At 42.2% G+C, this 126,546-nt stretch overlaps 16 protein-coding genes across 26 annotated transcripts; 11 read left to right on the top strand and 5 right to left on the bottom strand.

The window, feature by feature from the left end:
- The first annotated feature begins 16,320 nt into the window (after positions 1 to 16,320).
- Syn1 (Syntrophin-like 1) lies at positions 16,321 to 40,538 on the top strand. 3 transcript variants are annotated; one of them, XR_011416345.1, is made up of 9 exons: positions 16,321 to 16,782; positions 29,608 to 29,907; positions 29,976 to 30,448; positions 37,333 to 37,548; positions 37,607 to 37,920; positions 38,115 to 38,309; positions 38,378 to 38,749; positions 38,812 to 39,241; positions 40,523 to 40,538. XR_011416345.1 is itself a non-coding variant. In XM_015176085.3 (8 exons), the coding sequence occupies exons 2-8, from the start codon at positions 29,666 to 29,668 to the stop codon at positions 38,893 to 38,895; spliced, it is 1,896 nt and encodes a 631-aa protein (XP_015031571.1). In that variant the 5' UTR covers positions 16,321 to 16,782; positions 29,608 to 29,665; the 3' UTR covers positions 38,896 to 39,906. The 3 variants fall into 3 exon arrangements, 2 of the variants coding, with proteins under 2 accessions (XP_015031571.1, XP_002048642.1); XM_015176085.3 differs by lacking the exon at positions 40,523 to 40,538 and having other exon boundaries at positions 38,812 to 39,906; XM_002048606.4 differs by lacking the exon at positions 40,523 to 40,538 and having other exon boundaries at positions 37,607 to 37,914; positions 38,812 to 39,906.
- On the bottom strand, positions 31,990 to 32,960 carry LOC6623817 (uncharacterized). Its single transcript, XM_002048607.3, has one exon. The coding sequence runs from the start codon at positions 32,921 to 32,923 to the stop codon at positions 32,063 to 32,065; it is 861 nt and encodes a 286-aa protein (XP_002048643.3). The 5' UTR covers positions 32,924 to 32,960; the 3' UTR covers positions 31,990 to 32,062.
- An 827-nt stretch (positions 40,539 to 41,365) lies between the features above and the next one.
- On the top strand, positions 41,366 to 42,493 carry LOC6623528 (uncharacterized). The gene has a single exon (XM_002048608.4). The coding sequence runs from the start codon at positions 41,421 to 41,423 to the stop codon at positions 42,321 to 42,323; it is 903 nt and encodes a 300-aa protein (XP_002048644.1). The 5' UTR covers positions 41,366 to 41,420; the 3' UTR covers positions 42,324 to 42,493.
- Positions 42,494 to 43,269: 776 nt separating this feature from the next.
- On the bottom strand, positions 43,270 to 44,212 carry LOC6623827 (uncharacterized). The gene has a single exon (XM_002048609.4). The coding sequence runs from the start codon at positions 44,162 to 44,164 to the stop codon at positions 43,379 to 43,381; it is 786 nt and encodes a 261-aa protein (XP_002048645.1). The 5' UTR covers positions 44,165 to 44,212; the 3' UTR covers positions 43,270 to 43,378.
- A 1,545-nt stretch (positions 44,213 to 45,757) lies between these two features.
- LOC6623509 (translation initiation factor IF-2) lies at positions 45,758 to 46,567 on the top strand. The gene has a single exon (XM_002048610.4). It carries the CDS (start codon positions 45,832 to 45,834, stop codon positions 46,330 to 46,332), a length of 501 nt encoding a protein of 166 aa, XP_002048646.1. The 5' UTR covers positions 45,758 to 45,831; the 3' UTR covers positions 46,333 to 46,567.
- A 1,154-nt stretch (positions 46,568 to 47,721) lies between these two features.
- Positions 47,722 to 48,831, top strand: LOC6623876 (uncharacterized). Its single transcript, XM_002048611.4, has one exon. The coding sequence runs from the start codon at positions 47,834 to 47,836 to the stop codon at positions 48,494 to 48,496; it is 663 nt and encodes a 220-aa protein (XP_002048647.2). The 5' UTR covers positions 47,722 to 47,833; the 3' UTR covers positions 48,497 to 48,831.
- Positions 48,832 to 49,562: 731 nt separating this feature from the next.
- Positions 49,563 to 50,290, bottom strand: LOC6623957 (uncharacterized). Its single transcript, XM_002048612.3, has one exon. It carries the CDS (start codon positions 50,252 to 50,254, stop codon positions 49,679 to 49,681), a length of 576 nt encoding a protein of 191 aa, XP_002048648.1. The 5' UTR covers positions 50,255 to 50,290; the 3' UTR covers positions 49,563 to 49,678.
- A 1,126-nt stretch (positions 50,291 to 51,416) lies between these two features.
- Positions 51,417 to 52,067, top strand: LOC6624001 (uncharacterized). Its single transcript, XM_002048613.4, has one exon. It carries the CDS (start codon positions 51,456 to 51,458, stop codon positions 51,987 to 51,989), a length of 534 nt encoding a protein of 177 aa, XP_002048649.1. The 5' UTR covers positions 51,417 to 51,455; the 3' UTR covers positions 51,990 to 52,067.
- A 2,070-nt stretch (positions 52,068 to 54,137) lies between these two features.
- Positions 54,138 to 54,805, top strand: LOC6624640 (uncharacterized). Its single transcript, XM_002048614.4, has one exon. The coding sequence runs from the start codon at positions 54,174 to 54,176 to the stop codon at positions 54,741 to 54,743; it is 570 nt and encodes a 189-aa protein (XP_002048650.1). The 5' UTR covers positions 54,138 to 54,173; the 3' UTR covers positions 54,744 to 54,805.
- Positions 54,806 to 55,018: 213 nt separating this feature from the next.
- LOC6624223 (uncharacterized) lies at positions 55,019 to 56,075 on the top strand. Its single transcript, XM_002048615.4, has one exon. It carries the CDS (start codon positions 55,030 to 55,032, stop codon positions 55,813 to 55,815), a length of 786 nt encoding a protein of 261 aa, XP_002048651.1. The 5' UTR covers positions 55,019 to 55,029; the 3' UTR covers positions 55,816 to 56,075.
- Positions 55,979 to 56,734, top strand: Polr2H (DNA-directed RNA polymerases I, II, and III subunit Rpb8). Of its 4 annotated transcripts, none has more exons than XM_015176087.3 (2): positions 55,979 to 56,115; positions 56,241 to 56,734. In XM_015176087.3, the coding sequence occupies exon 2, from the start codon at positions 56,246 to 56,248 to the stop codon at positions 56,693 to 56,695; it is 450 nt and encodes a 149-aa protein (XP_015031573.1). In that variant the 5' UTR covers positions 55,979 to 56,115; positions 56,241 to 56,245; the 3' UTR covers positions 56,696 to 56,734. The 4 variants fall into 4 exon arrangements, with proteins under 4 accessions (XP_015031573.1, XP_015031574.1, XP_015031572.1 ...); XM_015176088.3 differs by having other exon boundaries at positions 55,984 to 56,115; positions 56,246 to 56,734; XM_015176086.3 differs by having other exon boundaries at positions 56,013 to 56,186.
- Positions 56,735 to 56,857: 123 nt separating this feature from the next.
- Positions 56,858 to 61,262, top strand: LOC6624187 (gastrula zinc finger protein XlCGF57.1). Of its 3 annotated transcripts, none has more exons than XM_015176090.3 (4): positions 56,858 to 57,241; positions 58,853 to 59,599; positions 59,673 to 60,068; positions 60,126 to 61,262. In XM_015176090.3, the coding sequence occupies exons 2-4, from the start codon at positions 59,027 to 59,029 to the stop codon at positions 60,717 to 60,719; spliced, it is 1,563 nt and encodes a 520-aa protein (XP_015031576.1). In that variant the 5' UTR covers positions 56,858 to 57,241; positions 58,853 to 59,026; the 3' UTR covers positions 60,720 to 61,262. The 3 variants fall into 3 exon arrangements, with proteins under 3 accessions (XP_015031576.1, XP_015031577.1, XP_015031575.1); XM_015176091.3 differs by having other exon boundaries at positions 56,858 to 57,043; positions 58,833 to 59,599; XM_015176089.3 differs by having other exon boundaries at positions 56,858 to 57,043.
- Positions 61,263 to 79,056: 17,794 nt separating this feature from the next.
- LOC6623802 (uncharacterized) lies at positions 79,057 to 98,816 on the top strand. 3 transcript variants are annotated; one of them, XM_070208092.1, is made up of 3 exons: positions 79,057 to 80,883; positions 96,956 to 97,192; positions 97,968 to 98,816. In XM_070208092.1, the coding sequence occupies exons 1-3, from the start codon at positions 79,245 to 79,247 to the stop codon at positions 98,084 to 98,086; spliced, it is 1,995 nt and encodes a 664-aa protein (XP_070064193.1). In that variant the 5' UTR covers positions 79,057 to 79,244; the 3' UTR covers positions 98,087 to 98,816. The 3 variants fall into 3 exon arrangements, with proteins under 3 accessions (XP_070064193.1, XP_015031578.1, XP_070064194.1); XM_015176092.3 differs by having other exon boundaries at positions 97,019 to 97,192; XM_070208093.1 differs by lacking the exon at positions 96,956 to 97,192.
- Positions 98,817 to 107,663: 8,847 nt separating this feature from the next.
- Positions 107,664 to 112,478, bottom strand: LOC6622200 (interaptin). 2 transcript variants are annotated; one of them, XM_070208055.1, is made up of 4 exons: positions 112,329 to 112,478; positions 110,213 to 112,273; positions 110,025 to 110,153; positions 107,664 to 108,465 (listed from the first exon to the last, which is right to left on the bottom strand). In XM_070208055.1, exons 2-4 carry the CDS (start codon positions 112,256 to 112,258, stop codon positions 108,226 to 108,228), a joined length of 2,415 nt encoding a protein of 804 aa, XP_070064156.1. In that variant the 5' UTR covers positions 112,259 to 112,273; positions 112,329 to 112,478; the 3' UTR covers positions 107,664 to 108,225. The 2 variants fall into 2 exon arrangements, with proteins under 2 accessions (XP_070064156.1, XP_002048655.2); XM_002048619.4 differs by having other exon boundaries at positions 112,325 to 112,478.
- A 260-nt stretch (positions 112,479 to 112,738) lies between these two features.
- Als2 (Amyotrophic lateral sclerosis 2) lies at positions 112,739 to 118,571 on the top strand. The gene is made up of 5 exons (XM_002048620.4): positions 112,739 to 115,327; positions 115,386 to 115,998; positions 116,060 to 117,199; positions 117,798 to 117,949; positions 118,014 to 118,571. Exons 1-5 carry the CDS (start codon positions 113,014 to 113,016, stop codon positions 118,235 to 118,237), a joined length of 4,443 nt encoding a protein of 1,480 aa, XP_002048656.1. The 5' UTR covers positions 112,739 to 113,013; the 3' UTR covers positions 118,238 to 118,571.
- LOC6624073 (pyruvate kinase) lies at positions 118,466 to 120,826 on the bottom strand. The gene is made up of 2 exons (XM_002048621.4): positions 120,184 to 120,826; positions 118,466 to 120,123 (listed from the first exon to the last, which is right to left on the bottom strand). Exons 1-2 carry the CDS (start codon positions 120,680 to 120,682, stop codon positions 118,661 to 118,663), a joined length of 1,962 nt encoding a protein of 653 aa, XP_002048657.1. The 5' UTR covers positions 120,683 to 120,826; the 3' UTR covers positions 118,466 to 118,660.
- Positions 120,827 to 126,546: the final 5,720 nt, after the last annotated feature.

Raw genomic sequence — 126,546 nt, forward strand, 5'->3', positions numbered from 1 at the left:
CTGTATCTTGTTGCGCTTTGATGAGTGTTTGTGGTAATTGTTGTTGAACTTATGGCCAGGCGATAAGCGCGTTGCATGTATTAATTAAGTTGCCTCTTGGTTGCGCCAATAATAATTCAAAATGTTTAGCTACCAGCCGCCGCTAACCGCAGCAACAATTGCCAACATGCAACAACGTAGCGGCAACATGTTGCCAGCTACCTGAACATGCAACCACAAAACAAACCAAAACCAACAGCAGCAACAACAAGTGGCAGCCAGCATTCGAATCAGATAAACAAGGCGCGTAGTTTGCACTAATAACAACTCAATAAATAATAAATGCAACATTCACCGCTGCCAACAACAATAAACATGCGCATCTTTATTTTTATATCGATTTTTAGTTTTTATTTACTTTTTACGCCTTATTTGCTGGAGCAAATTTCCTAAGTTTTGCTCCTCTCGTGTTGTTTTAACTGTTGCTTCCCACAGCCGCCGACAACTGAGCCAGCAACAAGAACCTGCAAATGGGGCTGCCATATTCATGCGTCTCTCATGCCGCCCGCTCGATCTTGTTCCCAATTGCGATTTGTTGCCGGCAACATTTTGTGGCCATAGCAATCAACTGTTGCAGCAACATTTTGTTGTAGCCGGCGCAAAATTTATGCTAATATCCATTATGTCCAACATGTTATACTTTCTATACCCTATACGCGAAACGGGCAAGGTTGTTAAATGCCATCTGAAGCAGTTTCTCCCCACTCTAGCAACAATGCTCTTCGACTATGTTTGGGCACAACTTGGTGTTATCAGAAATTTCAGCACTGCTTCCAGCTCCTCCTGCACCGCACACGTTTTGCAAGGACTGACAGAGAGAGATTATACCTAAGCCCAGACCCAAATCCGATTAAATACAATATGTTTAATATCTAAGCTTAAAATGAGCAGGAGTATTCTAAATAATCAAGGATTTTTATGAGAACATTTTAAATACTATATTTAATATTTATACTTTAATTGTTTTGTTTTATTTATAAAAATAGTTGCATTAAATGTTTGTCCTGATTGACATGTAATCAATCCTTTGCGAGTTTCTGTCATATCGGCTTCCCTACAGGCTCTATAAGTCAGCATACCCTACTCTGCTGCACTATTATTATTATTTTGGTTAGTTGGCCCATGCGGGGCGTTAACTTGAAAATTGCTGGTTGCCCGTTGCAAGTTACCTGTTGCCTGTTGCAAGTTGCGCAGTAGCGCAAGTGTTGAGCTCTTAATAGAAAAATCGAAACGCCGCCGTTGCCGGTTCCGTTGCCGTTGCCGCTGCCATTGCCATTGCCAGAGTTCTGTGGGCGTTGGCGGTGTCCGGGACGGCCAAACAACTCCTGGGAGCAGCCGCATCTGCATGCGATGCTGACGTAAATCAGAAGGTGTTATCGTCTGCATAAATATTGATATTGTTGGCGCGAGTGATAGCCGGCGTCGCGCTTGCAGCAGTAATTGCGGCAGGCTCCATTTCTATCCAGATTCAGCCTGGGCTCTGGCTAAGGCGGCGATTCCTTGGGAAAATTGCCATTGCCTTGGCCCATACTCACACTAATGCTGCCGCTTAGGCGCGTCTAATGTCTATGTGTGTGTGTGTGTGTGTGTGTGTGTGTGTGTTGCCCGTTTCCCTGAGTAACGCCTACTTCTTTGGCAATTGCTTTGGCCTGAAATGCGGTTCGCTTCGCCTTTGGCTCCAGCGGCAATTTAGTGATTGCGATTAGGAGGTGTAAATGCGCTTTGAAATTAATTTGTTAGCCACAAATTAAATTTTTATTATTAAAATGCTTTGCGTGTGGCTTATAACGATTTCAGCTTTCAGTATTAGTTACTGATCATCTACATATGTGTTTGAGTCGCAATAAAAGCCATTAAGCCGATGGAGCGAAGAGCTGGCGCACTTCGATAGGTAGTAGATCATCTATTTACTGCTGGCGGGGACTTTCCGACTTGGCCGGGCCGAGTTATTTTTGTTTTTCCACTCGGTTACATTTTCCAAATTCCACTCAGCAAAGTGGATTTTCCGCAAGCGCTTGTGAGCGGGCTTAAAGTGATCGAATGCGTTATCGCCAATATTCCAGCTAAAGATAATTTTTATAATTTTTTTAAGCAGTTCGATCTGATTTCATTTCTTAAGTCGTACTTTACTTGACAGTAAAAGTTTCAGTTTCCTCTTTAATAAGTTGTATACGCATGATAATTATATTATTAATTAATTATTTTTCCCTAAACGTAATTTAAACTTTGCATCAATAAATTGCAAAATTAAATTATAAATTGGAAGTTTGGCATTGCATCTTAAGCATGTTAGCCCCATTAATGCAGATCTCTGATCCAATAGCATAACCATGGCATAAATGAAGACATTTTTGTGTACTTTTGGATTTTGCTTCTTTGGGAAACACAAACAAATATCAGTATCATGATGCCAATAATGGGAATCAGAGCACAAAGGCAGCTAAACATTTTCCCAGCTTTTATTATCGCAGTGCGATCGTCTCTAAACATTGTAATAGACTCAAATGTTGCTGTTGCTGTATTCTCGTGGCAATGCATTGAATTAAATTAAAATTCAATGACAGCACTTGGAGAGGGGATGCACCTACGATTCGCTGCTGTGTCGTGTGCAAAGTTTTGTGGCGCAAATCAAAATGAAATCACGGACAAAAGAACACGCCAACTGAGGCAGCCGCTACCAAGTCCAATCCACGTCCAAGTCCAAGTGCTTGCTTGTCCAACTTCAAGAAGCATTTCGAGCAATTCGTGACTCAAATGAACCGCAGAAAATCATCATCATCAACAGCAACAAAACAGGAGTGCTTTAGCCGGAAGTGCCCAACTAGAAGATACCCTGTGTCGAGGTAAGGGTCAGCCAACCTACCTTTCTATACACAAAAGCGGACGCCTTAAGCTAAGACCTTATGCATCGCTTCTTGATACAGTCCGATCACTATGAAATTATTTTTTTTTTATTTCATTTTCGCAAACTAGACGAAAACCACATACCAATTTTGGTGCTTCTACGTTTTGTAATCTTCAAGTTGCGCTTCAGAAACCATTTAAAAGCAAAATGAACTTCTTCTGCTACAGGCGAATATCGACAGACGGAGACATGGACTTAAGTAGATCGACTTACCTTACCGTCCTGATCAAGAATATATATACCCTTGGAGTCGCGTTGTCTTCTTCTGCGTGTCGCATACCTTTTACCCAAAAACGTAACACCCTCTTTAGCCACTTTTAGTGGGTAAAGTATACAAACAGTAGCCGAAAGAGGAGGGTGGGCAGGCGGGTGGTCGCCATGGCAAAACAAGATCAGTTATGGTAATGATCATGGCAGATATTGAATACACTGCAATGTTGGACATAGAAATAGACATAGGCAGACGGCCTGGTTGGAAGTACATGTAATATCCCTATGTATTATGCCTGGCGACAAGCACAACGAATGACAAATCCGCTCGAGAGTTGAGAGGCCGACGGCAGAGACGACAAATGTGAACGGAATTGGCGGCAAAAATTAAAAGCTTTTGGCGCACAAGGGAAAAAAGCCGGCGAAAAATTATAAATTTAGGTGGAATGTCAACGTTATCGCCGCGCTCATATCTATCGGATGCATCGCCAGCAGTAGCTTGTCCCCGGCAATGCACAGATGGAGCAGGCATTTAGGCATGCATTTGCATGCCGCCTTACAGTGTGCTGCCTTAACTGCCGATCAATAATGGCCAAGGCATTTGGTAGGTGTTTCACGGTAGCCAGCAAGTCACCAAAAGTCACCGCCAAACGCCAGCCACCGGCAACAATTGGCATCGCCCGGCCCGTTGGGGCTGGCAAATTAAACTGTCGAAACTATTTCATGTCCAATGCGCGATTTGGCAAACAATTTGTGACATTTGAATGGACGCTCCATGACAATTGTGGCTGCCTTTTAGCCAGCTTTGATACGCTTTCGGCAGCGCACACAAAATTCTATTCAACATTTGGGTTGGGTACTAGGTTTGGGTTCAGCATTTCGCAAATGTGTGGGAAATTGCATTGAGCCGTTTCGTAAATGGTGCTAGAAAGCTTTAGCAGAGGAGCAATTTTAAGCTGTCGCCCTTCTTTGCGATTCTCCTGAATTCAAGTAATTTTGCTATGCTTTTTCTCTCTCTCTCTCTCTCCCTCTCTCTTTCTCTCTTGTTCTTGTTCTTTATTTCTACTGCTCTGACATTAACCAGCACTCTACTTGTTTTATCGCTTGGATATGTGTTAACTCCGATGCATAATATTTGTAGCCTTGATCTAATTTTGTTTCCTATTTACAAAACCAATGTTCAGTATGAGATAAAAAGAAAAGGAAAATGATCTCTTAATACAGATTAAATGATCAGAAGTGACAGCAGGTGAAAATTGTGAGAATGTTGAACAATGATTGAGATTAAGTGCTGATCTGATCGGAGCTGGTGTTCAACAATAGATAAATGTTCAGTTTGTGTGGATCTCAAGGCTTTTCATGCTGTCCAAGCGAAAGTCAAAGAGCATTTTGTAAAATGTCTCACGTTCTGATTTTTAATCTTGACCACAGGCAATTGCTACCTTTCTAATGCGCGTTTTTATTGGCTGCCACAGCTGCTGTGGCTGCCACTGCCACTGGCACTGGAAACTGCCGCGGCCGGTGGCACCTCAGAGTATCGGCAGCTCGCAGCTGGAATTGTGGCGGTGACTGGAGCTGGAGCTAAAGCTGGAGCGTCTGGCGTGTCAATGCCAGCATAATTTGCTTGCAACATTCAAGTACAACACACGAAGCGCAGGCAGCATAATCTTTGCCTTGCCCCTCTGCCTGTCACTCAGCAACTGCAACTGCAACTGCAACAGCAACACCGCATGCAATTTTGTGTGTGTCTGTGCGTGCATGTGAGCGTGTGTGTGTGTGTGTGTGCTAATTTTGTGCAACATTTTGCCGACCCGCATTTAATTTGCGCTCATTTTAATGGCAACGGCCAAATGCAAAACTCATGTTCCACATTGTGAAAATGCACGCACTTTGGACCCCAAAACCCCAGTGCACGGGCAACATTAGCGGCTTGTTAACAGTGCCTGCCAGCAGTTCGGCCTGCAGCGATTGCCTATTTACCTGAACCCAGAACTGCGGGTACTTCAGCAGTAGCCTAGTCAGTGTTCACTGCCTTTTAGCGCACAGTGTATGAATTAGTTCTTTCTCACAAAGAGATCTACTTACGAAATCGATCACTGGCTACACACAAGCTTTGTTATTACTACTAACGAGTATTACAAAGCCGTGCCCCGGTCAAAGTTTTTTGCTCTAAATGTTAAGGATTATTTTAATTTTCAATTTTTCTCCCGTGGGAGTCTTAAGTCATCTGTTGAACCTCGATTTATATTTTACATAGATACTTTAAAACAAGTTAGAGGTCGATTGAATGATATCAAAAGCTGGCATAAAAGTTGTCTTTAGCCAGAATATTTACCCATGCAACCCATTACTCACATTTGCAACCAGGACGGTTGAATTTAGTCAGAAATATGAAATACTATTCAAATAAATGATCGATAAGTTCTTATAAAATGAGTTTGATCCCGATCGTATCTTAAACCAAATAGTTTCATACAAAGTTTTCCACGCATAATCCACACATTCGGGTGGAAACTGAAAAATCACCGGGCTTCAGCTTCCCCTTGGGTTTTGGGGCTGTGCGCTTGCTCACAAATTAGTCAATAAGTCGGAAGAAACAGATTTATATAAAGGGATACATTCCTATATGTATCAGTATGCTTATATGTGTATATATTGTATACTAAGAGAAGACACTGTAGTTAAAGTCTTCTGATTAACTTGCATAGTTTTGAGATTAGCCAACTAAATCCACTTCCTAATGCACCTGAAAGCTTTCATGTTAAGCCCAAATAGGAAACCGATATCAGGCACCATTCTAAGCAGCTGAATCTCCAAGATGATTCACATTCACAACAGAAAACGTTGCTCATATTTGTAATTCCCATGCAGTCATGACCGGCTCTCAGCGAATAAAAACACGAAATGCAATTTGGTATTAAATGTCAATATGGCGAGCCTTTTATGAGAATTGTAGCGAACGCATTTGTGTGCTCCATATTAAGGATTATTATTCATTTGCTAACCAAAACGGGGCACAATTGCAGCGATTACCAGACGCTGATAGACTAAACTGTCAATCGGCCAAAAGTAGCCCAAATTCGTGTAACAATGAGTGCAATTGTTCACATGAGAGTTCTCTACTTTACCACATAATGTCAAGTTGGCGGCAACAAAGTTAATGGACTTTTTCAAATGTTGTCTGTCTGTTTGTGTGCGCAATTTCTTCATATGTATGTATGTCTGTGAAATGTATTTTAATTAACGCTTTTGCAACAAACTTGCCATTAGCCAGATTTTACAACCCGCGATTCTTTGCAACGCCCGCATTACAAATAACAGTCGAGCCGAGACGAGATCTCAATAGCCGTGTTTCTTTTTTCTTTCCTTTTTGTATTTGTTGGAATTTTTAGTAGTAGTAAAAATTGTTAAATAGTCTGCGGCAGGCCGAGAGGTTGGGCCGCATGCACAATATGCATAGATGCTTAAAAAAGTGAAACCACTTTGGCATCATTACCGAGCCCCCATCCAGGTCCAGAGCTACGTTTCGGTTTCGCATTCCGTCTTACGAATTGCCGATCATCTGCCCAGTTGGCCAACTTTGTTGCACCTGCACCAGAAAGCCCTCAATCTGCATTGTAGGTGAGCTTAGCGCTGACTCTCTCTCTCTCTCTCTCTCTCTCTCTCTCTCTCACTGCCTCTCTCCCTCTCGCTCTTTCTCTCTCTGGTCAGCTATTGTATTCGGCATCAGGTTTGGCTAGCAGCTCGGCAGCTGGGCAGCTCGATGCTTATTAACTATTTGATTTATGCCTGGCCTCAACTAATTGCCAAACGTTCAGGTGTCTCTGATGGATATGGATGCGTTTTGTAAAAGGCAACTGATTTGATCTCCAACTTCTTCAATGTATTTCAGCAAATATGCGCATTAAGCAAGCATGTTTTTTTTATTTTTTATTTTTAGTAATTGTTAAAAAATATCAGCTAAATTAAATTTCCATTTCCATTAAGGCCCTAACTCGATCTGTATTTGTGCATTAAGACACTTATTTAATTTTAAACTCTATAATTTCAGATTTTGTTCTTATCATAAAATAATTTATCCGTATCTTATTGAAATTCATTTACTTCTCTAATGACATTATATATTTTTTAAGTTACGACTACTTTACTTTTTGCCTTACGAGTCTCAAACTGGCACCTTAATCTTCAATTATCACAGTATTCCCGCAGGATTCTGCTACTTAATCTTCCCTCTTTAGCCAACCGCAGGATAATCCTCGGCAATTATTGGCGTCATTGATTATTCTTTTTTGTTAGGGGTATTCTATTCTCTATAGACCCTTTTGTTTATTCCTACGTGCACGACAGACTAGGGATTGCGCAACTTCTTTCGTTTTATTGTCCAATGATTATAAAAGATTCTACCACGTATTCTCCATAGAACTCCATTTACACATTTCTGGATATCTTCGGTAACTCACTGAACATTTCCAACTATGAGTGGAAAATAGTTTACCGGACAGGCCATAAAATATTCCTCACCGGGTCGGTGATTTCCCATCAATATATCTATACCTTATTATTTTAGCCTATTTTAAATTTCTTTAATTTCTTATACCCGATTTTCTGCCTCTTTTCTAATTTATTGACATTCTAAAATAATATAGTTACTTAATAGTATTTCAATTCTTATGTAGGAAATCTGTTTTCACTACAAACACAATTCTTCTGAGCTGTGGACTTTAAAAACGTCGCAGCCAAATTATTGCCACTTGTTTTGTCAAGCATTAATAAATAATAAATAAGTGAACAAATTAAAATTGTTTTTCAATAGATTTGCTTAAACGCAAACATTAGCTTTTGTATTGGAACTTATTAGGGGCTTTTGAGACTTGGACTAACTATCTAAATATTTCTTTGTTTTCTCATTGAATAAATTTTAATTCAAATTAAATTTTTTTAAATTTTTCAGACTGTGTTTATATTTGAATAAATCATAACTTTCGTTTCTCATTGAACTTTATCTATTTAAATTCACTTTGAAACTTAGCTTAAAGTTTCTATAAAAATAAAAATATTTTTTTTTTGAAGATATCCTTAAACGCAAACATAAACTTTTTGGATTGTTCTCTCTAACATTTTCTAGCAGTCTTTGAGACTTGGATTAAGTGTGTTAATATTTATTTGTTTCGCATGGCCCATATAGTACGTATCGTATATCTGGCTTAAGTAATCGCACAGTTGGGCGTCGTTTAATCTGCAGCTCAGTTTGTTGGCTGTGCCACAAATTTTTGGCATTGCCGCAAAGGCAATTGCTTCGGACGGCGGCGGCAACTCACCTTAGAGGTTGACAAAATCGTGTTGCCAGAGTTCCGCATTGAATTGCTGTAAAAATTGGTCGGCGGGCAGCCAAACTATGCAGCCACCGGTTCGCAATGCGCATCTTCACATCTTCGCATCTGAAAACCAAATCCTTGGCTGGACAAATGTGCAAAAACATTTTAATGAATTAAAACGATCAAACGGCAAATGCGACACATATATTTATTTCTTTTCAACAACTTCTTAAAAGTGATTAAACGAATGAGACAGCAGTAATTGCAGCTACTTCTTCATCCATATGTAGAGAAGCGCTTATACTGAATGGATAAGAGTTCAATTCAGAGCGTGGTCTTATATTTTCACACACAGATTTAGTTTAACTCTTAACAATACTTATTTTAAATATCGCCCCTCTTTGCGATTCTCATGATTTCACGTACAATTTGACCGCTTCAGTGGTTTGATTTTTTTATCCTATCGCTATATATAAAACTGTTTGTCCTAACAGAATGACTGTCAGAAGATCAAGGCACAGCAGATTTAGTGTAACTTCTTTGCCCTTCTCATGAATTCAAGAACGACCCCTCCCAAATATATCTATCTATATATAAAACTAGTTGTACTTACTATCTGACAGATTATTGATCAAAGTATCTTTTGTGCTGGATGTGCACATTAAAAAAATTTGGAAAGGCGTTTTTCAAATTCATTTGATGTATCTTTCATTTTCGGAAAATCTATGCCTCCTTGTCAAAAATATGAGTCCAAACATTTGTGGGTGACTTTTTACGTTCAAATGATGTTTTTTGGACAAGTTTTAAGTTTTGTGTTTTAAATTTCTAAGCTTTACGTAAGAACATGAGGATTATGTGATTCAGGGAATTCAAAAAAGGGGCTTTATCCACGTTTTTGTTGCCATCTGATCGCCTTCAAACTTATTTTCAAAGACCTTTGCGAGATTTTATGTGGTACGATTTTCGGAAAGTTTACCGCTCCTGGATGAAAACTGTGGGTCAAAAGTTTAGTGAACGAAAGCTTGTAATTTAAGAAAGTATGGGTGGACTTTAATTATCTACGGAAACCGAGGGAAAGGCATTTATCTAGAAATGTAAGAAAAAACCATGCCATGGCCATGTAAACTTGAAGCGTAAATCTTCAAGTTTGCCATCTTCTTTTTTTCTTGGTATGGATAAAGCTAGCAATGACACTGATTCTGCTAACCTCTTTGCTAATTTTTTCCAATCAACTTACTCTTCATTCTGTTCTAATACTAATTCTTACCCTTATACTATTTCTTCCGCTAGTTACATACCTCCCTCCATTATTTCACACTCCTCTCTCCTATTAGCTATAAACTCTTTAAAATCTTCTTACTCTCCTGGGCCGGACAATATTCCTAGTTGTCTACTCAAGGAGTATAGTTCTTCCCTTTTTTATCCATTGCTAAAGCTTTTTAATCTATCCCTTGAAACTTCTGTCTTTCCATCTCTTTGGAAAGAATCTTATATCATTCCTCTTCACAAGAAAGGTGGGAAGTCTGATATACAAAATTACAGGGGCATTGCAAAACTTTCTGCTATTCCTAAATTATTTGAAAAAATAATCACTTCGATTGCAAATCAGTTGTTTCCCCTGTTCAACATGGATTCGTAAAGAATCGGTCAACTACGACCAAACTGCTTGAGTTTACTTCCTTGATAAATTATGCTTTCTTTTCGAAAATGCAAACTGATGTCATTTACACTGACTTCATTAAGGGGTTTGACTCTGTGCACCATGACATTTTACTTTTTTTAAAAGGTAGGACCCAAAGAGTAATGCTGAGGCTGACTACCTCTAAACGGGTTCACGTTACTTCTGGTGTTCCTCAAGGTAGTCATCTTGGACCTTTACTCTTTACTCTTTTTATAAATGATCTCCCCTTTGTTATATCCCATTCCTGTGTACTCATGTATGCGGAGGATATAAAACTTATCCTATCACACACTAATCCCCTACATCATTCTCGTCTACAAGACGATTTGAACGCTATGCAACTTTGGTGTTCGGCCAATCAATTGCATCTAAATTGTTTAAAGTGTATGTGAATGACTTTTAATCGTACTACACCTTATTTTGTCAGTTATACAATCGACAATATCCCTTTGCAACGTATACTAACAGTTAAGGATCTAGGCGTTATTTTCGATTCTAAGCTCTGTGTCTTCACATAGATACCATTGTTAATGAGGCAAAAGGTGTACTTGGATTCATTAAACGATGGTCTTAAGAGTTTTACGATCCTTTTATAACAAAACTTCTGTACATCTCTCTTGTTCGCCCTATCCTTGAATACTGCTCTTGCATCTGGTCTCCACAGTTTAACAATAGCCAGGATCGTATTGAATCTGTTCAGAAGCAATTTCTGCTTTTTTGCCTTACGAGGTTTAAATTGGGACCCTAATCTTCGGTGGCGTCCTACTCCAGCAGACTGCTTCTTCTCAACTTTCCGTCGTTAACCAACCGTAGGACAATTCTCGGTGTTGTCCTTCTACATAAGTTGATTATTGGCGACATAGATTCTCCTTTTCTGCTAGGGCATCTTCAATTCCCTGTTCCGGCTAGACCAACCAGAAATTATTGCCCCTTATTACTATTTACGTGCACAACAGATTACGCTATGCACAATTCTTTTCGCGTGCTATGTAAAAATTATAATAGTTTGCATCACGCTTTCTCTACCGAACTGTCTCTACCTCTAATAAAATCGTTGGTTTCAGGATACCTTCGGGAAGTCGCTGACCATTCCCAGCTATGAGCAGGTGCATAGCTAGCCGGACAGGCTGAAAAATTTTCCCCCACCGTGTCGGTGATTTCCCATTACTTTTCTCCTTGTCCTATCTACTTAACACTCTTTATCTAACTTACATTGCTTTACTTAACTTTACTTTACTTAGCTTTATTAACAATCTTCTTACTTTCTTTTTTCCTATCTATTGTATTTTCTTTATTAATATAGCAAATTAAGATTATTTTTAATTTTACTTGAGATCACTTTTTTTCTACTTACAACTTTCTGCTTAGATGTAGGCTCTAATAGCGTCACTGACAAAATTAGTTGTGAAAAGGGGCACAGCTGGCCGGACTGGCAAATAAAACAGCTCCATCGGTCGGTGATGCTATTTAGAAAATTGTATCCTTTAACTAGGCTTTTAGCATATAATAATTCTATTGTACAATCTTTTGCATAATGAGGAAGACACTCGTTTTGTCGACCATTAATAAATAAATAAATAAATAAAAGACCGGGGAATATCTGCTAGTATAATATATCCCTATTAAATTCCTCTTCCTCCTCCTCTTTTTAACTTCTTGCGGCAACATTTGTTTAATTTAAGTAACAGGATTTAAACTAACTAGTTAGGCAAACATGTGATTGATTAGTGGCCCATTCGCTTAATGTGTCGATTATTTAGAATTTATTCAATTGCTAATAAGGCAATCTGTGAAGCAATCGAATGTCAATACACGCACATAAAGCGCCAGATTGGATGGCACAAAATACGGCCATTTATTACTCCTAATATGCAGCCGAAGTCCGACTAATCCCCCACAGCAGATAAAATATTTGGTGCCATTCGATGGCCGCAACATGAACAAAGCCACGTCGTAAACTGCGCAACCTGGCTCCGATCTCATGGCATGCCGAATACTGGATACCGAATACCGAATGCCGTCTGCCGAATGGAGATGCGTACATTTAGTCCGTTCCGGTTTTGGGTAGTAGCACTTTTTTTTTGTTGTATTCTGTTTTTCATATGCCTAGTGCGAAGAGCAATGCAAGGGATTCAAAAAATTCCCAGGCGTATGGTACGAGTGCGCGTTGCCGTCGAGATGCCCATCTAATAAATTCAACTAATTAATGGCGAGTATGAGAGCAGCAGATTGACTCTGTGCGCCACGTCTGCTGCGCCGGTGTCGGTGCCAGGCTGCACATTAGCAAAAATCTACATGATATTGAGATGCCGATGCCGATGCCGATGCCGATGGAGCCGGAGCCGGAGCAAAGTTGATCTGGTCTGGTTGGCTCTGTGCCGAGCATCGCCGCCTGTTTGGCTGCTCAATACCAGCTGAATTCCTGGCCATGAAGAGATCTGCTCATTACGGTGTCGGGAGCGTGTGGCGGTGACGTCCTTAGATACAGATTTCTTATCATTAATTAAACTTAAGCATGTTAGCTACCGTGTTCACAGATATCAGGCGCACTTGGCTCAGTCTCTTCTTCCGCTGGGCTCGACTCGGCCCGCGAGGCCCAGTCGATTGATCTTGTCCAGCTCTGCTGCGGCGGCACACGCCTTATCGCAGACATGCAATCGCCAGCGCCTGGTATTCCCCCTCACAGTCCAGCTGGCAGCCCGGCGAGGGTGCAGATGGAAAACCTTCACGAGCGACTTTATTTGTGGTCGCCATTCGAGCAACTCGAATGAGTTGGTCGAATATTTGGACACTTTATTTTAAATACTTGTTTCGAGGTCGCCAAAAACTAATTGCCGGCTGTTTTGCATTGCTATATCAAGTGGGTTAAGGGCTAGCCTTTAAGGAATCAAGATATATACATATACTTTCGGCTGTCAAGCCAGCTAAGCCTCTCGCTCTTTTCCTCTTCCTCTCTCTATCTCACTCTCTCCATATCTTTGTCTAACGACTCTGTGAAAGACTTTAAGAGCTGGACGATTTAAATTTAAGGTGGATACTTCATATATCATTTAAAGATACAGTTGTGCTTTACTTTCGGGAACTTTACTCAATACCCAAAAATCGATAGCTATCAATAAATATCAGTCGCATATCCTTAATTTCCTCCCAGGCTTCTTGTCTTACTCTCCTACAATAAAGTTCTTATTAAATATTTTCAGTGCTTAATTTGTGTGGGGAAAATATAAAATATATTTCTGATCTATGTCATACTTTAGTTATGTTTTATCTGATTTTTGGCAAATAGCTGGAAGAACGGAAAACTACGGAAATTTACTTTAAAGAAACAACAAGCCCACTCGCTAGGGCTCAAAATAATCGTGTGTCAAATGAAATTGAGGAAAGAAATGAAAGTCTAGGATTTATATGTGTCCGACATAAATGGCGAGATTTGATGTCCAAAAATTGCTGCCTCCGGCACTCGCAGCTCTGCCTGCCGTTGTCAACAATGTAATTTATCAGGCAAGCGACATAATTACCTGCCACTTATGGCAATAAAAAAGTGTCCGGGCCATGGGCAGCTAAAACCGGGACTGCGACTGCGACTGCGACTGGATCTGGCTTTGGCACAGGGCAGGAGGCGCATTCAAATGCTGTCCACAGCAGCGGCAGCGGCAGCGGCAGCGTCGGCCGTGTTGCTAACAGCTGAAGGATTTATGTTCTTACAAAACGCTCCAAGGCGCCAAACAAGTGAGCCAAAGACGACGGCGACCGACCGACGAACCGATAGATTGATCGTCCGTCGTCCGTCGTCTGTCGTCGTGGTCGTTGTCGGGCGGTGTCCGGCACTGAGGCTGGCAATGGGGCGTATGTGCAATGAAAATTCCCGCCACCGTTTAGCGCCTGCCTCGAGAGTTGCAACTGCAACCGCAACTGATTCCCACACCAGCTGCGGCAGCTCCGCTTTGATCTGTGTGTGATACGGAGCTGTGAAGTGCTTGCAAATCTTCAGCAGGAGCTTCGTGTCGTTGTTGCTGCCGCTGCAGCTGGAAGCGTTGACAAGTCACATGAGCATTGTGCGAGGTTGCATGCAACATTGCCCCAACATTGCGGCTATTGTTTGTGATGCATTCAAGCAGAGATCGGTTTGCCAATTGAGGGCCTGCAGAAAGTGTAAAGCGAGATTAATTAAATAAGCATACGTTGCAGTTCTTACTTTTATTAATAATTGAAAATTGAGAAAGAATACTTCAGCTCAACACAAAATTTTGAATTCCGTTTCGTTTGCTCAGTAAATCGTTAGGGCAATGACAATAAAGTGAAAAGCCAGAGCATTATTCATCTTAGTCTTTATATTGTCTTTGACTAGGATATGCCACATAAAGAATGCAAATGAGCTGCAAATATCTTTTATGCATTTCAATATTTTATTGAGTATGCGCTCTCTCTAATAATATTCATGGACTATATTTGACTTTGACCCCGCTGTTGCACTGAAACCCACCTGTTGTGGCTATCATTTGCCGTTAGATAATGCTCTGGCTGACTTCCTAATGCAACACGAAACACACACACACACACACACACACACAAACGAGGCAGCCAGACAAATTCATATTTTATTGGCTCTGACCATGCCCGGCGAGGCAACAACATTAACAAACAATGCGCCAACAGCAGCAACAACTGTTGCAACAACAACAACAACAACAATGGCAACAACAATGGCAACAACAACTGCAACAGATCAATGCAAAGCAAATATTTTCACTCTATGCTTGTTTTGGGGCTGTCTGTTGCCTAATCTGAATTCAGCTTCTGGTTGTTTTGGCCATTGTATTAGCTGCTGTTGTTGTTGTTGTTGTTGCTTTTTCGGCCAAATAGCATTTTGAACATAATTTTCATATGTCGGCCTGGCAGTTATAATCACGTTCACAGCTCGTTAGCCGAATCGCAGGCCACAACCCACCTGTAGCTGCCTGCCTGCTGCATGTTGCCTGTTGCCTGCTGGCTGCTTGGCCATAATTGTCCGGGCCACATATCGTACATAAGAGGGGCCATCACCATCACCATATTGACCATTAGACGAGTGCGTTTGCATTTGTGCATCTTCATCGATTTCACCACTTGCCGCGCCGCGCATAATTGGCCGGGCCGGGTCAACAGAGCCGCCGGCAACAGGCAGCGGGCAACTTGCCACTTGCCACTTGCGGCAGAGGCAGCAACACGATTTTATTTTGTTTTTGACTTTTTTTTGTGTTTTGCTTTTGCTGATGATTACCGATATTGCCAGGCAGTGAAAAATGCGTCGGCTGCGTGGAAAACTTTGCAGCAGCGGCACATTTTCCAGCCAAAACAGAAAAAAAAAACAAAAATTAAATCTGGTGGCTGCTGCTGAAAATAGGCATTTGCCGGCGAAGAGACTTGGGAAGCGCTCGCCAGGAATGCCCATTCGTATAGCGAAGTATTCGCGCGCACCCGCGTGCTATGCAGCTCAAAAATGGAAGCGGGTTGGCACCCGCAGCTGACACTGTATAACAGAACATGGGCCGAGATATTATTGCAGTCTAAATTGTTTGTAAACAGATTTCTAATAGCTACTATCGTCTGCACGATAGTCTCACAATAAAACTGGTTGATTATCTCACTGACTAACAAACTGATTGACTGTGTCAAATAAAACTGACTGACAAAATGAGAATATGATTAATATACTTCATCTTATTTGCAAAGAAAAACAAAACAATTTAGCCTGAAAATTTCAGGTAATGTCGTTTAGTAAGTCATAATGTGCAGACAAATCGATTTTATCGTATTGAATTTATACCACATAATTCTTTACACATTTAACACCAATTGCAATTTTAATGGCTCATCATAGTTCAAATTAGGCGCCAAATTGTGTCAGCTGTAAGCGTACAGCATTGCCAGCTATGCAATCGGTGTGGCATCACTATATGCCACTATAAACGAGTAGTGTGGCAGCACTGCTCTCGGCTGTTACTAAATAACAGATGACTGTTAACTTGACTGTTAATCGTGTTAGTGCCGGCCAAGCAATAGCAATAGCAACACCCATACTAATATACTACTCCACCACCAATAATAATGACGCCAACGCCGACGCTGGCAGTGAAAGCTTTTGCCAAGCGCCGCTTGGTGCTGGCTGTTTCAGCATTGCAACTTCGGCCTCAGTCGCTGTTCATTTCCTAACGGTAACGGGTTTGCTGCGCGCTGTCGTAGACAAAGCTTGCGCCGTTGTCGCCGCCGTAGCTTTTTGCTACACAAACAATAATAATAAAAAAAAGCGCTAGACAAAATAATAATAGTTGCTAATTGGCTGCCATTGTCAGTGTAGCTACTGGTGCTCTGTCCGTGTTCATTAAATAACATTAAACTGGTATTTAAAAATTGCCGAAATTGCGAACAGTGTAATAAAATAAAAATAAATTTACATTGAAAATCCTTAGTACATACACACACACTGACATGTCGCGTGCTGTAATTGTGTGCGTGAGTGTATAGAAATGCTTCAGTGCAGCCAGTTTTAGCGCATGCGCCATTGTACCCCACAGTTGCTGCCAAGTTTTGCATTAATTGTTTTTCGTCGAGCCAAAAAGCATTTAAAATTACAAACACTCAGCGCTGATAAGGTATGTAAGGGGGCGGGCCATGATTTGTTTATTAATTTACAAGCATTTTTAGGCTAAGCTTTGCCCAAGCGCAACGATGTCGGCTGCGCCGATGTCATCGGCGTCGTTTGTTTGACTTGCCTTCCCCTCGCTTCTCTATCAGCCACCCACAGCCATACAACCAGTTAAACCAGCCGCACTTGTACCCGCCCGCCCGCTCATCTACCATGCTCCACCTACACCCGCACATTTACTACGCGCGCTTTGCCGAAAAGCTTTTGCCAGTTGTGCTCTGCAGCGTCGTCTGCTATTAGCGTAAGCTTTTTCTTTCATTCAAGTTGTTGGAGCGTCGTCGTCGACGTCGTCGCCGACGTTGACGTCGTGGTCGTTATGTTGCGTGAAAGTTAATTCCGTTTACTATCGGCATTCATCAACATCATCAGCGGCGTTTGCGTTGGCGTTGGCGTTGCCACTTTGCCATCATACCCCTGGCACTACCCCTGCCACCTGTCAAGGCACTGTCCTTCGCCTAGCGTCTTTCTCGCCGGCTTTAGCATTAAGCATTTAAGTCATAATTGACATGCATTTGACGATATGTGTTGACAGATAACTGTAATTTCTCTTCTCTTTGCTGTGGATTCTGTGAACGCTAAGAACTTGCCACGATGATTCATTTAATGATTCTAAGGCTTAAGTCCATAATAAAAGCTCAGCAATAGCTGTTGAAACGGGAAAATGAGACCATAAAGAATCAATTTAGATAAATATAGCTAAAGGACACTCGCACAGTTAACTACGAGATGTTTGCTTTTAAAGTGATTAAATATTTCTATTCGAAATGATTAAATAACAAATTAGTTTCTTGTATCCACAGTATTTAATTCTCGTCTTCTCTGTAATCTGCCAGTATGAAAACACATTCTTTCTGAAACTTAACTAAAACCATTTACAATTCTAAGGTCACTTTTAAATTCAACGTGTAAATTACATTTGAAAAGACATAATCCGCTTTTTGGCTTAACATTTTCAGCGAGACAAAATCCCAAATTGCGCCCAACTAAATCAGAGCGTTGTGCAATTACTAGCATTAGGGAACGGGAACGGGAACGGGAAAGGGAACGGGAACGGGGAAGGGATCGAGAACGAGAACATTGTGCTCATTCGCATCATTCAGTTAGCTCAGCTTCTTGCCACCGCCCCCACCCCCCGTCTGGGTTCGTACACCTTTTGTTAACATGCCTTTCAGCAGCTCAACGAAGCTGAGAGCTGAGTGGAGCGTAGCAAGAAAGATATTGCACTTAAATTGCACTTAATGAAGCTGCATCATCACATTTTGCATTTCAACCGCCTAGACCCTCCCCGCTCCCTGCAACCTGCTCCAACCGCCCCCCACTCTGCTGCTTGTCGGCCCCCCATTCGCAGTGTGTACGTGAGCAGCTTCTTGACTTTTGTGGAACAATGGCAGCCACTTGCATTCAACAGACAAATGAGTGGAAATTATGCCAAGACACTGGCAATTAATAAGTGGAAAAGGCGACGCAGTTCTTGCTGCCAACTGCCTCCAAAAGATTACAGACACCCAGGCCCAGGTCGAGGCCCAATCCCACAGCCGCACAGCCGCCGCTTGTCTCATTTGCCTCATTTGGCACATTCGGCTGATTTGCATTCTCGCTTTGCCAGCCAGCGGCAATACATAATAATCCCAACATCAGGTACAATCAGCAGTTGGTAATTGTTATGGGCCAGGTCTCCATTGTTGTGTGTGCCATGCCAGAGTCCAACAAATATACATAAACAAGCACGCAAGTTGGACGCTGGAATTGGGCACACAAACAAACAAACACACACACACACACACACAGGCACACACGACAATCAATATAAACGCATTTTCATAATTAATCAATGCTGAATAATTTGTCAGGCTGGCTCAGGTCAGGTCGCCATAGGTTGACATGGCCAGGAGGCGCTGCGGAGAAATCTGTGTTTGCGTGTCTGCGTGTGTGTCTGTCTCTAAGGTTTGTTTTTGGCTTTTATCAGTCGCAGTGGCAGCTTTGTGGTTACCCACGTGACATATCAATACGAAAACACACGAGCGGATTGAAAAGTGGGCGGACCTGGGCATTAACAACCGGAACAACAGCAACAACAACAACCTGGCTTAAGCTTTGTTTGCAATAACAAAGCTTAAGCCGAATTTTCTTTGGCGTTTGTCAATATTCATTGTGTTTAAGATTTACAAAATCAGATACGTTTTCCAATCAAATTTGTGCTCGTGCATTAAATAAAACAAGTCGGGAGCTCCCGACTAGGGAATACCCTAAAACCCAGTCTTCCAACATCAAATGTATATATATATTCTATTTTGGAAGCTATATGTCAAGTTTGGTGACTCCAGCTCTTATTATTTACCAAAATTGCCCAAAAAACGGGATATCAATATCGATTTTTATCGATTGCTTGAAAACGGAGTAAGTTATCGATTATCGGAAGCAAACTCGATCTGCGCAGGCACTAGGAGCACCTACATCTTCAAGTCTCTAGCTCTTATAGGTTCTGAGATCCTTGCGTTCATACATACGGACAGACGGACTGACAGACAGACATGGCTAGATCGACTTATGGGGTCGGAGATGCTTCCTTTTGCCTGTTACATACATTTGGTTTTTGCACAAATACAACATACCCTCATACCCATTTTTAATGGGTTCAGGGTATAAAATGTATGTATATCTCTAACTGCAGACTAAAAGAAAAATTTATATTTATAAATTTATAGGAAACCTTTAAGATAAAGTCTCTAGCAAAGCGTTCATAACCTCAAATGTTTATATTTACCTTGTCTAAACAGGACTTTGCTCCTATTTGACTTGCTCGCAACAAGAACAGGAAATACAACAACTAAATGACTGAGCTAAATTATCCCAAAGGCCACAGTCTCCCCTTCCTGGCCTTCCCGTTGCTGCGGGCGTGTCTGTGTGTAAGTGTGTGTGTGTGTGTATCAAATTCTGCGAATTATGTGTATTTAAAGATCATTAGTGTGCAATTTATACCTATATGCAGTACATTATGTAGATATTCTTATATATTATACGTATATCGATTTCCACCAGTTGCCCACATCGAGGGCAACGCCAAACGCGGCATTGTTAAGAATGATTAAGAGGCACACCGCACGGATTGGCTACGTGGGCGTCGGCAGGGCCTACGTGGTGGACAAAAAGTGCTTGGAGTCGCACTCGAACTCCCACTGCGGGTTGGTGCGTGGTGGCAAGTGGCAAGTGGCTGGTGGTGTCAAGGCCAAGCGTTAGCGTCAGGTCATGTGGGAGTATGTGTGTGTGTGTGTGTGTGCGTGTGCTTGTAATTATTGATAACGGGGCTCTGCTAATAATATATACAAAATAAGCGACTAAAGAACATATTATTTCTGAAAAAAATCTCCAAAATTATAGTCAGCTGAATGCCGTTTGTGAGTCTTTTAGAATATTTAAATTATATAAATGACTGAAATATTTATATATATGTGTCCGCCCGTCAGTCTGCATGCGTATTGTAACCTATAAGAGCTAGAGATCGCGCAGTACAAGTGTTTTCGATAATCGATAACTTTCCGCTTCCTTAGCAATCGATATAATTCGATATCTTGGTTTTTGAGCCAATTTCATATGTTTTTAAGGCTACAGTCACCAAATTTAGCATGTAAGTAGCTTCCAGAATAGCATTTACAGATGAAGTATTTTTAATTTATCATCATTTACAGCTACCCGCTGCTAAGAGCTAGGTCGATCGATCAAGCAAGAATTCAAAAATGTATTATTTTAAAACTGAACTGCTTATTATTTAATTTGGTTTATTTTGCGCTGGAATCGATCAGTGCCTTCTGATCTCTACCAAGCGGAGTTAAGGGTATGGTGTATAGTTATTATTTAATAACTTAAATGATAATTACAGACTTAAAAATATATAACAATAATGGGAAAGGGATGTTTAAGTGATGTGCCTCGTTGGTAGGTCGTCGGGGTGTAGCCTTCGGAGGCGCCTCTCACTGATGGGCTCAGCCAGGGCCCTTGCGGCCGCGTTCGGATGCTGCACCAATTTGTCGGAGTATCGGCTGCTGAAGAAGTTGAGCTGATCTCCGACCTTTGTTAGGCGGAGATCGCGTTCGATGGCGTCTGTTGTTACGTACCATGGCAGGCCAGCAACCTTGCGTGCTGCCTTGGCTTGGACCACTCTTATGCGACGGAGCTGGTGTGCTGATGCCGTGCCCCAAACTTGGATCGCGTATGTCCAGATAGGCGTTACCATCGTTTTGATAAGCAGTGTCTTCGTGGATATGTGCAGCTTGCTTTGAGGCTTTAGTAGCCAATCGAGCTTTTGAAGTCTTCTCAGGCATTTTGCTCTCGTTGCTGCGATGTGAGGCCCCCATATGAGCCTTCGATCCAGGTGGACACCCAAGTAGCAGAAAGAGTTGGTCTGCTCAATGGTTCCTCCATCGAACCGTAGCCCCTGGCAGCTGTATGGGCGCAGCGTAAAAGTGACGCAGGCGGACTTGGCACAGTTTATAGCGATGTTCCACATAGCTGTCCAGGTTTCGATCTGCAGCAGCCAGTCCTGCACTGCACTTGTAGCAGCTTGCAGATTTTTGTGGGAGGCTAGGAAGGCAGTGTCGTCCGCATATGTTGCCACCAGCAGTCTCGCAGGGCTGAGGTCTTCGTTGCTTTGTCCTTGTGTGGGCAGGTCCGCCGTATACAGCGTGTACAGCATCGGACCGAGGACGCTGCCTTGTGGGACACCTGCTCTGATGCCCTTAATTGCCGACCTTTGGTCTTTAACGGCCACATTAAAGGTGCGTCCTGCCAGAAAGGAGCTAAGGATGCTGAAGTATGGCGCTGGGAGTATCAGTTTGATCTTGAACAGAAGACCATCGTGCCAGACCTTGTCAAACGCTTGTTTGACATCGAGGAAAACGCCGACGCAGTATTGCTTCTGCTCAAAAGCTTCTAGTACGTGTTTTACTGCCCGGTGGACCTGCTCGGGGCAGCCGTGAGACTTTCTGAAGCCAAACTGATGATCCGGGACCAGGCGCGTGACCTCGTCGAGTTCTAAGAGACGGCTTAGCAGAAGTCGCTCAAAGACTTTTGAGAGCGTCGGCAGAAGGCTTATAGGGCGGTAGGACTCAAGTTGAGTTAGCGGCTTACCGGGTTTGGCGATCATCACAATTTTCGCATGTTTCCATTGCTTCGGAAAGTGGCCAAGGCGGAGCATGGAGTTGAAAATTGTGGCGAGCGCCATGACTCCTTTGCGTGGGAGAGCCTTAGCTGCTCTGTTGTCGATTTCGTCGCATCCTGGGGTCTTCTTTAGCTCAAGCATTTTCAGCTGTGTCCCGATTTCCGCGGGGGAGATGCTTCTTATCGGGAGAGCCATCTGCAGTGGAGCGTCCAGTGACTCGGCTACTTTACGGCGCTGTGCAACATCTGCGAAGTCGAATGGCTTGAAGGTTGTCTCCAAGTAGTCAGCAAACGCGTTGGCCTTTTCCTCGTCCGATCGGAGCCAGAGGCCAGAGTGGTCCGTGATCGGGGAGGTAAAAACTGGTTGCCTCTTAATGCTTCTGGTGAGCTTCCACACTGAAAAGGTGCTGTTGCCGTCATGCCCAGTTGTTTCGAGGAGGCTGTCTAGATTTTCCGTTCGAGTCCTAGCCAGCAGTCGTCTGAGCCGGTTGGACGCGCTTACCATTTCTGCCTTGGTAGAGGGGTCTCCGTTGCGGATGTACAGCCTCCTTAGACGTCTTTTGTCGGCAAGGAGACTCCTGGCTTCAGGGCTTAGTAGGGACCTTCTGAAGGTACGAGAGTGAGGCAGGGTTTGCGGGGCTGCACGTCTAGCAGCTTCCGTAATTTTCGCTGTGAGGTGGTCAACGTAGCTCTCCAGTTCACTTGCCGTATTTATGGTGACGTTGAGCTCTAATGTGTCCTCGAGGCAGGCCCGGTATACTCCCAAGTTAGAGCGCGGCGGGAGCATTTTGCGGATTCCAACTTCCCACTTGGGAGTCTCCTCGAGCTCAATCAGTAATGGGAGGTGATCCGACGTCAGGTCAAGGAGGCTTCGTATTCGCAGCTGTTCCTGTCTGAATCCCTTGTAGAGCCCGAAGTCAAGTGCACTTGGTGTTGCAGTAGCCCTATATGGGTAGCACGTTGCCTCTCCAGTGGCTATGACTTCGATGCCTTCATTCTCAATGGCAGAGAAGAGCGTTCTCCCTCGGGGGCACATGCGGTAGTTTCCCCACCAGCGATGTTTGGCATTCCAGTCTCCTCCTGCCAGGAATTTGGGGCCAAGCTGGTCGAAAAGGGCTCGAAAGTGTGCCTCAGTCACTCTCAAGGCCGGAGGGCAGTATACAGAGGCGAGATTGAAGTCGCCTCTGCTGGATCCGAGTCGGATAACAGCAGCTTGCATATGCCAGTGGCAGGATGACTCAAGTGAGTGGTGCGACAAGGACGACCTGATCAATATTGCTGCTCCTCCATGTTGGCTGTTGTCTGGGTGGTTGGCGGTGTGGAGAGTGTAGCCTGGCACTCTGAGGGTGATTCGAGAGCAGAAGTGAGTCTCCGTGAGCAGAAACACATCGATGTGGTGGAGTTCGATGAAGGCTGTGATCTCATTCGCTTTCGAAAAGACTCCGTTGGCGTTCCATAGTGCTATCCTGAGGGAGCTCATTTTAGGCACTGTTATTTTTGGCGCTAGTGTGCATTAGCGCTTGTAAAAGAGTCTGTATGAGAGACATCAGTTGGTCGAATCTGGCGAACATTTGCTTCATCATGAGCTCAAGGGCTGAGTTGGGGCAGTTGTCGGCAACAGGTTGCGATTGGCTGGGAGTACTGCCAGTGTTCCTTCTGCGAGACGATGAGCGGGCACTGCGCTCTGCGGGCTGGGTACCGCGGAGGACGCTGGCAAAGGATTGTTGGCCGGGCACGAAGCTGCAGGCAGGAGCGGCTGTTTTGGGGCGGGGATCTCTGGAGCGGCTTGCATCTCTGCCATTTGCCTTGTGCTGGTTTTTCTGCTGGAAAGCATATTGCAGGTACTTCTTGCAGCCTTTGAAGTTTGCTGCGTGTGCTTCTCCACAGTGGTGACAACACCGATTCTCGTCCTTGCCAAGTGTGCACTCGTTGCTTGGATGGTTGTCCCCACACTCCTTGCACACATAGTGTCTCGAGCAGTAAGATTTTGTGTGCCCGTACTCTTGGCATCTGTTGCATTGTACAGGGCCCGACGTCTTGCGAGGCTTCTCCCACGAAACTTTGTGCCTGCATAGTACTGTTATTGATTTGACAAGGTTATTGTTCTCCGCTTTCCTCAGGTCAACAAATCTCATATTTAGAGGTTCGTTATTGACTCTGCTACGCGGGGTATATATGCGGACAACGTGGTGCCCCTTTTCTGCCAATTGCGCTGAAATATCTTCGGATGCGACCTCGTGGTGGATATTTCGTAGAACTATGCGGTACGGCCGGTCTTCTGCAAGCTGGTGGTGGTGAAACAGGCAGCCGTTCTCGCGAAGGTGCCTTGCCAGCGTTCGGTATTCGTCTGAGTTGCGGCATTGGACGATGCAGTCGCCAGAATTAAGCGATCTGACGGTGTAAGTGTCCGCGCCTAGGACGCTGTCTAGTTCCTTGCAGAACTTGGTGAAACTGAGGACGTTTGGCACAGTTATTCTCGGCACCTTAGAGGCAGGCCGCTCATTGGGAGGCGCCGTCTGGGTGGGTTGCGGGTGTGCGGCAAGCTTTTTATTTGCCGTTTGTTGCCTGCTGGCCCTTGCGCGAGCTGCGTGCGAGGTGGATGGCCTATCATCTACATCCTCGTCGGCGCAAGCTTCCTTGTTGGTGGCTAGCTCTACTTCCGTGTCCATGTCGCTTTCCTCTTCGTCACAGAGGGCCGCAAACCGGTTTTGGCTGGCTTTCTTGGTTTCGGTGGTGCTCGCCTTCTTACGGACGATATGGGGGGAGAGATTGCCACCTTCTCTTTTTGTGGCCTTAAACCATTGACCTTGCCAAGTACGTGAAGTCTTGGGCGGGTAATTATTCAAAAACGCGTGGAGATCCGGGCTTGTAGCAGGATTCGCGCCAGGAATGGACGGGATTGCGGGGCCTTGGGAGCTGATGCCATGTGCGAGGGACGACGTTACCGTAGTCGTTCCTAGGGAGCAGGCAGTTGTGGTGATGCACGACGTGGTGAGTAGCGTAGTACCCCCGCACAGCGTGATGTATGGCGGTAGCACATTATCCGACGGGTTGTATATAGGTGACGCAGGATAGTCGGGGATGAGTGGATTCGGCTTGTTGGACGCCATTAGGTGAGATGTAGACCAAAATTTACTAGCTGCACTTATTTACAAAAATCTCCAGTATTTTTGTGAAAAGTGACTTTGGTGAACGGGGAGCGAAACGGTGACTGGAAAGTGTCAGCACTGTCACGGTCAGTGACTGACTTGCCAGCACTGATTGTTCTCCTATTGGCTAGTGCTTTACTTGTGTTAGTGAGTCTAGGCAAAAGCTCTCTCGCGAAAGCTCTGCTCACTCACACGCACACACACACACTACAGCTGAGTTAAGGCGATCAGCTGAGCGCAGTTTGAGCTTAGCAAAAGCTTGCTCTCTTACGCTCGCACGCGGTTGCACTTTTGTGTAAAAAAAAAAAAAAATTTAAATGTTTATATATGTTTATATATATATATAGTTTAGCTGCCAGAGGCAGCACAATTGTTTTTTTTCGCGCTCTGCAGGCGCGATTTGTTTGTTAAGCCCTGGGGCGGGCTTAGTTAGTGTCACTGTCACTTTTTGTTTGTTTTTTGCCTGGGATGCACTGAACATACACACGCACGGGAATGCACAGAAAACACGACCGATCTCCGCGGAAGTTCAAGGCGACTGAAAAAAAAAACTGAACTGCAAGTGACGATAAATTATAGCTAAACTCTATCCCAATATCATATCCTGAAAATGCCCCACATTTTTGCTTCAGCTTGCCTCAGTTGGCGAACTCAATCAGATCCTATCTGTTAAGTGCATTACGGACTTGGCTTTCCCATGAAGCTTGTTTGTTATATGCGAGTGCATAAAGTCAATTGAACAGCTTTATCTAGAGAGCCGATTAGGAACGGAAACGGAAAAACGTTTGCCAAGGTTGGCATCAAATTAATGGTAGCAAATGGCCAGAAGACCGAAGAGGACAACGCAATTGGGTGCCATCAGCAGACAGGACTGTAATGAAGCGAGGAACATCCGCACACACACACACACACGCACACACACACACACACAGACACACTTGCTGGGTTGTGGGTGAATTCCGCGAATGCTCGCGGCTGGAATAGCAAAGGAGCAAGCCATAAATATTTTTCGAAATAAATTCTCGTTTACAAATTATGATTTTATGACTTTTTGATGGCATAGCCACAAAACTTCCCACACACACAGACACGCAGGCACACATACACATACATGCATAAAACATGCACACATAGAATGCAGAGCAGGAGCTGGTGTCGAGTGCTTGGAGTCGGGGTCGGAGTTGGGGTTGGAGCTGTGGCAAAGTGTCGTGGCAAACACTTGCGTATTTACCACCTCGCTCGCTCCACCTCATATACATGCACATATATCAATACGAAAACACACACACACATACATACGCACACACACCCCAAAGCTGGAATGTTTCACACACTTTACATCTTAAAATAAAAAAAATATAAAAAAAAAAACAAAACATTGGCTTAAAAGGCAAAATGCAGCGATGAAAAAGTTTAAAACAAATCCAAAAAAAAAGCTGCAAAAAAAACGTTATTACTGAAAAGCGCGCATAAAAATTTCGAGTTGAATGGAACTTGAAATCACATGTGTGTGTGTGTGTGTGTGTGTGTGTGAATGTGCGTTTGTGTGTGTGAGTTTTTGTGCTGGCTGCAGCAGCTGCTGCCATTTCCCAGGCTCTTTCATTTCCCTTTTTTCGTTTTTGTTGCCTACTTTTCGGGGCCGCATAATTTATGACCGCCTAGCATTAAATTAGCCAAAGCGCAGCATGAAAAATGGCCCCGCAGACGGCCGACGGCAGCGGCGACAAGCGACGTCCGGCGCTTATTAGGCACAAAAAAAAAATAAAGAAAAAAAAATACTAAAAAATGAAACAAACAAAAACAGCTTCACTCCACAATTGGCGAGGCGGCGGCCCTTGGGTTAAGCTTTGCCTGCAAACACATTGTATGTGCCGCCGCAAGCTATTAATATTTCGGTTTGATTTTGGATCGGGGCGCGGACGGACGGACCTCGTCTAATTAGTCACAGCACGTTGATTAGTCGCCTGCTCGGCTGGATGTGCTAACTGGCCAAGCTGCCAGCCATAAAGTGGCAAAAACTGTTTGCCAACGAGGGCGGCAATAATCGTAATCACATTATACGACAACCTGTTTGCGCTGTTAAGCAAACTTGTTAAATAATGTTTTATTGAGTTAAGCTCAGTATTTTAACTTATGTGTCCAGATTGGACTGTAAAACAGAGTTTGAATAGATTATTTCTTATACAGAACTAATGTGAAAATGTTGATACTCTTAGTGAAATTGTATAATGTTAGCCGCATGAGTTGAACCAGCGACCTCACACTGGTTAGGCCGACGCTCAGACAACTAAGCTCTCCTCGTAAATACTGTAAAGCAGAGTTAGAATGTGAATAGATTAACTCTTATACAGATTTAGTAGACTTGAAGAAAGAGAAATAATGTGGAAAATGTTGGAAAATGTCAGCCGCTTAAATTGCCGCATGAGTCGAACCAGCGACCTCACACAGGTTAGTCCAACGCTTAGACAACTAAGCTCTCCTCGTAATGCACTTTTATATGCCTTACCTTGCCATGCATTTAGATTACTTGCAGGTTGCATTTTTTAGCACCACGTCTGTGTGCTTAATTTCTACCCAAAATCAAGCTTTTGTACATATTTCAGCTGCGCTGCTGGGCGTTGATCAACTATTAGACATAAAGGACAATCTCTTTTATATATATATGGCATGGAAAGACATAACTTTTAAAAGCTTTTGGGCTTAAGCTTAGAAAAAAAGAGAAAAAACTGTATTATACGAAAAAGTTTTAAGCCCTTTTGTTGTACCATTTTAAAAAGCATTCATTAAGTCCACTTTAAAATTATTTAATTCTGAACAGATTGTAAGCTGGAGATTATGGGTCTCACCAAAGGGCAGACCTTTGTATTTGTCCTATAGCTCTGGCTTGTTGTTTTCGCAGACTTCTTGAACTGCCCTAATTAAATACAAGGCTGTGGGTGTGGGTGTGTGTGTGTGTGTTTGGGTGTGTGTATTGCTATATTTTTCTGTTTGCTTACAATTATGAGTGTGTTGTCATCTTCGTCGTCATCTTCAACTTCAGGGTGTGCGTCTCCGTTGCCTCCCCCGACGCAGCCGTCGTCTTCATTGCCGTCTCAAGGATTCGCACACTTGGCGCTTTTCAAAAACTTTTTGCCAGCCTTGCCTGAAGGTTTCATGGGGAGTTGAGGGGCACAGGCAGCGCCAAGAAGTATGCAGCATTGCAATAATAATTACAAATGTTGCACAATAAATTGCAAAGTAAACAGACTCAGGCGAAGTCAACGTCGACGCTGGATGAGGCAGCGACAGCGGCAGCAACAGTGCCAGCACCGAAGACCGAGTGCAGTGGCAAAATTACTTCCTGCTCAAGCGTCAGCGGAAATGTACATACAAATGCCACACACTCACACTCTCACATACACAAGGGGAAAGAACGAGGAGCTGATGTCTGCCAGCTCCTGGTTGCGTATATTAAGGCTGGGTAAAAGGGGGCGGCACAGGGGAACAGTCACTTGTCAAAAACAAAATCAGACAAAAACTCCCCCCGCGGCGGCGACAAGATGCGTAATTGCAACTGCTGCCGACTGTTGCTGCAAAGGATCTGAGTGCGACGGATGCACAGGATGCGCACAATTCGCTGCATTTGCATACCATCTATTTGTGTCTGTCTCTGTCTCTCTCTCTCTCTTCTTTTGTCACGCTCTCGCTCTTTCCCACTGGTTCCCCTTATCTAGTTGCTGTTTGGTCTACTTCTTCTTGGGAACAGTGTGCGTGGTATGCAATAAATCTTGGTCAGCAAAACAATGACAAATGTTGTGGCATCCTGTCCAAATTTGTGGTTGCCCTGCGGACACTTCATTTGAGTTCCACTAAACCCCAATTGTTTTCACCTCTGACAGCCGGCTGTCCAAATTAATATTGACCTGACTAATGCTCTTCGGCAAGACAAAGGAAATGAAGGTGCCAATGAGCAACATTTTCTACATTGATTTCGAATTCAACAAGGTTGTCTGTTGTATCGAAGAACAATAAAATGGCAGAGGAAATGCATTTATTAAATTTACTCTCTTTACATTCTATTTTATGAAAATTACTGAGTTTGCATTTCTAGTTTCGGTGTTTCAATGGGTAGAGGACAGCAACAAGACAATGGATTATGTTGTGTTTCACTTTATGAGAATCGCAAAGAAATGCCGCGTTTATGTATGGGTAAAAGTAAAAGAGAATGTTAAAGTCAAAGTGAAATATACGAAGTTGTAGTCTTAACTGCAATATATCATATTTAAGGAGCAGAACACAAAAGAAAATAAAACTAATCACAAATTGATGTGGAATTTTATTATGATCAGCGATTTAAGCTAGGAATAATAATGATATTTTATAAAAAAAAAACAGTAAATTAATCGAGGATATATGATTTGAATTGAAATATTCTATATGTAAGAACTCTGCATATTGAAATCCTTTTATTTGTTTATGGTTTATTTCAGCTAGCGCAGACGCTGCCATGTAGATTGACGCGTTGGACAGCCATTGTAAGCTAGCGTCATGGTGGAATCGTCGAGCTTGGGCCGTGCGCCGCCAGCGGCACAACAGCCCATACCTCAGCAGCATTCGCCGTCGCCGTCGGGAATGCGTTGCGGCAATTTGGAGACGCGCGTGCGCGGCTCTTGGTACCGTGTGATGGTAACGCTGGAAACGGACTTTCTGGCCGTGAGTCTGGATGAGTCGTGCGAGTCTACGCATCCTTCGAGCGACAGCCAATCCACAACACTAAACGGCACACTGGGGTATGTATGATCAACAGATCGAGCGAAGCGGAGAGGTTACGGGCTAATCTTTGTCGTGGCTTTTGTAGAAGCAATCACAGCGGCGGAGGAGGCGCCAGTCAGAATGGCACGTTGCCCAGCTCTGCCTCGTTGCAGGGCATGGTTGTTCAAGACACCGAACTGGATGGCTCTGTGGGCACTGGCACTGGCACTGGCAGCAGCAACAACGACAACGGCGATCTTTGTCTGAATAACAATAACAATGCGGACGCCGTTGGCCTGGACATGTGCGATGTACCTGATCATGTGGCCAATCAGAAGCGCCACGTACGCATCATCAAGTCCGACAACAACGGTCTGGGCATATCCATCAAAGGAGGTCGCGAGAATCGCATGCCCATACTCATCTCGAAGATCTTTCGGGGCATGGCTGCCGACCAAGCCAAAGGCCTCTACGTGGGCGATGCCATTCTCACCGTGAACGGCGAGGAGCTGCGCGATGCCACCCACGATGAGGCAGTGCGTGCCCTGAAACGTGCCGGTCGCGTTGTGGATCTGGAAGGTACGTACCCAAAGCCATTCCGTAGCCTTGGCCATGTTAAATGCTCACATTGTTATTTGCCCAAAACATTTGTTCACTGCTGGGACAAAGATAAAAATACAAAAAACACCCAGATAAATCATGTGTGTGTGCTTAAAAAGTGCCATTGAGCGACTTAAACTAACAAGCACTCCGCGCTCAAAGCAAGCAACTTATGCGATACAGTGTTAAAAACAGTGTTGGAAATTCCACGAAAATCTTTGCATTATGCTCAGGTTAAGCTAACACGAACTTTAGTTATTAGATAACTATGGGTATTTATAAATGTTTATATATATTTCAAGTATTTCCATGTTCCAACATGATTGGGTCAGTTCAGCTTCTTAATGCACAGCTTCCTTCCGCGAGGCTTGTTATCAAAACCCCATAGTTTTAAGTCCAATTATTGTGTTAATTTATCGGTTATATTCAATCATTAAGAATGTGTTCAGCATTATATTTGTATTTCCTAGTGGGTATAACATTTTTGTCAGTGTAGCTGGCACGGTGCATTCGTGGGATTAGTCAGCACAACATGGAAGCTGCTGCCGGCTGATGCTGTTGCTCTTGTTGATGCTGCTGCTCCTGCTGTTGCTGTTGCTGCAGCTGTATACTGTTATAAATCCCCCATCAACAGCCCCCGCACGGTTTGCCGGTTGACTCTTAGCTGTTGACTGCCGTTAGTTGCGCTGGTTTGTTGGCCCGGCTCGTTGGTTCGTTGGCTCGTCGGTTTGTTTGTTTGCCTTGGCTTGGCAATGAGTAATGAGAAAAGTTTTCTTTCCATTTGATCAAATGGCTCCAAAATACATACATAGTTGCCATGCCATTGGGCGGTATGGCGGTGGGCGTGGCACAGCAGTTGCCACCGCTGTGCGAATGGAAATGAATGCTACGCACTATGTTTTCATCTGTTGAAGTGGCATGCGGCATATACTACACGAAGCCTTGGATAAAGTCAAATCCTGAATCGAATTTGACTCTAGAAGTTGACTAAAATATCGCAAAGGCAAATTGCACTTGATTAAGCATTTATCAAGTCCAGTTGATTCACCAGATCCAGATATCTGTATTGACTGGCATCCAGGTATAACTAGGAGTAAACTAAGTTAATATTCTTTTGCAATTCAATTCTCAAGTATACAGAGCTGCATTAGATGTGCTCTATATACAAGTATAAGTAATTCGCCCAATCAAAAGAAGTCTCAGCTCTTTCCTGCCAGAGACATTCCCGGACTTGTGTAGCAATTGCAAGAGGCATCAATTAGGCGATTGCTTGAGCAGAGCAAAGATATAGATATAGAGAGGGGGAGAGACGAGTTGGACGACTAAGCTCCAAGGCAAACAGTACGCATAAACAATGCACTGGCCCATAGAGAACAATTTAGCTGAGCCAACTTGTTTCTGTGCAAACACACGCTCATAGAATTGACTCCGATGCAGCCAATTGCAATTCCAATTCCAATGCCGAACCCGGCAACTGTGGACAGTGGCCAACAGCTGGAGACAAAGAACAAACAAGTGCATAAAGGCTGGCTACAAATATTTAATACCATTGCTGGTTCGCTTGTCAGAGAGTTGGGCTTTGTTTGGTTTGGTTTAGTGGCGGCGGCGCAGGCGTTCGCTGCGTATGCGTTGGCGCCCAAGCTTTGACTGTTTGGGCTGCTCCACAGCTAGGATGAGGCGACCGAATTGGGCGCCGGCGGCGTTAATGGGCAGCAGAACCAGGCGACCGCTGGCCAGGCCTAGAGCAGCAGCGTTTAGATCTTCCTCGGCCTCCTCGACCAGCTCCACCTGTGACTCGTCCGTTTCCAGTTCGTTGTCGGGCTCCTCGAGCTCGGGAGCGCCATAGCTGCTGGCGGGCGTATTGGGCGCGCCGTAAGTGCTGGCTGGTGTGGCTGCCGCCTTGAAGGCAATCTCGGTGGCCGGCAGCTCTTCATCGTTGCTCAGCGGCGTCTCGGCCTGGTCCAGGGCAGGCAAATCAGCAACAGGCTGCTGCTCAGGAGCAATGCCATCAACGGCAACAGCGGCAAAATCCTCCACAGCCTCGCGTACGGGTGGCTGAAAGTCTCGAGCAGGCGCCTGGGCAACCACCTCAACAGTGTCGTCTGGACTAGACGCTGACTGCTCGGGTGCCCCATAGGTGTTGGCCGGTGTGCGTGCATTTATCTGCACATCCTGCTCCAGCAACTCGGTGGTGCTCTGCGTTTCTGTGGTGCCGAAATCTTCCACTGTGATCTTGGTAGTTGCTGCTGCTGTTGTTGTGGCTAGTGGCTCCTCCAGCTTGGGCTGTCGCTCGCTGGGCAGATCGAAGGGTATTCTTGGCCGGAAACCAGCTGCCGGATACGGTGTGCTAGCCAACTCCACCTGACGTTGGCTCTTCAGCTGGCGCCGCTGCGGCCTTGCCGAGACGGCCACAGCCAGCAGTAGCATCAGGACTATTCCGGTGAAGATTTGCATGTTGCTCGTCCAAAGTACGTTAACGGTATGTGACTGGCTGCTGTGGGTGCACTCGCTTTTATAGCGCATTACATATGTTAGCTGGCGCTGGGGGATTCTACATCAGAATTCAGTAACGGTCGCAAGGTCAGCTGCGCTTATTTTTCGGCTATGATAACGATAATAACTCTTGCCCAGCCAATGCAAATGGGACACAAGTCGCAATATTTGCGCATTTAAAAACGTATCGAAGCCCATCAAAGCAGCCATCAAGCTCAATGTTAACGCCGCTTTAATATGAAACAGCCCTCAGCCGGCCCCTCGTTGCCCTCAAGGCACGTTTCAACGGCCACGTCCCCGTCCACGTCCGTTTCCATGCCCATGACGCCGACTTTGTCGCCATCGTCGTCATCGCTAACGTGAGCCGCATGCTACGTAGCTGATGAGCTGGTCGCACATGTCGTTGATCCATTTCGCCAAAAGTTTCGTCGCCCCAAAATTAAGAGCGAATAAATGCTGAAAAACTAATCAAAAGCCGCTTGCCGCATATTCGATGCTCTAACATTTTGCATCATAGGGCACATTTCTTAAAAGTGTTGTTTTACATTTAATATGCGCAAACAACAACTATTTCAAATAAGGTAATAGTTTGTTGATAAAGCAGCAGTAAAATATCTTTTTCTTTATAGATGTACAAATATTAACAAACAATTTGTGTTTAGTAGAAAAATGTAATTGATTAAGTCAAAAATTTCTTTGATATATATCTCTACTATTAAGAGTCTGACCTTTTATACTTATATGAAGCTTAGGCCTTGATAAAAAAAAGTTGGCTTTATCTTCATTTTCAGCTGTAAAATCTTTAAAAAGAAAACAGATAAAGTCAATGCACATTTTTTTGTGCCATATATGCTCTATGCTTTAACTGGTTACCTTGTTACATTCTGCATTGACCAGCTAATATCTCCTGCCACACCGCGCACAGTAAGTGCGTCTTTTGTTATTGCCGATTGCGCTTATTTAGGCAGCTTTCATAATTTCAATGGAGCTATTCATTAAATTAAAGTGGCCCAGATCTATAGGCACGTAAAATGGCACAAGCATCCATTAGCATTACCATGACAATCGCAATCCAAATCACAGCCAAAATGGCAATGGCATAGCGAAAATGGGCGGCGACAAGCTTAACAGCGATCTGCTTCGGCTTGGGTTGGCTCCTGGTCCAGGTTTAGGTCCAGGTTCCCATTCCCCTGCCCGTTTGCGTGCTCAGCTCGAACCTGAATTTACAACTTGGCCAAGTCGTTTGCCAGAGTCTGGCGTTCGCTTCTATACAGTTTTGGCCAAAAGCTGCCGCGTCTCAGCCGTCTTATTGTAATTTAAATAAGCTGGCGGCTGTAACTAGGATTCTGGGCGCCAACTTTTGCCGTCCAGTTGCACAAAATCCAAGCTCCAACTGCCAAATGTCAACGGCAGATTTCGTCGCCCAGGCATAAGGCGTCGACGACAGTTGGCTACGTATTCAGGCACCCGTATTCTCTGCCCCCGCTTCCCCCTCCGCCATCGCCTTCATCTCAGTCCCTGTCACTGCCTGCCTACCAAAAGTCCATTAGCAATGGTTTTTACAGCTTGGCATACTTTTGTGGGCATGCCAACCGTCCAAGTGTGTTCACTGGGCTGCCCGCATCCCAGTCCCCCCAAAGCCCGGCTCCCCCGTTCAAGGGGACGAAGTAAATTCTTCTTCCTTTCCGGAACGCAGCGCGTGAGATTTTACTCTAAAAACTTTGGGCAAAGTTTTAACGCACGATTTGCGAGAGCGGCAGTAGCGCCGCCTGCACTTGATATCATATTTGTGCGCCCATGGCCACGCCCACTTTGGCTCTATTCCGGCTTGATTTATGCAGGCGGTCAGGTGCCGCCAGCTTTTCGCTTCATTGTCAAAGGTGTAAAAAACTTGCCCCCTTGTGCTCGATGGCCAGACTTTTGCTACTCCGAACACAAATAACTTAACAAATTTTAATTTCCAACTTATCTCTAATCGCTAAAACATTTTAAATGTATGTATTTACTTTTTAACCCATTCTACATATAGGCAATAGTAGATATTACCCGGCGTTGACAAGTCATACCTAACATAAAAGTAGCACATGTATATGAAACCTGGCTTTATTTCTTTTACACTTCCGAGTTTGATAATAGGTAAACCTAAAAGTGTATAAACATTAAGAAATTTGATTTCTTTTACTAGAAATATTAACTATTGATTTTTAATCAAAGAATGAATTGATCAAAGTTATAATCCATGTGCTTGAAATCACTTTCGCATTTGCAATCTGCAAATGTATTTTTGACTACAAATTAAGCGAACAATATGCAAGTGTTTGTGTGTATCCTTGTATGTGTTTTCATATAAAAGCAGGCTTCAGTTAAGGCTGCGCTGCGGTCAAGTATAGCTGATGAGTTTGTGTAGAAATCGAAAAGCAGATCAAAGTAAGCTCGCAAGAAGAAGAGCGTGTAACATAAATAGGGCTATGCCTATTGCAGCCGTGCTTAGTTGAAAATGCGACGCTGCCCAGTGCAGATGGTGAGTTGGTATAAATAGCGGATCAATGTATGGTCGTAAGAAGAAGAAGAAGCAGCAGTATCACAAATAGGGCTGCCGAATTAAGTTGGGTCTAAGCTGCTGAGTGCAGATGGTGAGTTTGTATAAAAAGTATAAAAACCCGCTGCCCATTGCGGCTGGTCTGAAGTTGTAGTTGAGATGGTGAGTTCATATGGTGAGTTTGTATGAAAATACGAATAGCGGATCAAGAAGAGCAAGAAGAATAAATAAGCTTCGTTTGATTTGATTTCGTTTAATTGTTCAAATATAAGAAAAGCAGAACAGGCATATTGTGCTGTTAAAATAAGCGCATTAAAGGTGGATAAGTGTTTATTTTTTAGTTATTTCATTTAACGATATACTGTTAGCAATTGGTTTGTTTTTATAGTCATTCTGGCTTTTGAACTGTGTGCAGGTCATGTGGGGTTATTTGTTTATAAAGCATAGCACATTACATATACTTACACATATATACACGCATGCAACATGGCCTCAAGAGCAGTTTACATTTGGCTTTCAGCATTTGTAGTTTGATTGTTTTATATATGTATGTGTGTTATCCCTTTTTTCTGCGACTGCAACTTTATTTGCACTGAAATGCAAAAATTTGCACAACTTATTACAGTTGTTATTGTTGTTTCTAAACTTTTGCGTTGTGCCTGGCTTGTTTGCCTTTTAGTGCACTTCAAGCTTACCAATTCTCGTGCCCAGCTCCCGCTCACCCGCCCACCCGCTCAGCCCGGCGCCAGATCCCAGCAGCGCCTAACGCTAGGCAACCTTTTTTTGTGCCTTCTACTCGCTTGTTTGTTTGTCTGTCTGTCTGTCTGTCTGTCTGTTGGTTGTTGGTCGCATATTTTTGTATGTAAATGTTTACCGAGCTGCGAGCTTAGGCAACGTCCACTCATAACCCTTTGGTGCACGTAAATGCCAAGCAATTAGTGTGGCAATGCGTCGGGGAGTGCGGGCAGGACCGTGTTGCGGGGACTGTGAGACGGTTATGTCAGCCCTGATGCCGTCTGCTCTAATTAGTTGGGCTAAGCGCACGAATTGAGCCGCATAAAGCGACTCAACCCCCGAAACCGCCAGCCGCTGCCAACAGTTGGCATTAAGTGTGAAAATTGAATTTCCAAATCACTCGAACGACAACAACGTCGCCAACGGAAATGTGCAAATGTTGTGGGCGGCACACACACCCACCGGACTCGAGAGTCTGATAAACGTGTATATATCTACTTCAAGCCACCTGCCATCAGCATTTGCATAGAAGCTGCACACTGGCGCAAATGCTATTGAAAACTTAATGAAACATTTATAGATTTTTTTCAATTTTACTGTTAGTATATATATTTTATATATTTATATATATTATATTTTATTTATTTATTACGTAATGCTACCAGTTAATTTAATTTGTTGAAAGTGGTTTTTATTAAGATGCTGACATCAGGCATTTAGAGCGGGTTTATAGAGTTGATTAGAATACATTGCATCAAACCAGCTTCACTAAGCAGATCCTTATTGCCTTCATGGTTGACCCGAATTGCAGAAGCTTTAGGTGTTTGCTTAGTGCACGATTTCGATAAGCCTTCGTCCCAGTGTGCAACAAGCTTGTCCTGGGCGTGTGTGCAAATCGAATAAAAATGGAGCGGAAACTCTAATGAATTTATGCCGCAACGTTTGTGCTTGACGCTGACGATGGCAAGGACGGACTGATTGAATGCTGTGTGGTTGATGTCGCCACATCCTGGTGCCTGGGTAGAGCTCACCGGTGGCGACACGTTCCTTTGGCATGCATATTCATGGGCTCGTATATTGATGTCTATATTTGCAGTTAAATTTCTGCGCGAGGTGACGCCCTACTTTCGGAAGGCGAGCATCATTTCTGAGGTGGGCTGGGAGCTGCAGCGTGCATTCCTCTGCCCATTGGGTCCGGGCGCGCCGACATCCCCGCCAGCACCGACGCCTAAGACAACGCCGCGAGCAGACACGCGCTACATACCGCTGCAGCTGACGCATCTGGCGCGCAATCTCAAGTACATCGATCCGGGTAAGTGGCCTTTGTCCGGTGCACGTAATCCTAAATTCAACTATATTGGCGCTTGCAGAAAACCGTTGCCTGGAGCTGCACTCGCCGGATGGCGTGCACTCGTGCATTCTGCGTGCGGCCGATTCCGCGGAAGCTCTGGTCTGGTTCAATGCGCTCCACTCGGCCATGGGCAGCAGCACGCAGCGCTCCCTGGTCGAGGCCAACCGTGCGCTGATGACTCTTATTGGGGAGCTCAAGCACATTGGTTGGCTGAGCAAGCGTCTAAACGGAGGCGGCAGCTCGGGCAGCGCCGGCGGCGGTGGGGGCAGTGGCGCGGCCAGCGGAGGTAGCGGCACCTCGAACAGTGGAGGCGTCGCCGGCGAGGTGGTAAGTGTAAGTTGCATATTTTTTAAACATACTTATTTCAAATTTCGGCCTTAAATATTTGAGCTTAAGTCGGATCGCTCCACAAAAGTCTAGTCTCGAGACCATGTTGCGAATTCTGTAATTAATTGAAGCTTTCAGATTATTATACAGAATATTGAAAATATTTATTTCAAGCCTGATCCATTTTTGTTATCCAACAGCCCAGCGGTCGCTCCAGCTCGGAGAGTTCCGATGAAAGCGACAAATGGCTGCCCATTTTTGTGGCAGTTACCGAGCGCGAGTTTCGGATATACGAGAGCGCACCCTGGTCCGTGGAGGCCTGGAGTCGTCCATTGGAGAGCTATGCGCTGGCCACCACAAGGTTGGCCGGAGCCGGCAACAATTCCTCCCTAAATGTGAGTTGTTGATGCACAGCTAAGGGCATTTAACAGGCTACTAAACAGATTTACATTTTGACTAACAGGGCCAGCAGACCACGGTGTTTTGTGTGCGCTGTGGCACAGCACGGGGTGTCCTGGTGTACTGGCTACGCTCGGAGACACACCGGGATATGGCCGCGTGGGCGCGTGCTCTTGTTCAGGGCTCCCATCAGGCGGTCAATTTGCAGCGGGAGTTCTCGTTTCGCTGCCTCTACCAGGGCAGGCAGTGTCAATTGGTTGTGCACATAAATCGGGGCTTCTTCTTATACGATTGCGGTGGCTTCGCCTCATCCACGCCAACAGCGGCGGTGGCCAACAAAACGCAGCTCTGGCAATTCCCATTTGATAAGTTAAAAGGCTCGGCGGACGACGGAGCTCGCATGCTATATTTGGATTTTGGCGATGATGGCGAAATCGTAAGTGCCTGCATATTATTAATTACTCAATCGAACTCACATCCCTTTTTCTCTCTATGCAGGAGTTGGATATGGAGTGTTGTCCAAAGCCCGTTGTGTTCGTGGTACACAATTGCCTGTCGGCCAAGGTTCATAATATTGCCTAAGCAGCGACATTTTGTGCCGGATTCTTTTAAGCGCAATAGAAAAATGATATAGCAAATAATATTTTTACATTGTTTTTGTTGCTATTTTTTTAATTTAAAGCAATTATTTAGTTAATAGTATAAATTTACTAACAAAAATTTTAATTATTGTTTTTTTTTTTTATGTGATTAACATAATTATGTGGAAAATAATTCAATTAATATTATAATTAAGTTAATTTGGAGTTTGTTATTTGCATTGCGCTTGAGAGTAAATCATTGCATATACTAAGCAGAAAGTTGATGGCGAGAGCAACGGCGCCGGCGAGTGAGCATTACGTGCTTCCCGATGGCTATTGGGCTATTTGTAAGTTTAGAAAAAAGAATAAAAAAAAGAAATAGTAAACGAAGTAGAATCCTTCGAGAGAGTACTAACTCGAATACTGACAAGCACAAACCAAAACATTTTTTACATTGTAAGTAGACGTAAATTCATTTTATACGTGCGTGTGCCATATACACACAGATTAGAATATACCATCTAAAAGGCCGAAAAGTCTCAAATGAAATCTAAACCAACTTGAAAACGAATATCTAAATGCAAATCTGATATCTACATTGAATACACACGTTGAACAATAATTATCGTAATTGTACTTAACTAATTGTATCTTGTATCTAAACGAAGCACACATATCTCGATGTATTAGGACCCTAAAACTTGGCGTCGAAATTGAAATCGTGTCGATCATGTCATACTCCACATAAATACCTACTATAAATTCATTATACATATATACAAATACGACAATTTCCAGCATTTCCCCATTCTACTTGTACAACAGCGATCGATCATATGCAATTATTATACATTATACCAGCATATAAGCATGACATATTCGTTTTATGAAATTCCAAATTTCGTTAAAAAGAAATCCCAAAAACCAACCAAGAAAATCAACATAAATCATAAACTTAAGGCAATATGTATTTTTAACATAAGTAGTGTTGAATCTTCGATAATAAACTTATATATACATAATACAAATAATATACATAAATGAAATATATTCTATTTTTCAATTTCCATAAGTTTCAGCCAAAATTATACTTATTCTTCAAGAAACTTTAAAAAAAAATTATAATTAAATCAATTATACTTAATTTTTTGACATTTTTGAGTTTGCAGCAATATATTTTTGGTTGAAACTTTCGGTCGACTAATTACTTAAATATATATTTGACATTGAGTTGAGACTTCGAATGTTCTAGTAGGTTACCTACAGTGTTAAAAATATATATAATTGGAATATATCGGTTAAGTTAACTCAAATTTTGCTATTGATTGCCATTCGGAAATACTAAATTTGACAAAGACGGAATGTCTCAGATTTAGGTTCATATTGTTTTTACTCGATCTCTTTCATAAAGTCAAAAGGTTTCATTTAACCCAGATTATAGATTTAAAAACCTATTATTATTGGCATATATCAGTTAAGTAATGCTGATTTAAGAATGGCAGTGTACTCTCACACTCATATGTTGTTTTCTCTCTATCTGCTTCTCTTTTAACTTTCCATTCCTTGTTTTACTCTATTTATTTATTTGTTTAACTTCCCTAACACTCTGTTTATTTTTTTTTTTCCAGTGTATGCCTCCAGCGTGTTTGTGTTTACGGGTAAGTACATATTTATTTACGGCCAATCTTCCGGGCTGTTAATATGGTAAATAGTTACATTTAAGGCACAATTTAGCACTGGCTTTTCGCTAATATCAATTATTAGGTGAAATTAAATAAATTGTATTCTACATTTAAGTGAATTTACTTGCAAGGCAAGTCTGTTATTAAGTTAGGATGTTCGCTTAGCTCTCTATAATTTATATAAAATATCAATAGATATATGTACTCAACGAGTAGAAGAACATGTGGCTATTTATTTCAATTTTCTCAATTCGCATTTAAGACGAAAACAAAGTCACCAAGTGTACGTGCCCGGCATGTCCAACGACTGGCACTGGTTGGCCGCAAACTTTGCCCAACAACAACAACAACAACAAGAACAGCAAGTATATGGCACAGCTGCTGGGCGAGCGGGCGGACGGTGTGGGTGTTTGGGGGCGGAATGTAAAGCGATTTTGGGTCTGACTCTGTGACCATCATTGCGGTCAACGGGCAGGTTTAAGGTGTAGCGAACGATGTCCGCCTTTTGGCCTCAACGTTGACACGATGACCACGACTGAGGCGCTGGACAAAGCAATCAACCACACATCCACACCAACACACACACACATACACCCACACTAACACACACATACACAATCGCACACTCACACGAAATTACATTTCCGGCTTGGGCAGCATTGCGGAAGCAGCGCGTCGATTTGAACGCTTCAGGGCTAAAATTATGACAGGTGCCTGGGATTGGGTACGGAGAACCGGGCGTCCCCACTAGGAATTGCTGAGCAGCTATAAATACGCGCGGTCGGAAAATGTCAGCGCTTAGTAGCACAGTCCAATAGTGAGTCAAACAAGCAGAGCAGCAAATATGTGGCAAGGATTCGGCATTTACATGGCATTGTTGTTGTGCCTGGCAAGCGCACAAGCGGCTATCATACGGAGCGATCAGCAACAGGAGACAACCAGAATATTGGACGGGCTGGCAGAGGCTGCCAGCACTACGGTGACACCAGAAGAAAGCACCACGCACAAAGCCGCGCTGAACCGCGTTGCACTGAGCCGCGACCAGGATGCCAGCGTGCAAATTGGATTGGCCAGTTTAAATCCTGCGCCGAGCACCATCGAGGGCGACCTGATTGTGGTTGGAGGCAAGCCACCAATGAAGTCGGCTAAGCTGTTGCTGCTGAGCACGCCAGCCAAGCGGCCGGCAGAGGTGGAACAACAGCTTGAGGAGCAGGACGAGAGCGACACAGTCGCCGCCGCGGGCAGCGGTGAGAGCGGGGTCCCAACCACAACGCTAAGCTATATGAACGAGCTGGAGGGTACCACCACTGCCGAGAATAGTGAATCTACAACAACGGCAACCACAATTGAGAGCAGCGACCGCCAGACAACAAAACTCTTTCCCATCAATGCGACAATATCCTCGCAGGACTCGTCTGAGCCCAATGTGGCCATCGCCCTGGCCACGGACAATGCCACAATTGCGATTGCCGAACAGCCGCAGGCAGCTGGTGACAACAATGTGGCCATTCAGCTGGCCCTTGTCGAGCCCGAGGCGGAATACGTGCTGGTCGATGTCAATGCTGGCCTGCAGCTGGCATCCCCAGCATCAACAGCATCAACAGCCACACATGACGAACTGCAGCTGGGCAGCTTCACGCACATCGACAGCGATGCCCACTTGCAGCCTGTGGTCCATTCCGTAGAAATTGTGCCCACCCGTTTCGATGATCCCCTGATTGTTAACTTTGTGCACAATTTGCGCTGATTTTCGCACCAGAAAGCACTTTGGAGCGGTTTCAAGTTAAAGTTTGTTTTTATGCTAAATACGACTATCGAAAATAACAAATTACGATTTAAAGCTTAGACTTAAGACATAAAAGACAGAATAAAATAAAAATATATATGCATATAAAAGCACGGTGAAAGCAACATTTACACAAGGAATACCATTTTTACCAATTTTCAAACGGAATACTGGCTCTTCCTAGAACTAGCAATTCATTAAGATTTTATCATCCGTTTACAGTAGATCAATGAATATTATACAAATTTGTAGTTTCCGTTTAAAGGAACATAAATCAAATCGGTTTAAAATCTATGGAATGCCTCTCTTGTGAATAATTCAACGAGTAAAAATATGGAGGACGAGGAAGAGCCTGGACAGAATTGAAGGTATAAAAGTCAAGTAAAATTAAATGAAATAAAGGATTTTTAGGAAATTTAAGTAAAATGTTTTTCTTTTGGAGATTAAAAACCAAATTCTTGGAGCTTTATTGTAGCAATGTAGCTAATAAGGGTCAGCAGGGCGCAAATTTGAAACGGATTTGATAAAAAATTTGATAAAAAAGGATAAAAAGTAGTCAAGCTGCAATTTCCTCACAAGTACATCGTTAAGCAAGAAGGAATTGCATATTTTCGGCATGCCGAAGATTAAATACAACGTGAACAGGCAACAGGCAAGAGAATACTACCAAGATCGACCACTTCCATATGTTCAGACCTAGCTAATGGAGCTCTATATATGGGGATTAAAAGGGGTGTTAGTTTATTCGGATGTTCCTATATTAACCAAAAGGAAGATAATTTAAGATTATCGATCAAGATATTTAAAAAAATGAGAGAGAAAGAGAGAGAGAGAGAGAGAGAGAGAGAGAGAGAGGAATTACAATTCCCTTTGAATACCCTAGGAAATGCCATAAATATATGAATATAGATTGCAAATGAATACAAATATATTTCAACTTAAATAAGAGTAACATGGATTGATTAATTCTAAGCTGTTAACAATGTAATAGGAGGGACGTGCAGTCAGCCTGAGCCTCACCAACGCTGCTCCACGTGCGTGGTGTAGACAAATCCTCGCCTGGGCGCCGCAATCAGAGGCTGCGAGCGCAGGGGTATGGCAACGGGTATGCCCGGGGAGGTTGGTGCTCTGGCAACCAATACGGCTGGCCCCAGATTGGCGGTAATCAGCACATTTTCCGAGTCGGGCTCATCCTTGGTGCCCGGCTCCGGGGTGGGCTTCAGTGGGTTTGTGCTGACACCGCAAACAGGATGGTTGGCATTACTATCGGGAACTGCTGCCGTCTCGTTTACATTGCTTGGCTCCACCTGTTGCTGCTGCTGCTGCTGCCCCAGCTCCAGATTCAGCTCGGTGGGCAGTCGAAAAGCGCGACTTGGTCGATAGCCTGCAGCTGGATAAGGGGCTTTCGCATTGGCGCGGCCGGAACGAAACTCAAAGGGTGCTGATGTGGTCGTGGCGTCCAGGGAATCCAATGTGGTTGTTGTCATTGTTGTAGTGCTCAAGTCGAGTGACTCTGTTGTGCTCGTTGTTCCCTCATCCAGCGGCAATTCCGTTGTAGTTGTACCCAAGCCCGAGCCCTCAGTGGGCAGAGCCTCCGCATCGGCTTCGCCCGGCAACCAGAAGGCGCGTCCCTGCGGTCTATAGCCAGCTGCCGGATATGGCGTGGGCTTCAGCTCCTTAACCACCGCCTGCTGTACGTCATCCTCCTGCACGCTGACCGCATAACGATTGATACGTATCTGGCGCGTCTCGGCGATTGCGGTTGCCCAGAGGGCCAGAACTAGCGCGAATATCCACTGCATTCTGTATATATCGTAACTGGTCGCGATATATTTCAACTGATTTGCGCTGCGGATGCGTCTGGCGTTTTTATACAACGTTCTCGAACTGCCTAAGGTCTCGGGTGCTCAGTCCGGCTATAGCTAACTGGCAATGAAAGCGAGAGTCGTCTCATTTCGTTCCGTTCCATGTGGAGCCGTAATATCCCAGACATATACATATGCATATACATATGCCTGAAACATCATTAGGCGCACGGTTATCACATTTATTGATTTATTTTTTATATATATACATTTTATATTTTGAATTTGTTTTGTTTCTGGTGTTTGGGCTACTTATCCACGTCCACCACGTCCGAATCGTCGCCATGTTCTATGGAAATAAAATGCGTTTCCTACGTGATCCGCAAGCTTAAGGAGCTTCCAGTCGGCCAAAACCATTGACAAAACGCCCACATCAATTGAAAGCGAAAACTTGTTGCCAATTGCATTATATGTCTGGGTTTGAATGTTAGAATATTTAATAAACACTTATAATCGATATTTATGCGATCAACGACTGCATGAGGTGGCCATCAAGGGCAGCTATGAGTAATTAACTAACTACCACAGCACGTCACGTCTTATGTTGCCGACCATATTATTTGCCATATAGATTCACATGGGTGTCCCAGCCGCAACTTACGATATCTAAATACAACCCTATCACAATACTCTTGTTGACCAAAGATTATATAGATACTAGGCGGGGCTGTAAACCCAACAAGAAAAGCGTCGTGGCATTTCAGGATTTCTATATTATGTTATATTTCTATGTTATATTTCTAATTTATTTAATAAGATATTTATATTTGTAATTTATAGCTGTGCGGTCTCCTGACAATATTTCTAACTAAATATATTTGAATACATTTTTATAAGAATATCATTCCATTATTTCCAAGCAAGATTAGATAAATGTCATGGATATGGATGTGGCTGAATCTTGCATTGGAAGAAAAATAAGGTTCAGCTTGTTTTGTTATTTGAGAAACCATTTTCGTATAAGGTTCGGTTCAGAGTAAGAAACAAATGCAAGTTGGGAGTCTTTGACTATTGCCATATTAACCTTACACGTCGATTTCATCCATGGGAAACCTAAAAATCACATAAGTTCTTCATTGATTATCTATATGTGAGTATCAATTTGATCAATAAAAATGTTCAGATACTCAATCCAATCTCTTCCAATCATATAAAAAATCAGCCCTACTCAAGCAAGGGTAAGTTTTTAAGAAACTAGAGCACATTCTTGAGTGGTGGACAGGTTTGCGCCCTTCCCTGTGTTGTTCCACTGAAAGTATTCGCTCCGGTTTTGGATTGATTGATGGCGGAACTATAAATTCGTATTTCCAACTCTTCTGCTAGTTCTTTCTTGTCACGTCGTTAGCTCATAAAGCCGCCGATCGGCCACTCACAATAGTGCCGCCGACGTCAGAGCATGCGCCAAAAAAGGATGTCCATGCTTAGACTATGCGACGCACACTAAACAGATTCAAGCGCGGTTGGAACAGGTGGCACTTCCACCGCTGCTGCGACAGCTGTCCTAGGTATAAAAGCGCCTCGCTTGGCTGCCAAATGCAGCAGTCGTCGGCTTCAGCTTCCTAGACACACACATTCACCCAATTCACCAAGAACCCTTCAACGATATGGCCAAGTTTCAAGTTCTGATAGTGATGGCCGCCTGCCTTTTGGCCAGCAGCGAGTGCCAGGTGCAGCGTGCGCGCTCCTCGCAGCGTCTGAGCCGTGGACGTTCCCGTTACTTTGCACGCCAGGAGCTGGCGCCAGCGGATGCGGATGCCGCCGTCACACCATATCCTTCAGCCGACGAACTGAAGCCGGAGGTGCCATTCGATGAAGCAGCCGCCCCAGCTGCTGCGGAGCCCACACCGGATGCTGTCTATGGCCCACCCGATGCGGCGCCCGCGCCCAACAATGTGCCCGATGAGGTCTACGGACCGCCCGATGTCACTGGCAACGATTTGCCCGCCGATGCCGCCGCCGATGTGCCCGCCGAGCAGGCGCGTCTAGTGGCTGCCAGACGCGCGGCCAACCTGCGACGTGCACAGCCCTTGGCCTATCGTCGTGTGGCATCCGCAGCGGCACGCCCCGCCAAGTTAAGCGCTGTGCGCCTAGTGAGACGCTCCTAGACGCGGACACACATCTGCTTACGAGCTGCCCGAGCTGGGCAGTCGCATATAGCCAGATGCTGGCTGGTGCATACCCAAAACCCAAAACCCATGACGATTCAACGATACTCCATGATGACGGACTTCACACACACATACACATACAGACACACACACACAACACACTATTCACAATTTGAAATGTAATTTTGATTGTAAGCATTTGCAAATAAAATGTTTGAAAAACATAACAAAAGCTCAGACATTCTGTCTGCCTCATGAATCACAACGGCTTGGAGGGGGCTGCTCCCAACACAAATAAAAGCCGGACGAGACGCGAGGCTGGGCCAACTACAACCGGTTAAGGAACGCACGCGTGCGCGTCATATAACATGAAATTGATGACGAACCTCTGCAGCCAGATTACAGAGGTCTGGGTATCTCCCTAACCGCACGAAAGCAGCCAATTCATTACTGATTCGGTTGGGAGTCGAACCATTTATACCCTAGAAAATTAATTTATTCTTCTGGCTGCTTAACTAATTCGTGATAAAGCGTAGTCCTTTCATACACCATTTTTTAATAAATATTTTTACTGTGAACCGAATCTTTAATCGAATAGTTATCCCAAAAAAACACAGCCGAACCTAAATAAGAAACTTTCGAGGGACGCCAAGCACCAGAGTTGGAAAATACGAATTCTACTTTACTGGAACAATATACTGGAAAGCCACAAACCTGTGCACTACTCAAGAATCTGTTCCTAAAGACATGGAATTGCTTAAGTTGAGATAATTATTATAATAAATACGGTTTGGTTCTAAATAAAAAAAAACGTTTGAGGAATACTCTCATAAATAATCAATTTATTTTCCAAAGCACATTGTGTAGTTGGCACTAGGATAAGATATAAAAAAACAAATAAAATTAGTTATAAAAAAATCATGTGGAAACCCAAGGACATTTTGTATTAACATACTAATAGAACGTCAAAGGCTCTTAGGTATGTTTGTGCACTTCAGATACTATTGCAACTGAAAGATACAAAGAGATACATGAACGCAAGTTTGTTCAACTTATCACGATAATCGCTGTTAATTTGCAGCAGAGGAGTGGCCGGGCAGGCCGTATACGTTAAAATTTTAGCACGCAAATGAATATATGAACAGATATGCAAAATTGGAAATCTTAAAACAAGTTAACAAAGAGAGACAGAGCAAGAGAGGGAGAGAGATATTGCAATGAGATTATACTGGTGGGGGTCAGTATGGGCTTCCATCATATTGATAAGCGGCAAAAGCAGCCTCAACTGGCTTGGGCATCGCCTCTGTCGCTATCTCTGCCTCGGCTTAGTCAGTTTGTCGCTCGTCGCGCAGCATCTGGCTGCTTATTTAAGTAATTGGAAGCGCTTTCAGCTCTCAGTCGCTACGAGCAAGGCAACAGTTGAGCAACGTGACGTGTTTTCTGATCTTCGAGTGAAATTCGCTTTTATTTAAATCGAAAAACCAATCATAAGTAAATAATGTGGAAGAGTATTTCGTACGTTGTCATGTTTTTGGGACTGCTTGAACTGTCGCGGGCACAGCGGCCATCCTTTGCGGGCGCGCGTCCACCTGGCGGACTTAGCCAGAAGGACAAGTATCATGCTGCCCAAAATACGGCCGTGGAGAACATAACTGGCGTGGACATTGCCACACGATTTGGCGAGGATGCCGTCGCCCAGCAATCGCAAACAATCAATTTGGCCTACGGCGCCGCACAGAGGCCGCCAATGGGTGTGCCCCTGGTGCTGCCCATAAGCAGCTATGTGCCCGATGTGGCATCGATAGCCCCAACAGCAACATCAGCAGCCGTTGACTTTGCCAATCGCGTTGGTGGCACAGATGGCGCCGTCAACACGCCCATTGCGGGCATACCGAATGCGCCCAGTGCTCGTCCCATTGCGAGTGTTGGTTCCTTTGCCACTGCTCGTCCCATTGCCAGTGTCGGCGGGATTCGACCCGTACCTAATGCATTGCCCATCGATGCGCATGGCGATCAGGATTATGTGAATCATCTAAGCCAACTGCCTGTGGACAATCAGCCATTCTGGTTCCTCAACTATCAGGCCATTGAGTCATTGAGAAACAGCTCGAGGCCAAATGTTAGTGCACTTGAGAACCGGGGATCTTTCTTTGCTGGCTAAAAAACTGGCTTTCCAGCCGCAAATAAAACAATGTTAATAGTTAATTTATTTAAGCTCGTTTCGTCTGTGCAAAGACAATATAATTATAAAAACGTATAAAGTAAATACAAAATTATTTATATTGTCTTCTGTCTGTGTGGTGTGTACATTATACACTCTTACTCAACAATATTATCTCGAAACAAAAAAAAAAAAACAGAGGAAATACCAAAACGTGAGGCATGATTTGTGTTTTTTTTTTTCCATGCTATAAGATTACGTTTACCCTTTGGTGCTTCATTAATTATAAAATAATATGCAAACGAAATTAAATACATATTTATAAGTGAAATATATTATTATTGTATGTTAATTGTTCTACAAACTAAAACTCAGCATACATATTATTTATTAAAATTAAAAAAAAAATATATATAGAATTAATTGTCGTTAAAATTATTTATTTAGGGCTAGCCAAATTTTTGACCTGGGAAAAGCATTTCATATGTATGATATTTATAAAAATTGCTGTCCATTTGACATGCTAGCGTATTTTTTTGCTGTTACTATCTGCGCGAATCTAAATAATGGAAATCCTATACGAGCATAGAATTATTCTCTCATAATTATTACCAAGCTCAGTTTCCATTTAACTGGCTGGCATAATAATGAAAGCAGCCTGTTAAATACTTCAGAAAGGTAAAAAGAAAACATAAATAAGAAAACCACTCACAAATAGCAATTTATAAGCAGGCAAAGCATGAAAAATGCATTCAAAGAGCCAGAACAAAGGAAAGGCTGAGGAAAAGGAGCTCAGAAATGTGGAAGGAACCATCTAGCGGCAGGAAAAATGCACAACAAAAAAAAAAAAAAAAAAAACAACTTCAATGCAATGTTTGAAAATGGATCCAAACAATGGAAAGTTCTGGCCAAGAGCAGCGACTCGTTGAGCTTCTTGGGCGCTTCTTAATGGCGAATGATTTGCAAAGCAAAACAAAAAGAAAAAGAAACAACCTCGTCGCTGGAGCAAAAGTGTCAACCAGGCACTGAAAAGGGCACTGCAAAAGTAAGGAGTAGAGCAGCTCTGTTGAAAGAAAAATTAAATTTATATGCAGCTAGTTTAACATGGTTTAATAGACGCAACAATAGGTTTATATGCAGTCGATCACAATCAATATAACAATCTAACAATCACAAGACGATTTACCAGGCCAGCTGCTGGCCAGCTGCATTGTAGGCAACCACATAGGGCTGCTGGGCACCCAGATAGAAAAACTGTGGAGCCGGCAAGGCGGCTGCCGGCGCAACAGCTGCTGCTGGCGCTTCTACGGGCAGCTCCTCCAGGCGGGCAATGCGTTGACGTTGACGCAAACGTTTTGGCTGTGCCTTGGCCAGCTGCAGCTTGGCCAATCTCTGGCGGCTGCTGCGCAGGCGAGCGACAGCTGCTGGTGTGGTCTCCTCGAGCGAGTTCTCCTCGGTATCCAGCTCCTCGGCATCGGTTTCGGGCTCAGCATCAGGCTGGAAGCTATTCAGAGCTGGATCCTGCTCGGCGGGCAATTCATCCAGCTCCGTAGACGGAGGTGGGCCGTAGATGAGCGCCGGCTCATCCGGTTTTAGCTCGGCCGCAGAGGGATACGGCGTGGGCTGCACCTCCTGCCTGGCAAACACCTGGCGCTGTCGATTAACACGCAATCGCCGGGGTGCTTCAGCTGAAGTGTTGGCCAGCAAAACAGCCAGGAGCAGCAGCAGCAGGGAGCTAATGGGTTGGTAACGTGCCATGATCGTCTAACTTGTTGTGACGCTTTGTTGCCGTTCCTATATGGAGCTTTTACTTTTATACTCGTAGTTGGCCCCGTGGCCCCGGTTGCGGCGATTCTAGACCAGCCCGCAACGTTTCGCATATAAAGCAGTCAATAATTTGATAGCCCAATCCAAAAACCGAAAAAAAAAAAAAAAAATAACGAACTGCATGACAAGCAGGCGCCGCACAGTGCTTCGGAAGTCAATTGTTATTACGTGTTTGTTTTAATCTTGTTTTATATCCTGGCAATTTACCAAAGAAACCTATTTAATAGTTCCTTGAACAACTAACATATACTTGAGAAACTTAAACAGCGAACTACATTTCATATCTAAATTCGACATGTTGATCGCAATAGGCTTATCTTAGATAAAGAGACCTCGGTGTTTATAGTCCGATCTTAATCAAATGCTCGGGGCCGAGAAACGGCACCTAATTGTGTTTGCATTCCAAAGCACAAGACTCTGCCTCAAAACTGAGTTTTGAACTTCTAACTTCAGAAGCTGAAAGATCTTAAACCTGTTTATACCATTTGTGAACCAACATACCAAGTTGCATGTAACCAGATCTCATAATCTTGGAGATAGACCTAAAAAACCAGGTAGCAAAATTTATAATCATGAATATGATGAAAATGGGAAAAGACATTGAAGATAATGATAGACATGGTGTATATTAAAATAAATATACTTCTAATGTCAACACTCTGGCTTTTATAGATCCTTCGATCAGACAGATGGGCATGGCATCACAGATGCTTTTGCCATCTGCCTGTAACAGACATATGCACATCTCTTTTGAAAAGCTTTGAATGGATTACAGGAAGGAGCCAGACTGGAGTAGATTTTGGCACAGTGTAACATAATAATAAACAACAGTTAACTATTTGTGTATTTTTTTCAACGCATTTTGCACCAGTGTGCGCCCAAAAAGTGTGTGAAGTTCAGAGTTGGGTGACCAAACAACTTAATGGTAAATGGTTAATGGTAAATGGTAAATGGTAAATGGTTATGGGTTAGACATGGGCCCTTGACTAAATATTGTCACGTAGGTGCAGGTAGATACCATCTTAAGGGTGTCCCTCAGAGTGCCATTTATGACTGCCAAAATGTTGTGTATAAAAAGTCAGCGACTGGCATTCGATATCAACATTCTAACAACACCCAGCAATAGCTCAACATGGCTTTTAAGTTTACCAGCTCTGTGCTCATCCTGGCTGCTATTGCAGCTGTGACTGTGGCGGAGCCGGCGCGTCTGCGCAGTCGCTCATCGCGTTTCCAGCTGGCTCGCCAGGAGGCGGCGCCACCAGCACCCGTCGATCCAGCACTGGACCTTGCGCCAACGCCCGCCTCGGCGCCTTATCCAGCAGCTGGTGTTACGCCAGCCATAGCTTTCGACCTGCCCACCGAGACGGAGACCGAGGCACAGCCAGATCTGACTTATGGCCCGCCGGACAACACATACGGCCCACCTGCCGAGCCTGACAACACCTATGGCCCACCCGCCGAGCCGGATAACACCTATGGTCCACCCGCTGATGCTGCAGCAGATCAGGATCTGGCACCAATCGACGCCGATCCAGCCTCTGAGCCCATTCCCGCTAGCCTGATTCTGGCACGCAGCGGCCGCCTGCGCAGCCGCCGTCCGGTGCCAGAGAAACTGCGCGCCGCTCAGATCATACGCTCCAAGCCAATCCTAGTCTATACCATCTAAGAAGAATATTGTTGAGAATGTTTTTGCGAATTATCGAGTCAAATATTTGTTATTGATTTAAATATATAAAGAATTTGTTGTTGAAAATGAAAAAAAAAAAACATTGTTATTTACATGTCCCATTCCTGAGCTCCAAAATGGTTTATGAACCTTATATCATTATTTGAAACCAGAAAACTTGATAAGCCCAAGAATACTTATGCTTGAAAGTCTGGAGGATACCCTTTACCTATTTAATTTATTCATTCAATCTCAATACATTTAATGGGGCACTTTACTTATTAATTATATTATAATAAATATCGCTGCTCGATGAATTTTTACGAAAGTCACCTTACATTACATAAGTGCACGCTAAGACCGGAGGCAAGAGAAATTCCATCAAAACATTTTTGTCTACCATCCAAAAGCGCGTAATGCAAAGAAGATATCTCTGACCCCGTAAAAAATATATATATATCGTAGATCAGTATCGATCGCTGAGTTGATATAGCCATGTCTATCTGTCCCTCTGTCGTCTTTCATGCGAATTACTGTCTAAGTTTTAAAGCTATCATCATGAAACTTTACGTTAGTCCATCTTACCGGATCAGACTAATAAAAAAGTAGTTTTAAGTAGGTATATCTTGGCCAAACTCGGTATATATTAGTTCCACTATGATCCATATATATATATATATATATATATATATATATATATATCAAGTATTGTCAACATCGAACCATCATATCACAAAGCTTCCATAGGAAAGACCAGTCGAAAAGTAGGTTGTTATATATCTAAAAATCTGGTTTTCATGATATTTTTTTGTCAACCTCAGCATTTACGATTCGCACTATTTGCAAATATTTTATATTAAAGCTTCGGCGTCTTTAAGGTTTTATGTAGAGTTCTTCTGCAATTGCAAATGCCCGTTCAATTTATTGAGTTAAACTTAACATTTTTAATTGATAAGATTTTAATGAGTGAAGATTTTAAATAAATTAAAACAAAAAAAAATGTGAGAAAAAAATTAATCTGTGCAGCATATCATCAAGCTATCATTAAGACTTAGAGAGCAATATTAACAGAATTCTATTTGCTTAAGATTACAAGATAATAAAACCTGAGAATGCTAAAAAAAAAATAAGAGGTTCTAGTCAGGAGCTCCCAGAACCCTCCTCTTCCAACATCAAATATTTATATATATTCTATTTTAGAAGCTATATGTCAAGTTTGGTGAATCAAGCTCTTATTATTTACCAAAATTGCCCAAAAAACAGGATATCGATTCTTATCGATTGCTTGGAAATTGAGTAAGTTATCGAATATCGGAAACAAACTCGATCTGCGCGGGCACTAGGAGCACCTACATCTAAAATTTCAAGTCTCTAGCTCTTATAGGTTCTGAGACCCTTGCGTTCATACATGCGGACATACGGACAGACGGACAGACAGACAGACGGACATGGCTCGATCGACTCGGCTATTGGTGCTGATCAAGAATATATATACTTTATGGGGTCGGAGATGCTTCTTTCTGCCTGTTATATATATTTGGATTTTGCACAAATACAATATACCCTTATACCCATTTTTAATTTATTCAGCTAGTACTTCCCATTCCCAATAATTGAAACATCACAATTGACCTTTAAAAAATTTGGGTATTTATAAAAAGAACATTATTAAAGGCAGTTAATATTTAATGATCGAAGACTTCGCCTGACCTAGATGAGAATTGTGTCTAATGTCGAGCTTCTCCAGACACGTTTCTGCCAAGGCCTGTGGATATGAATATAAAAGCCATCAAATAAAATTATGAATAGCCAAGAACCCACCAAAACAAACCAACAAACGGACGGACAATACGATTACGACCAAAGGCCTATTGGAATCGGCGTCGACGGCGTGTTAATGAAGAGCCACAGAGACGAGCACTTGGCGCTTGGGTTAGCATTGGCGGCCAAAATTGGGAAAAGGGTCACGTAACCAGCATTAAAACAGAAATCACAAGCCGACTCGATCGGGGCAACATAATCAAAGCCGTGCCGAGCGAACGGGAATAGCAACTACGACTACTAGCTAGGAGGCCTAAAATCAAAAGTGACGAGCATAAATTATGAACAATGATCTGACGAGAGGCGGCTATAAATAAGCTCAGCTCTTGGGCAACTCAGAACACAACTCAAGTGATCGTCAAAATGATTAAAGCCTCGTCTGCTATCCTGCTGCTGAGTCTGGCCGTGTTGGCCAACTCGGAGCCACTACGTCAAAGATTCGTACCGCGTCGTGGTCTTGCACGTCAGGAGCAGGCAGCGCCAAGTCCAGCGCCCACTGGCTATCCGGAGGCGGGCATTACTCCCGAGGTACCATTCGAACTGCCAAGCTCAACCGCCCAACCGGAAGCCAGTTATTTACCACCGGATAACACATATGGACCACCGGACAGCGTCTACGGACCACCCACGACTGTGGATGAGGTGGCGCAGCCAGATCAGGTGCCAGAGGTAGAGCCAGAGCTTCCCATTGAAACGGACGACATACCAGCTCCAGAGGATGAGTTACCCGATGCCAAGCAGCAGCCAGCCGCAGATGTGGATGAAGAGGAAGTGCTTGTGCAAGTGGCCGAAGATGGAACCGTAATTGCCGTATCCACGACACTCGATCAGCCCCAGGACAATAAGCCGGCGAGGATCTATCAACGCTTTCCACAGGGACGTCGCCGACAGCAGCCGGTGCCTCAGCGCTTAGTGCTGCGTAGCAGGTGGTAAAATTATAACCTAAGTCATGTAAGGGCTATTAATAAAGTTGGCCATAACAACATAATCTTTGGCTTACACGTAGTCTAGTCAGCGTTGTTGGGCACGTAAACGTTTGGGTTTGCCGTATAAGTCATCGCGGCGGCAACGACGGCGGCGGCGTTGGCAATTGGCCTCGTCTGCATTTTGGGCACTGGGACAGTTTGGTCAGTCTATCAATGAAGGTCATCTGTGGGCTATGGGTATTTAAAGCAGCCAATTTTCAGGTGGAAGTAGCAGTTCATGTTTTGACAGCAAAATGTTCGGTGCAAGCGTGTTATTAGTGGTCCTTTGTTCGTTGCTTGGTCTGGATGCTAGTGCGGCGGCTGGATTACGCTTTCCGGGACCTGTTTTGCAGCGACAAGAGGCCGCACCATATCCAGCAGCTGGTCTGACGCCAGATCCGCCGTTTGAGTTGCCAACGGAGCAGGCGGCCGACTTTCCTGAGCCGGATTTGACCTATGGACCACCTGAGGAGCAGCCGGAACTGATTTATGGACCACCTGACGAGGTCTACGGTCCTCCCGATGAGGTCTACGGACCACCCGATGATACATACGGACCTCCGGTCGTAGATGAAACTCCTGACCAGTTATACGGTCCACCAGAGGCGCCCACGAACACTGACAGCAACAGTCCGGTACAGAGTGCAGCAATCATAAACCTGGCTAGCTTGCGACCACAGGCACAGCTTATACTACCGCTGGTGCAACGTTTTACCGCCTTCCGGCAGCTGCTGCGTCCCGTGCAGAGCCAACGAAGACCCGCAAAACTAACCGCGCGTCCGCAGAGAAGACCCGCCAAAATTGTTAATGGAGTTAACGCTGCTTTCCCTGCAACCCAATTGACTCTGCCCTTTCTGGAGCGTCGAATTCCGTTTAGAGCGGAGCGCTTAATTCTTAATGCCCCTTTGAAAAGAAAGCCGGCTAAGATAACCGTTAATTCGCCTATATCTCCAATAGCGCAGTTAACGCCCGCTATACGTAGGCCAATATACTCGGGCGGTCGCATTATTGCCTATTCTGTTCGAGCGCAGAATTGGTAAATGATGTCATCACTTGTAAATATTATATTAATAAAAATAACTATAATTTCAAATTGTAAATTTTTATTGCCCATTAAAGTGCTGTATAAAATACAGTGTTGATAAATCTTTGATTTTGCGCATCTGGTAGCCCACTTAATATCGATATATTATATTTAACTAGCATATCGACACACCACCATTCTATAGATTGTCCAGCCCTGTAGCACGCTAAATTGAACTGCCGACAACGCTGTATTTTTAATAAAAATACAAAACAAGTTAAAATTTAACAAAGTGACTTTATCAACTGTTTAAAAAGTGAGTAACAGCAGTGGGTTCTGCTAAAAAACAAAATCCCTAAGCTTTGCCATTGTCGACTTAAGCGCAAGGTAAATTTTTGGCGGACGGAAGTAAGCGATCCAAGTTAATAAACTATTTCATAGAGAAGATGGCAGGAGTGTTATTTGAGGACATATTCAACGTTAAGGACATGGATCCGGAAGGTAAAAAGTTCGATCGTGTCTCCCGCCTGCACTGCGAATCAGAGTCTTTTAAAATGGACCTCATACTGGACATAAATTCGTGGCTTTATCCTATGGAACTGGGAGACAAATTCCGCTTAGTACTGGCCACAACACTGCGCGAGGATGGTTGTCCCGACAGCGGCGAATATAATCCCATGGAGCACGAAGGCACGCGAGCAGACAGTTTTGAGTATGTTATGTACGGAAAGATCTATCGCATAGAAGGCGACGAAGCGCATAACGAATCATCCCGGCTGTCGGCATACGTTTCATTTGGAGGTCTGCTGATGCGTCTGCAAGGTGATGCCAATAATTTGCACGGCTTTGAAGTGGATCAGCACATGTATTTGCTTATGAAGCGACTGGCGTTTTGAGTTTTGTATAATAAATCACATTGCGTTTATAAGATTCAATGCTTTCGTTATAGTATGCAGTGTTACCGTAAACGCCAAATGTAAAATACTGAAATTACAGTATTGAAATACAGGGAGTGTGCTCTTAAATGTCGACCTATCGATATTCCCTAATCGAACTAGTTCCACCCTAAGCATTACAAGTGAACACGTCGCAGCGGGGTGCTAAACGAAATTAATTAAATTTTACTTAAGAAAACAATACATTTGACATGTACAATGTAATGTATAACATGTGAAATGAGCTAAGATTGTTCATGGCTTTTGCTCAGCGTTCACAATATGTTGGTGCTTATGGGGCTGCTAAAGGTAAACACAAATATGAAGTGTGCAGTGAAAATGGGCGTTTGTTTGGCAAATGCAGTAAAGGTTTAAACAAATAAAACATAAAATGTAGCCAGCTGCTTTGTGTGTGTGTGTGCGACTACAGCGGTGAGTGTGTTTGTGTGTGTGCTTGTATCAGTTTTGTTTTGCAGCTGCTCTATAAATATTCGCACTCCACTGCGGGTAAGTTGCCTTTTTTGCCCTGATTTCCCTAACAATGCGAATTAATTGTGGTGTTGGCATTTACTTATGTACAATATATAAAATATAATTAGCTGTGATACATTGGTGCTGGTATTTTGTAGCTACTAACAAAACTTCTTGCGCAGGTTTTTGTTGATCTTTCAGTGCGACATAAACAAAAGACTTCAACGTTTGACCCCCACAGCAAGACGCACGCCCTGTGCTCTGCAATTGCGCTGCTCGCCACTGCTGCCTATTTAGCATTACAAAACTGCTGTTTTTTCTTTTTTTTTTTATATATATATATATGTTCTTTGTGTCCCACACCTTTTGTGACTTTTCGCTGTCGTTCGTGCTTTTTTCAATGTTCTCTTTCAATTTAATGAATCGCTGGCTACCGTACGGCAGCGCCGCTTCCACGTCGGACGCGGGCGACAGCAGAGCTGCTGCAATAGTTACAGTTAAAGCTCTTTGGAAGTGTGTGTTTTTTTTAGGGTTTGTCGCGCGCTTTCAATTTGCGTTTCAACAGTGCTTTCATTTTCGTTTTACGCTTCATTTGCGTAACGTGCAGCTGTGTGAACTGTGGCCCTGTCCCTGCACTTGGACATCATGCTTCAATGCTGTTCCCAATTACCGTCATCGAGTACATAAAACTGTGCACAGTAAGTTTTGGCGTGCGCCGCCGCCCTTTGGTTATTTTTTTGTTGACTTCAATGAAGCGACGCCACAGGTCTGTAAATCTCCTATGTGTATGTGTGTGTGTGTGTGTGTCTGGAGGGGGTGTGTGAGCTCATATGGGCAATCTGTTCGCCAGATGTTTATGTATAGCATTTCGCGCTAACTGTTCCCAGGGTCGTCATCGTCGCCTATTCTTGATGTTTTTTACAGTTTTCTTTGTTTCGCATGCAGTTTTCCTATATTAATATGCCACTTCACTGGAAGTTCTGAGCAACAACTGCAGCAGCAAGAGCAGTTTTATAGTGAAAAATATACCACTAGTTGTATAAATAAACTCTTATCTGACCAGACTTACCCTTATCAGTTATTGCCTTTGTCGCGCGTTTATCAGTTCGCTCTCTCGCATTCCAAACAAAAGATTGAGAAAACAAACTAAACAACTTTTCAGCTTTCCACACATAAGTTGTCACATGTATGTGTGTGTGTGTGTGTGTGTGTGTATATACACTACCTGGAAATTCTAGCTGATAAAGTGATAAAAACAAATATAGTACTGCTACACAGTAAAAAAAAAACACTGTTCAATTCAAGAGTACTTGTCTCAGGTTTCAAATTTGATTAGAGCAAAAAAGTGAGAGTCTTAAATCAACCACCAACTCACTTGGGACGACGAGTTTAAATCAGTAAGTGCTAAACGTATTTAGCTTTCATAAAGCGAATAACTTTTTGCTACGTGTAATTTCGCTGACTTCCCTCGGTACTTCTCTCTGCCCCGCCCCTTGAAGTGGTTCTTATCGACAGCGTCAGTTTTTAAAGTTCGGTGGACACAGCTGAAATTCTTATTGTAGTTTTCTTTTGTGTTTTGTTTTGTGAGTTGTTTCGAACGTGGCAATGCAAGCTAAATAATCAACAGCTCTTAACTTTTTCTTGCAGCGAAACTATAACTAAATCGCTATAACAATCCGAGGTGTTTGGGAACCTTCTTCTTTAGCTAAAAATTATCGAAAATCAAATACCTATTGTAGAAACCTTAACCCCTTACCCAAGTAAATTAGCAGCTGGTGCCGGGTGCAGAAGGCTCTGTAATAGACATAAAACTAACACAGCATGGTACGCAGTCGTCGCAGCCTATCCAAGGAGGATGCTGTCTCTGTGCTTACGGACAGCGGTATATCGCTGTCCTCGCCGCCAGCGGCTCGCGATTTTTCGCCGGCTGCCACGGCAATTAAGCGACGCAAGAGCAGCCTCAACAGTCTGCAAGATTTGTATGTGGATGGAGAGCCCGAAGCCGATCAGGACTCGACGGATGCCGATGCGGACTATATTCAGCCGAAACCAAAGAAATCACCACGCAAAGCAGAGTCCACCAAACGCAAGCAACACGTTTGCTCCCATTGCTCGAAGGAGTTCGGCGGCAAGACCGATCTGCTGCGTCACATGCTCATCCACTCCGACGAGCGACCACACAAATGTGCTGAGTGCGGCAAATGCTATCGCCAGGCGGTGAATCTTAAGAACCACATCACCACCGCCCATGAGCACAAGAAACAGTTCGCTTGCAGCCAGTGTCCCAAATCATTTGCTCTGAAGGAGCGCCTCAAACTGCACATGCGCTTGCATTCGGGCGAGAAGCCATATCCATGTGCACTCTGCGAGAAACGCTTCGCACGTGGCGGTCAAGTGAGTAAAGCAACATCACACCATTTATCCTATATACAAATTAATATTTCTCATTTCCTTCCCCGTGCAACAGCTGCAGCAGCACATGGTATCTCATCACAAGACGAGTATACAGCAATTTAATTGCACCAAATGCTCGGCCAGCTTTTCGACCAATGCTAATCTGCGCGTACACATGGAGCGACACGAACAGGGAATGGAGCACAGATGCTCCATATGTGAGAATCAGTTTGCTAATGAATTGGCACTGCGCGCTCATATCAATCAGGAGCACCACAAGCTGAGTCAATTTGATTGTGAAATTTGCCATAAAACCATCGAACCGGATGAGGATCTGGCCACGCATATGCAGAAACATGCCGCAGTCAAAACGCACGTCTGCGAAGTGTGCAATTCGTATTTTACCCAAAAGTCGCAATACAATGTGCATATGCGAATGCACACGGGGGAGCGGCCATATCAGTGTCGGGTAAGAGGCGACTATGCAAAAGATGAATTATCCATTTATATTGATGTAACCTTGTAGATCTGTCATCAAACGTTTGCCCACTCCAGCGTCCTTAAGCTGCACATACGAAAACACACGGGTGAAAAGCCATTTCGCTGCCAACTATGTACGGACGAGGTGGCCTTTTCGCAGCTAGCGCATCTCAAGAATCACATGAAAAAGATACACAAACAGCAGAAGCCCTACATGTGCCCTGGCTGCCAAGAGTTCTTTAAAATCAAAGTAGAGCTGCAGGCGCATGCCGAACAGTGTGGCAAGTGTCAAACAACAGAGGAACCTAACGATAGCCAAACAGAAGATGCACATACGCTTTCTAACATTCGGTTCAATATTGCTGTTGTGCTAAAAAAGATTAGCTCGGCACAGAAGTTGCGTCAGCTAGGTTATGAAAAGCGTCTAATTGATAATGTTATCATTGCATCGCTCAAGCTGGCGCAGCGTCCATCACATGACGATGCGACGTTGACGCCTTTGGCTAGGCTGCGTTTAAATGTGGAGGAGTTTCTTAAGTGGATTGTGCCGGCGCAGACCATGCAAAAGTTTAGCGAGGAGCTGCTCTCGATCGATACGATACTCGACAAGATTGCGACCATGTACATGAAGCAGAAGTAAAAAGCAACTATTGCTCAGTGCTTCTGACTAAAGCGATTGTGCCATAGAGTAAACGCGCTTAGAATTAGTTCTTGCCATTTAATTTAGCTTAAACCCAAAAAGTTAAATAGAAAATTTTACCAAATGATTTAGTCCAAAGATGTTAGGATTTAAGCACCGATACATTGAATTTACATTATATTAGTTTTGCCTTTACCAAAAACAAAAAAAAAAAAAACAAGTTTTATTAACAACACATGAAAACACACAAAGTGAATATGTTCCGTTAAACGAAAACTTGCCAGAGCAGTGCTTACCGCTTAGTTTTTACTCAAAGTTCAATTAAATTCAATTCATTGTGGCCATGCATATTTATTTACAGAGTAGCATTTAAGTCCACATCATTATCGTTAGTTTACAATGTACAACCATCATTTACGAAACCAAAAAAAAACCATTGTATAATCCCAATATTAATTAAGTATTGTAGATGTACACGTTAAGAAGTAAATACCATTAGCAAGTTTAAAATAAATGAAATCAGTTTAGAGTCAGTATTTTAAATTTACATATATCACCTAACAACCAAGGTGTATATTTTTTATTATAACTGCTAGTAATATATACTTTACACATTTCTTGGGTAAGTGGTAACTCCCTCTCTTTTGCTTACTGTCTCACTCTCTTCTACCCTATTTAGCCAGTGGGTAGTCTACTTTTATATTCACCTATGTCGTAATTTATATAACAGCGCCGTATGATCGGTTGTGAGGGGGTTGATTTATTAAAATCGCAAAGAAAGCTAACAATTTGACGTATTTGAAATTCGAACAATAATAAAGCAATTTCAGTTTTAGAAGAAACGGCTTACGTTTATAAGCAAAGAATTCGGAGGAAAAAAGCAAAAAGACGTCCCCTTATCAACTCGGAAAAAAACTGTCCAGAGCCAACGAGCTAACCACAATAACAGTTATGTACAACTGTCACGGCATTGGTAGTGGATGGTGGTCTGCGATCTGTTGACTGCCCCTGCCCCCATGGGCCCAGTGCTTAAATGCTATATATGGTCGCGTTTGTGCAAATTTATAAGCCACTCACATTAAGGCGGCAAATATTTTTATGGCCATGGTACAACTGGCAGTGGCAGCATCCTCAGCATTAGCCGTTCCACCTGCTGTTGCTGTCCACCCGAGGCACTTGTGAGGCTCCCCCACTAGATGCCGATTAATGAAAATTCTGCAGCGAATTTATTGAAATGCCCGTAAGTATCTGCTGGGAAAAACTAAGGCGCGAGAAATATGGCAAATTTTATATATCTAATATATAGATATATATGTACGTGATTTTTATTGTGGCCAACTGCTGGTTGGCTGGTTGGCGTTGGCGTTTGTCCATTGCGTGTCACTCGATGTTAAGGTGCGCCCTGTCTGCGTTCCATGCTCCGTTTGCGGTCGGCTTGGCCACAGCCAGCAGCAGCAGCTTAATGTCTACATTTGTTCTGGCCATTGCGTGTTCAGTGGCTGCCCTTTCCTTTTTCTATGCATCTCCAGCTTCTCGTTGCGATGGCTCCAGCATCTGCTGCTGCCGCTGCTGCAACTGCTGCCATGGCGCATTAGAACAAATTGTTCTTGTTACGATAGGAGGATGGACATGCCTTTTGCCTTGTTTGGACCGTAGGACAGAGTGCCACTGCTGTTGCTCTTAAATACCCTACAAGTTGAGCATTTCATCAATGTAAGATAACTACTGAAAAGTAACAATCTTTTTTACTGAGAGTTGGCATATTTCCCATGCTTTGTGTATATTTTGCATTCTTATATGAAATATTTTTCATAGCATATGAGAATACTATTTTTATTAGCATATCAGATAAGGTATGAAATAATGTATATCCAAGTCATAGGTATATATCTTTAGGGTTCTTCACTTGGTAGCGTCAATAATTTAAATAATTTTCTAGGATATTCACAAGTTTGGCGTGTGACTCTCTTTAAATTTCTTTCTTTTCGAGTTGTCGGTTTTTTTTTTTCGTTCGTTTAATGCGCTGCGAATTCGTGAAACAAATAGTCACAGACACAAGAGCTATGTAAGTAAGTACGCATGATTCTTGGTCGGCTTAACTTCATCTGAATGCAGATTTCGTCTTCGCAATGTTAATGATGGGAAAAATGTGTGTGCATGGGATGAATAGGAGGAACTGCCTTCTGTTGGAGTATCCAGATCCATTGCCCAGACGAAAGACACAGAACCTGTGACGGTTCCTGTTCTGGTTTTCATTGTGTGATCCGCAGCAAATTGATTCGGCTTGGGTATTTTGTTCCTCAACCATTGGACGTTGTTAGTTTGGTAAACTCGCATTATATAATGTGCATATATAATTCTTTTGTTGTCTGCTGCTAATTTGCAAATTTGCGCCGACATTGAGGTAATGTCATAGCTGAAATCGCTGCTCGACGGGGCTCGTTCAGCACCCGGACAAACGGAGTCAGTAATCATGGTCAGTTGTTGACCAGCTTCAACATTGACTGACATCTAATTGTGTGTGATTTGTGTGCGAGTTGGCGTTGCAAAATGGTAGCCCAGCTAATAGGCTTCCTATTAAGCTGTAAGTGGTAAGGACTGCATACAAAATTGCAGTTGTCCACTTAAGCTAAGCCAGCTGAAGAGAAATGAAGACGGTATCATACGAACAGGCATTACTGTACCATTGTAATGTAATTTTGTCATGAAATATGTAACGCATAAAAGGAGATAACGCCGAATCCAAAATGTATATATTTATATATGATCAATATGCCTCAGAAAGGATCTTCTGCAGGCTGTTTGCTCTATTTGTCCACCTGGTAACTTAAAAACTTTCAAGGTGGAGGCTGGAACGAAAGGAGAATCTAAAATATAATTGTTTAATTAACACGGTCTATGGTTCCTTATAGACATAGGCCTGACATGCTATAGCCTTGAAGAGACCAGCTAACCATTATGGCTGTTGACCATGGATGGATTTTCGACAAAGCCCATCTGGCAGCACATGTGTCGGTCGTTCAACTCAACCTGACCAAAGTCAAAGGCAAGTCAAAAGTCATAAAAGATATGCAAGCACACACAGCCTGCCTCCATATGAGCATAAATATGTACATGGTGCACACTATATACAAAGACACACACACATATATGTTGGAGTATGTGCGTCTACATCTGCTGCTGGTAATCCTTGGCCGTGTCTGCCCTTTGCAGCAACAGCAGCAACAACAATTACAAATGAACGACTTCTTTGTTCTGTCAGCAGCAATGGTTGGGCCCAAGTTCGAGTTCGAGTTGCGGTAGCAGCCAAAAGAGGGGGCGTCGTCAGCGTCTACAACTCTCACAGTGCTCTACAGAGCCTACAGTGGCCAGCAGCTGCTACGCATAAAGCATAAGCCATTTGGCCATTTGGATGCGAATGCTGCTGCGGATGCAACTTTTGAGGCGTGGGGCATGGTGAATGGGGCGTGAGGCGTATTGCGTTGTAGCTGGCCAAAACAAATAGATGAGGATGCTGAAGAGGAGCAGCCCGTGCAGCAAAATGTGCAACGTTATCATAACTAAGTGCATGGGATGCGTGTGCGCCCCAAAAGCGCCTGCATATGCATAATTCATGCTATTGAACCCTCTGCTTTACAGAAAACAGACTGCAGACAAGAAACTACAGACTGGACCCTGGACACGGACATGGGCATGAACCTGGAGTGGCTGTGCGGCCGGCCTGGCTAGAAAAATTATAATTTCACAAGTCATAATAGGATTTGCAATTCAAATGCGAACGCAGACACAGATACAGACACGGACACAGGCGCAGACGCAGGCACAGACGTAGACGCAAATACAGAACTCAACTCCTTGAGTCGAGTTGCACAAATTTCTGTGGAAGGCGCAGTCAACAAATGACGACAACAATGAGCCTCTCACAGCCAAGCTGAGGCGCAGACGGTGAACAGCAGACAGCAGCCTTAGGTCCAGCCAGGCTATGGGGCCAGACAATGGTTGGGCCAGCGCACGGCCATAGCCAATATGTCAAAAATATTAAGAGACATGGCCATCGAGCGAGGCATAAATATGCAAACGATAAGCGCTCGCCTCTATAAAGTTGTAAAATTGACAAGCGTTGTGCGATGCCAAAGTCTTAAATAAAGCAATAAAATGCGCTAAAACATCGCCATCGACATGGCCCCATCGATGGACGGTAGCCGATCCCCACAGTGGTCCAAATGCAAAAATTAGAAATGAAAGCCAGCGGGTTGCCAGCCTAGAATTTATTCCAGTTGGCTATTCAGCTTGGGGTTTGGGGCATGCATCTGCCACTGTGGTACAAATTATACTGCGACAGTCACAGCTGACTCAATCAGTGGAGGAGGATGCACATTCATGACCGCGCTTGACCATCTATTGATTATCAATTCATGAGTCTGAGGGAGCAAGGTATCAAGGAAGTGCAGCTTAAGTATCATTCAGATAACTAATGCGCTTCTATTGCTGAACATCGTAATAATGTCAACTGTATGCTGATGATGCTTGCCCAATGGGGACACTTGACAAAGACACAAATGCTTGGATGTTGCTACTTTATGTGCTCCTGGATGGTTTATCTCAAGTAGGAAGTGAGAGTTTAACATTCTCGAAACTTGGCTCTGAGAATAACTGGGCTTCGTATAGGCTAAATTTGTATTGTTCAATTTATATACCAGTTACGCAGACTAAACAAGTAAGAGGTTCTAGTGAGGAGCTCCCGACTTGGGGATACCTCTTCTTCCAATACCAAATGCAAATATATATACTATTCTAGAAGCTACTTGTCAAGTTTGGTGACTCCTGCTTTTATTATTTACCAAAATTGCTCAAAAAACAGGATTTCGATATAGATTTGTATCGATTACTTGGAAACGGGGCAATATCGGAAACAAAGTCGATCTGCGTGGGCACTAGGAGGACTTACAAATCTCTACGGACGGACAGAGGGACGGACAGAGAGTCGGACATGGCTAGATCGGCTCGACTGTTGATGCTGATCAACAAGATGCTTCCTTATGCCTGTTACATACATTTACACAAATACATTACCCATTTTTAATAGGTTCAGGGTATAAAAAAAGGCTAATTTAGATATTCCATCCGACTGACTTGAAATTCAAGAACAGTTTGGTCCTAGCAAAGCCGGGCTTGGATATTGATTGGGAATATGAACTTAATTTCACATATTATTTTCATTAATATTTAAAATATTTCACGGCGATTTCTTTTACTTGAGAGAAAAATGAAATAAAGAAAAGAACAAAAGACTTAGGCAACGAACTTGACAATTTTCTAACTAAAAAGCAAACGGCCAGTTTTGATTAGGGCTTAAGCTCAGCCTGTGCTCAGCCGCTGCGTCATAAATATTTAAAGGTAGTGATGATATAGCCAGGCGCTGGCCACGTTCCAAAGCTCCATGGCCATAGAATAGCCTTGATCTTAGCCTTTTGGCTTGGCTTTGGATTTAACTTCAATTTAAATCAAATGCGCGCGCCGATGCTTGCGCCGCTATGAGGTTTTTACCTTTTATTTTTAGCTTAAGCATATGACCGACACTCACTCACACACACACACACTCACTCACTCATATAATAGGTATGTGTGTGTGTGCTATTTTTAGAGCCACATTTAAGTGGCGACCGCATTTGTGGCCTGAACTCTGGCTAAAATATGTCCCGCTGTGAATTATGTGTCTACATAAATTATCAGGCTAGGAATTAATCATTTTTTATGCAGGACTGTAACCGCTGCGGCTCAGGCTCAGACACTGACTCCGACTCCAAGTCCAACCCAAACTCCAACCCAGTCCTGGCAAACGCTGCTGTCCATTAGGTACCAAAGCGCAGCTTAAATCTACAGACATAGTTTGGCACTGACTTAAACTGGGCCCAGGCTTGTGGGCACTTAAAGTCGCTTTGAATTTTTGTCTTTGTCTCTGCATTGCTTTGCCATCGGACTAGATTGCCCATGGCTGTTGGCGCCTTCAATACGCTGCAGCACAGTTGGCAAAGGCAAGAGTCTTATCCAGTCTGCAGATAGCTGGAATAATTTGTTAAAAATAAAATAATAATATTTTATGGACTTGGTATAAATGAAAAGTGTAAAACTTAATGTTCGTTTTATTAGATAATATCAAGTGGCACACAATTGGTAAAAATTTGTATTCTACACTGGATCTTACTAAAACTTTACTAAATTTAGCAGAAATATCTAAAACAGACTTCCACACTATCTGAGAGTGTTCTCTTGCTCCCATGTTTAGTCGAACCACTTTGTTTCTAAGCAATTGTGCCGCATTGTTGCTTTTACAGAGCGAGACCCATGTGTGCCCTAAATCGCTTGGGCCCAAGCCAATAATTTGATGTCGTTGGCCGTATTGAGATTGTGTTTTTATTGTAGTTGTTGTTTCTGTTGTCTATAATTGATACGTGTTACACTGTACGCAAAGACAAAATCTGGCCGCTGGCTATTTGCTTTAGCTTCTCGACAATTTGCCCCGGCCGCAAACACATCTGCTGCATACAAGTGGGGCGTGGCAACGGCTGAGACTGAGGTTAAGACCATGGCCGTGGCTGTGTGCTTGCTGGCAGACAAGTTGCTCCGCCCCACTGCGTCTGCGGTTGCATTGCATAAATGTCAAGGAAATCGCATGTCCACCCTCGTTTGTGTGCAGTTTTATTTCAGTGTATCAAGGCTGAAAGCTGTAGGTGCAGGGCGTGGCAGGCTGAAACCCATGGGGCCGAACCACTTGTAAAGCATTTTATAATTTAATTTTCATCTGAACGCCTGAAACGTCGCGACGTCTGGCTATCAAGTGGGTGTTGCTATCGATTATTATCGATTAATTTTGAGCTTGGCAAGCATAAATCAGTGCGACCTAAAGGGCTGCAACCGCCCCTGCGTCCCTTCCCCCTTGCACAGGCACCTTAAGACTTTCAGCAGTTCATTTATCACCTGGCAAATGGCAAGTGGCGTAAAGGAAAACAAAAGACTTAAGCAACAAACTAAGTACATCTGTCTTCTAATGTTATCATCTGTCGCCTGTCTGTCGTGTGTCTTCTTCTTCTACTTCTACTTCTATTTCTACTTCTACTTGTACTTCTGGCGTGCTACCGTCCGGTAACAAAAGTGATAATTAATGTGTAAGCTGAGTCCCAAACCGCTCTCCCCCTGCACCAACGAATTTGTAACTGCATCCTGGTCAGGCCAAACAAAATTGTCAACAGTGGAAGCTGACAGGGGTACGACAGGGGGAATGCGAACTCAACTGAGCTCCGCTACACTCTGCATGCTAACCGAGGTGCTGACACTAAGCACTTGTCACCCAGCCCCAGTCGAAGCTCCTGGCAAGCATGCGTGTGTCTCTGCCTCCGATCCCATGGTTCTGTATGCGCCTCTCTGCCTCTGTCTGGAGATGTCTCATGCAGCTGGACAAATTGCAGTTGTCGTCGTCGTTGTTGCTGCTTTTGCTGCTGCGGCTGCGGCTGCTGCAGTTGCCTCCTTTGGCCCCTTTTATAATATTTCTGCCAGCTTCTGCTCGTTGCTATGTGCGTAGTTATGCAAACAGTGGCCAGCCTGAAACAAGTTGTTGCTGCTGTTGTGTTTGTTGCTGCTGTCGCTGCTTTGGTTGTCGTAATTAAAGGTCAACATTTGTGCATGTTGTCAATGTCACGATCATGTGATCATGTATCTCTCAATTGCACCTCAGACTCAAAACTGCGATTTTTCTGGTCAGTTGATCAACAACTAGCATTTGGATCTGCTAGTATAACAATTTAAAAGCAATTCAAATTTTTGTATAAATCCTTCTCCCCACTCTTAAAAACTTATAGTTATCTTAAATAAGTTATATCTTAAAGCCGATTTTATGTTTCATTTAAGAAAATATTCTGAAAAATAACAACATATTCACTTTTAAATATGTGTTCGTCATCTACAAAGCTCTGATGGATACTAAAAAATAACCGATTTCCAAACAGACTGCTCTTGACTTGGCCTCTAAATAAAGAGTTACTCGATTAATATACATATATATTTTTTTTACTATTTCCTTAAGTGTCTACAATATGGGAAGTATTTGTGAGTCGCATCTTCTGCCTTGACTAGATCTGACTGTCGCTGCCCTGACTTTGGCAATGACTTTTCGCTTTGGCTTTGGCTTTGGGACCCTGCCACGCTCATTTGCAATTTATATAAAAGCAAATTTTCATGTTGATTACTGCTTAGGCATTATTGTTGCTGTTGCTGTTGTTGCTTCTGCTGCTGCGGTTGCTGTCGATTTTCAATTGCTGCTTATGGGCGGCAGCAGGCAGACTTGAGCAATAGCATCAGGTGAAATTTTCTTCTTTTTTGCCTCGGTTTTGTTTGGACGCTGCACACTTAACGTTATTACCATTGTTATTCAACCAAAATACAAATTTTTAATGAAACCGGCCAAGTTGCTGCTCCATTGCTTGCGCAAATTGCAATCTGTTCTGCGGCCTTCTCTTGGCTGCATACAAAATTTTCTGCTGCTTTGACTTCGTCATGCTTTCTTTGTTTTTATGCACAATGTGCATTGTGCGATATTTCACTGTAGACGCTGTTATTTATTTTGATTTTTTTTTTTTGTTTCTATTTTTCTATTTTTCCCTGCGCTAATTACAGCTAGCTGGCTTTTGTGATTGATTGCAAGTGCAACGTTTCGCTGGAGCTTGTGCTGTTGCTGGTGCTGGAGCTGCTCCCATGAAGCGTGGCACGTGTTGCGTTTAATGTGCAGTTTCTATTACTCTCGCCTCTCGTCGGAGTGGAATTGAAAGTGAAACTCTGCTTTATGAGCTGAGCTGGTTGCATTCGCACAGGCCCAGGCCCAGGCCCAGACCCAGGCTCAGGTTTAGCCAACAACTTGCACTTTTGGCTGCGGCCCATTGATAATTGACCTCATTTAAGATGTTGCTGCTGCGATAAGGCGATAGGAATTAAAAGCGGCATCCACTAATTTAGCCCAGGACCCGTCTCAGGCAGTTGCAAAGGCTGTATGCTTGCCAGCTTGCAAGGCTGTGATGCTTATCAAGCGGCCCTTAAGCCTAGACCAAAGACGTAGACTGGCTGCTGTTGCTGCTGCTGCCGTTGCCAATTGCCAATCGCGGCCAGCAATCGCGCCTCGCTAACGAGACGACGACGACAAGATGCTGCAGGCACAGCCAGCGAGGGCTCGTCCATAACATTTATTTAAATTATGGCTAATTAGTTGTGTGTAATAATTTTGTGCACTTCCAAGAGAAAGTGCGACAGCTATTTTATTGTTTTGATAACTATTTTTATTCCATGAAAATTTTTTATAATTCACCTAATTTATGGAATTAATTTTATCCGGGGTTTTTTTTTTGTAGGTGTTAGACATTGATTAAGCGGCTTTAAGGTCGCTGCGCCATTTGTGTGTCATTAGTTAAAATCGCCAGGTTTTGAACAATGTAAATACTGGGTTGACAAATTCGCGGTTTCCCTTTGAACAAATTTGGCTTACCAGTAATTTTTAACTAACCCTCGTCCATTTGGTAGAATCTAAAGCTAGGCCTGAGACGCGCCTTGCGGTGGCTGCCGCTGCATAAGCATCTGTAACTTTTCGCGCTTATCTAAGCAATAAATCTTCGATGGCGGTGGCAAGTCCCAACTCCCAACTCCCAGTTCAAGTCCAAGTCGATGTCGAAGTCGAAGTCGTGCGGGCGTTGCCTTTGCCTTTGCCTTTTGCCAACGCTATTGCCACTGCCACTACCACTGCCTCAGCCACTTGATGGCTAAGTGACTGAGCCGGAGACTGACTGACAATCAAGACGATGCTTGATTCGCGATTTGCGATTTGCGATACCCAATGCCCAATGGTCGATGCCTGGCGATCGTCTAACTTCTCTAATGGCCGAATGTCACACTTCCCATCCTATCTAACAATGAGCCAGAGGCCGAGTAGCAATTGTTGCTGCTGGCAACGCCTAACAAATGCGACCCACATACGCGACCAGTTGGCTGACCAAATTTTGCATCGTGCCCATACCGGCACCAGCCCCCCTTCGGCCATTGTATGTTCGGTTTGTTACGGAACTCGCTTGCATTTCCAGTGGCTCAGTGGCAATAAATTTCAATTTGCTGGTCGGTCTGAGCTTAAGCCTGGGCTTGGGCCAGTGGCCATGTTCCCGTGTGCTTGTGATTGTGCCTGGGCCTGTGCATATGTCTGTGGCCGTCTGTAGAGTCTCGCTAGGCTGCCTAGCAACAATGCAATGCGGAGGTAAAATGATAAAAATTCGATTACATTCAGGTGTGAAACTTACATATATCGCAGCGATTTACTTGTTTGTACACTACGCGCTGAAACTGAGGCTTGCCGGCTGGCCCAGCACTTACGATCCGATTTAAATATCTACAAATGCTTTGTGTGATTACATTATTGATCGTATTAAAAACTCATCTGTCTCTCTTTTACTTTATGTATTCAACTTTCATATCTAGCTATGCAATAAATTTAATTTTACTTTCTATAGCTATAATAAAGACATCATATTATAATAAATATAAAAGGTAAAACACAAAGAAATTGGTCGTTGGTTGTGCTCGCATTGTTATTTTGCTGATTGATGCTTACGATTCTCAATAATTTAACGCTTCGAAAGAGTTGCATGGCATTTGCAAGCTAGATCCGATAGATGCAAGAATTTAATTATTAGAATTGTTTTAATGTTAATTATTATTTAATGTAGATGCCAAGCACAAATTCAAAGCGTTAAATAATATTTTATTATGTTCATTTAAAAGGCTTACAGCTATAACTCATATTACGTAGAGAAAATAATATTATGTATCTAAAAATCAGCTGAAAATATTGTCAAGTTAAGTTTTGAATAGCATCAAGCCAAACTTGTTGCCATGCCGCATAGAAGCTATAGACAGCAATCTTTCCATCTGAGTCAGAGTTAGCCTCTGCAGTAGCTCATTAGAGAATCGGCTCAAATATCATTTGCCCGGTTGCTGGCAGTCGTCGGTTCTTGAGCTGAGGTAACTGCTGTGCTGTGCCAGCCAATTGCCAAGCAGTCAGCCACTCAGGCACTCAGCCGGAGCTCTGGTCGGTGCTGGGCTGGCATCCTTTTTTTACACGACTTCCATTTGGGATTGGCCCCGGCCCTTGTTGGTCATTAATCATGCGCCTGTGAACGACAAGCGTATAAGTTACTAGCGCACTGGCCCAAAAAAGGCCAATGGAATGGGCTCAAGCCCTGGCTCAGGTCGTTGTTGGTATCATCGTTTGCTGGTCCAGGACGACAAAGAAAGTACCCAAAGGCGGCAGCAGCTCACCTAATACCTAATTGGATGCAGATGCATAACGGCCCCAAACAGAAAGAAACCCAACATACCGAGAGAGAGAGAGAGAGAGAGAGAGAGAGAGAGAGAGAGAGAGAGAGATAGAGAGATAGAGAGAGACAGAGAGAGGGAGAGATGTGCATAACGTTTGGCAACATTTGCGCTCCGTTGAATTTTGGCTATTTGTGGCGTGCAACGGATTTGTGTCATAATTGAAATGTTGGTGCAGTCGTATATGCCCAGCACTGAGCACGCGATCTGCGGCGCATCAGTGCCTCAGCGCATCATCGGTGTCGGTGGCAATTAAAACCAGTTTTCACTTTTACACGCCATAGCCAATAGCCAGCCCAGAAGAAAACATCATTTTCACCATGTGAACTGTACAAATCTTCGCTGAGAACATGCGCTCTGGAATTTCTACATGCGCAACACCCACAATGAACACCGAGCGCTCCAGCATTCAGTTCAGCTCAGTATTCAGTACTTGCCGTTTGTTCGGCCGTCAACAGCCATTAGCACTTTGGCACATAATTGATACGTGGCTGGGCCATAAAGCAAAATGCATAGACATCCACATCCACATCCCCATCCCTATCCCCATCCACATCGACGTCGTCTATGGACCTAAGCATAGACACTTGGATCTCAGCAAAATGACGTTGTAAAAATGGCAGCACGTTGAGCGGCTTTTTCATGCTGTGTTCCTGTACAGATTTTTATATACAACACCTCGGGGGCGTTTTGTGCCGTCTGCCATACGACACCAAGATGCACAGGAACAACAACAACTACAGCAAACCTACAACAGCAAGAACTGAAGAAGGGCTGGGATTGGGCATCTGTTGCCTACATAGAGTACGCTGTATGGAGTATGAGGTCTGGTGCCGCAACGTAACTAACAATTTATTTAATACGCTGTACGTGCGCTTTAATAAAAGGCTCAATCAATCAGTGCGCAAAGAACAAAACATAAAAAAGAAAGAAAAAGTCCCTAAAAAGTCAAATATGTGGGAACAGCACATCAACAGCTGCTCGACTCTGAGATGCTCTTGACAGTTGACCCAAAGATATTCAATCGACCATGAATATGCGTTGATTGTTAAATTTCTGAACAGCTTTTCAACGTACTTCTTCAAAGGAATAACAAAAAGAAAGAAACAAAGTTAGTTGAGTGCTTTAAAAAAAAAATAAATAAATATAATAAAAATAAATACAAAAAAAAAATAACACAATTTTATATATTAATTAGACAAATGGTTTTATGTTTATTAATTTAAAATTACATTTTTTTTAATTTAAAAGTAAAATAGGTAAATATTAATTAAAAATCGTAAACATGTTGGCATTCCATATTTTATTAATTGGCCACTCTCTTTGGCCGGCTTAATTCAATTAAAAGTATTACCATTATTGCGATATTGATGGATTAAACTTTGGGAGGAATAAGTCATAAATTTGCATGTCTTGTTATTATTGCATTCTAAAATTGATTCATGTTTGCCTTTGGAAATTTTTAATTATCTAAATGTTTCTGTTACATAGCATTAGAGAGAGCGAACATTCCGCTTTGCATGTCTCACAAGGGCATTAAGAGGAACCTCTTTGGAGTGGGCAAACACAGTCTCAAGTGCTTGAGGGCTGGAGAATGATGTGATGTGATCTGATCTTATGTGATGTGTTGCTGGCCGAGTCCGAGCTTAGTGACAGCAAGAGAGACAACAGCGACGAACAGTCTTTTGACGACTGCGTCGATGTCGATCCTTTCGGCGCTGCTGCAGACAGCGTGTCGAATGGCTTACGCCGACTTGGCGGCAGAGAAGGCCAGGAGGCAGTTGTTATATGGCTCGGAGTGGGGCGTTTTGGTTGCTGAACGGCTTTTCGCTAATGAAGCCATAAAGATATGTATTATTCCTATGCCATAAATTTAGCTGAGCCGCCCTGCGCTTCGACTGTGACACCCACATGGAGGTGAAACAAAGAGAAACAGACAAGCGGTGTGCGAGAGAGAGATAGAGACAGAGAGCGAAAGAGAGAGAGCAATAGGAACAGGAAAAGGTGCCTTAGTGTCTTAGTTGGTTATTCCCTTTGCATCTGGCACGTCGCCGCTTTGATTATCTAGCAATGTTTATGCATTTGACGATGGTGCTGCATTTAATTTTAACAACAATTAGCCACGCAAATGCTTGGGCCACAACAGCTTAAGGGAGGGGCGGCAACAGCAGCAGGAAGGGTTTGCCCCTGGCCAGAGAACGTTTCTGTTGGCCATGTCTAACCCTAGCCAAAGGTTGTTGCCAGTTTGCGGCCTCTCGACTCTCTCAAACGCCTAACAAGGTGTCAATATCTTAAAAATGTTATCTTTCTGCACATAAAACTCAAGCGGATCATAGTAAATCAGCCTTTGGTAGGCAGACGATGGCCTAGCCTCGGCCGCCGTCGCCGTCGCAGTCGCAGTCGCAGTTAGCCTGCCAACCCAGCCCAGCCCAGCTAGCCAAAGACCCACAACAATGGCCGCTTGGCCAATGGAGCGCGCAACGTGCCTTTTATACGGCGGATTTACGAGCCAAGCCGACGACGTCGTGGCGAAGAAATATTCGATGGCCAAGCAACGATTAAAACGGACTCTTCACGCATGCGCGCACACATACAACAGCACAGCCGAAGCTGCTGCATAATGGCCATCGCGGAATACTATGCTGGACCCATGCTTAGGGACAGTATACCCAAATAGTTGGTTATTTTCTCGACAAAAGTAATGTGTTATTCAATACTTGATTAGCCGGTTACCGAAAAACTCACTTCCCTGGGTGCAAGAGGGGCCTGAAAGTTGGGGGAATACTAAGTTTTTCAAGCGGCGGGAGTTGTATGGATAAGAGACACATAACAGCTTTAAGAAGGAAGCTTATTCCGGGAAAGCCCGCGTAATATTTGCTATTTAGAATGTTCGCCTTTACCAAAAGCAAATCCAAATTAACTTCACATGTTTGCATGAGTGCATGTGTATGCATGTTAGTTTGTGTGCGTGTACGTACATGTATTGAATATTTGCATGTATGTTCTCTTTAACCAGGTGCAGAACAAATTTGCTTTTGACTACGCCGCAAATTAGAGTAACGCATTTTTTAATGTTGCCGTCCTCATTGATTCTTGTGACTCAAGCGGGTGTTCGTAAAATGACATTTTTTTTGTAAATATGTGTTGTAGGTATGTATTTATTCTTGAATGAGTGCACGCCTGCAACTTATCTCTACTTATATATAAAACTTTTTTTCCGGACTGACTGACTGATTGGTGATCAATGCACAGCCCAAACCGTAAGAGCTAGGAAGCTGAAATGTTGACCGTAGTTACCTTCTGTGATTAAGGTGTACGTTAAGACAATGTTTCGAGTAAATTCATCCGCATATGTGGAAATATCGCGAAATAAGTTTTAATGAAACGTTTTTGTTTACTATCCGATGGGCTCAAAATCATTTCCAAACATTTTTGTTAAAATTCATTTGAGGAATGTTTCTTACTTGTTGAAAATTCTATTCTTCCTTGGTGGAAATGGAGGTCAAAGAATTGATCCAAAGATATACATAAAAAATCATTCTAAACTTGTTCGGTAAAAATGCGATTCAAAGATTATTTGGGGGAAGTTTTACGTTTTGTCCCATTTGCTTCAAACTTGTTTTCGAAGCTCTACATAAAAAGCAGCAATTTGGAGAATTTCATCCGCAACAGTGGTAAATTGGCGGAAATCCTTTTTATGTTTGCTTACCATCCGATCGATTTCAACAAAATGTTATATTATAAGTGCCACGGACAAGGCAGGCTTATAGGCGTTAATAATACCAAGCTCTTCCACTCTTTAGCTTCCTCTCTCTTTTCATTTCTCAGTTTACCTATCTTGCTATCTCTATTCCACTCAAAATGGTTCTCCTATTATAAAATTTTTTTATTTTAATAAAGTGTTCAAAAGTCTACTTCCTCACGACTAATTAATACGAAACTAATATGAAAGCTCAAGTAATTAGAATTAGATTCTTTTACTTATAAATCTGGCCAGCATAGTAAAATGGGCTCACTAGCGGACTGGCTGTCTCGCTGTCTGGCTGGTCGGTTGGGTGTTTGCCCTGGCAGCATTTGCAACACCAGACCGGCATCGACATGAGCATCGGCATTGACTTGAGCTTGAGGCATGCATGGGGTATTGGATTGGGGAGCAGTCGCATCATGTGCGCAATGCACGCACGTGATTTAAGCGCAGCCCCGTTGAGTAAGGGAAGCGGAATGGTGGGGGGGTTGGCTGCTCGAGATCGGTCGCGAGGCATGCTTATAAATCAGAATTCAGTTTTGGTCCCAATGACGTCGACAATCAGCTCAAAGGCACCCAGGGGCGGGACGGGTACGCACCACATATTGATAAATAAATAAGTTCGCCAAAGGCTTTTGTCTTTACGAGTAGCTGGGCAATATCTTCTGTTGTTATTGTTGTTGTTGTATTTTATTTTTCGATAAGTTCAATGCACTTGTGCAACTGGTTTAAATTAAAATTTGAAAATACATTTTGAATGATTTATGTGCAGCATCTTCTGCAGCACGTTGCGTTTGTATTGCCGAAATTAATTTCAGAATGTTTTACGATCCAAATCTAAGTAACTGGCCAACATTCACAATTCAAACGGCGTCCACGTCTGACTTTTGACCCTGGCGCCGGCGCCGGCGCCGGCAAGTCTTGTAGCCAATAAATTAAGGCTTTCAAAGCTATGCCGCGAACCAGCCGCAGCTGCATCATCTGGTTAGCTATTGAAGATCAATAAAAATGCAACAACTAAGAAAAGTTCTTGAAAATGTTTCCAAGGAAATACGGACCTAATAATTGTCATATTAATTGCCATTTAAAAATATTGAATTTAATTTATAATTATATTTGCGCCCTGTCATAGTCAAGGTTTACCTAAGCCCAGTCAAGGTTTACCTAAGCCCTTCTTAAAGTCTTTTAAGAACAGCATCCTGTAGCTCTCTAACTAAAAGCTCACCTGGCTGTTGGTCTGGCAAACTCAAAGTACTTGAACTCTTTAGCATATGCATAATCCTCGGCTTTAATGCAATCTTTGCCACATCACACATATTCTTGCCAGCATCCAGTCACATATCTCTGTAAGTATTACTTAAGACTGCGCTTTAACCGCTTGGCTGACTCGATCAAATTTCAATATGGCCCATTGACAAACTTGAGACACATCGCATTAATAACTGATGAGTGCACATGGACACGGTAGGGATTTGAATTTAGGCTCGTGCGCAGGCAAGAACTTAATTATTTTCATCTTACATTTCAATGCACGTTAGCTGAACTTAAGTTATTCTTTACTTTATCCCAATGATTATAAATTAATCCGACTAATTATCTTTATCATGACTGTGGCAACTGGAAAACTGTGGAAAAATTGCGGAAAACAGTTCTATAAGGCTTTAAGTTAATTTTCAATTTTAATTATAATAATATCACATTTCTCAGAAGTAGGAAATGGCGGGAAGAGTAATGTTAAAATTTAGAAGAAAATAAACTGCCCGGGTAATGCTTGATAATGCATGCTACTAGTATATTAATTCCTATAAGATCATGAAACTACCAGCACTTATCACAGATATCCATTCAAACTTTACTCATACAATATGAATGTGAAAGATCTCGAGATATTAGAACTTAAAGATTGAGAATGCGAGTCAAAATTGCTGGCAGTAGCTGACAGCTCCCTCTGACAATCCGTCATAGTACACTCTAAAAAGACTGATGCGGACTGCTTGTGGACTACACCTTCGTTTATGTGACGGGACAAAAGTGTTGGGGCATACCGAAAGGTTATTTACCTGCCTTTACGTCAATAATGGAGAACTTGGCGGACTGTCAGACGCTGTTTCAGACAGATCTCTACTAACGATACCGTTTGCGGGACAGCCCCTACGCCCCCCGCAAGTTGCCGCCAACAGAGCGAACCGACTCGACACGATCTACATAACATTTGCTGCGGCTAATGGCTCGATGTGCGCTGTGCCAAATATGGATGGAAATGGATACGGATTTGGATGACCAATGACCAACGGACAGTTTGCCCACTGAAGCCGTGCTTACACTTAGAAAGAAATTCTATTAGAAAAAAGCAAGTTAAATTTTATAAATAAAGAGGCATTATAAATATTATAAATCTTGGATTCAAATTTAAAGTTAGCTTTCAAATTTCCATTTTATAACTACAAATAAGCATTGAGTGATTAAGAGATGTGCGCTCAACATAAAAAAAAATTCACTTACATATTGTAATATAATTGGAAAAAAAAATTCTGTATTTCTATAAGAAAAATGTAAGTAGCTTGGTGGGTTGACATTTCTTAAATTATTTTTCTATGCGTTTCGTCTTATTCTTCTATGTGTTTCGTTAGCTGCTTTCAAACTTCCGCTTCTCTTGTAAACAATTTTTAAATTTGCCATTTTTATTTAAATTTCCAAACACTCTGGAGTGGAAAATAATAGATTTGCAAGTGTAAGCTCGATCGCTCTATAACGGTGTTTCGAAACAATAAAACCTGAAGATCAGAATCTGCGGCCGCTGCTGAGCGCACTATATCGATATATCATTAGCAGGCTTTTGATTTACAATCCGCCTTTGTCTGCTCGCCTTTTGTTGGGCGCCCATTTTGGCGCAGTAAATGTGGCTGACTGCGGCTAATAGCACTTTCCAGCCAAACCTATTCACATATGCAGAACGAATGAAAGTGTTCTCTATAACAAGCTCCAATTCGCTGCCAGACAGACAAAGCGTAGCAGACCGGGCCAGACCAGAGCTGAGCAGAGCAGTACACTGCCGAGTCGAACAAACCAAAGTATTTGTATGAGTTGCAAGCAGCTTCAAACATGGCTCAAAGGTCTCAAGTCTTCTCAACCGGGCCCCCAGACCAAAGCCGAACTTGCAGAGCGGGCCAAGTTAGCAGTCGATGTTGGTTGGGCCTGGCGAGCGGACGTGTGAGCGCGTTAAAGACCAAGTCGAATATAACGAAAGACAAATAACGTACGAGAACGACAAACCAATCGCGAGTGTGAGACTGTGCCAGTGTGCGTGTGTATGTGTGTGTGCGCGAGCATGTGCAGCATTTGAGTTGGCACGTAACGGGCAACGCGTCTTCGATCCAATGGCCAATTGTGCGCCGGCCAGTTGCAGGATCGAGGCCAGCAGGCTGCTGCTGCTTCTGCTCATCCTGCAGTTCATCACGGCGACGCCAGCTGCCCGAAACCCAAATACAAACAACAACAATAACAACAACATTTGGCGACGCGTTCGTCTGGTGACAAGCGTCAGCGCCAGTTCCACACAGGAGCGGGAACGCAATGCATATCAGCTGCTCAAGGCCAACAGCACAACAACCAGCACCACTACCACCAGCACGACTACGACCCCTGCGCCACGGCGTGCTGCTAAACAGCTGCTGCGTCGCGAGGATCTCAATGTGCCGGAGGGCAACATATCGAGCGCAGCGCGCCTGGAAATGTCCACTGAGTTCTTTGTGGTGCCCACGCTCAGGTCAAGCACCAGCAGCAGTAGCAACCGCAATGGCAGCAGTAGCAGCAGCACCACCACTGCAGCCACGCCCACGCGCAGTCAGGGCGCCCGTGCACGGGCTGCCAACACGCCGCGTGCCACACAGGGCGGCAGTGCAACACCGCCCAGCATTGTGTCCACCACCCAGCTGCCATTTGCGGGCCTCCGCAAGGAGGTTTGGGTGGTGCCTGTCCTGGTGCTGGCCAGCCTCACCATGCTCATGATGGGCGCCTTTGAGATCTTTGTGCTGTTCAAAGCATGGCGCACCTCACCATCCCGCCGCCATCTGTTTCTGGGTCAAATGCTGCTGCTGGGCTTGTTTGCCTGTGCCGGATTGGGCGCCGTTATCACGGCACAGCCCACGCTGCTCAGCTGTGGCGCCATACGCTTTGGCGTAGGCGTGGCCTACGCTTTGGTATTTGCTGCATTGCTCGTCAAGTGCGTGTTCCTGATCAGCCTCAATGGCGGCGTCTATTTGCCAGCACCGTACCAAGGCCTATTGCTGCTCTTCGCGCTGCTCATCCAGGTGGCCATCGGTGCGCAGTGGCTGCTGACACAGCCACCAGAGATTTACACGACCAGTGTGCCGGTGATGGGCAGCGGTTTTCTATCCACCACAGTTGCCTCACAGACAAACTACTCGGCGCTTTTCTACCCGACGTCCTACACAACGCTGGACGGCACGCCAGAGATTTACACGAGAATTGCGGCAGTGAGCACCGTTCTGATACCGTTATGCAAGACGCAATTCTCGGAGCTGCTCTTTTCATTGATCTACATTGTGTTCCTCATTGTGTTCATTGCGGTGCTGGCGATCAAATCGCGCGGCATACGGGACAACTATCGGGAGGCGACATACATTGGGTTGGCCATCGGTGGCGCCATTCCCATCTGGCTGGGCTGGATGCTGTGCGGCTTGGCGGTTGCTGAGCGGCATAAAGATGCTTGCATTGCATTTGGATTGGTGGCGACCTCGGCCACCGTTTTCCTGGTCATGTTTATGCCCAAGGGCAGGCAGCTGGCAGCCATGGGTAAGGAGGGACTCTACGTTGAGGATCGTGAGGAGCAGTTCAGTTCGCTGAGCCGTGCCGGTTCCGGTTATTCGCCATCCTTCTTTCACTTCAAGCCCATCAAATATGGCGTTATGAGCGGCTGTGGCTTGCCCAATTCCGCAACGAATACGGGCCAGGGACTCAGCTCGAAGCACTGCTCCAGTGCCAACAATGGCGGAGGTAAGTTTTTGTATAGATCTAAGATCATTCCACTTCAATATTGTCACAATTGTCTGCAACGCATCACATTTGAGGCCCAACCCAAGCTGCAGGGTGTCCCTTGACTCTGGCACTGGCTCTGGCTCTGGATTTGGCCCTTGTCAGCTGTCAGTTTCTGTACATTTTGTAATAACTTTCTTTTCTTGCCACACATGTCGAGCAAGGAGGGTGGGGCGTGCGCCTAGGGGCGAACTCTTGAACTGCTGATTATCTGTACGCTCGCCTCTTTCTAAAAACAAAAACCGAAGAAAAGCAAAAGTCTTAACTTTCATAGCTAAACTCTAAACGGTAGCCAACACACAGCACAGTGGATCAAAATTTAATGTACGAAAACAATAAAAGATATTCATTTCCCATATTTTTTACTCGAACCACAGCAGATACATAGCAGGAACATGATCTAAATTAATTTTTATTTTAAGTTAATTTATCGGTTTTCGAAACCAATTTATAAAATAGTCGCCTCAGTATTCGCAAACTTCGTTGCTTTACTTCAAGTTAATTACTTTATCAAAATATGTAAATTCTAAAACACTTTACCAGGCGTTGTAATTGATTAAGCAAATTTTTTTTCTCCAAATTTAATTTTAAGAAATAATATCTTAAAATATTTTCCCCAATTTATATTTTTCTGCATCCACTGTGCAGCGACATTAACTGGGCTTAAAATTGTTTTTACCTTGCCTTGTAATTGTTTGGCATATTAATTTTCTCAAAAGTCGTCGTGTAAGTCGAGTGTAAAAAGAGCATACATGAAGCTATCCATTTGTCTATCTGACAGTCGGTCAGTCCGACAGCCAGTCTGTTCGTCAGACAATCTATCTGCCTGACTATCTGTGTGTTCATTTGTCCATTTGCCTCTTTGCTCGCCTGCCAGCTTTCATTTTCGTCTGGTGAGAACGTCGCGCAGGTTCGTTGCCTAAGTCTTTTGATTTAGTTGCGGCTACTGCTGCTGCTTTCTTAATCATTTTTGATAACTGCTCCGTCGTTATTGTTGTTTTTCTTATAAAGACATCAGCAAGACTATATTTATTAGATTTCACATCGGGCTATTAAAAGGTGTTAAATGTCATTGTTAAATTATAGAAAACGGTCACAACCGCCAGCAAATGGCGAATGTCACACAGCGAAATGGGACCAACATTTGACATGCTATTTAGCGATTTATAAATCAAGTTAAACAAAACCAAAAATATAAATTTGCTAAAATTTTTGTTATAGCTTTTCTAAACAAATATCACAACAGAACAGGGCAAATAAAAAAGGCTTTTATGTGGGCTTTCTAATGAAAGCAAAAACATTTGGAAGAAGTGTAAATAGGGGCGGTCAATAGATGTGCGTGTCAGAAACATGTAATAAACATTTCACAATTTACGTAATTTAATTAATGAAAATGCATAAAATTTGTGATTACATCAAATCAAAAAACAACATTTTTTAAAGCCAAACGAAAGCTGAAACATTAAACAAAGACGAAGCTCAGATGCTCTTTTAAGCGGTACAATTTATTGGCCACTTGAGCAATTTAGCAATTGACCAATTTAATATTTAATAAATAAGAATTTAAAATTTCAATTCAAACCGAAGTTAGCATGTCGTAATATCAAATAACCGTAAAGTTATTAAATTTCTTCACTAAACATGCATAGTCCTCGGTCTTACAAGCCACTTCCATTACAATTCTCTAGGTTAGGGTATGAATGTTGCAATAATTTACCGAATTATAACAATGCGCCGCTGGGCTTAAGTAGGAAGCGTTTTACATGGCAGCTACTTGACGACGACTCTTTGTATGTGTTCGTGTGTGTGCATGTGTTAGATTGAGGCTCTTGCCACGCATGAAAGCAAATATAACCGATACAACTGGCAGAGCTAGAGCCAGAGCTAGAGCTGGAGCTGGAGCTCGAGCCGCACAGCCCACAGCTGAAACGCTTCGTCTCACGCCAAGTGCCTGTGGGCAGCCTCACTCTGCGTCTTGGTCTTCGTCTTGGTCTTAGCTATCGGTGCATAAAGAAAGCAAAACAGCCACAAAAGACACAGACGCGCAGACAGACAGACAGACAGACCGACATATACCGACAAAATATAGGTAGGTACGTATATAGATAGATAAATGAAAGATATAGTACTCTTGCTAGCTACATATATACGTCAAACTGTCTGCAATTGAAAGTGCATTTGAGGGTAACAACAACAAAAACAACAACAACGAATATGACAAAAAAAGCCAGAGACAAATGTCTGGAGACACAGAGCTTAAAATCAAAGTTGGCACAGGGCTTAACAAGCAACCGGAGCAGCCAGAGTGCTGATCTGAGCTGAGCTGACATTATCGGGCCCGTCCCGTCCCAGGTCCGGACTGAGGCATGTGTGTGTGGGTTGTAGCTGTGATTTGAGCCAAGCCAAGTCGCGTTGAGTGAAGTGAGCCAGGTACACGCAAAAGGGTTTTTTGCTTGATTAAGGGCAAAAATGTAACATGAAAATAAAAATAAAAACTGTAGCTCTACGTGGGCAGCTAAAGCAAATGAAAAGCAAAAAAATCAACAGAAATAAAACAGCGCCTAGGCTAACAATAGACTTGACAAACTTGAAAGAAACACATTTGCACAAACAATTCTATACTATATTGACATTTACCTCTATTGAAATTAATGCGAAGTCGAATTGTTGTGTGGCATGTTGCACTGATAAATGTGCTTTTAATTTTTATTTTTTTTCGTTTGAATTATAATACCACTTCTCAGTTTTCGTGCTCTTTCTTCAGCAAAGATTCAGCAAATTAAATTGAAATCGAAAATTAGCGTTAAGCCAGCAAATGAACCGTTCGTACAGGGAAGGCAGAGCCCACAGTAAAATGGTTTCTAATAAACCCACAATATCAAATTTCCTGTCAAACCCTGTCTCATAATAAACCAATATACACATATGTATATATACAGACGTGTATGTGTGTGTGTGTGTGTGGTCGTTCCCAGTAAGCAGTTCGGCACATAATTCACTGAGCAATTTGCAACAATAAACTAAACGACAGCTAACGGCGTTGACGCCAAGGAATGAGCCAAACCCGGAGCCGTGGTCGGAGCAGAGGCCGCGCTTGATGATTGCCAAGGTACAGGCAAAAGACGAGGAACACAGATTGACAGCTTCAGCTTCAGCTACAGCTACAGCTTCGCTTTTAACTTGGCAGAGCTCACTGGTCGGGATGTTGCTGTTGTTGTTGTTTGCTGCTTGCTGTTTGTTATTATTGTAGCGACGCGTCGCCAACATGGCCAAGGATCGGCAAGCTGCTGCTGACTCGCGATATAGCCGATATGAGCAGCGGCGGTTGCCGTTGATTGAACGCGCATAAACCGCTTGAAAAGAGTTCAAGGTTGCTCGCTTTAATTGAAGTCGCATTGTTGTAACAACTACAACACCAGCAACCTGGCCAACACGACAACGATGATGATGATGATGACGACAACAACAGCAGCAACTGCAGCAGCAGCAGCAGCAGCAACAGGGAGCAACTGAGCAAACGAAGCGTTGACAGGCGTAGTCACAAAAATAGATATTCAGAGGGAGGTTCGGCAGCTATGTGGGCTTGCTATAAAAAGAAAAACGTTGCAAGAAAACATAATTTTTATACCAGTTCTACCAGAAGTAAAAATGCTAATTTTAATAATCAACTATAAATTAAGGCAACATCTCGTTCGCCCCCTTCCCATTTGCCCTATTCAATGCTTGCCCTTAAATAAAAACCATTTTCAATAAAATAAAATCAGCAAATTTGATCAAAATTGTAGTTGATATTTTGTCTAGGTCTTGGCCCTAACTTGACTTAAGTACTTAATGAAACAGCCCATTATTTAGGTACTTCCGCCGCTGTTGCATGATGAAATCATTTTTGCTTTTTTCTGCTGTTGCTTGTTGTTTTTTCAATGATGTGTCGTCCTCTTCGTCGTCGTCAAGCACTTGAACTGACGATGGCCACTTGGTCAGTAAGGTAGAGATGAATGCATCTGCCGTTGCCTTTGTTCTATGCGACGACGCATTTTTTCGTAATTTTATTGAGTGACTTTATGCCAGGCGGCTACATACATAAAATCAATCATTCATGCCAATGGTGGAGCGACAACAATAACAATAACAACAATAACAGAAATAATAACAACAACAACAACAAAGCTAATTCACTGATTTGTGTTGTTGTCAACTTGGGTACCTACCTTGGAAGGTTAACACAGCTTGGAGAGCTGTGCGGAAGTTTTTGGCTTGTTCGCAAGTTTATCTTTGGGATATATCGATACTTATAACTAAGTCGCCAGAGGAGGCCATTATGACATGCCGATTTAACTGTGCCTTTGACTTTGAGAGTTTAACACTTGTCTGTTTAATTTTTCAATGATTTTTGTAGCACAGCAAAAATGCTCGAGATGCATGGAAAGAAAGTTCTTTTATAATTAGCATATTTCGCAAACCTATTTAGAATCGAATCTTCTTAACCTAGAATAGAGCAAAAAAAATATTAAGCTTATTGCCAAAAGTCTTTTGTTAAACAAATTGAAAGCATTCAGAAAATATTGTCAACGATTTCAACTGTTAGCTGCATTGTAAACAAAATCATTTTGTTATTTGGCATAGATTGAACTAGATTGTCATAATAAAGCGAAATATTATCAAAATTTACCTTTTACTTTGGATGCCATAGCTCTAAAGACGATCTGTTCTCTCAAAACAAAAACAAAAACAAGTTTTCTATCGAATTTATTTTACGCTGCTTGTGAAAGATTTCTTCTGATCGTGTAATAAAATCGGCAGCATTAACAAACTTTTTTGACCTTCGGCTGGCTTTCTTATAGTTGTAGACATATAATTAATTATCTTCTTAGACGTGGATTGTTAGAAGGCATTCTCAAATTCGCTTAAGAACTACACCAAATATTTACCTGTGTGTTAAGCGAAACTTGAAATTATTTATTATCGACGGATAAAAACACATCAAAGATAGCTCTTGATAGATAGTAAAATAGAAATGACACTATGAGTACATGGGCTTACTTTGCTTTTAAATTTATACAGATTCTGTTTGTATATAAACTATGCAAAGAATACATTTTCTTAAATGTCTTCTTATTGTCCAATTCTTCAATTTAATACACTAAAAAGCTTGCTTCAACGTTTCGAGTGGCTCATTGAATTGATTTGACCAGCATCAGCTGTCAAAAAACAGCAAAAAAAAAAATCGATTAGCCTCAATTGTTCTAAGCCCTCTTCAAAGCACACGAAACAAAAGACTTAGGCAACGAACTTGAAATTGAAAATCAAAAATCAAATTGAAGCCGAACAGAAAATGGACCGCAAAGAACTGACGATGACTATGGCGTAACGTACAAATCTGTGAAGTACGTGTTACTGAGTATCTGAAGCCTGTCTCTGTGTGTGTGTGAATGTGTGTGTTCGTAACTTAATATATGAGTCGGGTAAACGCTGCAGCACGTGCTTGAAACGAGCGTCGCTGTATATTACCACAAAATTATAGCGGTTTTGCAATAACAGCAATAACAGCGCCCCACTCAAAGTCGAAGTCGTTGCTCAGCCTGAACCTCTGGCTGGATGATATTTAATTTTTGCCTAGAAGTAGCAGCCACTGCCACAACCAGAGTCAGAGCCGCAGCCGCTGCTCGCAACGACTGCGCGACTTCGACTTGGACGACGATGTAAACGTAATCGATAACCAGTTCCGAATTGTTGCAATGAAACCGAAAGCGGAAAAGCCAAGCGATTGAAGTAGCCAGCCAGCCAAGAGCAGTTAGCCAAGCGAGTGGAGCAGCAGCAGCAGCAGCCACTGCCAATGAGCCATGCCAACTGCATACGTTCAATTATTACGCTAAATTGGCCAAGACGCTGGCGACTGCGTACGGTATCAGGCAGGCGCTGGTTGCTTGATTGGTACCTGGTATGTCTGTCTTTTCTTCGCGGTTAGTGCAACACGCATATAATGCAAATTGAATTGTAGCAATTTGAAGGTCATACGCCCTTGCCCAAAATATGCAAATTGCAATGCATTGTGGGCATGTGAAAAATGCTTTTCTTCCGCCTAGAGCGAGACGAGCGAGCAGCCAACGTTCATGACAATGAACTCTACACAGAGAGCTCCCAACGAACGTGGCCAATTAGTTATAATGCTGCTTCGTGATATCACAACATCTGGCAACTCACTCTCGCAGCACACACATAGACATAGACACAGGCATGGGCATAGTAGAACCCACTGTACAAGCCCCAGACCCGAGACCCCAGAGCTCAAACAACAGACCCCTGAGCTGTAGTTGAAGTTAGAGCCGGAGCCAATAAGGAAAAACTCCACGCTCGCCAAGGAAATTACTCAAGTCTGCAAAGTATGTAGAAACAAACAACAACAATAAGAATAGTTTGCAATACGGATAGAACAACGACAACAACAACAACAAAAACATCAGCAACAACAAACGCGAACAATGACAATCTGCACGTAGCAATCAGTCAACGTGCGGCAGTTGGTTTACCTTTAACTTGTTGCCAGCGCTAGCTTTTGGAGAGAGCGAGAAAGGGAAAAATTGTTTGGTGGGAGGGTAGGGGGGGGGGGGTGATAGAGAGTGAGTGAGGAAGGCGGTTAGATTCGAGAACTTCCCGTAAACGACAACTGCAAAATGCAAAACGTGGAAATCTTAGGCGGTTAGCTGACTGTCAATAGAGATGAGCAATTATGTGATTTTCATGGTCAAGGTGAAAGGAAAAATCTTAGTGCTCTCCAAATAAAATATTGGGATAGATTTAAATATATTTGATATAGCTTGAACATTTATTTATTTAAATTTAAGAGCAGCTGCACATATTCTATTTATAAATATGTTATGTTTTTCTTCATTTGGCCAAAAACAATATAATAATGGAAAGCATTAAACATAATTTATTACACTACACTAAAACAAATATAAATGCTTTCATATAAAAATACAATTCAATCAAATTAAAGATTGAATAATAATAAATATAATAGAATTAAAAACTAACAATTTTCATTATTTGTGGCATTAAAATATACTTGAGGTCTTAAAAGATCTCGTCCTGACCGAATCCCTACATTCCATAAATCTCTTTTTTAACACAACAGCCTATTTAATAATATCTTTAAATGAATTCAACTAAATAGCAGTCACTATCACTGGCAGTCACTGTCATCGCTAGCAAACTGTGACTTTACGCCCACACATGTAAGCGCGAATGCACCAACACGAATGCGCTGCGGAACACGCACGAAGAGCAGCAGCAGCGCAGTTGAGCCTGGTCATACATATTTGCACTTAATTAGCCGCTTATTTTGTTGTTGTTTTTGTTTTTGGTTTATTTTCTTTTTGTTTTCTGTTTCTTACCGGTCAGAATAGACAGCTATGGCTAGTGGCAGCAGCAGCCACAAAGTGGCGTATTTTATGCCAGCGAGCATAATTCATAATTGTAAAGTGAGCTGACAGACATTTTAGCACAAGCAGCAACTGCGCTTAGTGCGAAGTAAGTAAGTAGAAATCTTATTTACCGGGCTGTAAATGGAATCAGGCAGCAGCCTCCGTGGCAGTGGCCGTGCTCTAAGAATTAAGCCAAATTTGCCGCTTCAGCTGGCGGCAAAACAGCAGCAGCAGCAGCAGCCGCAGTTACAAACTAGTTTGCAAATGTGCATGCAAACATACACATACACATATGCACACCCATACACAGTCGCATATACACATGTATTTTCATTTTCTGACACATAATTCCAGATTCACAGCTCGTGCGCCGCCAGGGCAGCCAGCAGAAACAAGCGAGCTTAATTGCAGTATTTGTTCTAAGTTAATTAGAAAACTAAGAGCATGAAGAAGAATGGTTCGGGAATGGAGGGGCTTACTCTTTGCAGCAGCAAAAAATAACAAAGCCAAAGAAAAGCCAGCCAGTCAGATAGATGGCGCATGTGTGTAACTGCTGCATTTAACACTGTCAAGAGTTCAGCAGTGAGCCTCAGCCTCGACCCCGGCCCCAGCCGCAGTCGCCGTCCCGGTCCCAGTGCCTAGCTTAGCAATTCCAGAGTCAAAGTTTTTATCTCAGCCTCTGTTATTTTTGTTCGGTTTTTATGTCATTAACATAGTTTACTGTGTATACCTTATGTGTGCGTGTGCAAATGTGTTTGTGTTTGTGTGCCATTTTCTTACTTTGGCTTGCAAGCTGTTGAAAATATAATAATCATAATTTATAAGCATGGCTGAAAAATCGGGCAGCGACAGCTTTCAAGTTGCCTCTGGTTTAGGTTAGCCAGGCGCTTATTGTTGATTGGCTCATATTTGTTTGGCTTTGCATGTAAAGTTTCTCACTAATTATTTAGACGTATATATTTGCAGTCTATAATGATAAGATTTAAGTTAGTAAAGACAGAACTGAAACATAAGACTTGGGCAAACCTTCTGATACATATGAATAAATAATATAATATAATAATATATGTAGCATGTTGTCGCTAATGAACATAACAAAAGAATTAGGTGACAAAATTGATGGAGTTGTAACTTCTAATATAATAATAAAATTGAATTAAATGAAGTGTATGAAATTAAATTAAATCAATGAATTAAAAATGTATGAAATTTGAAACAAGGGACTGAACACAAATTAGAGTGTGGTAAAGAAAGAGGCGACTTACTTGAGTAACTGTAAGCATTTTATGTTCGCTTTTCAAAATAATTATAATGATGGCAATAATGAAAATGAATAAAAGATATTATTTTGAAATTATACTCAGATCAAATAAAGAAGTTGATCCGAGGGTTCGATTCATGGCTCAAACCAACTCTCTGCTTTAATATACGATGTGTGAAGCTATTTTCTATATCCTTGCATATACTTTTTAATGAACAATTTAGTATTTTTTATATTTTTCCCGTTGTTCTGTAAATATTGCAAGGCTTTTATATGATATGCAAAATAAATTTAATCTATGTTGAAGAATAGTATCTTATTCAAATGGTTAAATAAATGTTTTAGATTTTATTTTTTAGGTTATAAACAATGTTTTTAAAGTATAGGGTAGACCCTTCCTTTCCAGCGAAAGTGTTTTAAATCGGTTCGGTTGATTTTTGGTCTACCGAAATTTAGGAACTCTGATTATATGCTTATGTGAACTATAAATGGATTTATCAAAGAGTCTAATAAAGCGATGTGCTGTTAATGACCTTGTAGCACAAAAGTGTAATAAACAAAAGTCGAGCTTTAAATTCCTATGAAAACGCTAAAGGTTTTGCTCAATACGATAAACGAGCTACCATTAACAACATACCGAGCGACTCCACGACTTTCTCTATGGCTTGAGGGTGTTATAATGTTGGCCCATTGACATTAAAGGTTTTATCTCCACTCGCGCACAGATTTGACATCATTAAGCTCGTAAATTGCTGTTTAGCCGGCGCTTTGGCAGAGGCAAAAGTGTGAAATATGGCAGAGAGTAATTTGAAAATTGGGTTGTTATGTTTGGGCCAGTTGGGTCAGTGTTCAGCGGTTGGGGCCGTCCGCAGTGTGTGCCAGATGCAGAAATTGTGACATCAATTTGATATATGAACAGTTTTATTATTTGTTTTTAAAGCCTTAGATCTAAGCTGCCTTGCACTCAATTCGCATATACGATTTTCTATATATATTCATTTTCTCTATCGTATATTTTTGTCAACTCATCAAACATGATCATCATCGCCATCACAATATCATCAACATCAAAACACAAAAAAAAAATAAAATATAATCAAAACATATCATTGCAACGGCTGCAACATAAAAATCCAATGGTCTCCTTCGCCGAATATGTCAACATCATGCATATAAAATTCTTGTCACGCTCACACACACACACATACACGCGCATAACAAACATTACATAATCATTTTATGTTGTTTTTGTAATTTGCATTATATTATTCATCAATCATTTTGAATGTTTTCTCATTTTTGGTTATGTTTCCGGTATTTTACTATATTGAAATTTAATTAAATTTACATTTATTGTAAAAATAAAAAAAAACATATATATAATTAAGTTTTACACGTTAGGTTACTATAAAAAAATATATTTCAATTTATTATTTTCACTTAACGGCTACTTTTGTTGAGTACATTCAGATTTGCTTCCCGAATATGAACTGATTTATCTAACTGTTGCGGTCGCTTAGCAAACTTCGCTTTGAGAGAGTTTGAGTCAAAATTGAGTGAAGTTTGAGCTGCGTCAGCAATTATGCGTGGGATAGTACTCTGATGGGAACATTGACAGTGGCGTGATATTTAGGGTGAATTGTTTATGTCTACCAAAGGGGGACAGTTTGATCTTGACCAATGTCGATGTTATCACCAGGCTCTTTGTTTACAATATTAGAAATGTTTATAATTGTGCTTATGCTTATGTGCTAAGATATGTTAAAGGGTGGGTGCGACTATGGATATGTCACTCCCCCAACCATTAGAAAAGTGCCTGTCCTCAGGTGTTTAAGTTTGGATATAGTGTAACATTTTCTTCTTTTACAATTGGTATATCTCCTATTATTGTAGGTGTTTCTTCTACTTTGGGTTTTTTATATTTTATAATTAATTTCTTAGGTATGCTTTTGAACTTATATGTCAAATACAGTGTTAAACTTATTAATATGATTACAAATATGGTTATTGTAATTATCTGGAATACATTGTTAAATTTTGTATGTGCATTTATAATTTGTTTCGTTTGTACAAACGAAAGTGGTTCTAATTTTATAACATCATTGCTTACGTAAATGCTTTGAGTATAATCTAACATATTGTTTGAAATTGAAATTTCATTAATTTGCAATGAACAATTAAAGATTTTTATTATATTGTTTCCTTCTATTGTTATTTCGTTATTTATACAATTATGGTTTAATATAGTTTTTGGTAAATTCCAAGTTAAAATTATATTTGGTTCTATGTAGTTGATTTGAAAATTTTGCAAAATTTTAGTATAACTACATTCTGATGTTATTTGGTTTAAAATTCCTGTTAAACATTCATTATTAATTAATTTTTTTGTTTCTCTGCTATAAACTTTTTTATCTTGGGTAAAATATTTTTCATGAGCTATTTCTGTCAAAATATTATTATTTTCATCCGGGTATGGAATTATTTCGAATACCGGGCTTTTTATTATTTCTCGAGGAATATGGGATATTATAAGTATTTCGTTTGTATCTGATTTAAACCAAGTGGAAGTTTTTGTATTCAACAATTTCTCAGAATTAACATGCAACAAATAGTCATGTTTTAGTAATTTTGGGTTAAAAATTCCTAATCTTGTGAGCTGCATTCCCATCTCAATGTCTTCTATATATTCTGTAAAGTGTTGTAAGTTAAATATAAGGATATCTAATTTCTTTCCTTTTTGTTTCTCTTGATCTAGTTCGTTCATGATTTCTATTCCTTTGTTTATAGCTTCTATTATGTAATTTAATTCGTTAACCTGAACGCTGTTTTCTGCTAAGTTGCTTATTTTTTGTTCAATTTCTGCTTTGTCTTCTTGATCTAATGTTCCAAATAAGTATTTATATGCTGTTCCTACTATGTTAACTAAACCTCTTTTGCTGCGTTTGGCTATTTTTAAGCCGTTTATTTCTCTGTTTAATTTTTCTACTAGGTATTCGATTTGTATAAGGTTATTGAATTCTTTACTTTGTTCAATTAAATTGTTAAAAGTTTCTTCGGTTTTTGTTATATTAACCGTTAAACAGTGGAATTCGTAATCTGTCGGAATGTCTATGGTTCCTGTTTTAAATATGAGATATCCGTTATGGGCTTTGATAGGATTAATTTCAATACTCTGTGCATTTATATAGTTTACAGTTATTGATAGTAATATTATAATAATTAATTTAAGCTGGTGCTTGTATGTTTTGATCGCTGTCTGTTGTTGACCTGTAATTGTTATATTTGCTTTGATTAGTCTTCTTTTTCTTTTTGAATTTGGTTTTGTAAAAGTAATTCGTAACTTTTGTTTCGTTCTCGGTTCCTTTTTCAAATTCTATTTGTCGATTATAATAATTAAGTGGTCTTTCTGTGATTTGTAAATGGTTACTGTTGTCTTCTTGAGCACTATGTATTGTTGCTCTTGTGCTAATTGTATCTTCGCCTAAGAAGTTTTCGTTTAATTGAATTCTGGACAGAGCATCTGCCACATAATTTTCTTTTCCTGGGACGTATTTAATTTGGAAATCAAACTCATTTAGCTTGATCTTCCACCTTTGTAATTTCATGTTAGGTTCTTTCATATTATTTAACCAGACGAGTGGTCTGTGATCACTAAGGATTTGAAATTGTCGACCAAAGAGATAGGACCTAAAGTATTTAGTGGCCCAAACGATTGCTAATAATTCTTTTTCAATCGTTGAATAATTTAACTCATGCTCGTTGAGAGTTCTACTTGCATAGCATATAGGCTTATGCTCTTGCGAAAGGACGGCCCCTATTGCCATATTACTCGCGTCTGTAGTTAATGAAAATGGTTTTTCGAAGTTAGGGTATATTAAAATTGGGTCGGATGTTATGAGTACTTTTAGCTTTTCAAACGCTAGCTCGTAGTCTCTGTCTTTTATATTGATTTTTGCTCCCTTTTTTAATTTAAGTGTTAATGGTTTTACTATATTAGCGAAATTTGGTATAAATTTCCTATAGAAACCACATAATCCTAGAAATGATTTAATTTCTTTTGGGGTTTTTGGAATTGGGAATTTGACAATTGCTTGTATCTTGTTGGGATTTGGTTTTATACCCTCAGTTGTGATGATGTGACCGAGAAATTCAGTTTCTTTTCTCATAAACTCGCATTTATCCAACTGTAGTTTTAAGTTAGCTTCTCTAAGCTTCTTAAATACCTTTTGTAGCGACAAAATGTGTTCCTCCAATGAAGTGGAAAAAATAATAATGTCGTCTAAGTAGACCAGACAATCCTTAAAAATTAAATCTTCTAAGAGATTGTTCATACAACGTTGGAACGTTGCAGGTGCATTCTTAAGACCAAATGGCATGCGAGTGTACTCGTAATGGCCATGTTTAGTCGAAAATGCGGTCTTGGGTATTGAACCAGGATCCATTTGGATTTGGTGAAAGCCTTTGGCTAGATCAATGGTTGTGAAATATTGACATTTTCCAAGTTTGTCTAATATTTCATCCATGATCGGGATAGGGTATTTATCATTAATAGTTAGTTCATTGAGATTGCGGTAATCTATGACTAACCGGAATTTTTGCTTTCCAGATGCATCGTTTTTCTTTGGAACGATTATTACTGGTGAGCAGTAAGGGGATTTGGATTTACGTATGATATTTTGTTTTATCATATCGCTTATTTGTTTATTTACTTCCTCATCGTATATTTGAGGATATTTGTATGGACGCTTGTAAATTGGGTCCTCATGTTTCGTTAGAATTTTGTGTTTAATTGTACTAGTGAAAGTCAAATTGTCACCTTCATGGTACTGGATATCACGAAATTCATGTAAAACTTTTTTTATTTTTTCTTTTTCTTCTGAGTTTAGGTGCTCTAGCCTAAACTCATTGTTTTCTATTAATTCATTATTAATAGCGAAGTTAAATGGTCTGTCCTCTGTTGAGGGTGGATCAAGGCACTCTTGTGCGGTCATGTCCTCTTCGACCTCTTCGTCATTATATCTAAAACAAAAGTTAAATTCTCCTAAGGTTACGGATCCTTGTGCATAGTCTATTTTTGCTTGACATGCCTCAAGGTATTCTCTCCCAATCAGAACATCATAATGCTCTGAGAAGTCGTGAATATAGAATTTTTGTTTGCTCGGACAAATTTTGCTTGCTCCTAATCGTATACTTTGTTTTAATTCAATAACACCATTTATGGTGTGAACCTTTAATGTTTCGTTGTAAACTGGAAAATTTAAGCGGTTTGTTTTCATTAGATTTATGGTTGAACCTGTGTCGATGACACATTTTAGAACTTCGTCATTCATAATCAATTTTATGAATGGATTTCTTCTGTTTGTTCCGAGGCTTGCTGATGAAAATTTTCGGATGTATCCATTTTCATCTGCCCACTGTTACTATCTCTTTGACGTTTAGTCGGAGGGTTTGGTGCATTCAAGCGTGAATGGGACTGATTTTGGTAGTTTAAGGGATTTTGGTATCTACCTTGACTTAATTTCTGTTGGAACTCGTGGTGAGCTTTCTGATTGTCTTCGGACTTATTATGCTGTTTATTTTGTGCGTGATAACTCTGATTCGTGTTGGAATAGCCACTTGAAATGGTGGTTGGGTTAGCATTTTGCTGATAATTTCCCATGTTCCTACGATTGTTATTTGGATTTCCCTGAACATTATTATTTTTAGGTTTTTCAGTAACGCTATTTTCATATAATCCCTCTCTTTGAGCTACTTGCTTTAGTTTTTGTGTCGACGTAATGTCGTGTCTGGCTAACATCATGAAAAGCCTATCTGGTAATTTTTTTGTAATAACATCTTTGATTGTGTTATTCATAGCATTTGTATAAAGGGTTGTATTGCTAGGTATATTTTCTAGTGCTAACTTATTTAAAATAACAAAAGATTTATTCTCGAGCTCCTCGATGAACTTACGGACGTTTCCTTGGTAATTCGTGTTGTATAAGCGTCGAAGGAGTTCTTCAAATGGTGTCTGCACTTTGTATTCTTCAATCAATGCGTTTCTCAGCTCCTGCCAAGTGTTGGCTGCTGTCCTTTGTGATATTCTCTGAGCATCTCCTGTGACTTGCAATTCGATGGCTCCGTATAAGATGCTATGTTGTCTAACATCTCGGGTTGGATACAGGTGTAGGATGTAATCTATCCTTTTAATGAAGGCGTTTAGTTGATCCGTTGATCCGTCAAAGCTTGGCACCTGTCTAAGTTGTGAAAGGGCCTGGTTGAGGTGTTGTTCTGATAATTCCATTGTCATCTTGGTGTAATACACTTTTTTTTGAATAGTTTTGAGTTTGTAGGTTTGAACTTTATTGTTCTTTGATTTTGCACTTTTATTTTAGGTTAAAGTTTGTGATGGATTATTGGTTAAATGTTTTTTTTTTTTTGTGTGTGTGTCTTAAAAAGACTCAGTAATAACGTATTGCAGGGATCAAACGATATGCAAAGCCAGTCGTTATTAACTGTAGTAGCTTTATTGCCCAAAGGGTCAATATTATTAAGCTACTAGTGACCCGAAGGTTCTTGTGCGGATACGTATTCGAGAAAATTTTTATTACACTCCGACAACACTTTCGGTCGCGATTGTGCGTTAGATCTGGGAATTAATTATCCTTTAGCGATCTTTAATTTTTCCCGACGTATCCTACCGGCTGCGCCAATTAAGTTTTACACGTTAGGTTACTATAAAAAAATATATTTCAATTTATTATTTTCACTTAACGGCTACTTTTGTTGAGTACATTCAGATTTGCTTCCCGAATATGAACTGATTTATCTAACTGTTGCGGTCGCTTAGCAAACTTCGCTTTGAGAGAGTTTGAGTCAAAATTGAGTGAAGTTTGAGCTGCGTCAGCAATTATGCGTGGGATAGTACTCTGATGGGAACATTGACAGTGGCGTGATATTTAGGGTGAATTGTTTATGTCTACCAAAGGGGGACAGTTTGATCTTGACCAATGTCGATGTTATCACCAGGCTCTTTGTTTACAATATTAGAAATGTTTATAATTGTGCTTATGCTTATGTGCTAAGATATGTTAAAGGGTGGGTGCGACTATGGATATGTCACTATATATATATATATATATATTTATTTTTTTTGTATGTATGGCTCAACAAAATAATTACTGTAAATATATTTATTCCATATATGTATTTATGCATATGGCTGTGTGTGTGTGTCACGGCTGGGTTTGATTTTGGTTTGGTTTGGTTTGGTAAATATGCGCGCTCACACACACCGCACACACCACACACACACACACACACATACTACAAAACCCTTGCACACGAACTACGGGTTCCGGGCCAGCAGATCGAGTCGCTTTGGTCACCGCCGCACCGCCGAGCTATACACGTATGTATCACTATTTTCCAGCACATTTGAGCGCGCACCCGTTCTGTTATTACCCACCCGCACCACCACCACTACCACCACCGCCCGCACCGCCCACACAACTGGCCACACCGTTGACCCTCAAACAGCTGGGTAACTCGCTTACCTCCATGACACAGGCGGCGCAGTTGGCCAAAACTCTGCGTTATGCGCCAGGTAATAACAAAGCTGCTTAGTTCTAGTTTTAGGTCAATATTTGAGTGTGTGTAAAGATTTCTTGCAACGAAAATTGCTTGCTAAATAAAGCCAATATCAAGAAAGAAAGGCTATCTTCGGCTCGCCGAAGATGAAATACCCTTGTAGACATACACAACAGCTTTATTTTATCACGGGGCGACTAAAAGACATTCTTTCATGGTAGACAGCCCGAGTCGTAAGCACAGATTGAGCAGTTCCAGGAAGGAAGGCGGAGGCTGCCTAGCAGTGAATATTGTAACCGAAAGAAACTATCCAGACAAGGGTGCTCTTCATATTGATATTCGTATGAAATATATGTATATTTAATGTCTTATTAGGAGCACTTCATGAAGATGCATATATATATTACAAATGTTTATATTTCAGTCATTCGATATGAGTTTGTGACTAGACTAGAAAATAATCCCTATTGTAATTATTGAGTTTGGTTCAAATATTATTATTCGCTCACGAGTCCGACTTCTGACCAATCATTTTTTAAGCGTTCTATATGATATTGTGGTCCAGTCCGTGCGATTCCGGCAAATGTACTCTGTTAAATATAACATAAACAATTTGTGCACTGTCTACATGGGCCTAAAATGTGGTTGAATAATATAAAATATAAAAGTTTTAATAAAATATTATTGCTTAAGAATGACCTAAAAGTCATGATTACTGAATATTTAAACAGCGACCCACTTATAGTACTAATGAATTTCAAACATTGGCGTATATTGACTCGATTCCACAGGAATGTTTATACGACCCGATGAAACGAATCTTTATACAACGCTGGAGCCGACATTGAGCAGCAATCCGAATGTTTACTTCCAGCGCAGCGGCGCTGTACATCCGGGCATATTGTACTGACTGGAGGAGCAGAGGAATGCAGAGAAGCACTGGAGCTATCGAGAACACTGGAACTGAGTATTTTTTCTTAATATTAAGCTGCAGCACAAAGCGCTCCCCGCACACCCCCACACGCCCCTAATACGGCTCCCAAGGAGCCGCAATAAGTGAATAAACGGAATAAATAGTGTAATACATTTGTCATAATTGCTAAGCTTTTAGGTTATAAGAAATGGAATTCGAATGCTAAGTTGCGATATTTGATAGTTTACTAAGTTTACTTAACAACATATGTCAACAGGCACACACACATACACGCACACACACACAGACTATTAAGCTATACATTTTTGACAAGTTTTTAGTGTAAGCAATCGAATTTGAACGATTAGAGCTCGAAATGGATTTACAATTTGTGCTTCCATATATACAAATATAAAAAATATATAAAACACAATTTTCACCATTTACACAGGCCATATTTGTATGTACTTACGTTGATCTAATCATATTGACTAAAGCTGTTCTCAATAAGTCTGCAATAATGGTGAAAAGATGGCATATTGTAGATATCGGTTGTATCAGAAAATAATAAGATTTCTTTTTTTTATCTTATAAACTGTGTTGCAAATCAGAATAAGTTTTGTCTTACTTGAATTTAGTTTAAATAGATTTAAATATTTTTTCATTATATTTGAATTGACAGTCGATACCTTTAATGCGACAATCAAATACAAAAGATACATAGTTTTTAAATAAAGTTTAGGACATTCGAAATATGCTATATAGAGGCACAAATATAACAAAATTTTATTGCAAAGAAAGAAGGATTTTAATAAGCAAAATTTGTATGTCTGCAAATGCTTTATTAACGTTCCCTTGAATAATACTGACAGATTTTTAACACACAATTATGTTTGGCAAATATCAAAAGATTTATGCCTCTATAAGCAATTAGGCCCGAATAATGGGCAACATTTAAGAAGAAAAACATTTGTTTAACCAAGTAAACGATTGTTTAAGCCAACACGAAATGTTATGTACATAATGCCCACAGGCACACACGATGAGCAAATACTCTCAATAAAAGCAGATAAAAAACAAAAAACAAAAAGAAACCTATTAACAACAGCCACAGCAAAGAAGAAGAAGAACACAACTCGCACTCAATTACAAGTTGTTGTGCCATACTACAACGATTACAATTACAATTAAGTATAATTGCAAATTATTGGCATTGCAGCGCCTATTAACGCCTTCAAACAACAGGCACGGGATGTTATGTGGTATCGAATATGTATATATACTTACATACAGAGAGAGAAAAGATCAAGAATTTCGAACCTGAATCAAGCAATGTCTTAGAATACGTTAACACCGAAACTACTTGATTCAGACATAAAATACTTATTCTAAGTATAACTGTTTGAGTATAAAATAGCTTGAATTAAGTGCTTTTGTTTTTATAGTTTTTTATATATAAATGTAAGGACATCCGCTCAATTTGATGCAGCCACAACTTAAATAATCTTCTTTTTCACCTTATTAAAAACTTTCACAGCTCAGCCTGTCTTTAAAACAGTTCCAGTTTAAGCTGTGGACAAATTTATATAAAGCCAAACTGATTTGCAGTTCCCGATCAATTTATTCAAGAAGTTTCAATTTTAATTTATTTCAATAATGTTTTGCTTGATTGGATCTTATACACCTAAGACATTTTCATTTTGGAATCAACTACGAAAGTTCTTCTCATAAGCTTGCCGTTTTTCTCTCTGTATATAAAAATGTATGACTATATATAAATTTCTACTTATATATATATTTATATATACGTTGCATGGTGGTATCTTATTGGATGCCAATGCAGCAGCGCCGCTGCATGTTTCAAATAATTTCTTAACGCTTTTGCCAGCCGATTGCAATTGGGTGCCAGTTGGTAAACGTTGATGTTAAGCTATTATCGCCAGGTTCTAAGTGTAAGTGCCTTATAGCAATTCCATTACATGACCAACGCCTATCATATGACCCTATATGGCAATACACACACACACATACACACACGATTGCCGAGGGCGTGTATAGAGCGGCATGAAGTGAACTTCAGGCTTGCAGCCTCGCATTAATTAAGTGCAACAATGCAGCACATGGAGTGGAGATCCCTGCTGCTGCCTGAAGATGGACACATACGTAGTACTTGAATAGTTACTAGAACCACATCCACAACACGTCGTTCGTATTAATGACATTTCTCACGAACATTTTGCCAGTGCTACCGACAACAACACAGTGAGAGACAGAAAGACAGTGTCATGTGTCCATGTGTCCAGTCTCCAAGGCATGTCAGTGTCTGCGTCTCGGTCTTAGTCTTGGTCTCGATCTCCGGTCCGGATCCATTCACTGGCTGGCTGGCTAGCTAGCTAGCTGGCCTCGCTTCAATTAGGCGCGCCTTCAAATCACAAGTCAATCAAAGTTGTTAGATTTGCCGTCCTTTTTATCTGCTCCTAGGTCCGACTCCAACTCTGACTCTCAGTCTGTGTCTGTGCCCGTGTCTGGGTCTTGGTCTTGGTCTTGGTCTTGGTTTTGGTCTTGGTCTGTTCCTGGGTCTGATATATTCCAATCGCTTTTATATACTGGCCAGCTGGTTGACATCTGTGACATGGCACAGCGGCGGCATCAATTACAACATCTATGACAGCACAGCGTGAAATGTTTGTCCATGTCTCGGCGCCGCTTCCGCTGGGACCAATTAGCCCTAAGTAGGCATTTCAATGGACTCTGCAATTAGCCAAAATCGAAAGCAACAATTTCATTTCACCATGCCCATCATCATTATCAGCTATGCTCATCGCTCATCGCCCATCGCCCATCGTCCATCGTTCACCCAGCAATATGGAGCACCAATTTGATCTGTTCCTATCTGTGTTGCATTTCTTTAACCCAGGGGCGTGCCAATATTCACGTGCAAATGGCATTTGGTAACGCTTTATGGCGTAATGGGGCAACACGACTTGCCTCAAATGCTCTTACCGATCATTGCAATGGGCGCGGCGTGGAGGACGATGGACGACGCGATGCGACGGTTCCTGTCAGAGATGCGCAATGCTACCAGATCTGCTCCAGGTAACAGAAGTAGAGCACGATTATGAGATATGATCTTTAGGGTAGGCTATTCAATGAAATCTTAATATATCACAAATATTTTTATTATTAAAAAAGGCGCTTTTGATTATATATAGAGTTAACCTGCGCAAGCAAAACAGATTCTCGCCAAAATGACAATCATTCCATTCTAATTTAGAGCGTTTTTTTTTTTTTTGATAATTTATTAGATTTAATATTAAGAGATCAAAAATTAAGGGTTCTTCTTTTTAGCATTTTCCTTTTTTGGAAAAATTATATTTTAAAACTATTAATTTCATAATTTCGCGATAAAATAAAACTATGTCAAAATTATGCATAAATTACCGATTGATTTATTTTATATATTCGATTTTATTTACAAAATTAAATATATTTTCTTGATAACTAATATAATTTAACACGAATAAAAATAGCAAAAAAATAATAATCTTGATCAGAAAAAATAATATAGAATATAGAATAAATAGTCAAAAAAAATAATTAGCTCAGAACAGGCCGCATTTGCCTGAACGGGAATAGCTAAGCACATTTTCGTTTGCAGGCCATATATATTAATTAACAACTTTTATTATTTTTAAAAGTAGAAACCCAACGAACATTTTTAAAGAAAGTCTCTGGTAGCGTCGGTACGAACTCCTGAGATGCCAACACCTGAACAGCCATAACAGCCTTCATAAAATACGCCTTTAAACATTCCCAGTTATTTCCCAGCGGCTCTTCTAACAATTTTACTGATTTGGCCTGACTTTAGGGGTATTTGAATGATCTTTGAAGACATTTAACTGGACTTTTGCTGGTTTATGGCCAGTTGGCTCCTTGTTATTTCGCACGTTTTTCATTGTTTGTTGTTATTGGCTTTAAAATCGTCAGTTTATGAGCCAGAACATAATGTTAGATATTTAAACAAAGCTCTGGCAACGATCACCTTTTGGGCTCATCTCCAGCTTTGATCCAGCGAGACGCAAAAATCACCTCAGGCATTGCAGTCCGCAGTTCTGTCAATTTGTTTGTATGGGCTTTGATTGTTATGCTCTTGTAGAGGGTATTGTAATGTTGTCATGTAATTTGCAACGCATTAAAGGTGGTATCACTCAATCTACAAAGTCTTAATATTGCCTCTCAGTAACAGCAGTCGAGTCGACATAGCCATGTCTGTAAGTCTGTCTGCTTCTATGTAAACTAGGCTTAGTATTATGGTATCGTCAACTAAGTGAATAGGTCGGTCTTTCTGTCGTAGTCGGTTTTATGTGGGTCTTAGATCGTATCACTATGTCAGAGGGGGAATTCTCGGTAGAGAATTTATCTAGAAGAGTATTTAATCTTCTGTGCGTCGAAGATGCCATTCTTTCTTGTCTCTTATTTTTATTTATCTTTATATATACAAATATATACATTTTTTTTGGTAACTTTATAACAATTCGGCGTTGCTGTGGTTGCTGTTGCAAATTAAATTACTTAGTTGGCCGTAGCATTAACTGTAACATTATCCTTGGATGAATGAAGCGATGCCACAACCGCCGAGCCACTTCAGGCACTCTCTGTTACTATTACTACTATTATTGCGGTGCAAATGTTATGGCCGTGTTATATATAAGTTCCACAGGGAATGTCCATAACACTGTTATGGGCCCTAAGGGCAGCGTCACGTTGCTGATTTGATGGGCTTGGTGGGCCAATGCAGATGGAGACGGAGTTGAAGTTGGAGTTGGAGCTGCAGATAGGAGAGAGATCGGAGATAGAGTTAAAGCTGGTCTGGCGATCGGCTGTTGATAAGCTGAGCAGAACTGGTAATGCGTGCATTGACCGCCGCAGCCCTGAAGCTGGAGCTAGAGCTGAAGCCGAAGCCGGAGCTGGAGCACAGCTGACGTAAGTTAAAATTAAATTTGAGGCAAGAGGGAAGCATATTGCCCCGTTTGACTGGGCAGTGAGTACAGTTAACCTCGTTTAAGTGCGCCACGCACAGCCTGATGGGCAGCCAGTCAGGGGACGGGAAGCTGGGGGGGGGACATGCCGAACGGGCGTGCCAGTGTAAGTCCAATTAACAGTACCACAGAGTGCCCAGAGAGACGTCGCTCTAACTATGTGTCGTGCCTGTCGCGTCCCATCCTGAAGGAAGTCACAGTTGACTTGGACGGCATTTGTCGCATGCTCCTGCTTATAGCTCTTATAACTGGTTCTGGCGACCGACAGACCGAGCAAGCACAACCAACTAACCAGCCACGTAACTAACCAGGCAACGCAAACCAAACCAAACCAAGCAACACCTAAGCTTAGAACCGGCAAGCCGGCATATACAAGTTTATAGCGGATGCGTAAACGCATTTGGCTCAAATGCCGTTAGGGCCTTTGACTAAATTGCATGGCCACGGACAGGGCCCATTCGCCTTCGGCTGCAGCTCATATGGCGACGGCGTCGGCAACTGTGACTGCGGCATTTGCATGCGCAGCCAGAGACCAACGCCAGGGAGCGCATTTCAAGTAACGAGATTTGCCATTGACTTGGGCGGCTTGAGCAGTGTTAATGCATTACGAGAGCAAATGCCGCCCAGATCGCCAGCCCCATTTGACGTAATCAACACAATGGCCCGAAAATGTTGTTGGGTCATTGAATTCTTGCCTGCGTATCTATGAATCTTAACGGTTTTCTTTTAGTGGCGCGAGATCAATGTACCTGCCTCTGCTTCTGTGGTTGAGCGTACGTTCTAGTATCATTCGAGCTGCTCTCATGCCCTTTTATGTACGAGCCCCATTGATTAAATAATCCCAGCAAAGTGACGAGCACAGAAGTTAACGTAAAAGCATCTAGCTGAAGCTCAAATACCCTTTTAGTCGAAAAACACTATGAAAGTTAAGTAATCCAGAAATGGGAGTCACGAAAAGAGGGCAGGAATCGCATCTATTTTAATTAATATTTTTGATAAGTTTTCTTTATCAAATGCATTAAAAAACTGTATGGAATGCACAACAATCGATTTCAAAATAAACTGAAAGTATCATTAAGTAGAAAGTTAAATTTGTTAGAGCCTGCCACAATACACACAGATAAGCATATGCCCATGTGGCTCTGAGTCTGAGAAAGAGCATTACGCAATAATGAACGATGTAGAGACTACGTAATTGTTTTTTATGATCCAAAGTGAAATGGCTACCGACTCATCTCTCTATTCACAGACAATTATTTTGGACGCCTTTTCGTGTGTAGTTGAACTTCAAATGCTTTGGAATGATTGTATTGAATTGGGCCAAATTGTTTCAGCAGCGTTAAGAAGATTGAAATGTGTGTTTTTGTGTTGTTGTTTTTTAATATATCTTTGTTGTTTCGTGCCTCAAGCGATGATATGCAAGTTCATTGGGTTGTTGTTGGATTCTGTGATTGAGTTGTTGAGAGGAGTACGAGATGAGAACGCGAGAGGGCGTCTAAAAGGCTGCTTTAATTGTAAGTTATGTAAAAAGAAAGTGAATGTATGGCCAAGCCTATAATTTGTTAATTGTTAACTAATAAAAATAATAATATTTTACAAATTTAATGTTTTCTGTTCTTCTATCCTTTGATATGCCCGATGATCTGGCAATTAAATGGTTGAAAAGTCATCAGCTTAGTTTAAGCGTCTTTGATCGCTGTTCTATTTAAAGCTTCAATCACGATTTCCTTTGGTTTCCATCTGCTAATCCAAATCATCTTTAAGAGATCTGTTCTGTTCGGTCTGCCAGTTCCCCCTGTGGTGCCAACCATTGTATGCAAAGGCTCAAAACGTGCGCTAAATATAAAATTTAATATTGCCGCTTTACATATGTGTGTTTACCGCTCGTAGTTTAAGCCAAATGAAGATGGTCTGCTGCTTCTGGTCTCTTCTGGTCTGGTCTGGTAGGGCCTGGCCTGGCCTGGCCTCGGCTGGTCGATTCTGGCCATCAAGCTGGTCTAATGGGCGCATTTAGCTAAAAGCTCAAAAGTTCAAGTGCCTTTTGGTTTGGGGTTATTTGCAGATTTTTTTACGACTATTTTTTGTATCTCAAAGATACAAGTTTATTTATGGGCAGCGCCAAGTTCACGATCCTCTAGCCGTAAAGTGCAAAAAGTGCATAAAATGCAACGAATGACATTGCAACACCCGGCACAAGAAGCCGCATCAGCGTCAGAAACCGAATCACAGAATCACACAGCCACTAAAGTTGCAGTTTATATGTGCATACTGTCTGTATGTATGTGTGTGTGTGCATGAATGCGTGTGTTGGTAAGTTGAATTTAATGTAGTTTGCCTGCTAAATGCAAACGCACAGCAGCCACCGTGGCCACCGTCGCAGCTGAATGCTAAAAGGGTTTTGGCTTGGATTCGTTTATTTTATTTACTTTTTTTTGCATTTGTATTTTTTTATTTACTTATTTTTATTTATTTTTTTTTGTTGTGCTGCCCCGCGTTGATGCGCCTCATTAGGAGTGGCTGGAAACCAGTTTGAGGGGCACAGATCCCAGACAATTGACAATTTAAACGAATTTCTTTCAAACACAGCACTGACATGGCCCAGGCACATATGACGAATAGTAACTCGCTGCTCCGCCGCCTGGGGCCGAAGTTTACGCATGAGAAATGCAGCTCAAGCCATTTGGCCACCACCACAGACGGGTGGCTGGTGACTGGTGGCTGATGCCAGGCGGTTGGCGGAAGGCGGAAAGCGGAAGAAGGCAAAAGGAAGGTGGCAGGAGGGCCCAGCTAGAACAGACAACCGCCTGTATGAAGTGTCATTCATCTGCCCATAAACGCATTATTCAATATACTTGTGTACTAGGCTGAGGTTGGAGCTGCATCAGCCAGAAGACGCGAGAGTTGGAGGACTGCCGCAGCTAGACAAACGAGTGATCGGCAGACGAACAACAACGACGACGTCTGACTAAATGCCTCATACTGCGCTGGGGTCTTGGCTGCTGTTCCTGCCAGGCACTTGGCCAGCTTTCTGTCCGTCTGTCTGTCCGTTTGCCCGCTTAGTTTCAAGGTTAACAAGTCGCATTTGCAATTTGGGAGTAGCATTGCAGCCAGACGACCGACGACCCTTCGACTGCGAACCGCATCAATCGCTTTGGTGAGAATTAAATGTTTATGGCCATAGTGTTTGCCCAGAACCAATTTAATGAGCGACCCGACCAATGCCCGATCCCCCAATCCGTGTAGACATGTACAGCAAAAAGCACTCTCCATCGAAGCAATTGATACCCTTGGTGAACACCAATCGATGGCAGCCATCTTTGTGTTAAAATGTTGCTGGAATTAAACCCTAAACAGTCAAAAACAATGTTGAGGACTTTAACGAATGAACGCACGTAAAATGTCAAAGTTATAGTGTAATTAATTAGTTTCATAAACCCTCTCATTAAAACTCTCCTTTATGAAGCTTAATGAGTAACCGAATCCAAAGCAAGGTCCTTTAATTTGTAACATCCGTAAGCATAGCGTGATTATTGACTTTCTATGCGTTTTTTATGAATTTTAGTAATACTGGATTAAATGTCATTTAAATAGGCTTAAAGTGCGAGTGTAACTGGGATTGTGGATAAGAAAGTGCAAAAATTAGCTATGATATCAAGGCCCACTTAGTATTAGTTGAGCTCATGCGAATCGCAAAGAAAGGTAATTTTGCAGTGGCATTAAAATTAAAATATTTTCAGACGACATAGTGTCAAAAGTGCGAATACCCACTGTGGCAAAGGGCAATAACAAGCGGTCGGCAATAATGCGAAGCTGATCTATTATTCACCAGATTGTAAAAATGTAAAAATCACGCTTTCGTGTTGTGTATAAATTGAGTGCAATTTATAAATGTCCAAGCATTGAATTAAATCCCAGGCCGCCACACGGCCACGATGTTGGACCGGGCATCTCTTAGCAGTTGGTGATTTTTCAAAATAAACAACCTTGAGCCGCCGCGGAGAACAATTGCCAGTGCAACAACAACAGCAACAGGCACAATAGACAACAACAGCTGCAGCAGCAGCAAAGGATCCGCGGTTTCCCTTCAAGGCACTAGGAACGATGAAAAATTGCGCCAATTGAATTTGGCCAACGATTGTGCCCTGCCAGAAAGACGGAAAGGCGACGTTTGGGTGCAAATCTACTGGGCGGTCGCTTAGCCTTCAACGCATTTATCAATACCCAAGTGGCCGCTGCAACTATGTTACCTGGACCACAACCTTAGCCACTACCAATGGCAATACCCAGGACCAGGCGTTGACAATACCAAGCTTTATATATAAAACAATGCCGCCACCGCCGCTTAAATTTAAATTGTAAACATAGTCAACGGCTAGGGCTTTTCAACTTTTGTGCCTTAGCTTTATTCGAAAGCATCTAAAGATATCAAATTTTCTATTCTCATATAAATATTTTTATTTTATATATATGTATATATATATGATTGAATAATTTCTTACTAATTTTGTTAACTAAAGATAATACAAAAATACACATAATTTACAACATATTATTCGGGACATCAAAACTCATTGGAATTACACTATTAGTTAAGTCGTTGAGTGAATAAAATTTGGCGATTCCTCAAGTTCCCTTAAACGGTATTTTAAATATGATGTGGGTATCATTCGAAAAAAATTTCGATTTGACTTAGAAAAGGTTATAAATGTTGGAGATTTTAAATTATCTACACAAAATCTGACATATTTGATTCATTTTAATAGTTCAGGTTATTAATAATATATGGCTTCAGAATGTATTTAATTTAATTGGAAATGTAAACCATCTTTGAATTAAACCAAAACAGTAGGACTAGTTAGTGTGTTTAGCAATTAGGTGGGCTATTCATGTTGTTTTACATGACATATTCAAAGAGTTGCACATTTCAAACAATAAGATTAACAAACATAAATAATTGCTTTTGGAGAGACAACAACAGAAAAAACAGAGAAAACAATTTAAGTACATTAAGTAATACGACAAAAAAAATGAAGCTAAACACAAATCTGCTAATTATTCTAATGACTACGTTAAGGGATGTGCCTGACATTTTGCGGCTCAAATTTTTTCGGCCACGGCGCGCAGCTCTTCCATCAATGATGGCACGGCCTCTTGCCGTGCCGAGGTTACCTCCATATCGGCTAGCAACTTATTGAGATCCAGCACATCCTTACGGCAAGCGGCTACGCCCTCGCTTAATTGGCACAAATTTGGCTGGCTACGTTGACTGCGCTCAATTAGCTCCAATATATAGCTGTTGCGCGGACGACCAGTCTCCTGTGCAGTTTGCTGAATGAGCTACAGAAAATAATATTTTATTAAATATTCTTTAGAATTTAAAAAATAAGATATGGACTTAGTCCAAGGGGCAAAGGTTATAATTTCGACATTAAGACATAAAATAATTAACATTCATTTTTAAACAATTTATTGTAATTAAGCTGTGGGTAGGTTATCTACTTTGCTTGTAAGCGTTTGTAGATATGTACACAGCTTGTATATATGTACTCAGTACTTTTTTATTAAATGCAGACTAAGTTTACTTTTTGCTGCACTAAATCTCTCTATATATAAATCTGTTTATCCTGACTAACTGACTGACCGACTGATTGGTGATCAAGGCACAGCCCAAACCGTAAGAGCTAGGAAGCTGAAATGTTCACTGTAGTTACCTTTTATCATGAAGGTGCACGTGAGGACGGGGTTTCGGGAAATTCCACCCGCAAGTATGGAAAAATCGCGAAAAAACTTTGTATGAAACTTTTTTGTTTACCAGCCGATTGGCCTCAAACTCAATTTCAAAGTTCTTTGTTTAAATTCATTTTAGGGGTTTTTCACACTATTCCAAAAATGTATTCCCCTTTGGTGGAAATGGGGGTCAAAGATTGGGTGGGTGACGTTTCGCGCTCAAATTCATTTTCAAAGCTCTATATGAAAAATCATTTGAGACGTGTTTCACATTTTTCGCAAAATCTAAATTCTTTCGGTGGAAAGTGTATTTTAAAGTGATTTTTTGAGAATTTTAAGCAGTGTCCGATTTGTATCAAACTTATTTTCAAAGCTTTATATATGAATATCATGAAAACGAGTTTTAGCTATTTGGGAAATTCCATTCGAAACAGTGATACAACGACGGAAAACGTTTGTATGAGAGTAGTTTATTTACTGTCCGCTCAGTGTCAAAATCATTTTCAAAGTTATTCGAGAACATTGATTTTAAACCATAAGTGCCACGGCAAGGCCGGGCTATACCCGCTAGTGTTAATATATACCCCTCCTTAAATGTCGTCCCCATCGATACTCATGAATTCAAGTTGGCCTTGCAAGTCTTCTAAATTCGACAGTAAATTGAGAGTTACATTATTATTATTAGTGTTTTGTGAAATGGCATTTATGTGTATGTACTTGGTTAGGAATGCATGTAGGTATTTATGTAAGCATGAATTCATGCATGAATATGGATGTATGTATAAAGTATATTTCTATGTATGATTGTATGAAGCAATTACTGTGTACGCATGCATATAAGCTCTTTTGTAGATTTTTATCCAATTGTTAAGATTGATATTAAATAATGATATTAATAATAAAATTAAACGTTTGTCATACTCTTTGCATTCTCATTCGATCTCCCTTTCTAAACACATTTTATTCTATTGTCTTTCTGAAACACTCAGTCTACCCTCCAGATTTGTTTTTCAATGATTTGTACATAGAACATAAAACACACACTCATACATAAAATACTCGTGCGCTAGGTAATATCACTTTTAATTATGTAAATGTATGTTAAGGCTATTCAGAGCTGGGAACAAGTTACCCCTATTTTACATATATAGAAAATATTCGTCGCCTACCTTTTTATAGTCATCAATCAGGTTGGCAACTTCATGCGCCGGTTCCAATGGTGTGGAATTCGTCGTTGATTTTCCTAAATCTGAAACCTCGAAGCGAACTCTTTCGGCGGCCAGCGTTTGCTCTAAAACCTTTGGAAGTAGTGAGAAAAATTGACAATCTTAGGAATTACGATTACGAAATTGCTTACTTTGATCCTGGACAGCGCTTGTTCGTATCTGCCACCAATTTTGGCTAGCCTCATTTTAAGGATAGGCAAATCCATAGCAGCTTTTGCTGCGCGTAGTTCTTGTCGCAGCATTTTCGTCAGCTGCGGCCAATTCTTCACATGGTGCAGTTTGCGACCCGTTTCCGTTTCTAGCACTTGCAGCAGGGTGCTGTGTTGTTTTCTAGAGGCACATTCGCGCTCTTTTAGAAGCGCCTGCACTTGTGCCTGCAGTTGGTTTAGATTAACCGCATCAGCGACTTGTGCCTGTTTAAGTTTATGCAGTTCGTTGCTGTTCTTGGTTTCATGTGCTCGACTTAGCAGCTGCAACTGCTGCAGCTCCTCGTTTTGTTGCGCGAAGAGCTTATTAAGATGCTGCAGCTCATCAGATTTCTGCTGTAGCTGCAGTTCCATTTCTTGCTCCATTTTCTGTGTGGCCTGCAGCGCTTCGAGCAGCTGCCTCCAATCGGCCTCCATTTCATGGGTATTTCTAATTTTTTCATTTTGTTGTTGCAGCAGTTGCTGCAACAATGAAACTGTTTGCTGTTTTTGCTTGTTGACTGCTATTAGCTGCTGCTCCAGTGTCTCAATGCGCTGCTCCAACACGGGTTGAACAGTCATCGTTTGGGTGCCCTCACTGACAAGCTGTTTGGTCTGAGCCTGTTGCTGTTGCTCCTCCAACTTGGCCTTTGCATCACTTAGCTGACTGAATTGCAACACATAAAGCTGAAACTGTTTACGCAGTTTCTTTAGCTGCTGCTTCTGCTCATCGTTTTGGGTCTGCTGCACTTCCAGCTGCCGTTTGGTATGGTCACATTTGGTGCACATCTCCGCGTATTGCTTTTGAAGTTGCTTAAACTGTTGTTCTAAATTTTGAACTGTTTGCTGCGAATCCTGCAGCTGTCTGGTGATTACTGCTTTCTCTGTTGTCAGATCCGTTAGTTGAGCGTTTTTTAGCGTCTGCTCCAACTGTTGCGCCTCCAGCTGGAAATTCAATTGCTCCAGTTGCCGCTGCTGTTCCTCGTTCTGTGCCTGCAGCTTCGACATAAGCAACAATTCCGTTTGCAGCTCGAGAAGTGCGTGTTTTAGGCTGGCTATTTCGCTGGTCTTCGCAATGATCTCGCCATGAAATGCCATGCTATAATTGTGCATGGCATCGATGCTGCACTCGTTGCTCAGTTTACGTTGATAATGTTGCTTCAAGTCCAAGAATTCACGCTCTTTTAGAGCAAGCAGCTGCTCCTGTGTTTGCAACGTTTCGTTAAGCTCTGCAATGACCTGGCGCAATTGCTCCCGCTCGGCAGTGACACTGCGTAGCGTGGTCGCCTTCAGTTCCAGCTTGTGTGCCAATTGTCGATGTTCTTCGATAAGTTGCTTGCACTGTCGCGTCATGTGTTTGTTCTCCAACTCAACACCGGCCAACTGCCGCTGCAATTGCAGCTGTTTGCTATCATTCTCTAGACTCAGGCGCTCTATGTCTGCTAGTAGTTCTTTCTTTTGCTTACGTAGCACTTCGGTCAGCTGACGTTGATCCATAAGCCTTGCCTGCTGTTGTTGCGCCTCAAACGATTCGAAAGTATCCGCCGTGCCGCTTTGCTGCGCAGTTGCCGACGTGGCTGGGCTCGTTATAATAGCGTCTGCCGACAGACTACAAATTTCGAGCGCAGCATATTTTGCTTGTAGGCGTTGCGACTCCTGTTGTAGTTTCTGATTCTCCAGCATGTATTTTCGCTCCTGGGCATAGAGGCGCTCGAGAGTTTCGAGGCGGCTGTGTTTTTGTGACTGCAGTTCTTGTTTATACCACTGTTCCGACTTGCTTAGACGTTCCACTTCGCTACGCGATTTTCGAAGCTCTTGTGCGACCAGAAACAACGACTCCTGTGCTTCGTGCGGCGGAGCCTCATCCTCCTCCTGCACTCTATCCTGTTGCCCTGTCGTAGAATGATGAGTTGCATCTTCTACATCACTACTGCAACTGAAAAGGCCAGAATCATCTGCCTGCGCTACGCCCCCTGAACTGCCAGAGTCCATGGCCTTGCACGAGATCTACAAACATATTAAGTTAAGGTCGAATACTCAAGCATTACTTATGCTCACCAGCTGATCTTGGTGTGTGCCAAAATATTTTTGTAAAGGTTAGTTTTGAAATGGTAAGCACACGGGGGAATCAACTACATATTCGTTGCTGTAAACAAAAAAGACAACAAATTAACAATTTTTGCCAGCTGCGCAGCTGTTAATGCGGTACCAATGTGACCATGTTCGATTTACTTTAAAATGCGTAAGAAAAATGAATACCATAGATCAAGATATTAAAATTGTTTTTGCAATTAAAGTTGTTACTCGAGGGGCTGGCGATAATATATATCCAATGATTTTTATCAATACAGACAAAAAATACATTCAATTTATTCTTTGGGGCAATACTCCATTGTAAGAGTTTTCTTCAGCACCTAATTTTGCTACGTAGTGTTTTATTTCAGATATTGGTATTATAAACATTCAAACGCTACGGCCACACTTGCTCGCGAAACCATCACAAATAAAATCTTATTGGTAATTTGCCAGTTTTTGAAAGCGCTAAAATTTTAATCTCATTCAACAATTAGCAATTCGCGCTTAAGTATCAGTTCAAAAATAGTCAAAATGTGCACCTAAACTGCATTAAGCAGTTGGGCATAGTGCAATTACCATGTGTAAATAGGAATTAATTAGTGTAACAGCAACTGCGTGTTACAAAAGGAAACCTCACAACACAAACAAAAACAAATCACAGCAGAAGAAACATGTCTAGCTCCAGCGGAGCAGCTAGCTGCAATGGTGAAGCCTTCATCATCTATTACGAAGGTAACGCTTTGCAGCTGCATTGGAAGGGCGTGCCGCCACTCACACGGTCGCCCGCATTACGACTCTGCTCCATGGGTAGCAGGTGCAACGTTGGAAACGAGGCTCTGGCAGGGGATTCATTCCAATTTGATTCCAACTGGCTTCTGCTGCTAACGGCGGATCAATCGTTGTACTCTGCCAAGCTGATAGTGGCGCATAGTGTGCATACTTTAGAACTAACCCTGTTGCGCACGGACGTTGTTGACGTGGATTTTTGTCGAGGCAGCCGGCAGCTGTTTGTGGTGCTCGCCAATGGAAGTGTACAACGGCAACTAATAGCAGGAAGCTATCGCCCGAATGCTTGGCAAACACTTAGTTTTGATCCCCTCGAGCTGCACGATGAGGGCGTATGCATGCGTCGCGTTTGCTGTTCCGAGCAGGGCGTCGTCTTTGTCAGTGTCAGGGGTGCCACTTATGTACTAGGCAGTTGCGGCGAGGTGTTTAACGCTGAGCAGCCACGTCACATACGTCTTTGCGAGGAGGGTAAACAGCTGTTGGACCTGGCCGCTGGTGATGAGCACTTCGTACTGCTTATGGCACCGCATCAGTTGGCTGACGATGTGCTGCAGCTGCAGGAGCACATGCAAGAGGAACGGGGCTCACTGAAATCATTACACAGCGGCAGTTCGGAGCGCAGCTTTGCGGCTAACACGCGTCATTTACTTCATCAGGGATATGCGCTGCTCCACACTCAACTTTTTACTTTTGGTGCCTCCAATGGTGGCCTCCTGGGCACTGGGGATCATATACGACGCGCGCATGTTGCACGCCTCGAAAAACTTGATGGTATGGGTGTATGCAGTATTGCCGCCGGCAGGCAGCACAGTGTGGCACGGACACTGGACGGACGCCTCTATCACTGGGGCATCAACAATCGAGAGCAGCTGGGTGAGGATCTCAGTTCACCCATGGAAATCTGCTTGGCAGAGCAGCTAACGCCGGAACAGCACACAGCACTTGAGGCCACCTGTGGCGATTACCGTACGTTACTGTTAAATGCCGCCGGGCGAATACAGACATTGGCCCAATCCCAGTCAAGCACCTATGCACAGACAGTGCTGCATTTACAAATGGGAGCCGCTTGGCCGCGACAGTTGCGCCTGCTGCACTGTGCCGGTGGATACACACTCCAGAATTGCCGTCAATTCCAACGGCAATATCACTACTTCCTCAGTCACCTGGAATCACAGCTGCAGCTGCTGCTCAAGCAGCGCCAGGCGGTGCAGACGTTAATGATTTGGGAGTTGCCTGCACTGGCGCCACTGCTGCTCAACTGGGAACGCATTGTGTGCCTAGTGGCGGCCACATTGCATTCTCTCGAGGGCTTCTATCGTGCGGACTACGTGCAGCCGGCGGATATATTGTTCATATGCTACTATCGTGAGTATATCGAGCTGTTTGAGAGCTACACGAGAGCCTATTGCGATGTTCTCTCCGTGAATGGCTTTGGCGAGGCGGTGGCCGCCATCTGCCTACCGCCATTAAGCACTCACAATCCGCTGGCGGAGCTGGGCGAGGAGAGCTACTTAACACGCCTGTTTCAGCAGCCGTTTGGCATCTATCAGCTGTTCATGCAGTTCATGGAGTTGCTGGTGAAGACCCAACCCGAATACGATGAACACCGTGTCGCCTGGTCAGAGTTTGCGCGCATGAGCTGTATTAGCCAGGAACTGGCCGTCAATACCAAAGAGTTCTGGAGCAGCAAGGAGTGTACGCCGCGCATTGCCCACCTTAGGCAACGTCAACGACGTGTCATACTCACATCCAACCTGGTGCCGCTGAAACTAACCAACCCTGGCATCAGCATGTCCAGCCCCAGTTTTATACTCTTCTCTGACTTTCTGTGCCAGCTAGGCAACCATGCGCTGCACACGTTTCCACTGAACGCATTGTGGGTTTCGTCGAAGGGCGAACTGGAACTGAGCATCATCACGCCAGAAAAGAGTTTTGGTTTGATAACCAAGAAGACTGAGTCTCGCAAGGTTTGGCTTGATCAACTACAGTCGAGTATTGTGACCGCCTTGGGGCGCCCTTTGGGCAGTCCAGTGCCCAGTGTACGTTCCACCGCCTACGAATATAGTCGTGAGCATCCAAAGTATGCCAGGGTTAAGGCCTGTGGCACCTGGCGCAAGGGCGTGCTGCATGGCAACTGCTATTTGGAGTATCCCGATGGCAGTGTCTATTGCGGCGAGATGCACCACGGCGTCATCGAAGGTGAGTCTATTTCTATTATTATTTAATTGCAAATACAATATTCATTAAATATTTGCAGGCTATGGCAAAATGGTGATTCCCTCATCGGGTGTATACGTAGGTAACTTCAAGAACGGCCGATTTCATGGCTACGGCGTTTACGAGCTTAATGGCAGCGATGCCCACGACAGCGAGATTTATGAGGGCAACTTTTACGAGGGACTCTTTCACGGTCACGGTATGATGCGCAATAATCGCTACATTTATGTGGGCGAGTACGTGGCGAACACGCGCAACGGCTACGGCGTTTTGGAGGATCTGGTCAGTGGTGACAAATATATGGGCATGTTTGCGGACAACAAACGCTCTGGAGCCGGCAGCTGCATCACAAATCGTGGTGACTACTTTGAGGGCAATTTTGCGGCCGACGATCTCTGTGGCAGCGGTGTCGCTGTCTTCGAAAATGATTACTACTACGAGGGTGAGCTTACGCTCCAGGGACCAAATGGCCGGGGTGAATACTACATGCCCATCGGCGATGCTGGCAATGCGCTGGGCGCTAGTGAGGAAGACGATGACAATTATGAGCTAATTGGCAACAAAATGTTTGGCCATCTCAGTGGTAGCTGGGAGACGGTGCGCATACAAACTGGAGAGTTGGCGCTCAATCGACGCTTTCCAAAATTTCCCAGGTAAATAAGTCTATCACAGGGTGGTAATTCTCTAGTATCCTTAATTCACGCTTCATTAAAGTACACTTGGGCGCATGGTGGTGGACCACAATCGCAAATGGCGCGCATTGTTTAACAACTTTGAGGCGGATTTGGCCAATTGCAGTGCCACGGCCAGCTGCAACAACCCCTTGGCTAGCGTTTTGGGTGGAACGCTCAAAAAACCTACAAAAACAACGCTGAGCACGGCACAGATGTGGAGCTGCATAGCCATATATATGAACAAGCAGCGTTCTCGAGATGCCTCAAAGCCGGGCAACTATTTCAATAATATTCTACTCAGTTTGCCGCTGCCACCAAAGCCGGCTACGCAGCCTTTATTGAACAGTACCCCGATATCTCAGACTTCGTTGGTATCTGGGAAACAGGCTTCTGCACTGGACTTGAACAGCTCGACGCCGCGTCGCATTCACTCGCAAGAGACGTTATGCAGAAAACTAGACAGTCTACAACGTTCGGATAGCTTGCTTTCTATTGGACATAACTCCACAATAGATACAAGAAGTTTGGTAAGCTTTGGTATGAACGAAAGTCTACTGGATCGCAGCTTTAATGGAGAGTCAGTGCCGGGCAATCTGAGCAACAGTTTTGGCAGCGTGGCACACAACAATAATAACAACATATCCAAGCATAGAAACAATAGTAACTGCTCCATAACATCGACAACCTCCACAAGCAGCACAATGCTGGAGCAGGTACCAAGCTTTGGTATGGCGTCCACCCTAAGTGAACACGATGTGAGCTGCATCAGGCTGTATCTAGAGCAGGCGTTCAAGGATCGTTATCATCCGCTGTATGCGCTAAATGAGCGTATTGCCAATTGTTTCCATTACTCGTACGGATATTGGAAGGTGAAGCCCACGTCCATTTTGGCCAAACAGGCGATGCGCGAATGGGAATCTATTTCTAGGCGTATGTATCGTTTTGTTCGTAAAATGTTTCCCGCCTTGCCCGAGGATTACTGCCATCTCGAGAGCACCAGGGAGGTGATCTCGCACATAACGCTTCTCTATCCATTGGTGCTATCCGAGGGCATTTACTCAACTCTATTTGTGCTGTATGCCAACAAATACAATCGCAAGGATGAAATCTATAGACAGAACTTAAACCATGCCGAGAAGTTAAACGATGAGGAGCTGGTCCAGCTGCTTGGTCATGACAGGTAAACAAATTTATTAATAATGCTTATTTCTGTTTATTTTCTGTCTTTTCGTGCTTGAATGCAATATATGTACTTATGGGTAGGTTTTAAGTCCTACAATTTGTGTTAGTTGTAAGACGACATTTTTTACCTGCTTTAAAAATTGCAAGGTCAGCTTTAATAGTTTTTGTATTGAAAAATTATAATTTTACAGATAATTAAATTTTTCAAGTTTTTAATTCAACCAGCTGGCTAAAAATGAAAAGAGAAATTTTTATGAAAATTGTCAGTTTGCAAAAAAAAAAAAAAAATAATAATAATAATAACCTGTGAACAGCCACATATAGCTACAAAATTTGATTCAAAATTTCGTATAAATTAGTAAATCATAAGTTCAAGATCGAACCTCGCAACTTGAATCTACGTGTACTACATTTAAACGCTTAGTGAACTGACGGCTAATGTTCAAAATAATTTGTGGGCTTGTTTAAATGTTATACTTATCAGATTGTACGGAGAAAGTGTCTTACCATACCTATATGTATATGTACCCAAAAACAAGTCTTTGCCGCTGACATTTAACTGCTTTTCATTTAATTAATCTTGATCTGATTTGCAGTTGCCTCAACGCTGTCATGCTAGACACGAAATTCGAGGAGGCCGTACAGACCCTGAAGCAGCTGCAGGAGAAATTTAGTCCCCAGGATATGTTGACTGTGATACAGCGCAGCATGGAGTTGCTATCGGAGGCATATGGGCATGCCATGGCAAGTGAGTATAATTAAGTAAGTTATCGAATTACGCTCCATTCATTTTATATTCTACTATATTGCAGCAAATGCCGCACAACTCAATGCGGACAACATGATACCGCTCTCCATGCTGGGAATGCTGCGTGCCGCTGTGCCGCATTTGGGCGCTGAGCTGGCGTTGCTCGATGATCTAACGGGTGGACCCAATTTTCAGGCCGAAATGAATGGAATGGCTGGCTATTGCTATACCACCCTGAAGGCTGCCTACGAGCATATAACAATTCGTGCGCTTCAGCGGCTGCCCTGAACTCAAGCTCATATTAACCTTGTTACAATTGTTATGGCTTTTTATGCAACGATCAATTTAAATGCTAATTTATGCTTATTGCCACGTGCACACCAAAGTAAGAAAATATTCGCGTAAACGTTATATACCCTGTATATAGAGAAAAAGAAGTGCAACTGTCCTCATAGGCATAGGATTAGGTTTGTTATTTAAATGTACAGTCGTCGAAGGATTTTTGCAGTGTATCGATCTGTTTATAATGTATGTACATGTATATTTCTATAATACAACATATTAGATAACAATTTAAGATTAACACATTCCGAATCAATACATGATTTCTCGTAACAAGTAATTCAATTCATTTTTGTAATATCTGAATTCTGTCACTGGAACTTCAATTTATGCAATGACTATAGCCAAGATTAACTTTTGTGCTAATTGCTAATGAGTATATATATAAATGCCCTCCATATCATTGCAATAGACACACTCTGTATCCTGTGGGAACAGCGACCCGGATAGGTGTTGCACAAAGTTAATTTTATCAAATTTATAGATAAGATACTTTTCCGGGAATGTTGTCCCCGACGAATAGTTATAAACCAATATGATTTGATCGCCTTGATCGATAATCTTGCGTGAGGACAAATAGGCAAGGGCAAGGATTGATTTGCGAAAAGCATTGCGTCGATGGTTGACAAAGTAGGTGGTGCGAAATGGAAGCATGGTAACATTATGATACAGGGATACATAGTCCTCAGCGGAGCGCATGTGACTGACAAAAAGAATTGGCGCTTTTGGGCGAAAGTGAGAAATCTTCTGCACCATACGCGTGGTCACGCCGCAGACAACAATGGCCTTGGCATTCACCTCCAAGGAGGCGGTAACAACGGCCCGTGCTAGGCCATCGGCACCGGTATGCGAACTGTCGCAGTGGGGCATCTTTGCCAGAGCCACCGGCAGAATCTGATCGAAAATGGCGTTCTGCCAGAAGCTGAAGTAAAAGACCTGACGGGACTGATGGCACTTGACCACATATTTATCCGGATAAAAGAATATATAGTAGTAGTGGGCGGGATCGACGCGGAGATGCTGCTCATTTATGGGCCAGGTATCAAGTAAGATGGGCTTTTTGGCGTTACGTGTCAGCTGCAGGAGACATTCGGCATTGGGACACATACGCATAATATCTGGCACTATAGCTGGCTCCGCCAGCTCAACCAGCAGGCCATCGTAGCGTTCAGCGACCCAGTTCAGTTCACCATCGCAGCCCTCAATCTCGTTCAGCACGACCCGCGCGTAGAGTCTGAGATTTTCACACTGCAGCGATGCCATGACTTTCTCCAGATTATTTATATACTGGACAGTGCCAGCAATATAGGATACCACCACATTGATACCCACCTCGCGGGCAAATGTTAAGTCTTCCACCTCCTCGTACGATAAGCGATACTTGCTGCAGCGTGCCGGGAAGAGTACCGGCATAAAGGAACTCAGCGTGCCCCCACGGCATACGCAACATTTGAGATGATCCTGGCGTACGGTGCGCACCATCAACTGTATATCTTCCCCAATGAGAATGATATCAAACTGACGAACATCGGCGAGCAGAAAACGGGCGTTTACATAAATCATATCCGCTCTACTGTGCAGGGAATAATTGCGATCAGCAGTCAGAATAGTTCTGTAACCCCTTTTCAGTTCGTAGCTATCGCACTCATCCATATCCAAATAGCCAGTGTATTGTTGACGCGGCGACAACTTGGCTATAATGGTGGAGGCAACAGGAAAACCAAACTCCTTCGACACAGCTATCTCGGCCTCACGTAGCTGCACAATAATATCCTGATTTTCGCGCAGCGGTCCACGAAAAAGATCGAGTAAGAAACAGCGTATGCCGGAATCTAAGTTATATAATGCCATTTTTTAATCCTTAGCTGTGTTGCACTATTCAATATACTCACGCAAATACATATATAGATTCTCATCGCATTTCCCGCAACCCAGCTCAATGCACTTGCCGTTCTCATTTGTATTGAGGGTTTCCGGTACGCTGAGTATCTGGTAGCCAGAAAAAAAATTACCCCAACGCTCTTCATCAAAGGGCATTTGGCATATATCCTCGCTAATGCTCTCGTACATTTGCAAATCGTCGCTAAAGCTATCGACGCCCGGCACATAAGACATTATTTTCAGACTGTGAATTGATGTCAGTCGATTCATGTCCTCGGGATTCTTATGGAGACTGCCATCATCATCCTGGCCGATCAGATCTATGAATGCCTTGCGCCGCTGCAAGGAAGACAATAGCTCCTTAGCTCTGAGTACCTTATCCACATCGACCGCGACCACTTTGAGTCGCTGGCAAATATTTTCAATGACATCCGTCTTCTGTTTAATGCTGAGCTCGTTATCTTTCGATGTTTCGGATATCTCATGCACGTCTGCCTTCAATTCGTCCATATTGATTTAAGCAAATTGGCCAAAAACAAATACAATAAAAAACTACAGCTATTAAAGCTCATATATCTGATCACAACTGGATGTAAGGCACATAGTTTTACAAATATTATATACTTTATATTCAATTCGAGAACAATATCAGTGTTGTGAAAAATTTGATTTTCATATCAAAATGAAAATAGTTACATGTATATCACAACAAATGTGTCGGTCTTAAGTTTTGTTTGCTGAAACTGGCTTAGGTGTTTGCTTCTTTACATTTTCGTTGAAGTTTTCCGTAAAATTATAAACTACTCAAATTATTCATAATCAAAGAAACATTTAAATACTTTAAGCCTGAGTCTATTGGAAATTTTCAGAAAGGGTGTAACAGCTGTGTGTTTATGCATCAGTCAGAAGGCAACAGATCCGACTCCATACAGTTTTTACATTCCTGCCCAGTCATATCCGTCTGTCTGCTTGTTCGGCCCAGAAACTAAAAAGCATGAAATACTTAACAAGCGGCACTCAAGCTCATGTTTATGGCAAAAGATAGATCAATTTTTTCAAACATTGATAACAATCGACATATCTCGAAGCTTTTAATGCCTAGACTCTGTTAGTTTTTCTCTCATTATGTATATACAGATCAATAATAATTACATTTTTTGATGCCTTCTTTGTAAAATTATTAAAGAAACTGATTTTTTTAGGCATAGTCCGGGACTTTTATGGGTATTTACACACATTTGGATGCCATATAAATAACAAAATACAAGTAAGAGGTTATAGTCGCGAGCTCCCGACTAGGGGATACACTGAACCCTCTTCTTCCAACATCAAATGCATATATATATTCTATTTTAGAAGCTTTATGTCAAGTTTGATGGCTGTAGCTCTTATTATTTACCAAAATTACCCAAAAAAAACAGGATATCGGTATCGATTCTTATCGATTGTTTGGAAACGACGTAAGTTATCGATGATCGAAAACAAACTCGAATTGCGCAGGCACTACTCTCAAATTTCAAGCCTCTAGATCTTTTAGGTTCTGAGATCCTTGCGTTCACACATACGGACGGACGGACAGACAGACGGACATGGCTAAAACGTTTCGGCTATGGATGCTGATCAAGAATATATATACTTTATGGGGTCGGAGATGCTTCCTTCTGCCTGTTACATACATTTGGATTTTGCACAAATACAATATACCCTTATACCCATTTTTAATGGGTTCAGGGTATAAAAAAAGGGAAATAAATTGGTCTTGATAAACAAAAAAGGTTTTAAATTAAAAACCTAAATTTCGACCGATTGTTCCTATGGCAGTTATATGATATAGTGGTCCGAACTTAATAGGATTTTGCATATATATGAGGAGTATAGTAAAACTGATAAATGCCGAGTTTGGTCAAGTGACCTTGATAAACAATCTTTATTTTCTTATAGCTTAATTTTCGACCGATTGTTCCTAGGGCAGCTATATGATAAAGTGGTCCAACAGAAAGAGGAACATCTGCAAAGTTTCATAAAGGTAGCATTAAAACTGAGAGAATAGTTCGCATAGAAACAAACAGAAGAACAGACTCGGTTGTTGATACTGCTAAAGAATATATATACTTTATGGGGTCAAAGATGTCTCCTTCTATGCGTTACACATTTCACGACAAAATTATAATACCCTCTGCAAGGGTATAAAAAATCTGGAAGAGACTCTAATATTTTTAAAGAACCTAATATATTAATTAATGAAATGAAAAAAATGTTCGCCTTGGCTTGGTTATTCTTTGTCCAATTCGGTTTAAGGTTCGGTTCATGGTGTATATACAAAATTAGAATCTGGAGCCTAAGACAGCTCGACTAATAAATATTACTCATAAGTTCACAAGAACTTACTGTAATTTAGTATTGGTTTCGTTTGATTTTTGTTAATTTCCACCTTAAAAAGAAACCGCAGGTAAAAGATTTTCTTTTTGTATCATTCTTTGTGTTAATTTGTTTATTTCCGTAATTTATTTGTATGCTTTGTGGAGCGAGATGTTAAATTTAGCAACGCGTCAAGTGAAATGTTTACAATGTGAGGGAAAGTTAAATGGAAGCTGGCAGTACGTATAACTGAGCATTTTCCGATTTTCCAGCGGCAACAGCAGCGCACTTGAGCACCAGCAGTAGCAGAGTCAGCGGCAACGGCAGCAGCCCAGCAATCCCGCCGCAGTAGCCAAAATCATCCGCCGCCCCGAAAACATAAACATACGAAATGTTTAGAGAATAAAAATTCATATTCCAGGCGAACATTTTTCAGTTTGTAAGTTTTTCCTTCTTCTTTTTCCCTGATGATCTGTTCGTTGGACTGTTTTTGCTGTTGTTGTTTATTTTTGCTGAGAGCTGACAGATACACGGGCCGCTCTTGGGTGTGGCCAGTGCATGTTTAGCCTAAACAACGGCAAGAGAATTCCGTCTTCCTTTTGCTAACTAATCAGTCGAGTGCAGGCCGCTTGAACTTTGACGTGAACTGCAGCCGTCGGATGTGGCACTCTGGCTGGGAATGGGACTCCTCCCTAATAAGCTATTTTGTCCGTTTTTAGAAACAATTTCTATGCCACAAGACGACAGCACTAGCTGCGGCGGCGGCAGCGGCAGCGGCAGCGGAAACGTGTGTGTGGGTGGGTGTGGAGATGATGTATAGAGGTGGGGTCATGTAGGGACGCAGTCGGTATAGGGGTATGCTGCTGTGAGACCATGGGAGGCCAGCTGCTGAGCATCGAACATGAATTGCCGTGCTCGTGGATCGTTCGTGCACTTGAGTTCCGGGCCGCTCGCTCGCTGGTCGGTCCATTTGGGCCTCTCGCTCGCACCGTTCCCGAAAATGTTATCCATCTCTTACAGTACGTTTCGTTTCGTGTCGGCATTTCAATATTTTTATTTTTCTTAGTCTTTTTCTACTTTTTTGTTTTGTGAATAGAATTTTTCAACAATTTGGCTGTCCTAGAGTTTTCAAAATTTTGGAGCGTAGGTGCAGTGTGTCGCGACGCGTCAGCCTGTGCGGATCGGTGCTCTATAGTTTTTTGTCTAAACTCAAGAAGAAAAAATAAGGAATATTCAAATATTGAACATCGCATAAAGTCAAGGAGAAAAAAATAGCAATTTGTTGCGTTGCGCTAAATATGTAAACCGAAAGTGTTTCATGAGTGTCAGGATATTTGGTAGGAAGTGTCTCTTTTGAACTGCGGAAGTGGGCGTTTTGCTTGTTGCCAAGTTGCCATATGCACATATATAGACCACATATATATGCAAATACGCCGACGCTCATACATTCATATATGTAGACAATTTTCGGCTTTCCAATATTTTCACTCAACTCTGCCTTGCCTTTGGCTAAAAATATTTTCCGTTAAAAACGTCGAAATATCCAAAAGGAATAAAAAAAAACAAATAAAAGAAATGAAAACATCCACTCGTCTCAGTGCTGCCGCCTGTTTTTCATAATTTTTCATCTTTATTTTATTTATCGTATACATGAATTTTTGCTCTCAAACTTTTGCCAAAGCGTTGCGTTTCTCATTGGATTTCGCATGTCGTCATTTTTGTTTACCCCCCCTGCACAAAAGTTCCCAACATTTTCACAATTTTCACAATTTTTCGCGGCCTTTGTCTTTGGCAGTGGAGCCGAGTGGGCATAGAGCTGCCTAATGAAACAAATCACAATTTAATAGGCATAGCGTATAGTTTACAACTTCCTTGACTATATATATCTAAGTAGATAGTACGTTAGATACATATGTATGAATCTAAGTATATACATATGTGTGGCATGGAAAGACAGCTGTGTGCTCTTTGGCAGATGTTATGCTGCGTATGTGGGGGAAGTCCATAAAAAACAAAAACGAAAATAAAAAAATAAAGAAACAAACCAGCGCACAGTTATAAAAATAAAACTATTTTTGTATGGGATGCTTTGAGCAGTCGATGATCAGAGTATTTCGGCTTTTTGCGAACAGGCAGCACAGAGTCTCTTGGCACAGTTTTCCAGACTCGCCAGCCCAAGCATAAATCAATCATGGCAAATTCAATTAATTCAATTCAAATACGAAATTAAAGCTTTTTTCTAATCTAACAACCCAACGCAATGTGTCTTGTCAGGGTCTATATGAAAGTATACTTAACTTGATTGTATATCTTTGATCTATAAAGTTCTAGTCGATTTGTCTTTTTCCGCTTACTGGCGTTTTATTGAGCAACGACAGGAAAGGGAAAAAGGCGTATTTACTATGAATTTGTTCAACCAATCTGTTTAAACACCTATTCAATGAAAAGAAATGCTAATCATACAAATAGAGATCAACTGGTGAGTAGCCCTTTATAAATATATTCTCAAGTGCATCCCTTAAATACTTATATGCAAATGTTTTGTAACCCGCTAATCAAAGCAGACATCTTAAACGACGCATGTCGACAATTTTACGCCAAATCTAATGATTCATTTTAATAATGAATCTCCGCCCTATAAAGCATTTGATGCGTTCGTTTTGCAAGGACAATATACTTGAGCAGCATTTTAAGCATAATCAATCATTAAAATTTCATACATATGTATATATATGAAATATGTATATATATGTGTGTATATATTGTTTTTTCATTAAAGCTTTTGATCTACAGATACAGAAATATGTGTCTATGAACGTTTTATTTATATTCTTTTTATAACATTTAATAATTATGAATTTTGGGCTAAGCTCTGCCGTATTGACGTTTCAAATTTAGTTTTCTAATACATTGAATTTGAATGTTTAAAAAAACAAATGTAGGGAATACTTGCGTTAGATTTATAACCATATGCTTGAAATATTTCTAAAAATAAACCAATTGAATATCTGGAACAATACAGTTTCTATAAATATGAAATAATTGTTTTTTGTCTGTGACTAACTTCCAAATTTAATAAATTAACTTAAGCATAACATATTGAACGTTAATTACTTCAGCTTAAAATAAACAAGATATAAACCTGTAAATTACATATTTCCAAAAAATATAGCCGATCGATACTGCCATAAAGCTAATATATATGCATATATATTAATAAATTAAAACACACTTATATCTAAGTAATATTTCCAGTTACCATATACATTATATATTGAAGGCTATGCACATTGAAGTCGCTGCATATATAGTATGTCTTTATAAATATATGGAAATATATATATATATATATATATGTATATATTTAGTAAAATACCACCCCCAATCTGAGGCGCTGATATTTTTGTAGCATTTCGAATGAAATGAAATTAAATGTATAATTTATTGTTGCATAAACAAAAGGCACGAAACCGAATCGAAAATCGAACCAAACGCAGCCGAAGCGCATGTGGCACCTTTAAGTATTTCGATTTGTATTCGGCCCCAGACCCCGCTCTCACCTCGAATATCGCCCTGATTTGGCTTGGTCTATTTGGAACGCATTGTATTTTGCAGGGGCTGGAAAATTTAGTGTTCCCGCACGAGCTGAGCCAAAAATAACAATCGGGCGGCGAGGGCGCGAATGTTAGAAAATGTGTGGGGGGAAGGTTGGTGGAGGAGGTGAAGCGGTGCAAAGAAGCACAGATTTGTTTATAGTTTTCGTATAAACAATTGGCAATTGAGAAATCGCTTGTTCGAGAAAAATCGAACAGTTTTTGCTGAAAAATGACGAAGATGGTTGTGAAATTCGTGAGCATTCAATAATTCCAATTCTACTGCGGGCTCTATAAAAAAAAAGTTCAAAAACCGAAAAGAAACAAAACTGAAAAGCTGAAAATAAAAACGTTGGGGAAACAATGCATGCAGAAATATCGGCGAACCGCATCATACCATAATCATATAATCATGCTAAATAA

The sequence above is a fragment of the Drosophila virilis genome, chromosome 3 (genome assembly GCF_030788295.1).
Source record: "Drosophila virilis strain 15010-1051.87 chromosome 3, Dvir_AGI_RSII-ME, whole genome shotgun sequence".
In the NCBI taxonomy this organism is placed as follows: Eukaryota; Metazoa; Arthropoda; class Insecta; order Diptera; family Drosophilidae; genus Drosophila; species Drosophila virilis.

Coding starts and splice junctions, on each gene's coding strand:
- Syn1 (XM_015176085.3), top strand. CDS start 29,666: ATGGTGGAATCGTCGAGCTTGGGCCGTGCGCCGCCAGCGGCACAACAG. Junction 29,908..29,975: donor ACACTAAACGGCACACTGGG/GTATGTATGATC, acceptor TGGCTTTTGTAG/AAGCAATCACAGCGGCGGAG. Junction 30,449..37,332: donor TCGCGTTGTGGATCTGGAAG/GTACGTACCCAA, acceptor CTATATTTGCAG/TTAAATTTCTGCGCGAGGTG.
- LOC6623817 (XM_002048607.3), bottom strand. CDS start 32,923: ATGCAAATCTTCACCGGAATAGTCCTGATGCTACTGCTGGCTGTGGCC.
- LOC6623528 (XM_002048608.4), top strand. CDS start 41,421: ATGTGGCAAGGATTCGGCATTTACATGGCATTGTTGTTGTGCCTGGCA.
- LOC6623827 (XM_002048609.4), bottom strand. CDS start 44,164: ATGCAGTGGATATTCGCGCTAGTTCTGGCCCTCTGGGCAACCGCAATC.
- LOC6623509 (XM_002048610.4), top strand. CDS start 45,832: ATGGCCAAGTTTCAAGTTCTGATAGTGATGGCCGCCTGCCTTTTGGCC.
- LOC6623876 (XM_002048611.4), top strand. CDS start 47,834: ATGTGGAAGAGTATTTCGTACGTTGTCATGTTTTTGGGACTGCTTGAA.
- LOC6623957 (XM_002048612.3), bottom strand. CDS start 50,254: ATGGCACGTTACCAACCCATTAGCTCCCTGCTGCTGCTGCTCCTGGCT.
- LOC6624001 (XM_002048613.4), top strand. CDS start 51,456: ATGGCTTTTAAGTTTACCAGCTCTGTGCTCATCCTGGCTGCTATTGCA.
- LOC6624640 (XM_002048614.4), top strand. CDS start 54,174: ATGATTAAAGCCTCGTCTGCTATCCTGCTGCTGAGTCTGGCCGTGTTG.
- LOC6624223 (XM_002048615.4), top strand. CDS start 55,030: ATGTTCGGTGCAAGCGTGTTATTAGTGGTCCTTTGTTCGTTGCTTGGT.
- Polr2H (XM_015176087.3), top strand. CDS start 56,246: ATGGCAGGAGTGTTATTTGAGGACATATTCAACGTTAAGGACATGGAT.
- LOC6624187 (XM_015176090.3), top strand. CDS start 59,027: ATGGTACGCAGTCGTCGCAGCCTATCCAAGGAGGATGCTGTCTCTGTG. Junction 59,600..59,672: donor GCTTCGCACGTGGCGGTCAA/GTGAGTAAAGCA, acceptor CCCGTGCAACAG/CTGCAGCAGCACATGGTATC. Junction 60,069..60,125: donor AGCGGCCATATCAGTGTCGG/GTAAGAGGCGAC, acceptor GTAACCTTGTAG/ATCTGTCATCAAACGTTTGC.
- LOC6623802 (XM_070208092.1), top strand. CDS start 79,245: ATGGCCAATTGTGCGCCGGCCAGTTGCAGGATCGAGGCCAGCAGGCTG. Junction 80,884..96,955: donor CAGTGCCAACAATGGCGGAG/GTAAGTTTTTGT, acceptor CCGGGCCAGCAG/ATCGAGTCGCTTTGGTCACC. Junction 97,193..97,967: donor AACTCTGCGTTATGCGCCAG/GTAATAACAAAG, acceptor TCGATTCCACAG/GAATGTTTATACGACCCGAT.
- LOC6622200 (XM_070208055.1), bottom strand. CDS start 112,258: ATGGACTCTGGCAGTTCAGGGGGCGTAGCGCAGGCAGATGATTCTGGC. Junction 110,154..110,212: donor AAGCGCTGTCCAGGATCAAA/GTAAGCAATTTC, acceptor CTACTTCCAAAG/GTTTTAGAGCAAACGCTGGC. Junction 108,466..110,024: donor TGATTGATGACTATAAAAAG/GTAGGCGACGAA, acceptor TATTTTCTGTAG/CTCATTCAGCAAACTGCACA.
- Als2 (XM_002048620.4), top strand. CDS start 113,014: ATGTCTAGCTCCAGCGGAGCAGCTAGCTGCAATGGTGAAGCCTTCATC. Junction 117,200..117,797: donor CAGCTGCTTGGTCATGACAG/GTAAACAAATTT, acceptor TCTGATTTGCAG/TTGCCTCAACGCTGTCATGC. Junction 117,950..118,013: donor ATATGGGCATGCCATGGCAA/GTGAGTATAATT, acceptor ACTATATTGCAG/CAAATGCCGCACAACTCAAT.
- LOC6624073 (XM_002048621.4), bottom strand. CDS start 120,682: ATGGACGAATTGAAGGCAGACGTGCATGAGATATCCGAAACATCGAAA. Junction 120,124..120,183: donor GAATCTATATATGTATTTGC/GTGAGTATATTG, acceptor TATATAACTTAG/ATTCCGGCATACGCTGTTTC.